Source organism: Amaranthus tricolor, chromosome 2 (genome assembly GCF_026212465.1).
Source record: "Amaranthus tricolor cultivar Red isolate AtriRed21 chromosome 2, ASM2621246v1, whole genome shotgun sequence".
Taxonomy (NCBI): domain Eukaryota; kingdom Viridiplantae; phylum Streptophyta; class Magnoliopsida; order Caryophyllales; family Amaranthaceae; genus Amaranthus; species Amaranthus tricolor.
This window is the reverse complement of record NC_080048.1, coordinates 1180177-1323136: the sequence shown is the minus strand read 5'-3', so window position 1 is coordinate 1323136 and position 142960 is coordinate 1180177. Positions and strand designations below refer to the sequence as shown.

The 142960-nt window shown below is 32.6% G+C and overlaps 16 protein-coding genes across 27 annotated transcripts in view; 11 read left to right on the top strand and 5 right to left on the bottom strand.

Annotated features, from left to right (window-relative positions):
• The window catches only part of LOC130806994 (cleavage and polyadenylation specificity factor subunit 1), a 28061-nt gene extending 4015 nt beyond the window's left edge, over positions 1-24046 (top strand). The window contains exons 3-27 of one of the 2 annotated variants that reach the window (XM_057672269.1): positions 1928-2081; positions 3699-3834; positions 4116-4261; positions 5229-5324; positions 5513-5565; positions 6547-6678; positions 8129-8180; positions 8316-8429; positions 8748-8882; positions 11102-11230; positions 11364-11441; positions 11867-12007; positions 12937-13031; positions 15300-15496; positions 15574-16352; positions 16574-16654; positions 16741-16806; positions 16905-16982; positions 19398-19628; positions 19735-19863; positions 20176-20352; positions 21740-21925; positions 22251-22627; positions 22764-22975; positions 23709-24046. In XM_057672269.1, the coding sequence (XP_057528252.1) occupies positions 1928-2081; positions 3699-3834; positions 4116-4261; positions 5229-5324; positions 5513-5565; positions 6547-6678; positions 8129-8180; positions 8316-8429; positions 8748-8882; positions 11102-11230; positions 11364-11441; positions 11867-12007; positions 12937-13031; positions 15300-15496; positions 15574-16352; positions 16574-16654; positions 16741-16806; positions 16905-16982; positions 19398-19628; positions 19735-19863; positions 20176-20352; positions 21740-21925; positions 22251-22627; positions 22764-22878 (3877 nt within the window). In that variant the 3' untranslated portion in view covers positions 22879-22975; positions 23709-24046. Of the gene's footprint in view, positions 1-1927; positions 2082-3698; positions 3835-4115; positions 4262-5228; positions 5325-5512; positions 5566-6546; positions 6679-8128; positions 8181-8315; positions 8430-8747; positions 8883-11101; positions 11231-11363; positions 11442-11866; positions 12008-12936; positions 13032-15299; positions 15497-15573; positions 16353-16573; positions 16655-16740; positions 16807-16904; positions 16983-19397; positions 19629-19734; positions 19864-20175; positions 20353-21739; positions 21926-22250; positions 22628-22763; positions 22981-23708 lie in introns of both variants that reach the window. The other variant, XM_057672270.1, reaches the window with a different exon arrangement.
• Positions 23823-28951, top strand: LOC130803164 (uncharacterized). Its single transcript, XM_057667345.1, has 5 exons — positions 23823-23884; positions 23966-23975; positions 24065-24088; positions 28265-28381; positions 28433-28951. The coding sequence occupies exons 1-5, from the start codon at positions 23823-23825 to the stop codon at positions 28949-28951; spliced, it is 732 nt and encodes a 243-aa protein (XP_057523328.1).
• A 13423-nt stretch (positions 28952-42374) lies between these two features.
• LOC130806993 (uncharacterized) lies at positions 42375-44427 on the top strand. The gene has a single exon (XM_057672268.1). It carries the CDS (start codon positions 42694-42696, stop codon positions 44140-44142), a length of 1449 nt encoding a protein of 482 aa, XP_057528251.1. The 5' UTR covers positions 42375-42693; the 3' UTR covers positions 44143-44427.
• Positions 44428-63073: 18646 nt separating this feature from the next.
• Positions 63074-68763, bottom strand: LOC130806992 (probable aminotransferase ACS12). 4 transcript variants are annotated; one of them, XR_009040430.1, is made up of 6 exons: positions 68163-68763; positions 67922-68050; positions 66082-66239; positions 64853-65967; positions 64623-64749; positions 63074-64139 (listed from the first exon to the last, which is right to left on the bottom strand). XR_009040430.1 is itself a non-coding variant. In XM_057672267.1 (4 exons), the coding sequence occupies exons 1-4, from the start codon at positions 68544-68546 to the stop codon at positions 65124-65126; spliced, it is 1515 nt and encodes a 504-aa protein (XP_057528250.1). In that variant the 5' UTR covers positions 68547-68763; the 3' UTR covers positions 63074-65123. The 4 variants fall into 4 exon arrangements, 1 of the variants encoding a protein (XP_057528250.1); XR_009040428.1 differs by having other exon boundaries at positions 64623-65967; XR_009040429.1 differs by having other exon boundaries at positions 63074-64749.
• Positions 63369-64256, top strand: LOC130803153 (uncharacterized). The gene has a single exon (XM_057667334.1). It carries the CDS (start codon positions 63369-63371, stop codon positions 64254-64256), a length of 888 nt encoding a protein of 295 aa, XP_057523317.1.
• A 3045-nt stretch (positions 68764-71808) lies between the features above and the next one.
• Positions 71809-78244, top strand: LOC130806990 (probable beta-D-xylosidase 7). Of its 3 annotated transcripts, none has more exons than XM_057672264.1 (6): positions 71809-72307; positions 74750-75049; positions 75131-75300; positions 75409-75506; positions 75601-76368; positions 76901-78244. In XM_057672264.1, the coding sequence occupies exons 1-6, from the start codon at positions 71849-71851 to the stop codon at positions 77491-77493; spliced, it is 2388 nt and encodes a 795-aa protein (XP_057528247.1). In that variant the 5' UTR covers positions 71809-71848; the 3' UTR covers positions 77494-78244. The 3 variants fall into 3 exon arrangements, with proteins under 3 accessions (XP_057528247.1, XP_057528248.1, XP_057528246.1); XM_057672265.1 differs by lacking the exon at positions 71809-72307 and adding an exon at positions 73005-73722 and having other exon boundaries at positions 74787-75049; positions 76568-77041; XM_057672263.1 differs by lacking the exon at positions 71809-72307 and adding an exon at positions 73014-73722 and having other exon boundaries at positions 74787-75049; positions 76901-78241.
• Positions 78245-78599: 355 nt separating this feature from the next.
• LOC130806991 (major strawberry allergen Fra a 1-3-like) lies at positions 78600-80023 on the bottom strand. Its single transcript, XM_057672266.1, has 2 exons — positions 79763-80023; positions 78600-79125 (listed from the first exon to the last, which is right to left on the bottom strand). Exons 1-2 carry the CDS (start codon positions 79950-79952, stop codon positions 78824-78826), a joined length of 492 nt encoding a protein of 163 aa, XP_057528249.1. The 5' UTR covers positions 79953-80023; the 3' UTR covers positions 78600-78823.
• A 4171-nt stretch (positions 80024-84194) lies between these two features.
• Positions 84195-85360, top strand: LOC130806989 (major strawberry allergen Fra a 1-3-like). The gene is made up of 2 exons (XM_057672262.1): positions 84195-84505; positions 84915-85360. Exons 1-2 carry the CDS (start codon positions 84316-84318, stop codon positions 85202-85204), a joined length of 480 nt encoding a protein of 159 aa, XP_057528245.1. The 5' UTR covers positions 84195-84315; the 3' UTR covers positions 85205-85360.
• A 715-nt stretch (positions 85361-86075) lies between these two features.
• Positions 86076-90992, bottom strand: LOC130806987 (disease resistance protein RGA2-like). The gene is made up of 3 exons (XM_057672260.1): positions 87467-90992; positions 87076-87124; positions 86076-86502 (listed from the first exon to the last, which is right to left on the bottom strand). The coding sequence occupies exon 1, from the start codon at positions 90853-90855 to the stop codon at positions 87550-87552; it is 3306 nt and encodes a 1101-aa protein (XP_057528243.1). The 5' UTR covers positions 90856-90992; the 3' UTR covers positions 86076-86502; positions 87076-87124; positions 87467-87549.
• Positions 90993-91444: 452 nt separating this feature from the next.
• LOC130806988 (protein YLS7-like) lies at positions 91445-96349 on the top strand. The gene is made up of 3 exons (XM_057672261.1): positions 91445-93203; positions 94201-94475; positions 94595-96349. Exons 1-3 carry the CDS (start codon positions 92426-92428, stop codon positions 95381-95383), a joined length of 1842 nt encoding a protein of 613 aa, XP_057528244.1. The 5' UTR covers positions 91445-92425; the 3' UTR covers positions 95384-96349.
• Positions 96350-97170: 821 nt separating this feature from the next.
• Positions 97171-100272, top strand: LOC130806986 (protein YLS7-like). Its single transcript, XM_057672259.1, has 3 exons — positions 97171-97799; positions 98717-98991; positions 99282-100272. The coding sequence occupies exons 1-3, from the start codon at positions 97451-97453 to the stop codon at positions 100107-100109; spliced, it is 1452 nt and encodes a 483-aa protein (XP_057528242.1). The 5' UTR covers positions 97171-97450; the 3' UTR covers positions 100110-100272.
• Positions 100273-100487: 215 nt separating this feature from the next.
• Positions 100488-108288, top strand: LOC130806985 (65-kDa microtubule-associated protein 3-like). 2 transcript variants are annotated; one of them, XM_057672257.1, is made up of 13 exons: positions 100488-101024; positions 103404-103514; positions 103602-103808; positions 104197-104448; positions 104587-104796; positions 104882-105037; positions 105149-105311; positions 105388-105539; positions 105623-105710; positions 106133-106206; positions 106312-106386; positions 106498-106741; positions 107069-108288. In XM_057672257.1, the coding sequence occupies exons 2-13, from the start codon at positions 103443-103445 to the stop codon at positions 107551-107553; spliced, it is 2178 nt and encodes a 725-aa protein (XP_057528240.1). In that variant the 5' UTR covers positions 100488-101024; positions 103404-103442; the 3' UTR covers positions 107554-108288. The 2 variants fall into 2 exon arrangements, with proteins under 2 accessions (XP_057528240.1, XP_057528241.1); XM_057672258.1 differs by having other exon boundaries at positions 105149-105308; positions 107069-108286.
• A 2600-nt stretch (positions 108289-110888) lies between these two features.
• Positions 110889-117084, top strand: LOC130806984 (AT-hook motif nuclear-localized protein 6-like). The gene is made up of 5 exons (XM_057672256.1): positions 110889-112001; positions 113503-113570; positions 114143-114274; positions 115230-115391; positions 116315-117084. Exons 1-5 carry the CDS (start codon positions 111647-111649, stop codon positions 116645-116647), a joined length of 1050 nt encoding a protein of 349 aa, XP_057528239.1. The 5' UTR covers positions 110889-111646; the 3' UTR covers positions 116648-117084.
• A 3518-nt stretch (positions 117085-120602) lies between these two features.
• On the top strand, positions 120603-124694 carry LOC130806983 (protein ANTAGONIST OF LIKE HETEROCHROMATIN PROTEIN 1-like). Of its 2 annotated transcripts, XM_057672254.1 has the most exons (4): positions 120603-120913; positions 121694-122218; positions 122300-122525; positions 122603-123235. In XM_057672254.1, the coding sequence occupies exons 2-4, from the start codon at positions 121697-121699 to the stop codon at positions 123103-123105; spliced, it is 1251 nt and encodes a 416-aa protein (XP_057528237.1). In that variant the 5' UTR covers positions 120603-120913; positions 121694-121696; the 3' UTR covers positions 123106-123235. The 2 variants fall into 2 exon arrangements, with proteins under 2 accessions (XP_057528237.1, XP_057528238.1); XM_057672255.1 differs by lacking the exons at positions 121694-122218; positions 122300-122525; positions 122603-123235 and adding exons at positions 123275-123625; positions 123729-124694.
• A 3524-nt stretch (positions 124695-128218) lies between these two features.
• Positions 128219-129369, bottom strand: LOC130806982 (protein FYV8-like). The gene has a single exon (XM_057672253.1). It carries the CDS (start codon positions 129149-129151, stop codon positions 128687-128689), a length of 465 nt encoding a protein of 154 aa, XP_057528236.1. The 5' UTR covers positions 129152-129369; the 3' UTR covers positions 128219-128686.
• Positions 129370-129989: 620 nt separating this feature from the next.
• On the bottom strand, positions 129990-136563 carry LOC130806981 (putative disease resistance protein RGA1). Of its 4 annotated transcripts, XR_009040423.1 has the most exons (4): positions 133004-136563; positions 132376-132430; positions 131566-131790; positions 129992-131333 (listed from the first exon to the last, which is right to left on the bottom strand). XR_009040423.1 is itself a non-coding variant. In XM_057672252.1 (2 exons), exons 1-2 carry the CDS (start codon positions 136422-136424, stop codon positions 132420-132422), a joined length of 3432 nt encoding a protein of 1143 aa, XP_057528235.1. In that variant the 5' UTR covers positions 136425-136563; the 3' UTR covers positions 132006-132419. The 4 variants fall into 4 exon arrangements, 1 of the variants encoding a protein (XP_057528235.1); XR_009040421.1 differs by having other exon boundaries at positions 129990-131333; positions 132269-136563; XR_009040422.1 differs by having other exon boundaries at positions 129990-131333; positions 132376-136563.
• Between the last annotated feature and the right edge of the window lie 6397 nt (positions 136564-142960).

Sequence of the window (142960 nt, the reverse complement as noted above, 5' to 3'; positions counted from 1 at the left end):
AAGGTTGGGTGTACTTAGGAGGTATTGTCATTGCACAAATGTAAATAACGTGTAACATAATAGCATTATTATAGGAAGAACGATGGAAATATTGTACTGTTATGTTGAGCAATGCCCAACTAGGATATTTCGAGCCAACTCAAGTGCCCTATGTCTATAAAACACTGTTTGTCAATACCAAAAGCATAATCCTAATCTTTCCCTCCCCTTATGTATATATACATAAAATGGGTTGACTTCCTATGCAAGAAATCATAAACTAGTAACTGATAAAAACAAAAAAAATTGAATATTTTTTGTAGACTTCTTTTTCTATTACCAATATTGCCCTCTTTCCCTTTCTGAGTGAATTTCCAATCTCTCTCCGATTACTGAACCCCTCAAAGAGTTTTTACTCAATATATCTAGCAAACTTCTAGTGTAGATTGCAGACAATAACTCGTTTGTTTGTTACTTTTGTGAAAGCACATAAATAGATAGCAGGGGTCTAGTAGATTTTTGAACTCATTTTATCCCGTTGTTGATTTAAAACCATGTTTTTTAAAAGGCTTCATCACCTTTCGTGAACATTGATTTGCAAATGTCTTTGGAACAAGGAAGATTGTGTATTAGAGATAGTTTGCCGGTGTTTTTATGGGGATTTACATGAAGAAACAAGACTACAAGAGACATCCCTACATGAATTCTTTGATCTTGAGCATTACAAGTATTGGAAGACAGAAGTTTTCCATAAAAATTAAGTTCTTCAAGTTCCTATTTCCTAAATGTAAGGTTTCCTATGAATAGAAAGTTTCCATGAAGTACTATTCTTAACCATATAAGTAAAGTTAAGGGTGTAAAACAGAAAAGAGGGTTCACTTGCTTAAGATTCTCTGCAACTGTGAGGAGCTCTTCAGCTAGCCGTTCTCTTTAATTAATTTGTGAAGGTGTTGGTGGTAGGGGGACATAACAATATGAATACATTTTGCATCAAATATTTTTATCACCAGATAATACTGCAACGTATTGTTTTGGTTCATTTTGGTCCTTGGTAAAATTCAAAATGTTTTTAGGCAGTGTAGTTAAAATCTGGGATTTTTCTTCCGCTTGTGACGAGTCACTTAATGGCAATAGGATTCACAAATGTACTTGGTGAGAAGAATCATCAACATGATTGCTGCCCTCTCACCCTTATGTGTTTGTTTTTTAGTTTGGTTAGTTGTTAGACTAATAGCAATGTGTTAGCTAGTGAATTATTCGCTATGTAGTTTGTTCTTTAATGTTTGTCTGTTGCATATTTTGGTCAAATGGGAAAACATCAAGGGATAATTGGATTTTTTTCTCTTTTGTTTTAGATACACTGTACTACTTTTGTTGCATATTAGATGATGAGTTGGTATTTTCAACTCACAACAAATATATTTAGGAATTTCAGTCAATTCTTGTTTGGAAATTCTGTAAGTATTTGGCTTTTTAAGCCTTTAAGATGTAGAGTAATACATTATTTCCAGTTATGTTTGATGAGTGCTTGATAAAATTTGCTGTCTTTGTAGCACTGGTATGTTTCAGGCCAAATCTACATTCAAGTTAATCTTAGTGAACAATGGTTTAATTCTGAATGTCTTTTTGAATTTAAGGCCTGTCTTACGTATTGCAATGCATGTATTTCAAGAGTTCCGTTGGTTAATTATGACCTTAGCCACCGGAAAAACAGAAATGTCTGGTTGCTGTGAGAAGATTTTCAGTCTTCATGACTTATGTAATATTTAGTCAAAATTATTACCTTACTATGGTTAATTCATGTTTTTGCCTTCACAGGATTTGATATGCTGTCATGACTCATTGCATGTCTTAACGTTTATCTTCAACATTCATTTCTGTGTTTTCGCTTATTAATGATTTCTCACTAATTATCGATAGTCTCTGACGTTGTGCAATTTATCTTCAGCTCGTTGCATTGTTTTGAGGGTCCAGAATGGCTTCAGCTGAAAAGGGGAAGAGAATCCTTTGCGAGAGGCCCTTTGGTAAAGGTTGATCCTCAAGGCAGGTGCGGAGGAGTTCTTGTTTATGATCTGCAAATGATAATACTTAAGACTGTTCAGGTCTCGTTTTTCAACTGTAGCCATTTTTGGCTGATTTGCACCATTTGAAATAATGTAGCACACATTTTTTTTCTTAATTTTTCCTATTTGGAAACTCAAATTTGAATTTGTAGAACTAATCAGAAGCTATTCTTAAATCTCAAGGTGGTTCCTTGCAAATTCTATTTTTGTTTGGTCTCTAACAAATTTCTTATGGAAGGAATTACTGATATCTTGTGTTTTTTCTGGCTGATAGCAAACTCTGATTACATTTGACATAATCTGGGATCAAGTGCAGGGCGTAGCTGTTGTCTGATTTTCATTCTTTTCTCTTTGTGATCATCCAATATACCTTGTTTTTATTAAGTGTTGCTAGTTATGGTCTTTTCTTCATATTCTTTAAGGCATAGGTGACATAGGAAAGGGAGTATTAGTGCACTTAAAAATGAGAGATAAATTTTATCATTTAGTGAGTATTGAAGCAATAGGTATCATTAAGAATTATCAATTAGCAATTGGCTTGGAATTGACACGGCAAGATTTGTTTATTCGAGTCATTGGGTCGATTCAAAATGAGGTATTCGGTTCAAAATAAAGTCTTGTGTCCACATTGGCTTTTGCATAATTTAAAATTCATTTTTTAGTAAAGTTGGTTCACTTAGAAGGTCGGCTACTCATCGGGTCACACCTCGAGACACGTGTAAAGACCCAGGCATAATGCTGATTGGTCATGATAGCATTGTGATCTGCATGAAACAACCTCTTTGTTATCTCAAGGGTAAGATTGTGTACATCTCACCCCTAAACCTGGGGAACGTAGGTGGGATCCACTTAGTGACATTGTTATTATATTTTATATTTGGGGATGCTTGTAGGTGTGGGTGGGTTTTCAAAACTGCTAAATAAGATTGTATACTAGTGTTTTTAGATAAATTAGTACTGTACAGATATAGTTTGGCATCAAGTGCTGATTTTTCTCCTAATATTTATCTCATTTTGTAATGAGATTATTAATCTTTGGATCGCTATTTATTTAAAGCTTCTGTGGCCTGTGCTTGAGGTGAAAGGGGAAATTAATCTGTCCAACCACAGTTTTCAAGCATCTTTCAGCCCTCTTGAGAAGTTATGTTCGTTTTGGAGGGATTTAAAGATTGGAAATTCCTTCATTCAAGTGCTGATTGTAGTACATATGAAGGCTTGGAAGACACAAATTAGAGTTTGGGTTGACCCAGTGTACCTTATTTGTGTTTAATGATTGTGTTAAAGAACACTGTTTGCTATTTTGTTTTGTTGAACTAGTCTATAAGTGTTAAATAAGTTTCCAATTCACATGTTCTGGATCATAGTGCACATAGTGGTTATCAAGTCAAGTAGCATTATCTGTTTAAAGTTAGTTATGGTCCGTAATTTCTTTGTATCTGTAACCGCATGATGGCTGGTTTTTATTAAATGATTTCTAAAATAGGAGAAAGCAACCCCAAGTATCTTCTATTAAGGTTGATTATAAAATATAATATAATATCACACTCACCAATACACTATGTTACCATGAACTTCAAAATGCGCGACACATATATTTACAAGATATATTGTTGTGCAGTGCATTGCATAATTATATATATCTATTTTTTTGTGCAGGCTGGTACAGGTTTGGTTGGGGATGATGAAAATGTTGGTTTTGGAGGTGGAACTTCTGCTCGTGTAGAATCATCATACATAATTAGCTTAAGGGACCTGGACATCAAGCATGTTAAAGATTTTGTATTTGTTCATGGTGAGGTTTACTGATATGATCAGTGGGTGTAATATCTTATAGATGTTTTATCTGAGTGGCAGAAATGCTTTCAGTTTGGAGATATATCCAAATTTCAAATGTTGCATTGTCTTAGTTTTGTTGTGTGGACGAGTGATTTTTTGTCCCTTTAATCTTACATGAAAATCTAATGCTTTTTATATATTCCACTGTTTCCACCCATTTGTATGTGGATGTGTCTGCTTGTTTATTTGTACAATTGTACATAAGGTGTATGGTTTAATGTCTCTATTGATTTTCAGGTTATATTGAGCCTGTCCTGGTTATACTTCATGAACGAGAGCTTACTTGGGCAGGAAGGATCTCATGGAAGCACCATACTTGCATGCTTTCAGCCCTTAGTGTCAATACAACGATGAAACAACATCCTCTTATATGGTCAGCTATGGTAAGTTATCAGTTTGGTGAAATGACGTTGCAATGGTCAAATTGGCTAAGTAACTATTGTGAAAATATAAGTTTGCATTATTGGTCATCGATAAATTTGAAGATATATAGACAGTGACACTAGGAACCTCAAACTGATATTGAGTGTTAGAAACTCTATCAATGCATAAGCAGAACCAAGAGAAAATAATAAAGTAAGTTGTCACTGGCTCGCTGAGTCACTGTCTTGACTCTTGACTCTGAATCTTCTTGAACAGTTAAACTTGTACTGGTGTCTGTTCATGACTTCATGTATGAAATAGATTCGTTCCATTGTCAATTCATGTGTGTCTGCATACTTGAAGCTTTGCCTGGGTGAGGTTGTTGATTTCTGTCTTTTCCATTATACCAAAAAAATTTCTATTCAACACTTCAGGGTTCGGACTTTAGTTAGCCATCTTTTCTTTCATGTTTTCTAAGCTCTAAGCATCTTTCATAGTGCTAGGCTAATCTCCCGTGTTATCTAATTCGATTTTTGAGTTTGCAATACACCGGAATGAGCCAAGAATGAACTGAAACTAATAATAATTCACACTTTGCAGTAGACTAGTGAATTTTAGTAATAGTGGGCTAATCCCAGCTCATCCCCAATAAAGCAAAGTAAGTGCCAAAGTGACCCAAAGACACAGGACTAGATTCTTTCATCCCATCGCGTCAAACTTCAATGGCTTGAATTGAAAGTTTTCTGAACTTATGCTTTACCTTAGTACGTATCTTCTCTCAGGCGAGCAAGTAATATTTGCAAGCACTTTAATCTTTCAGGCATTGAAATTTATTTCAGAGGTCTTCAGATGTTGTGTATTGTTGGGAAATAGATAAGGCATGAGGGTGCATAAAACTTGAAATCTTGAATTCTGGATCATGTTTTCTTGCTATCTTTATGTCTTGGGACATTCAAATAATGTTGTATTTGCTGTATTCGGTAACAGAACCTCCCACATGATGCGTACAAGCTGCTTGCAGTTCCTTCTCCAATTGGTGGTGTTCTTGTAATCTCCAGTAATGCTATTTATTATCACAGCCAGGTATTTGTCTTAGTTATAGGTATTTTTCTCAGTGTCATGTCATGGTGATGGTCTATGCTAAATTTGTTTGATTTCACCAATCTTCTCCCCTTCACTGATACATAATTAGCTACTTCAGTTCATGTTTTCTTATCTCTTGTTTAGAGAACATGGTTTATTAATTGTTTGAATCCTCTTTTATTTGACAGTCAATGTCATGTGCGTTGGCTGTGAACAATTTTGCCGTTTCAGCTGATGGCAGGTAGTTCTCTCTAATGTTACCTCATCTGCATTACCTTTTCTTCAGGTTACTTTGTTTTGAAATGTAAATTTACATTCAAAGAAAGAAATCATCATGATGTGTAAAATTTGAAATTAAATGGATACTGACGTACTAGTAACTAGTACCTAACTTTCTATTTTGTTGAATTTCAATATTTTATCTTAAACATGTATGGATAGAGAAAAACTGTAGTAGTTCATATTTAATATCTGCATTACAATAAGAACCCAGTAGAAATATAGAATTAGGCTCCAGCATTATAATTGTGATTTTGGATGTGGAAATGTCTAGATTTAGTACATTATCTGTGCCTTTACCTTATTTTGGTGGGAACTTTTTGGTTGGGTTGGGCTGCCTCTTTTACACTCGTATATGCTGCAGTTATGAAAATTGCAAGTCTCCACTCACTCTGCATGTTGGCAAAAGCTAGTTCCTAAGCTGAAGGTAGGGAGATGACACCTTCTATGTTGTTTATTAATTGTTATGACTTTTGAAAGGTCTCATTTCCTGTCTCTTGAGCCAGGTCTGTATGGCACAGGTTGCTGGATATGTACATGACAAAAAATTAATGGTTATAATCTCACTTGTTATAGGATTTTTCTTTTCCCATCTTCCATAATGATTTCTTCGTTCTTTATGAGATTTAATTAGTTCCTTGTTTAACCTTGTTTCTGGAAATTTTCCTTTGTGCTCTGTCAAATAATCACATTTTTATGATTGATCCGAAATTTCTATTGTCAATTATTATTCCTTGTGAGTTACATCTTTCTCGGTCAAAATATCATATCTCTACTTTCTTGAAATAAATTCTTTTTGAACAGACTACATTGCAGTGTCTTGGTTATGAGTTTCTTTGAATTTACTTTACATGGAATTGTATTTATTGGTTTGTCTACTGGCTATGCAATTATTTCATATTGACTCTCTTTTGCTGGTGGATATTTTACTTAACTTTTTCAGCCATGAGATGCCTCGATTGAGTTTTTCTGTGGAGCTTGACACTGCTCATGCAACCTGGTTAGCTAATGATGTTGCCATGCTATCCACTAAAACTGGTGAACTACTTTTGCTGACACTAGTTTATGATGGGAGGTTGGTGGTCTAATCTTTTGTAGTTTTTAATTTGTACTGTATATGTTGCTAGTTATTTCTTTTCAAACAGTTTGGGACTTTGAGTCTCATTAATTCTGATCTTATAACCAAACCTAATTTTATTGAAATTTGTTAGCATATATAAGGTGTTATGTGTCTCAATTTCTTTTCATCCTTAGCAGCTGTGTTGGATATCTGGAAACATTGACATTTCAATTTAGTTTGGAGGACTGCAAAGTTGTTGGAAATTGTCCGATATTTGACTTGGAATTGTATTTGCATTACATTAGAGCGGTGCCCTTTTCCCAATAAAGTCCTGTCAAAATGAAACTTCTCAATAAAATAGTAATGAGAAAAAAACCACTTCTGTTGCTGGGTTTCGTACTTTCATCCTATCTGTAATAAAACAATAAACCAGGAAAGTTTGAGGATAGAGGAGAGCTTGCTTAAATTGAAAAACATTAATCAAGTTTCTTGTGTTGAGGATATTGTGTAGCGATTGTCAAGCTTCTGGTGACTCGTTCTTTTTAGTCCATAAAAGTTTACAAGAGCTTGAGGGCGTGCAATAATTTATCCCTCCATCCCTCTTCTGCATGGTGACAGTGCATTTGTATCTCTTTCATATACTTCTTTGTTTCTTTGAAATTATTGAAAAATACTTCCAAAAAAGCAAATGGGAGTAAGGGCCTTTAATCTTACAATATTAATTTGGGAAAACTTCTTTGGATTGTTATTGGTGCAAGCTCTAACGCCATGGAAGCTTGGCATGAAACCGCTCTCAGCTTTTCTATTGTATATGAAGGACTGATTGATTAGTGTTTCTTTGAAGCGTCTTACATTTCCAGGAATTATCATAAGTCCGATGAATGAAATAAGGCGTTGGGTATGTATATTTATAAACCCATGTTTTGAATAAACTGAGTTGTCTAGCTGTGCTAAAAAGAATGACACATGCCAAGATTTCTGTTTCTTTGGTTTACAGCCAAAACTTTAGTTGGTTGCAATGCCTAGTAAAGGGATAATGGGCTAAAGCTCCTATTGTACACCATTTAGATTTAGTTAATTAGTTTTCTTAAGGTTTGTGGTAGATGAGAATTGTACCCTCAAACTTCAGGCTGAAGGCGGAATTCATAATAGCTTGAGATTCGCAAAATTTATGTTGTTCTGTTGATTTAAATGTTCAAGTCTTTATTTGAAATCCGATAGTTTTTAGTTAAATGATTTTATTTGTTGAGACAAACACTACAGTCTTGTTCTTTCACTAACTTGTCAGGAGATGAGGAATTAATTTTTGTAGAGAAACAAACACTACTGTTCCTTGCAATTCATGATATTGTGATCTGAACATGCATGGCATATGCTGTTGAGAAGTTGTTGACATTGAAGTGAATAAAATGTGAAGAAAATGTGTGTTTGTTTCTGACTTAATCTTTGTCATCTTGATATGTAGGGTTGTGCAGAGACTTGACCTTGTGAAATCCAGAGCTTCTGTTCTTACGTCGGTTAGTTGCATATATTACCGTGTTTTAAGATTCTTTTCATGATTCACCACTTCATATGAAGAATTTTTTTTCCAGGGTTTTTTTCAAATGAAATATTTTATCGAGTATTATTGATTGGATTTGGCTATTCTATAGGATATCACAACGGTTGGAAACTCTTTATTCTTTCTGGGTAGCCGCTTGGGAGACAGCTTGCTTGTGCAATATACTTCAGGAGCTACATCCTCTGCATCTTCTGTGAAGGAAGAGGTGCGTTTTGAACCCTAAAATCTATCTTATTCATGTAGCTTTTTCAACTGGTTGAACTATCATCTTTATACTTTTCCTCTCTTTATTCCCTTCATTTTTTTTCTATATGCTTTCTTGGATTACTTTTTGAACTTTTGAGATGAAATATTAGGCCTTGATTGTAAATACCCCCCAATAATTCAACAAGGGTTAGTTTCTAGTTTTCTGTCGTATCAATTTGTGAGGAACGTCTTGTCCACTCGTGTTTTCCCTTTTAATATTATATCTCTTTTACATTATCAACCATTGCTACCTCTTAAAAAGATATTTGTTTTACAGGTTGGGGATATTGAAGGTGATGCCCCGTCAACCAAACGTCTACGACGCTCCTCCTCAGATGCTTTACAAGATATAGTTGGTGGCGAGGAGCTTTCTTTGTATGGCTCAACCCTAAATAAAGCAGACTCAGCACAGGTCTGTCCTCATGTTTGAATTTTTTAGTGACTATAGTATTGTTTTCGTTTTTCTTTTATGGTATTTGTTTCTGGAAAGAGCTTTATTTCAACATCACCAACGAGCGTGGGATGGCTAAGGACAAATAGGCTCAAGCCCTCAAGCTCTTATCTACCAATGAAGGTTTTGAAGTTTTTCTCTGAGACGATGACATTTTGACATCAGCTATATCTAGTTGAACTTGAAGCCTTGATTGGGGAAGCTATTCCTTGAAAAGAATTTTTTTGGTTTCTTTCTTTACCAGTGCATCTATGAAGTGCAGACAGATCTCAGCAAACCAATCTTTCTGAGTCCTTCCCTTCTAAGCTATAAACACATCTTTGACAAAACACAACCAAACCCATTCATCCGAAATAAGGTGAAAAAGTACCATGGAGGAAGAACCAAAGGACGAAATTGTGGTAGACGATCAACTTACTGTAGTACTGCAATTTCACATGGTAGCATCGAACTTTCATGAAACGCCAGTGGTAGCACTTTTGTAAGATTTTTCCACATGGTAGTATCCAGTTTATGCCTTATCTAACTGCCGTAGCATTTTTAGTTAAATTTTTGTCAAATTCCGTTTAATTCACCATTTTGACATTTCTACCCTTATTAAGTGTTGTTTGTTGTCTTTATAATTTGCGATAAACCATTTTATGCTCTCAAATGTTTAATTCACGATTTTGACGTGTAATTCACCATTTAATTCGTCAAACCTCTTCATTCAAATTATTATCTTTATAATTTACCCTGGTTAAGTACATATGTATTAGTACTTTAAATGCACCTTTTGAACTTTATAATCCTAGTTAAGTACATTAAGTGAATATTATGGCTTATGTTATAGTGCTTAAGGCACCTTTTGTCAAAAATGCCAACAATTTGAATGAAAACAAAGTTGTTACAACATTTGAGAGCATTGATGAATTAAAGGGTGAATTAAAGGTCAAAATGGTGAATTGAACATTTGAGAGCATAAAAATGGTTTAGGGCAAATTATAAAGGCAATAACCAACACTTAATAAGTATAGAAACGTCAAAATGGTGAATTAAACGAAAATTGACAAGAATTTAAAGAAAAATGCTATGGCTGTTAGATAAGGCATAAACTGGATGCTACCATGTGGAAAAATCTTGCAAAAGTGCTACCATTGGCGTTTTATGAAAGTTCGATGCTACCATGTGAAATTTCCCTAGAGTTAAACACAAACTGCAATGGTTTGCATTGTTAAAAATTTTGTTTCCTAGTGACATCTTCAGTTGGGTATTCTCTTTGACGTCTTCCCCTCCAAAAAAAGAGAAAGGGATTAAGGATGATTCCTTGTCTTCTAAATATCAGTTGGAGGAAATATTTTTTGACTATTTTTTCAAGAATATCAGTGTTTCATAATAGCCTCTTTACAAAAAATGACCCAGTCTTGTCAATTGTGATGATGCTGAACTATCTTATCAGTCCCCTTTATATATTCCTCTTTTACACAAAATCATTCTCAAAGTCTTGAAACCTTTTGTTCCATTTGATTTTGGTGATAAGATACCTTAACACAAAACCATTTCAAATATCATAATAGACAAGATACCTTTTGTTACATCTTTTGTTGATGTAAAGGTTTTTGGATTCAGACTCACGATTCTTAGAAAGCCATAGTTGTCACTATTAGTCAATACAAAAGTTTGTTTATTTTCTTGTTTTTCGTTCTCCTCCAAGTTATTCTTTATGCTTGATATTGGTCTGGATGAATCTAAACGCTTGCCAAAAATGTGTTTAGTTGGATGGGTATTGTCTTGAATGACAAATACATACATTTCATTTGTGCTTTGTGTCACAGTTATTTTTCATACTAATTTGATCTAATATTTCTGGTCTTTTAGGTGTTCAGAACATTTAAATTGAGGAAAATAAGAGATCACAACATTCTATTACCATAATATGATTAACTATTAAGTGACTCCCACCTAGGTAGAGTTTAGGGGCTGGGATATACATAACCTTAACAAATATATAAAGCTGATATTTTGTTATTTGGATTGGAAGGCGTGCTTGTGAGTTGTGACTAAAGAATTGCTTATGTGCATGATTTAATATTGCCTTAATTCCAAATATTGCTCTTAATTTTGTATTTATTTAATTCCCTAGTGATTCTGCTATACATAATTCCGCTTTATGTGATTCTGCTTTATGTGATTCTTTGCAGAAATCTTTCACATTTGCGGTACGGGATTCATTGACTAATATTGGTCCATTGAAGGATTTCTCATATGGTTTAAGGATCAATGCAAATCCCAATGCCACTGGAATTTCTAAGCAGAGTAATTATGAATTGGTGAGTTGATTTTGCATATGTTTTGGCGCAACGAATCTTGGGTGGATCTCAGCGTTGATCCTTTTGCAGTTTTCTTCGATCCCCAGTTGGTTGCTTGCTTCAATTTGATTTTTGCTGATGCATGTCTTTGCAGGTTTGCTGTTCTGGACATGGGAAGAATGGTGCACTCTGCGTTCTTCAGCGCTCAATCCGCCCAGAAATGATTACTGAGGTGTGTTCTAAAAGATTAATGGCTTGTATGTACTTACTTGCTTTCCTTTTCGGCATCACTTTGGCCTTTTGCTCTCTCATCCCATTTTGTTTTTTTTGGGGTATGATTTTGCAAGTTGCTTGTGTTGGATTGCATATTGTTAAATGATCATCTTCCATGTTTCTTCATAACCTCCCCCTGTGTTTGAGGTGAGTAAAGTGGGACCTATCTGTCCTTATCAGTTAAAAAATAACAGCTATTTGTTTGTGAATTGGTCATGTTTTCAATTTTTTTTGGTACTTTAAAAGTTGCATTTCCTCATTTCCTATGTGTTGTAGTGTTGCCTTTTGGATGTAAATTGGTTGTATATGAAGTCAATATGCAGTCCTTTTGCAATGTAGTTTTTTCTAATAATTGGAAATTCATGCGAGTTGCAAAATTTTAAGGTTGAACTACCTGGAGTTAAAGGTATTTGGACTGTCTATCACAAGAGTTCTCGAGGTCATAATTCGGAAACATCCAAGATTGCTGCGGAGGAAGATGAATTTCATGCATACTTGATCATAAGCTTAGAGGCACGAACAATGGTAAAGTTATTTTTACTTTCTCTTGTTGCTGTAGAAGTACTTAAGTAGTGCATACAACAAAGCTTTTAGCACCTACATTTGGTTTCAGCTACCTTTTTGCTTGGTTGCCAACTTCTTACAATATACTTGTTATGTCAAATTTACTACGGTTACTATCTATTTTCTTATGGGATGTTAAATTTCATAATAGTTTAAGATTCAGGTGCTGCAATCCATGATGATTTTCTGCTTTAGGATCTTGACTTTGATTCTGCCATTCTGGGTTATGTCATGAGTAAGTTAATTTGGATTTTGATGTTTCTGGTAGTTTTTGTGTTTCTATGGATGGTACTGGGGAACTATTATCAAAGTTCTTTGTCACTTTTGACCCATTTTGGCCTAGTCCTTTAGCAGTGTATTGCAAAGCAGACAAGAGACTTGGTATATCTAAACTCTGTCTGTTCTTTGCTCGCTAGAAATACAAATCATATGATTTAAATCCGAGAGTTGATGCTGGGATGACTGAGATGTTCCGTGGCTTGACTATCAGCTTCCTAATGATTGTTGATAAGAGAGAACATTTCTTGCACTTGTAAATAAGATTCAAATGTACATTGAACATTGACACCTTTTCCCAGGCTTAGCCGTCTTAATATCTTCAGGTTCTGGTAAACATGAGCTGCCTTTTTATCATGTTCCATACAAATCTGTTCCTCTACATAATTTTATTTCTACTGCTGCTTATCTAAATTGATAGCTCGAGTTTTGTGGTTGTGAAATTTTACATGCGAGTTGTGGATGGTCTGAAGCTTTTCCTTTAATTGCTGTTTGGATCTTCTGTTTTTTAGTTGTTACATCCCCCTTTTTATGTGAGAGCCTTTTGAGAGGAGTGTAACAATTAAAAAAGTGGGGGATAGTATTTATATTTCTTTTTGTAATTATTTGTTTAGGTTCTTGAAACAGCTGATCTTCTTGGGGAAGTTACTGAAAGTGTTGATTATTATGTCCAAGGGAGTACAATTGCTGCAGGAAATTTATTTGGAAGGTAAAAAATTTAATGCTACACGTTTAACTCACTTGATTAATGTCTATTGTTAGACAGGAGGTTTTCTTCAAGTTCATAGAACTAGCTAGTAGCTATGCTTATTTGCTATCTTCAAATCATATTGCTCTATTTTCTTCGTACAGTCAGCTCGATACTTGCTAGTTAGTGGTTGTGAACCTATTATCGTGTTGAACTTGTCTTCTTGGGAACATAGTGCAAAAATGCCGTTATGGACATAGTGATGCGGTAACGAGGATGATGTTGCCGTACCTGTCAAATATCGGTCTAACTGTCTAAACTATGAAATATCACTTGGAACGCCCTAAAATGCGGTTTTTGTTACACCTTTACGATACAGGTAATACCAGTTCGGTAAAATTGAAAACCTTTACGATTCGGACGATACAATTCGATATGGCCTTGTTTTTGCACTATGCATGTGAAGTTCAAATTTGTGTTTAGAAGGGATTTTGGGTTCTTCCAAGAGCTTGGTGTTAAAACATTTACTTTTGCAAATGGCTCTAATAGTTTTTATGCTAAGGCTATGGAATGAAAATTTGAGGAAATGCTTCATAATGTCAGTGTCTTATGGATGTCAATAGAATAAATGAGATGCTTTACAATTATTCACTCCATACTCTAGTTGATAGCAGTATTTTTTGCTGGATTCTCTCTATATCCCTTGGTCTGTTACTAGGTAGATAATGCGACACGAAATCTGGCATCAAGAGCATTCTTTCTCTGCTCTTTTAGTAAAGAATATCATCCCCTTTTGATATATGTCCTGCTGCTATTAAGAAACTTTATGCCTACATATTAGTAGTGTGATGAACAATGATCCTTTATATTTGGAGATGTGAGCTCATATTTCGTCAGTGAAAAAGCAGGCTGTGGGGTCCTTTGATTCTGTTCAAACTTTATTGGGAAATGGTGGAGCGCTTCTATTGCAACTATTTTTGTTAAGACTGGCAAGGTTCCATCCATTTAGTTCCTGTTAAATACTAGGCTTTAGCTTTTGAAAGAGTAAAAGGTTCTGGATTGTGGATAGTAGCTAGGATAGGGCAAATTTTGCGATGTAATTCACTTATTTCAAAAGATGTATGTATCATGTAGCTTTTAATCCGCTAAAAATTAACGCACTTATTGTTTATTTTTTAATAAATTCATCTAATGGGTACCTTGCTCATAGTACTCCTAGCAGGTGAATAACCGGCAACAAAGGGTCACCAACTGTTTTTTTTTACTTTAAAGCTAGGTTACCACCATGCGAATGTACTCCATTTTCCACCATTTTCATCAACTCCACTTTCTACCTTTCTACAGATGAAGTCTTTCAAGGAATTCAAGTGTCTCATTCATCATCATATTTGCTAATATGCAATCAAACTACAACATCAAACAAACAATTATATTTCTGCTAAGCTTAATTTACGAACATATCACCCACAAGAGTAAATTATTCCATCAGTTGGCAATAATTAGCCAAAGAAATCCATTCCAATAAAATTATGCAAAACCCAAACTTACAAATCCCAAAAAAGGCAGAATTTCTAAAAAGACACCAGCAAACACTCCTATGCAATCACCCAAGGTTCTAGCCACACCAATGTAAGATATTTGCTTATGACTATAGCCCATAGTGCTCTTAATTTATTACAGGGATATGCTTCCAAACAAATACCGAACTCATGCACATGATTCAACCCACATTGAAGCCACTAATACAGTAATACTAGCCATCTACTGTTGAAGAATGCCCTTAATCTCTCTTTTTGGGTCACTATTTTAGCATTAGAACAGAATTATGATCAAGAACAAGGGATAATTGTGACCCTTAAGGCTTTAATCTCTTTTTTGTATTTCAATTGTATTGTGGTGTTGTCCATTTCTTATAATTTTGGGTGGAAGAGAGAATGAGTTCATGTGGGTGGAGAGAGAGAATGGGTTGATGTTGGTGGGACTAAGGAAGAGCTAAAGGCAAACTCACTTTGGGAAAATTTAACCGGTTGCAGGTAATTATGGAATGTTATGAGCAAGATCCCTCATTAGGTGAGTTTATTAAAAAATAAATAATAGGTGGGTTTATTTTAAGCGGATCGCTCTTAGGTTTTATTATTGATGACAGTTTTTCCTATAATCTACTGATGTGCTTTCCCAAATCCTGGATGGACTGTATCCTTACTTCAACCATTTAATGCTCTGGTGATCATTGGATATAATGTACTGATGTGCTTTCTTGTCCCTTCTTGTTTTTGCTTCTATTTCTAGGCGACGTGTTATTCAGGTCTATGCTCGTGGTGCCCGAATCTTAGATGGTTCATTTATGACCCAAGAGCTAAATTTTGGACCCAACAGCGGTGAATCAGGTTCAGGGTCTGACAGCTTATATGTTTCAGCAGTTTCAATTGCTGATCCGTATGTACTACTAAAGATGAGTGATGGAAGTATCCAGCTTCTTGTTGGAGGTAATGATTACTCTATTGTCATGTATTTAGATGTAATTATTTGTCCAAATATCTAAATTTCAAATTCTGGCATGCAGATCCTTCTAATTGCTCTGTTTCCATCAATGTTCCTTCAGTTTTTGAAGGTTCAAAGAAGTCTATTTCTGCCTGCACTCTTTATAATGATAGGGGTCCAGAACCGTGGCTTCGTAAGGCTAGTACTGATGCGTGGCTTTTAACTGGTGTTGGTGAAGCTGTTGATGGATCAGATGGGGTAACTCATGATGGGGATATCTACTGTATCACTTGTTATGATAATGGCACACTTGAAATATTTGATGTGCCAAGTTTTAAATGTGTTTTTTCAGTGGAAAAATTTGTCTCAGGAAAGGCCTATCTCACTGATTCTCATGTCAAAGATTCACTTCTGGAACCTCATGGGGTTTCCAAGATTTCTGAGGATACGACAGGCCATGTTAGAAAAGAAAATGCTCAAAACATTAAAGTTACTGAATTGGCAATGCACAGATGGTCAGGAAAGCACAGCCGTCCTTTTCTATTTGGAATACTCACTGACGGAACTATTCTATGTTACCATGCATATCTATTTGAAGCTCCGGAAAATGTTAAAAATGAAGATGGAAAAGGAGGAAAAGTTTCGATTACTCTTGATAGTGAAAGTCCTTCAAGGCTACGAAATTTGAGGTTTCTGCGCATTCCATTGGACATGTATACGCGGGAGGAAGTGCCTGTGGAAGGTTCCCTTCCTCGCATTTCTACTTTCAAGAACGTTGGTGGTCATCAGGGATTTTTTCTATCCGGGATTAGACCAGCTTGGTTTATGGTCTTCAGGGAGCGTCTACGTGTTCATCCACAGGTCAGCTTAGTTTATGCATAATTGATAGGATCTTCCCCTTCCCCGTACCCAATCAGGACACCTTTCTCTTCATAGTTATATGTACTTTGCAATTATTTTAAGAATGGCTTTTGACAAATTTTGACTCCATGTCCTACCATTGGCTTTCTTAGTTTCTTACCTGTCATGTTTGCATGCTGTTTCAAGGTCTTACTTTAACACTAGTCATTATTTCACTGCAGTTATGCGATGGAGCCATTGCTGCTTTTACAGTTCTTCACAATGTAAATTGCAATCATGGATTCATATATGTGACCTCACAGGTTATATTCTCACCTTTGGCACATTGGTCTACAATTCTAGCTCATACTTGACTGAATTTTTTTTTATTTTTAATTTGACGTGATAGGGATTTCTTAAAATATGTCAACTGCCAGCAGGACTGAGCTATGACAATTACTGGCCTGTGCAAAAAGTCAGTTTTCCTTTAATTTCTTTCAGAATTGGATATGTTAAATGTATGCTGGAACCAACAATTGTTGATGAGCTCACTTAAATCTTTTTTCTTGTAAGATGCCTTTGAAGGGAACTCCACATCAAGTTACCTACTATGCTGAGAAGAACTTGTACCCACTTATTGTTTCATATCCTGTGAGTTCTTAAACTTTGGTTTCTGTGAGTTAGGGACTGAGGAGCTGGTGGGCTTAATGATTTTTCCATAATGTGACATTGATTCTTGACGTTTCAGTTTTTAAATAAACCAATGTTGACTTTTCCTGCATTTTCTGTATTTTTGTTTTTTCTACATTCATTATTGTGTTTTTCAGGTAATACCTTGATTTTTTGCGTTGACCGTAAGCTGTCTTTAAGTTGTTTTTAACTTATTGTATTCCCTCCTCGGCCCTCGCAATGTTTGGCCTCTTTTCAACTGTGAACGCTTCCCATATCACAATTAATGTCCTAGCTTTTGATTATGTCTTATGTGTGAACCTGGTTTCTTTTATTGTTCAAAATCAGGTTAGTGTTGGCTCTTAGCTTACAAAAAGATAGATATCTTATGCTACCAAAACTGTGTGTTAAACAAGACTATAGAGTTGAAATTCTAGAAATTACAAAGACTTCTTTTTTTCCTCTGTATCTCAAAGTGCACATATATGACCAAGTCAAATTAGTTGTCTGGACAACTGAAGGTATGTCAAGCCAAGCAGACAACTTTCAGAGATGGCAGCGATAAGACAATAATGAAAGATGTGATTAGGATTCACAATTGATTTTGCACAACAAATCATGATATTCACTTTTGGATCATGTCATCAATATTAAGACTACCAATTGTCAGTGTATTTGTCAGATTATACCGCACTTAGGATTTACGAAAGGTCTTTTAGAAATAACCAACGCCTAAGAACCTTGAAAGTTTAAATAAAGATTAAAATCTCAAGCTTCTGATTAAGCTTCTCTATGTCCTTGTTGAAATGTGGTTTATGTGGGCTCTTTATTTTAAAATCCCTTTGCATTTGTTACGTGGGAGTAGATTAAGAGCTTGTTTTCATTGTCTTTGATTAATTTTGGTATGAATTTGTTGAGGTTTAATATTGATTTGGTCTTATTCGATTCCAATTAAAGTAAAAAATGTTCTTGTACTGATTTTATTATCTTTACTACTATTATTTACTCCTATTTTTTAATTGTTCTTATTAGAAGTATTATTTTTCTAAATTTAGTAATATTAATATGTTATTATTATTATAATTGTTATAATTACTATTATTTTTATTATTGTTTTTATAATAATAATAATAATAATAGTTATTATTATTATTATTATTATTATTATTATTATTATTATTATTATTTTGTTATTTTTGTTGTTATCATTATTATTATCACTACAAAATATGGATATTACCACTATTATTGATATTATTGATTATAATGATTACTATTGTTATCATTTATCATGTAATTTGAACTGATTGTAATTTTCAATAAGAATAAGTAATAAAGTGGAGAGAACATCCTCTAGACTATCTTAAAGTGTGAAAAGGTGGAATCTTTGTATACATGGATGAAGATGTTGCCCTTTTTATACATACTCTCGGGAGCTAACAAATTTTGTTGCCTACAACTTATGTTACTCGTACTCTTCATTTTGCTTCACGTACCCGTGTCTTATCCTTGATGCTTGGACATTGGTATGACACTTAGACACTTATTTTAGGCATAAAATTGAACAATCAGACGTACCCGGCATTTGGACACGTAACAGTATCCAACATCAGTACCCGAGTCCAAGTAACATAGCCTATAACGTGACTGATTCCAGGAAGGTAAAGGGCATAGTATATGTGAGAGAATGATGTATTCTTTTGTTAATTGTTTATTATAAATTTGAATTTGAATAAATCAAATTTTGTCTTTAACATAGTTTTAGTTGGTTACTTTATTTGCATAAGATTATGTGTGAACTGGCTGAAATATGTGTGATAGAAAATGGATGATTCAGGATCATAGCTACAGAAAATATAGAGTGATAGACTAATATTTCAGATTATGAAAAATTCTGTAACCCCAATGCCATTAAGTGATTTCCACCTAGGGTTGGGTTTGGAAGGGTCGGATGTACGCAACCTTACCGTTGTTAAATGATAAAACTAACAAAGAGGTTATTCCGATTGAACCTTGTTAGCAAACGTCATCTGCAACTTTATATAAATTAAAAGTGCACATGATTTAAGATTGTTAAAGCAATTTAATACTTGAAACGTCAAAATCTGTTGTCTTCCTTATTTTTGTGGGTAATATCTTCTGTATCATGCTGAATACCAACTTGGCAGTTGGACTGCAGGCTGCTGCCTCATTGGTGGCATTTTCTTGGCTATTTAAGACTGACTAGTGTATTTAGATCCTAGTGTATTTAGATATGAAAAATTAAGACTACATGCATCTTCTTGTTTGTTATTGTCTCTTTCAATGTACTTCAGTTTATTTTGTGGGCTTACGGGGCTGCAAATATATGTTAATGTTATTATTAACTGCAATTATAAAGGATACCATCTCTTGCAGGTTGTGAAGCCTTTAAATCAGATTCTCTCAACTCTAGTTGATCAAGAAGCTGGCCATCAGATCGATCATGACAATCTTAGTGCTGATGAATTACAGAGAACTTACACTATAGATGCATTTGAAGTTCGGGTCTTGGAGCCAGAAAAATCTGGTGGGATCTGGCAAACAAAAGCTACTATTCCAATGCAAAGTTCAGAAAATGCTCTTACTGTGCGGATGGTTACCCTTTTAGTAAGTTCTTAAATAGTTGAGCCACTTAAACTCTTACTCGGAACTTTGATAGTAGTTTGTCAGCTATATATTTCTTACTTTTTTCTGTAATGATCATCTTTTGTAGAATACAACCACTAAAGAGAATGAAACACTTTTAGCTATTGGCACAGCTTATGTGCAAGGGGAGGATGTGGCTGCAAGAGGACGTGTGCTCTTATATGCCCTCGGAAGATCAGATAATCCTCAAAATTTGGTATTTTATTGAATCTTGGAGCTCCAACATAATTTTTTTGATGTTAAAGTCTTACCCTTGCAGCTTTGCTCTAGTCATAGTGCAAAATATCGGCTGCATCGTGACCACATTGTAAAGAATTTATATGGTTACATTGAGGGCAACATAGGCCGCAATAACCACAAAACGATTTGCATCTACTGCAAAATGTTTTTGCAACTGTTACCACAATGGAAATTGCGTGACAGTTTTGTACTAAGTTGCTAGTGTTTGCTAACTGGATACTTTGCATGTTGCAGCACTTATGTATATGTTTTTTCCTGCTTCTCCTAGGTTTCAGAGATATTTTCCAAAGAATTAAAAGGTGCCATCTCTGCTGTTGCTTCGCTTCAAGGTCATTTGCTAATAGCTGCTGGTCCCAAAATTATCTTGCACAAATGGACTGGTACAGAGTTGAATGGAGTGGCATTCTTTGATGCTCCGCCTCTGCATGTTGTGAGCTTAAACATTGTATGTAATGCGTTCCAGTGCTTTGCTTTTACTCCCCTTTTTCCTCTGTTATGCATGAGTTCAGTGCATTGCTTGTGAAGGTTGTTTCTTAACACTGCCATGCATAAGTTTCTGTTTCAACTGAGAAAATACATGGATAGCAAAAAAAATATGCGCAAAATTTCAAACACAATTTAAAAGAAGGAAATTGTTCCACCTTTGAAGGTTGTATCAGCCTCAGATATTCACATTTCCTTTGCTAGTGAGAATCAAATTGTTTTTGGTAAGATTTTTGGGCAGGAAACCAGTCTTTTTGTTTCCTCTCTTCTGTGTTCTGTAGATTGTTCATTGTTTGTCAAGTTATGTCCTCTTTGATATCAAGTGGGAGGGTGATTCTTTTTAGAATTTGACACAAGGAATCCTCATTAGTTGAACTTGGGGAAGCTTACAGAATTCTTTAAGCAGGGTATGGGTCAAATTTTGATTCCTAATGTTGAGGATCTATCGGCTGTTTGTTTGGGTTTCTAATCTTGATACAACTACATGCCAAACAGTTTATTGTCTCTTAACCTGAAATTTTGCTCCATTTATACCTTTACACAATAATTACAGTTCTGACGTGGTTTAAAGTGTTTGCATGGGCTCCTAGCTATTAGTAGTTTTAAATCAAGGTTCTGCGTCCATCTGTGTGTCTGGTATTGTTCTTTTAGCTTGTGATTCTAAGGAGTTATTTTTTCTTGCTTTGCACAATATTCAAGCTTATCCCTGTCGATGAGCTTTTCCTGTTGGGAGTTGGGGGACTTGGGAGTAGTTGGGTTAATCGATTTTCTGTGTTGAATATGTGCTGATACTGTATGAGGGTTCAGAATCGAATGCAATTGTGAGCTGTGCCTTTTTCTGATTTGTGGGTAAACTGTGCGGTGACGAATAATAGCATGTCTGGAATCTAATGGCTTCCCTGGAATGCTGATGATAGATGACATATTTGGCTTCTTTCTAAGCTCATCCTCGTGGGATTTTCCAAGTTTGTACCATTTTCTGTGAAGTACAACAAGATCGATGTTCTTTTCTTCAGTTTGGCACACTTGAGTTTTGTAGCACTCCCTTATAATTTTTAATTTTTAAAGAATACGTTCTAATTAAAGAAAAAGGCTGCATATCAATGGATCTTCATGCAAGGACTAGAAATTTTGATAATGCACATATGCTGACTATTTCTTGATTATCCCTAAATTTAGTTGCTGGTCTTTACCTCGGTTCCCTAAACCAAACTATACTGTTCACTTAAAAAAATAATGTTTTATGTTACTTCTTAAGTGGCTTTATATCCCTTTGAGATACTGAATAAAGATATTTTGCATGACTTTATCATTTATCTCCTAAATACTATCTCTAACAACTGTTGCAGGTTAAAAATTTTATTCTCCTTGGGGACATTCACAAAAGTATATATTTTCTTAGTTGGAAGGAGCAAGGTTCTCAGCTTAGCTTGTTGGCGAAGGATTTTGGAGCGCTAGATTGTTTTTCAACTGAGTTTCTGATTGATGGCTCTACACTCAGCCTTGTCGTTTCAGATGAGCAGAAAAATGTCCAGGTTCGTGTTTCTTTTATTCTTCATTCTATGTGTTAGATGGAATACAAATGTAGCCCAAAGGAGAAAATTTTAGAATATATTATATTGAAAAACTTGTAACGAGTAAGTAACTGGGTTGTTCTAGTGTTTGAAATTATTACAATGCTCATATTAGGAAATCAACTTGTTTTTTAATGGAGTGCTGATCACTAAGTTTCTTCATGTCTATGATCTTCCTGATTTATTATAACAGCTTCCGTACCTTTTCTGTCACGCTATGCATACAAGATCTCCATCATCTAATTATGACCTTTGCATCCATTTTTCAACTTTTTTCTGCCCATAGATTTTCTACTATGCGCCGAAGTTGTCTGAGAGTTGGAAAGGTCAAAAGCTTCTTTCAAGAGCTGAGTTCCATATTGGTGCCCATGTGACGAAGTTTCTGCGATTGCAAATGCTTCCTGCGTCATCCTATGCTACTCCAGGCCCAGATAAAACTAATAGATATGCTCTATTATTTGGTACTCTTGATGGGAGCATCGGCTGTTTCGCACCACTTGATGAACTTACATTCCGGAGGATGCAATCACTGCAGAAAAAGCTTGTAGATGCAGTTCCTCATGTTGCCGGGCTAAATCCAAAATCATTCCGCCAGTTCCTGTCAAATGGTAGGGCGCATCGTCCTGGGCCTGACAATATAGTTGATTGTGAGCTGCTATGTCAGTAAGTAGAGTTTCATCTATTTTCCTTCACTTGCAAAATGTACATTTTTCCTCTAATAAACTAAATTCGTTGCTACTTCTTTTTGGTTTCATTCATGGTGCTACGATATTTATATCATTATTTGCCCCTGCTGCAGTTATGAGATGTTGCCACTAGAAGAACAACTAGAAATTGCCCATCAGATCGGAACGACTAGATTACAAATTTTATCCAATTTGAATGACCTTTCACAAGGGATAAGCTTTCTGTAAGAGGATGCTTTTTTTTTTCACATGATTGCTGAGAGAACAAGGCCAGCAATTAGAGCCTGGAGGGGCTGAAGCTGGGGCTTCAAGCCTGCAAGTGATGGTAGGGTATTGTAAAATTCTTTTCCCCTCGATATTTTATTTTGGGACTTCCATCCTGACTTTTTAATCGTAATTGGGTCGTTATAGTTTAGTTTCACTGTTTGTGGTTGTGTTCATTTATTTGCATTGTACATGTTCGTCTAATGTAGTGCAACATGCTAAGTCTGTAAAAAAAAATTTTCTTGTCCTCAACTTTCAGTAATTCTTTTGATTCTTCCTTTGAAAGCATTTGAAGTTTTTATTCTTCACTTATGCTCGTTTAGCTATCCAACATACGTTGGTGGAGTTGACAAGGAAGGTCACATATTTGATTCCATCCAGCTTCAACTCTTGGGGTGAGGGTTCGTTATTCCCTCTTTTCCCCAAGGGGGCTGGCTAATGAACCTGAACCAAAGAAACTTTAAGGGCTGTTGTAATCCCGATTACTGAATACAATTTCATTAATAGTATACAGCGAGATTAAGGTGACAATTAACAAATTTTTACACTAATTTCTAATGTTTTTGCAATAAATTAGTCTGACTCACTGCTGTGCAAGACTTGCTCATTGTGTTGTCCTTGTCGAACACGAAGATCAACTGTTGTTTGATCACACAGCAAGAAGTTAGGTGATATTAAGAACAACCCAGAAACTGGGCCAGTGAGACAGCTGAATCCCTGATTGTCTACTTATTTTGGCTTTAAATTCTATACTTTTTTTTAATGTATTTATCTTTTTGATCTATATATTACAGGTACTTATTCAAGCTGGAACATTATGATAGCTTTAAATTTCCCATCTTTGGATCACAAATTTCTCAAGTAGGCCCAGATTTACAGCATCAGTCAAAGAAATTGTGACACCAGAAATGATGATTGTTAACCACTCAAAGGAAAAAGCTTTTCTGGGTGATCTAAATGGCTGGATGCTGTTATCATTTGTGTCGTTAATCAATGATTTAATGGGCACTTTGATATTTAATTAGATTCTCAATTTGTGCACTATAAACAGGTACTTGGCTGTGTAGAATGTGTAAATCACTACTAAATTCCATTAGCTACAATCTTATAATCTTTAAATATCTTACCTTAATGTTTTGTTTGTTGATAGAATAGTATGGTTGATTGGTTTCCTGTATTATTTCCTACTTGATCAGAAGCATGGGGTCCTATCAAAGTTGCAATCTTTTGGCCTTTTCTTACCTTTTCCCGCATTTGACATCTTAATATATATATATATATATATATATATATATATATATATATATATATATATATATATATATATATATATATATAATAATAATAATAAAAATAATAATAATAATAACAATAATGTTTTTTTGTACATATTGTCGCAAAAGGTGTACATACTATCTTATAGAGTGTACATATTTTTGTGAAGAAAAAAATTTATATTATTTACAGAAATGACATTCGAATATGTATTTTTTAAATATGTATGTATAACTTTTGAAAATGTCTAATTATTTATAAAATTGCCACCAGATTATGTATGTCAATTCAGCTTTTATGTACACCTATCTTTAGTTTTCATTATTTTAATTAGTTTTTACATAGTCCAAAACATATATATATATATATATATATATATATATATATATATATATATATATATATATATATATATATATATATATATATATATATATATATATATATTAGTTTAAGTAATTGATAATATGTTTGAATTCAAGTTATGTACAATACTACACCTAAAATTCCTCCCATGGAATACAATTTAGCTGTTTTTGTTAAGTTTGTAACATGAGTGCTATTATACCTTAGTACATTTGTGAGAGATCATCTCTTGGTGAGATATCATGAGATGGTTTTAAATAAATACTTATTATTCTCATAATATAGACTATTTAACTTATATATGATGTGTGTCTTATAATGAGATTGTCTCATATATGATATAACAATTTTTGTAATTATAGTTTTGTAATGATAAAATATGGTACTTATTTTACTTAAGAGCTCGCTTTTTTAAAGATCTAATTTCGCATTAAAATGTCCTATTAGAGTATATCTTTAGTATATTTGTTGTTTACATTGATAATATGTCATAATTAATAGCAATTTTAAGATATAAAAATAATTAAGTAATTGAAAAAAATTGTAATTTGTATCAAAATGATAACATGTTTGAGCCTTTAAAAAGGGTTGTGTATTTGATGTACTTCTTTGAATTTGCTTTATACATTAGGGATAAAATGGTTGCAAAAGTAATAAAGAAATATATAAAAGAATTAGCCATTCAAAACCTTTAAATTTGTGTGTCTAAAAACTTTTATATTTGTAAACTTTATTCTATATTAATTAAGGTTACCTACTATCTCGTATCTTCTTGCTATTTTTAAAAACTTTTTGAGTATAAAGCTTGTCTACTTGCTATTTAAGATGTTTTATAGGAAAATTTTTTTATACTTGTTATTAATTTTTTGTCAACAATTTAGATAGAGTAGTTTTTTCTCACATTGTCTATCCTAATACTTCTTGATTTTTTCTACTAATTAACACTCCATCTTTTTATTAATTATCATTTATATTCGCACCGTATGCAAAATGTCACCAACTTGGAAGATTCATTATCTAATTTCATGCCTTAAATTCATATATCCTAATTAATTTAAAAAGTTTTAAAAGAAAATTGTAAGATCATAGACACGTGTGCATGATGTAATGATTATGTATATGTGTACACTAGAATGATGTTGGCACACGTGAATCTTACCCCATATAGAACTCACCCACCTCAAGTGAGGAAAGTTCAAGCAAATCACAAAGCCTATTAAAACACTTTTTTTTAATATATGTGTAATACAATTTTAAATTTAATTTCCACCTGATCTTTTTTTTTGTAGCTTGCTCTATAATTCAAAAGATAAAATACGTTTTTAAGAAGAGCAAATACAATATGCTAGTATAAGGTAAGTATAATACTCACCTCTATATACGTGGAATTAATTCGATTGTCATTCTCACACAATATATGGTTCACAAGTTACTATTAATAAATTTTTTAATTAAATGATTCGAGTTATGACTTAGGTAGATTTGGGCATGATTGTGAATTTCATTGATTTTAAATTCGTTATTAATACTAATATTTTGGAAAATAATTTATTTTCAAAAGTAATCAAATTAAATAAATTAAAAGTGATAAACACTAATAAGAAGTATGCCGTTGTTTGTTGGGGTACTTTGGGACCATAAATTTAAAGGAATGCCCACAAAAGGTGTAACAATACCTTCCATATCTTCTATTCTATTATTACAATTATTATTTCAATTAGCTTAATTAATTTGAGCTTACCAAAAACACGCTTTTGTATCTAATTTCAAAAAGCAAACTTCTACATTTATATTGTTTATATAAAAGTGAGAATATTTCTCATCACACATGCATATTTGCCCCACACGAACGGCTAGAGATGACCAACAAGGCTACAACCCACAATTTATCCCTTTTTAAAAAAATTAAGCAACTAATTTATTTTGTAATGAAAATATTATTTTTTTTATCACAGGGTAAATTTAGAAAAGAGAGATTATTAAGAGAAAGTCAGATATAAGACGACCTTTCTTGATATTTAATAGACACTTATATAAATAGTGATACATATGACAATTTTCGTTATAGATAATTATAGAAAACACAAATTGTTATTGTTTGAGAAAATTGCATCGCAATATATAATTGAATAAAATTTGATTTTTACGAATTATTTTTTATATACTCCTATAAATATTTTGAAAACTATTTATAACTTTTTAGCAATATCACCTTATATAACATTTTTCGTTATTTGTAAAGATGGATTATTAATTTATGAACAAGAAAAATAAAAATAAAGAGGTAAAGCTTATTGAAAATAGTTACCCCAAAATTCACCAATTTTTTCCTTAAAGATTTATTATAAATATTTTTTTTAAAGGAGCTTAATAATTTATTGATAAAAATGTCATACGACATCTACAACAGAATAAACAAGCGATTGAATACCTAACAATTAATTTTAATTATACAAAATTCTATATAGAAAAATTCACAATCATTATCAAAGAGATCTAACATTGAAATCTTCCGTCTATCACATTGTTGTTTGATACAATCTTCTCCAAGGGGTCTTTAGATCAAGTGGGGTTTTCAAATAGAGATAAGTTTGATACTATTAACTGTATTAGCAAAACTGACACCCGTGATGACATCATATACCTTTTTACGATCGAATTGATAAAAGCACTCTAAACTCACACCATAAAAGACTTTAAAACCTAATATATGAATAGATCGAATCCAATAAATGGTTAAAATAACTCTATAATATAAAAAGAATGAATTTTATTTATAATAAAAAAAGAAAAACAAAGAGATTGAAAGCTCAACGATGAGGTTAAATCAATAATGAAGCCTAGGGTTTGTTTTAGAGAAAAGGAAGGAGAGAGAGGTGAGAGATTTATGCACTTCCTAAACATCACTTTTGACTTTTTGTAATAGTAGGATGATAAAAATTTATGCGAATTTTGGGATAAATTTGTCAACGTTGGTCAACCAAACAACTTCCCAATTAAGGTTGTTTATTAAATAATCATTTCCAAACACGTATTAATTAGCAAATAACAACCTTATTAACAAGCTTAAGCTTTTAACTTCACGTAGAGTCTCGGGTCCTCTCTCAATTAGAAAGCAACCATTATTTTCTCACGCTCTTCTTTTGGCCTATTTTGTAATTCAAATAGAAAAAAAAACTTAATTTATGAAGAATATATTATTAATTTGAAATTAATACGATGGTCAACAAGATTAAGTATCACTTTTTTCGAGCAAGATTTTGATTTCGATTTTCACGTAAGTTTTTCCTTCTCTCGGTCTAGCATGTCATTCTAAAAAACAATTCATACATATATATATATATATATATATATATATATATATATATATATATATATATATATATATATATATATATATATTATTAAATTTAAATTCATAGGATGGTCAACAAGAGTGAGAAAATTTCTAAAATATAAATTAGAATCTGATTCTTTACTTCATTAACATGGAAGGTGAAGTATGAGTAAAGTAATTACAGTGGAACTTTAAACACATGATAAACATATTAAGCATATGATTATTAAATTTAAGTAGGTATCTAGAATATAATTAGGGTTAAAATACGGTAATAATTACTTAAAAGTGTATGAAAGGCATATGGAGGGTTTACTTCTATAAGCTGGATATCATTTTTAATAATTAACAAATTAAATAAATGAGATAAAGGACAAAGACAGGAGATTCAAGAAGCTTATGGCTTGCACGGAGGAGGAGGATAAGATACATAAAAAAGAGATCAGGTACAAAGAAACAAAACGGATAGCAAAGAAAGCAGTAGCGGAGGCAAATGATCATGCGTTTGAAGCCTTTTATTAAAAGCTTGATACGAAAGAGGGGGAGAAGTATATTTTTAAGTTAGCAAAAGTCAGATCTAGACAAAAGGATTTAGGGACAGTGAAGTTCATTAAAGATGAAGGTGGACGAGTACTCCTTAGACAAGAGGATATCAAAACGAGATGGCATCAATATTTTTCCCAACTGCTCAATGAGACTAAGGGTCTAAAGGAGGAGATTCGACAAACTTTGGTCATCCAAAGAACACAGGATCATAGGTCGATTATTGATATTACCACGAGGGAAGTAGGAGAATCTCTCAAAAAGAAGGAGGGATCAAAGGCATTTGGACATAATAACATCTTGATTGAGGTGTGGAGGGGTTTAGGAGATGAGGGTATTCATTGGCTTACTAACCTCTTGAATGTCATCTTGAGGTCTCGTGAGATGCCAGAAGAATGGAGGGTTAGCACACTTATCCCACTGTTTAAAAATAAGGGCGATGCACTAGTATGCGGGAACTATAAAGGAATCAAACTTTTAAGCCACACAATGAAAACTGTGGGAAAGAGTGATTGAGAAAAGAATAAGACGAGAGACGGTGATTAAAGAGAACCGATTCGGATTCATGCCGGGATGTTCAACCACTGAGGCAATTCATCTTTTGAGGAGACAGATGGAAAAGTATAAAGAGCGAAAGAAGAATTTGCATCTGGTGTTCATTGACCTGGAGAAAGAGTATAATAGCATACCACGTAGCTTCATTTGGGATAGCCTCAATGAAAAAACTAAAATAGAATAAGTGAGAGTATAGCACACAGATTGAGGTATTTATTCAAGTCATTAATCATTATATTGATTTTGAATTAGGTATTTCAAATTCTATCAAAATCAGGTCTTATGTGTCCTTATTATTTTTTACATAATTTAATTTCATTTTAAATTTGAGTAAAAATTGTGTTTAGTTATAAAATCATGTAAATATGCGATCCTCATCTGTTATTGAGTAACACTACACGTATACATTATTGAGTACAAGTGGATGTAAGTCAATGTCGAATGTGGGTAAGATGAATGCAGCTCACATGTATGCACTTTAATGCTAAGTTAACTCCCCCTTTGTCACCATCTCATCCCATCTCTTTTATTCTCTTCCTTAAGTCAAATTTGTAATTTATCATAGTAATAATCATTTTCCGCATATCTTACTCATAACAACAATGATCAAAACCTAAAATAAAAAAAGAAATTGTAATTAAAGTGTTATTTATATTTTAGATTTGTTTTAACGAAACTAAAATTATGCTAACGGTCTGGTGAAGCCTGACCCTCCAAATTCTAACACGTAGTGTATTATGTTTTTAACTTTTCCTCTATTATTGATTTAGCTGCACACACACACACACATATATATATATATATATATATATATATATATATATATATATATATATATATATATATATATATATATATATGTCGATTAAATATCAAAACAAACAGGGATGATATTGAGATTTGAGAGGCTCGGAGGAAAATATTAATTATAAGTCTCTAATCATTAAATATATTATTATAGGTTTCTAACTATTAAATATTTAAACGTTATTTTTCTAATTAGCAGGGCCGTCCTGTTTACTTTTGGAACCCAGAGCAAAAAATGACTCCTAAACACTTAAGGCGCAACGAATAATATAATGCACCTTTTGTTTTCTACTATTGATATTTAAATTTCTTTATAAAAAAAAAAAAAGCACAAAGACGGCCATGTACACAAGCCCTCTTAACTCTTATAGGATCGACCATGAAAACAAGTAAAGTTTGATGATGAAAGTAGTAGCTGGAATTGAAATTTGTGTTCAGAAGTTTGAGGGTTCATGTAAGTATAAATCGATTAGGAATTACTACCTTGATTTCTCGACCACTATTTTTCGTTTTAGTCCGTCGTCCAATGTATTATTCTTGGCAATAATTTCACTTTCTTTAATTTTGTTAATTTTCTTTACAAACTTATTCTCTATCTTGTTGCTGTCACCACCAATTTTTTCGGGTCAAATATTATTTCCTGATTTTTAATTTATTTTTTGTTTGCAATTCTCTCCACTTGCTGTTGCTGCCTCCCATCTTCTGTACTTTTAAGGTCAAATGCTTATATTGCGCTAGTCTTATGCCTTTTTCCTTGGTACAATTATTGTTTAAATTATCAAAAATTATATATATATATATATATATATATATATATATATATATATATATATATATATATATATATATATATATATATTCATCAATAATCAAACATTTATAAAAATAGTAATTTAGTAATTGGGATAAAATTAGAGTCAATAACAAGAATGGGACCTAAAATATCTTAAAATTTACCTATTAGGACTTAAATTAGGGTTGCTATATTTTTGGCCCCGTAGCGAAAGATAAAAAGAAGTTCTTAAAAACTTATGCCGTAATGAATAATATAATAGTCCTTTTATTTTATATTGTTGATATTTTAACTATTCTATAAAATATATAGTTTTGTGAAAAAAAAATAGTTTAATGACAAGTCAACAACTCATATTCTCATCATATCATAATACAAGTATAGTTTGGGTCCGCTATGTGTAATTAACTCGGATAAATAGTTATGTAAAATGCAAGCAATTAATTTAAAAATATTTCACAGCAATATTTGTCAATAATAAATAATGCATATTTCAACAGTACTGTTTCACACATTATTTATGTAAAATGCAATCTCATAAATGATCATCAGCACAAAAATTATGAAAGATCATATAATAATTGTCGTGTCGTTCGTATTACCTAATTTACCATAATATTTGAAAATTTATCACTAAATAATTAATTAAAAAATATTATATTATATTTATTTTTTTATTTTATTTTTTTTATTTACTCATTTAAATATATAATTATTCTTATTAGTGAATGCCGCACGTCGTTCGTTACATTTTACCAATTATGAAATATGTAATATATCTTTTGTTTTTATATTTCTTTTTATGGATTTGGGGTAGCTAGAGTATTTCTACGAGCAAGAGGGTTAAATTTTTCTATTAGTGGTGAAAATTAATTAAATTCTCGTTATAAAAGTGAAAAAGAGATTCTTCAATCACTAGGCTAATTTTTGTTTCTATATTGCAATATATTACTTTAGCGGTCCGTTTGATTTTTGATATTAAATAGTGGAAATGAATCAATGATTATGAAAAGTTAGAATAATTTTGATGGAGAAGTCCTTTTACAAGTTTAATGGTCAAATTTGTTCTATTTTAGTCATCTTTTTCTCAGCAAAATATTTCATTATAGTACATTAACATTTGGAGAGGTCGTATTGGCCTATTCAGTATTGAGTGAAATGGAAAATTGTGAAATAAATTCTTTTTTATGAATAAATATTCATTATCATGGAAATGACATAGTACATTTCACGAACATATATATATATATATTATCATGAAAACGACATAATACATTTCGTATTGGCCTATAAATTATTTTTCATTATCATTATTTATTACTCACAACCAAATTGATTGTAAATGACATTCTATAGGCACGTATTTACGATAGAATTATATGTGAATCAATGCAGTTAAATACTTAATACTTAATACCACATTATGTTCTTATTTAGCGTCTTAAACCTAAGTACATTTTAAGTCATAACCCAAGCTAATGACTGTTAATATTATTTTCCTATAAATATATCATTTATATCTATTTAAATAAATTTTAATATATCCATCTAATAAAAGTTCTATGATACATTTTAAATATCATGTAACTTATGAAGATCGATGGATATTGAGCCTTAATTTTGGCGGGGATTCTTACTATCGGTAAACGGTAATCAATGTGTCCCTTTTTTGGATTTGATTGTGACATAAATTGCCACTCAACTGAATGGAATATATTTTTATTTAAATTATTATTTCAATTATTAAAAATTATTATAAAAAGTCAAATATATGCACTAAATTGCAGCAAGTCTAACTTCATTGCAAATTAACAATTATTGTAAATTGAATCTAAAAATTCATTATACAATCATTTAATAAAAGTCTATTAATTTATTATAAATTTAAACGATGATTTGAAATTGATTCACATCTATATAATAACTTTATCACCTAAACTAGCTATATATAATAAATTGTTCATTCATTTAATTATCTTTAAAAAATTATAAATTGTCAAAAATAATTAAACTTTTTAGGCATGCTACGAATAATTCAATATTTGGATTATTATCTTATAATTTAAAATTTAGAAAAATTATCGTGAATAATATAATCTTTCGTTAATTTTCCTACAATAATACGAACTTTTGATTAATCCTACAATAATACGAACTTTTGATTAACCATGAATAATACTAACATTGGGGATTTTTTCCTAGAATAATACCAACTCAGTTTATTAACTAATTTACTAAACTTTTTTGTCATATAAACTCCTATAGTTTGATTTTTAACATGTTACGTATATTCTAGGAAAACACCCTCTTAAATTGGTATTATTATTAGGAAATAAGCAAAAGGTTATATTATTCATGGTAATTTTTCCTTTAAATTCTGCTATCCATTTGCTCCCATTGTACCTAATGATCTAAACCACCACAACTTCATCCCCTAATAACCACAACCTCACCCTCCCCTCCCACAACGAGTATGATGGGAGCAAATACATATTAATTAAAGATATGATTATTAGAAAATATTCAATAAGTGAGATTTATAATGAGTGAAATAATAATTTATTTTCGATAATTTTAAAAAAAAATGAAAAAAATGTGCTATAAATGCACCTTAATTGCTGTCATCGGAACATACAAGAGACAAGGCCAACCCTAGATATTTTAGGGCTCTGGACAAAATAGCACATTGGAACCTTTTCCTTTGCAATTTATCACTTACATGGACCTTTCTACAACCATTAATTTTGCTTTTTTGACATAGGGCCCTAAATGACAGCCCCTCTTGCCCACCCCTAGGGTCGGCCCTCACAAGAGAACACCAATTTATGAATTATGTGGGCTCAAAATACTTGTTATAGATATATAGTTGGTAATTGGTGTAGTAATAGTATAGTACCACATAACTTTATGCCAACAATAGACAACTTTAAATGAGAATTTCTTATCACCATACATTTCCAATTATAAATCTACAATTTCATATCAAATCAATCATTTTCATATACACCCAAACACTATCCTCTTTTTTGACTTAATTTTGGCACTTATCTTATGGATTTTCTCTTTTCTCTTGATCTTTCAACTATTCATAGAAGAAAATTGTGACATAATGGAATTAGTATGGTGGCAACTCCCAGTTGTTCACAATATTTTCCAAAGAGTTATCATGATTTTATGTTGAATTAAGAGCATAAATTATGTGGCAATTCACAAAGTTAGGGTATAATGTAGATCATTGTAGATCATGGTATTTGGATGTCTATTCATAAAGCACAATAATTTATGATTATTGGCCTACCCATATATGCAATCTAATTCTCATTAATCAAATGGGATTAGTACCTAATATTATTGTTAAAAAGAAAAAAAAATAAGAAGTCAAATGAGATGATATAAAATACTTTCTTGATTTGAATCACATTTTAATTTTTTTTATCATCTTGTTCGGTAAAATATAAAATTAAAAATTGAATTTTGTCTCAGTTGAAGAGCAAATACCACTCTTTAAAAAATTTTTTTAGTAATTCGATTCTTACCTAGTCTTTTATCTTCCCTCAGTCTACCTTATAATATAAAAAAATAGGAGTATTAAATTGCAAAAATCAACTAATAACATGCTCTAAGCCTCTAATAGAACATGATAAACGGAGAATATAATATGTTAGAAGTTGAGTACTAATTAATTATTAATTAATATGTTTATTTCAGCAAAACAATTAAGATTCTGAATCTTTTTTTAATATGAGGATCATGCATATCACTGTAATCAAAGTAGTAAAAATAATTATCGTGTTAATCTAAGATTGTTGTTTCTTGTTGCAATTTAAGTTCCTTGCACTTGGCCATAAAAGACAATCAACTCCTTTGACTGTTATTATACACTTATTATATAATATAGACTATACAACAATTAATTTCCTTTCATTTCTTTTACTTAAAATAGTATGAGATTGTTTTCATAAATATATATATGAATTAAAATATATGTATTTATCACTTGATATATAGTTATAATTTCTATATATATAATACTTCTACTCCTATTATATTATAAACCCTTATATTTTAGTGAAAGAATAAAATTGTAAGAATAAAATTCTGGTGGCTCATGTAAGAAGACCTTTAAGGTTGGAACTCTTGAGGACACGAGATTTTTGGTTTATACATATAACCAATGTCGTGCTGACACCTATGTATACTATATAAATAAAATTTAATTAGTTCAAAGAATTTAAAAATAGGAAGGCTACTTATTCCAACAATTATCTTAAGAGATCTCGTCGAAGAAATATATATATATATATATATATGGTGGACTAAATGGTTTTCAAGACTAAGATGCATTTGGATTGCTGAAAACCCACCTTTTTTTTGACCTTATTACATTCATGTAGCATATCCCGTTGTCTACGGCTTATGAATTTCCTTGATAGGAACAACTCATTGGACTACTACTAGCAATGTAGGAGTTTCAACTTGATCACAGGTTGAAATTAGAGGCGTTCGAAACAGATCCGATATTCATCCGATGTTGTAATTAAATTTGATTTGACCCAACTTAAAAACGGATTTACAATTATGTAAAAATCAATGTGGACACATAATATGATTTTAAACCGAAATAAAACACCTTACCCAAATGAACACGTCTAGATGATATTATAGACTTCTAGTGCTTAAAATGATAAATATAGATAACCTATTAAGGGACATTTGATTCCGAAGAAAAAATATTTATTAGCATAAAAATAAACAAGTCTTTGCTAGGTAAGGTAAGAAACAATTTACTACGGCTTACTTGATTTGACCCGACATAAAAATTGATTAGCATAATGTAAAAATTAATATGAATACAAAACGTAATTTTCAACTGAATTATTTGATTTGAATAAACACATCACGTAGTGAGTCCTGCTAGTATAAGCTATGCGAATCAACCTATAAGCAACAAGAGCTATTCTATAACTAAAAAGTCTACAAAATGTGGTAGAGGGACAACCGTTGGTTGGACAAAAGTTGTATGTAATAGAACTATAGTATATACTATACACTATTAAGTGCATGATCATAATGGGATTGGATTTAGTTCTTGCTTCTTACGACGGATCTATCCTTTTTTAGAAGATAAACCAATTAATTTTGATGGTGAAACACTCAATATATCCTGCAAATTCAAAGCAATAGAAATGTATTAATTTTTTGTGGATCTAATCTAAATCCATAAGATCTAAAATTTGGACTTAGATTCAAAAATTTTAAACTCGTTGAGTTTGATAAGTCTAGAGTCCTTGATGAGTTCTAAATAGATTTTAATTTCATTGCTTATACTCTATCGTTTTACAATTTTAAAGTTTTAATTTTAAAATAAGTCGTCTATAGGTCGTACATAAGTCTAAATAGGTGCAAATAAATATAAAATATTTTAAATCAATGTAAGAGTCATGGGTCGAGTGTCTCAGACAAGTCTGGTATGGGTTTAGAGCAAATTGAATCGGGTCTAGGTTTAAAGAATCTAGACCCAAACCTAGACTATTCATCTTTTGGACTCGTATTCAAACCCACGATCATTGAGCGTAAGAAAATGAGACTCTGACCCTAAAGCTTAGATGGAGTATTTGATTTAATTCAGGTCAATCTTTTTATTTATTTATATTTCATTCTATTAGGTTCATGGATAAGTAGTTTTATATAATAACTCTAATTTAACCCCTTTTTAATACAAGTTAAGTCGTAGGAGTAAGATGAATTGGTAAAAATAAATACTCGAATCTAACCTGAAAAAAAAATAATACTTAACTCTAACTAAGACAAAATCGATTCCCACACCAATTCAAACCTCTTGCTTTCACTCTTATGAATTATAGAAAAAGCAAAGCATTTGGTCAAAGTTTAAAATGATACCAATAATTACTTTTAAAATACATGAACACTAAAACAAAAAGGTGATTAAAAAGTTTTGACAAAGATATAAAAATTTGTTGTTCTTTTTTCCGAAAGGAGTTTTTCCCGGTGGAATTGCAATGTAGAAGCTAAGTATAAACAATAAAGTAAAAAAAACATTAGGCCAGATATTTCTTTCAAAATAGAATTATTTTTTGAAAACATGTATTTTTTTTATTTTTTTGATATATTTGTTTTCTAAATAGATGTAGTTATTAATGGACATGGGGAAGCACATGCACTCATGCCAAGATAGCAAAACATGAATTATATCATTCCTCATCCGACAACTGGACAAACCCTCTCCTTTACTGCCTTTCCATTGCTAGGCAAAAAGGTTAAATAAATTCTAAGAAGGATCTCTTTTTTCTTTTCCTTTCCTCTTCTTCTTGGGTTAAAGTATTATGTTATATGTTACAAATTCAAAAAAATTAAAAAAATATATTAAATTAATGGTATCATTAACTTATTTCGCATATTATCATTTTTCCCTTTGATACACAAAGCAAAATTCATTATTTTGGTTTTGATGAAATAAATAAATTTGATAATATATATATATATATATATATATATATATATGTATATATATATATATATATATTTATGTTTATATATATATATATATATATATATATATATATATATATATATATATATATATATATATAACATTTGTATGTAAATTTGGATTTTTGATATGGTTAGAACGAAAGACGAGGAAAACTTAGAATTTAGTTTTTCATCATTTTGGAAAAATGTCATATATGCTATTAAAATCCAGTTCCAATATAGAAAGAATATTATTTAAATTGGGAAAATTATCTAGAATAATTCAACCTTTTATTGATTTTTCTACAATAATCTCAACTTTTGATTAACTATGAATAATTCCAACTTTTAGGCTACTTACCCAAGAGCATTGTTGCTCAAATGGTGACCGATTTTTACAGGTTAATAGCTACAAAAAAGTAAAAATAAAATATTAAAAATTAAAAGTTAAAATCAAAAAACAATACTACTCGATTTCATTTTTAAATTTTTTTTAAAATTTTCAATTTTTTATAATTTAATTTTATATTACTTTTTTATTTTTTAATGCAAAATGACTTGTAGTATAGGTAAGAGGTTAACTTGGTGCATTTTTAGCAAAAACTCTTATATAGTTGAAATTATTCATGTTAAATCCAAAGTTGGAATTATTGTAAGGAAATTAGTAAAAAGTTAGATTATGTTAGATAATTTTTCCCTTAATTTATAATAGCTGGTTAGGGTTAAAGATAATTATATTGCCAGCTTTTAAGAATTGAAGAGACTATTTTCTTGCTTTAATTAATATATGCCTTGAAGAAAATCTTAAATATCAAAAGTAAGAGCTAGTCTCTTGAGAGATTATCTCTTTGAGAGACGTATCTCAAGCTCAGTGCATTAAAGATTAATGTCTAGTTAGTGTATTCTTAATGTCTACTTATATCATTCTAAATGCTTACTTACCGTATCTTTAATATACAACTACTTTCAATATTTCAAATATCTACTTACATAAATCTTAATATCTACTTATAATATTTTTAAAAATATATAATAATGAGCCGAATTAGTAAAGTATCACAAGAATTTGTGCAAAAGTAATTGATTTTATGAATATTTAATATTTATCATCAAAGATTTATTTACAATATCATCCTTTAATATGGTAATTTATTTGAAAATTTTAAAGGTACTACTCCCAATAAACAAATGGTAAGTATCCCCCAATTAATTATGTTACTTTGCACATGCGCAGGCGATATGATACTGATTGCCAGATTATTCCAAAACAAATGAGCTCAACCTACTTTAATCATTACTTAGCTCACTAATTATATATTCCTATATTTATTCACATATGCAAATGGGTAGTTAGATTGCTTGATGGTTTGACCACATTCAAATAGAGAGAGATTTTTTTTAAAGATTTTTAAAAAAACTTCTCTATAATGTGTGGTAAAGTTCAATGACCATCATATAAAAGAGTGAGTAACGTCGTTATTCGAATCATTACATGGATTTCGAGTCAGATATTTCAAGTCGTTTTAAAATTATGTCTTTACTTATTAAAAAATTATAAACAATATTAATAAGTGCAATTACCCACCCTAAGGGTTAGGGCTCTCCTTATATTTTAACGCTTTTTTGAGTTATTGATATTATTTTAATTTAAGAAATTCACTTACTTGTAATAAATCAAACACTCAAATCACAAAGCTATAAGAATAAACTATAATAATTGTGGAAGAAAGCTAATTAGCAAAAGGGTGCAATTTAGGGCACAATGCATGATGATTGGTGCCGATCAAATAGATGAACATGGGTATAGCGCATGAGGAGACATATAGACATCAAAATTTTGGACCACTCTTTGTAAATACATATATACTTCCTTTTGTCCCTAGGAAATTTAACCATTTGACTTAATTATATGAGTGCTTTTAAAGATAAATAGTGCTATTTTAAAAGGATAAAAAGAGCTTATTTTTTTCTATTTTAATACTTTTTCAGTCTTTTTAAACTCGTCAATTATAATTAAAGTGAAAATTAAAATTTGTGGATACACATAAAAAGATAAGTTAAAGATATAGATGAGAATTATAGAAATAGTATAGATTATAGTCATTAATAAAAATTCTACAGGATAAATTAAAATGAAAAATAAAACTATTTCAATGAACAGATGTAATTGTAGCTATATAAAAAATAAAATAAAAGCATGCTTTGTGTTCCTATTTATGATATCATGATGACATTTTATAAAGTTTGTAGTCTACCAAGGAGCATAAGTTATTATTTGTATCATGTATTTCAATGACAATATAAGAATTGTAACTTCACATATTTATTCCAATTAGTACATTAGTTCATGCGGTTTGAAGCCTCTTTTTTCAACAAAAATTATCATTAACATGGAAAATATTCTTTTTAAGCCATTGATTTGTTATTAATTTTGCAAACTAGAAAGATTTTTTAAGGTTTGTACAGATTTTGTCTTCATTGTGTTGAGGATATACCAGAAATTAATCAACAATTTGCAGTCCTCATTGTCTAATTACTGTGCTAATTTCTTTCTATATTACTGTTATTGACACTATTTAACAATTAAGCTTACTTTATATATTACAGTTAATATGTAAAAAAATTATTGTCAAGTGACATCTTGTTTAAATCGTATTCATATACTTTCATAATATTAACTTTTTATAACTTTTAGTTATGCATAATGCAAAAATATTGAATTAGATTGCGTAAAAATTCAAATATAGTAAGTATAATAGAACGGAAAAAGTATAAAATAGTAGATTTAGCAAGAGACTACTCTAGGTTAACTGATAAATTTGTTATTATGTTTGTACATGACAAGAACTATACAAAAGATGAGTTGATTGTACAATGTACAAAAACCCAATGAGTTTTATTACAGTTAATTCTTAGATGTGAGATCATATATAGGCTATATGGTATTAATTCTGGTTATAATTTTCCAACACAAACCTGTATAGGTGGCTTGAGTCATTTGATTAAAAATCTTACTGATATTAATAGATAACTCAAAAGAATAGTGGTTGGTTGGTTTATTACACATGCAAATAAAGATAAATGTACGACCCACTTAATTATATTAATATTTTTGATTCATCTTCGGATTTAGCTGTATTATACATGATAATTTTGTACAAAACTTTAAATTAATGGTAGATTAATAATTAAAAAGTTTGAATCAATCACAATTAATTGAATTTCGGTCGTTATTGCAGAAATACTTTTGGAAATTTAGTAATTTGCTAGAAAATGAATAATATTTCAATAACAATACTAAAGTGTAAATTTAGTAAAATTGATCTATTGTAAAATATCCGTATAACCTTTTATATGTAGCCTTTTTGATTTTTTTTTTTTTTGATTTTTAAAAATGTCAAACTAATAGTAAAAATTATTATGATTGGATAGTGAAAATAAAAAATTATTAATGAGAGATTTTTTTAAATATAAGGTAGGCTTGGAGAAAGATTGTTCCAACTGAGACATAACTTAATTCTTTATAATAAAGGCTATTTAGAAATAGTTTGTTCGTACAATAATCAATTATTTAATTTTTTTTTCTTCTGTTTGGTATTTTCTTATATAAAGTGGGGTAAACTCGTAATATATGAATGAAAGAAATTAAGTAATGACTAACCAAGTTAAGCCAAATTCAATGAGTTCAGCCTTTTGCTTTTGAATTGTGGGTAATATTGAAAATCTTTTTTAGATTATTAGAGGCAAATTCATGCATCTTAAATATGCACATGTCAATGCCATGGCTTTTCAATCATTCTTGTTAGAGTTTTTACTAATGCTTCATATCAAATGTGTATTGGATGAATTATGATTGATGATCTTTTTGTTTGACTATGTATCATTATATGCTTAAAATAATTTTTTATTATAAGATAAGTCGATAGAATCAGATGAGTCTGGTGAGATTTGAATTCAGAACTTTTTCTAAAATGTGATGTTTGTTCTCTAATTAAGACAAAATTCAGTTCTTAAATGTTAAAAGTTTTACTTCATCCATTCTTTTTTAGTTGCATCCAAATTAACTTTTACAAAATTTATTATTCTATGGTATACATATTACGACTATCATACAGGAAAAAAAATAGTCACGTACTCACATGAGATATTATTTTATCGTCTTGTCACATATATATTTTCATAATATTAAATTATTATTATTTTAAGTTATGTATAGCTTTATATATAACTAAACTGACAAATGCATTAGAAAATATAAACATATAATTTTTAATTATGTATAATTCTAGATATAACTAATCCGACGTGCAATCTTCACTTTATTATGATAAATTTATGTATGTGATAAAAAGTAAAAGTCGTTTGGTAAAAAATAATGTTATTTAATATAAATCAATAATTACAAATTAATATGAAGATAAAATTAAATATACAAACATAATAAACGAGTATATGTCTTTAGTTTATGTTTTCGAGATTCTTCATCCTCAATGAATACTAAATAATAAATATATGTTTATTTTTCCTTAAAAACTAGGAGTATAACTTATTTATCTATGGATACTAAAAATAGAAACAAAATATATTTTTTTTTTAAAAAAACATTTTAATTTTATTCTTATAGTGGTGGGTCAAAAGGATGATTCAATATTAGGTATAAAAATAAAATTAAATATTAAAATTAATGAAAAAATATTATGTCACAACTTACAAATTTAGAAGAAATAAAATTTGATGTCAATTAAATGTTTAAAAACATGTTTTCTTCAACTTATTACTGATTCTTATTAGAATTAATTTAGATGAGATTATATTATATTAGATTAGAACAAAGCAGATCAAATCAGATGATATAGATTCAGATTAGAATAGACCTAATCAAATCAAATAAAAAAATATAGATTCAGATCAAGCCAAACTAAATTGAATCAGAATTTAATAAAACCAAATCATAAATAATAAAATGAAACGAAGAAAGCAATGCCTAAATCTCAATTAGATTGAATTCAATCAGATTTTCAAATCTAGTAAAAATTATTCAATTTATTAGTTCTACCCAATGAGAATTCTCTTTCATTAAATGTTTAAAAGACATGATTAACCAAACTACACACTTCTTAACCCTTTATTTTTTGCAACTCCAACATCTTTAGAAACCCCCAAAAAAGAATCATTTATAATTATTTATTAAAAAAAAAAACTTAAAAACTCAAACCCAACAAAAAGACAAACTCATCCTCATCCATTTGCATCATACATCATGCCCCCTTCCTTCTATCTTAATGCATGTGGGTTCATCACACTTCAACACTCTTAACTCCCCCAAAACCCAATACATTCTCTCTTATTCTATGCATCTTTCTTTTCCAAAATCCCACCTTCATAATTCATTTGTGCTTTGAATTCTCCTCCTTTTTCTCCCTCCTCTTTACCTATTTCTACTCCTCTTACTACACCCCATAATCTTCCACTCCCTCTTTCTTCCCTCTTCTTTCTCTCTCTAAAAAACTCATCATTCTCTCTTTCCTTTATTTTATGCTTCTTCAATAAGCCCATAACTCCATCCACCCAACTCATTTCTTCAATCATACCCTTCTTTCCCTCTCTAGAAATGGCTAGAGATCAAACAACATGGTTAAGTAGGCTAAAGACACAAATCTCCCATAAGCTTATTAACCCAACTACAAATAAGCTTAATATTACTAGATCATCAAAATCTAGAAATGTTGGTGTATTAGCTTTTGAGATTTCAGGGCTTTTTTCAAAGCTATTAGCACTTCATCAGAATCTGTCTGATAAAAATATTGTTAGAATAAAAAATGAGGCAATTTCATTAGAAGGGGTTAGAAAAATTGTCTCTAATGATGAATCATTTCTTCTTGGGTTAGCTTGTTCTGAAATGATTCAAAATTTACATATTATTTCGAAGACGGTAGCGCGGCTGAGCAGCCGTGCTATGGACCTGACACTCAGGTCATTTCCTGAGTGTCTTGAGGATTTTGCTAGCACGGGACGAGACCAATATAATTGGTCTGTCCCATGCGGAAAAGACCTTGAGGGGTTAGTTCGTAGAGTTGACCGATACATCGCAGCAACTTCTGCGTTGTATCGGGAACTTGAGGAGCTTAATAGTCTTCAAAATAGCCTTAAAAAAACGTCACATGAAGGTGCTTTAGAGGTTCAACAGAAGATTGTTTGGCAAAAGCAGGAAATTAAACGTGTGAAAGAAAAGTCTATTTGGAGTAGGAGTTATGATTCGGTTCTTCTTCTTTTAGCACGGTTAATGTTTACTGTCCTTGCAAGAATCAAATTTGTGTTCGGGATCGGAAACACTTATTACTCTCTACCAAGCACGCTACCCAGAAGTTTGTCGGCTTCTGCGACAGTCTTCCCATCTTCGGATCTAAGCAATGTTAATTCGTTTGTGTCGGGACCACTGACGTCCAACCCTCCCCGCCCCAACAAGAGGAGGAGTGGAAGTGGGACCGGAACCAGAACGGGAACTGAAATCGGGTTTTTCGAGTCTAGAACAAAAGATTTAAAGCCTCCTCCAACAACATTGGGGGCGGCCGCTCTTTCATTACACTATGCCAATTTAATAATCGTCCTAGAGAAAATGATCAAGTCACCCCACTTAGTGGGGCTAGACGCGAGGGATGATGTTTATGCTATGCTTCCTAATAGCATAAGATCCTCCCTTTGCGCCAGGCTAAAAGGAGTCGGTTTTTCAGCAACCGATCCCAATTTAGCAGCGGAATGGAGGGATGCCCTCGGACGAATCCTTGCGTGGTTGGGACCACTTGCTCATAACATGATCAAATGGCAAAGTGAAAGGAGTTTTGAGCAACAACATCTTATGCCAAAATCAACAAATGTTTTGTTATTACAAACATTATATTTTGCCAATAAAGAGAAGACTGAAGCAGCAATTACAGAATTACTAGTTGGGTTAAATTACATATGGAGATTTGAACGTGAAATGAATGCTAAAGCATTGCTTGAATGCTCCAATTTCTTCTTCAACAACAAGAACAGTTCACCTATCAATTTAAAATCTTAGTATTAAATTACCTTGTAATTTTGGGTTAGTTCCTATTTTTTGGGTTGTTTTGATTGATTTTAGTCTTGATTTTTGTTATTAATGGGTTAATGTAGAAATTTAAGATCTCATTAAATGAGATTAAAGGGTCATTATTAAAAGAAATTTGACCCTAAATTTGTATAGTCTGTAGTAGTATTACTCCTTTATACTTAAATAGTACAAAAATTAAAAAGTTTGATGTTGTACATGGGATACAATGGTTGAGTAAAATTTAAGTAAAATAATTAATAAAATTATCACCTCCTCTATTAATTTTTGTTTATCTCATTTATTTTTTGATTTTTGAAGCACATATTTAAGCATTAATATCTAAAATACAAATCAAAAAGTTATATATATATATATATATATATATATATATATATATATATATATATATATATATATATATATATATATATATATATAGAATCAAATAAGAAGAATTTTAAAATGAGAAGGATGAGAAGAATTTTTGTTTGATTTTGTTTAGTTACTATATAAAAAAAGGATACTATGTTATAAATTAAGAACATTTTAAAAATTATTTCATAGTTACCTTTCTGTGTAACATAGTTCCTTTTACAATTATGAGTTTTTAGTTCAATCGTGACCATAGATTTTTTTATTTTAGTGAAATCAATGGTGTAGAGTTCTTCTTACTCTTCTCATTTTCAACCTCTTCTCAATAAATCCCTCCCATATATATATATATATATATATATATATATATATATATATATATATATATATATATATATATATATATATATATATTCTTAGATATTATAAAAAGAAAAAACAAATTAAAGGAAACCGAGGCCAAAAACAAGTTTGTGCAAAACTTGACCATATACTCCAATTTTCTTTTCTTTATTAGAAAGGATAACTATATGATTTGTTTACCCATGTGAAAATGTTCTTCCCTTGCTATATAATTACAATCACAGCTTGTCATTCTTTTGTCATAGACCTATAATAATAAGGCTAACATTAACTTAAGAGTATTGTTTCAATACTTCTTTACCTTTATTTTGTATTATTTTTATTTTTAGATAATAATCAGTTATTGTTTTTTATCTTTTCCATACGTTTCAATTAACTCTCTTTTAATTTTATTATATATCTTCATTTATTATTAAATATCTATTTTTATATAAAAATAATTATATTTCTCTTAGATGTTAATTAATAAAGTGGAGTAGTATTCAATATTCACAATGGGTATTGGCTTATTGCAATCATGTTTGTAGCTACAAACGTAACTTGCAATCAAGCAATGTGGTACCAAATCACATCCTCCTTTTTATAAATCTTTGTAACTTGTTCCTTCAGATTCCAAGTTGAAAACTCTTCTAATCAAACATAGTCATGATTATGATGATCAGTTTAATATTTTACTTACCATCAGGTTCTGGAAAAAAAATACTAAACAAATTATATTATTATTTAATTTATGTTTTAAAAATAAATTATCTATCTTTACATATGAAATTATGAACATATATATAATACGTCATTTAAGAGAACTAAATTTAAATAATGCATAAGTATTATATATAAAGAGACATAATTTTAATTTTAACAGTTATATATATATATATATATATATATATATATATATATATATATATATATATATATATATATATATATATATATATATATATATATATATATATATATATATATATATATATATATATATATATATATATATATATATATATATATATATATATATCACAATATCTTTAATTTTCATATATTCATATATTAAAATTATGTTTTCATTAACTTTCCCATAAGACTACTATGAATCACACTTAACATATTCACCTTCACTCGGGATTTTATGCTAATAAAGAAGTATGTACTTTTTATTCTAATATAATTTAATGTAAATAGGGTAGAGATTTTTGACACGTAATAAAATTTGTGATGTCTATTTTTCTGAATTTGGATTATCTGTACGTGGAGGTTATATATTAAGAAAATGAGAAATATATATACAAGAAGTTATACTTGAAATCGATTTAAAAAATGGTCTCTTCTTTCTTATTCAATTGAAATTGGATAAAACGGGCAAATTCTCTGATAAAATTAAGTATAAGACGCCAAAAAGTGAGACTTTAATTTATAAAGCAAGGAAATATAGCTCAATAAAAAATGACTTTTTAGGCAATTGTTTTCATCTTTTTCAAAACTTGGCATCTTATTGAGGCTGAGTTCATTATCAATTAATCATGCACTTTATATGGCAAATTAAATTTAATAATAGGAAAAGGAAAAATAAAATTTACCTTCTAAGATAATAAAAATTACACGACATATCTACCTCAATAACAGGTCATAAGTGTCAATATTAACAAGTAAAGCAATCAGAAAATACTTTAGATAAATAAACAATATAAATATTGGATTTCTATTTATAAATTAAATTGTAGGAATTTTATTGCTTAGATAGGGTAAAGTTGAGGTTTTTGATTTTTTAATTTTCATAGGAAAAATTTTATTTTCATCTAATGCCATAAGGTATAAGTTAAATGCTAGATTAGAATTATTCAAATATTAATAAATTAAACAATTAAGATGAATTAGCAATGTAAATTACACTAAGGTAGTGTTTGGCAAATTTGAAAATATGAAATTTAATTTTGATATTCAAATTCAAAAATTGTAAATGAATACTTGAAATTTGCAAATTTTAATACTCGATCAAATTTTACATTGTAATTGCAATTCTATAGAATTAACCCAATTTTCCATTTTCAAATTTAAAATTTGTCAAATATAGTATTTGGCCCAATTCAACATTTGAAAATTAATTCCACGTTGTCAAACATACCATAATGAGATTTTGTCTATTGATGTCAAAGTGTCATCAACTGAAACTATAAACTTATACTTATAAAATTTAGATGACACTCATTAGGTTAATTTAAATTTAACCCACAAAAAATATAAGTATCGCTGATCCTTTATATTAGCTATCATAGATTAATTAAAAATTTAAACTGATAATCAATATTATAGGATACATCAGGATACTCTAACGTGCATTCTTGACAATGTAATTCTACAAAAAAGTAATTCAATATTGTTAACCTAGTGACTCAAAAGAAGTGTTCATAAAATCCTAGAATGATAAGTTTTTGGTAAAGAAAAAATATGATCAGCTAATTAAAGCAAACATATGAACATATAGATATATAATTTAATTCAAAATGGTTTAATATTTAATCTATTAACCCATGATAGCACTAACTTTAATTAAAATAAAACTTGGTTCTACCACTACCTTAAAATATATAAATATATACAATAAAAAGTAAAATTTGAATACTTTATTGTACAACCTGAATTTTTTATCACTAACACAATATTTGATTTTGTATTGTAGATCAATGGGGATTGGGGAGTTGGGGACCCTTTTTGTTGTAAAGTAGTCAAAAAAAATTGAAGTGTAATGCTATATGTTCATATAAGATTTTTCCAACCTATGCATTTATTAATTATTTTGAATTTAACAAAAAAAATAGAAAAATTTGTCAAAGTACCTAAAAAAATATTTTTTTCAAAAAGTATTTAATAAAATGTTTTGCTAAAACATACCTAATAAATTTTTCAAAAAGAGTACTAAGCAACGTTTTCCTTCAGTTAACCGTCTAATATAATGGTTGACTGGTTACAATCAAAAAATAGAAGAAGAAGATAGCGAGGAAATTAAACTGGAAAAGAAATTGAAGATGAGGAAAAAGAATTTTTGATTTTGATCAGTCAACCGTTATATTAGACAGTCAACTAAAGAAAAACGTTAATTGGTACTATTTGAAAAAGAAAAAATTTTGTTAGATACTTTTGCCAAAACTTTTTTTATCAGGTACTTTTTGGAAAAAAAATTTATTAGGTACTTTCTGACACTTTTTCTTAGAAAATAACTTTTCAATAGGTAAATATAATATATTAATTTTTTACAGAATAATCTAAATCAAATTTCAATTAATTACCTATTTTATTGTCTAAACCTTATGCATGTGTTGTATATGTTAGAAAAACCGATGAATATATTATATTTTATACATATAAAAAAAACAAAAAGAAAATTTTATGGGTATCTTCATGATTGAAGTGATTAACTGGAATCTATTAAATGATTAGTGCTCTAAAGTCAATAGTACTCTTAAGGTTCTCATAGAGTCTAGCTAGCTAGTAATGCTACATATTATTATATTATATGTATAAAAACAATGGGTTATAAATAAAATTAAGTCATAATCAAGGTTTACATACCTCTTAAGTATTACTTTCGGCCATTATAATGAGAGTTAGCTTAAGTTTTGCTTTTGGCTATCTTTTATAGTTAGGGACTTAGGGTTCGTTAAGGTATTAGATTGCTATAGGGTTTATGAAGACTAATCTTCATGCTTGTTCAATTTTTGGTAGGGAGATTATTCCCTATGCTCTTTGCTTGAATTAAATCGAGAAGCATGTTGAATCTTGTATGAAATGAAAATCGATCATTATGATAATTTTAAAGCCCTTAGTGTCAAGATTTATATAAAGTTCGTTATATAATCTTTAAAAGAGTTTAATACATAATCTGTGTACTGTGCTAATTATAAAAATTTTATTTTTAATCAATAAATTTAAATAAATTATGTATAAGGAAGCTAAAATTTTATGTAAAAACAACCACAATTCCAATTAAAAATGAAATCTCAAGTCTCAAATACAACCAAAATTTCACCTACTAACATGACATTTATCACTATAATTAAATTTGAGTTAACTATATTCGACTTTCTCTTCTTATACACCACCATTATACCCCCATTGCAATTTAAAAAAAATGTTATTTACCTTTTTTTATTACAGAATAGGCTTAGATTAGGAGAGAATTAGATGAAATTCGATCTTAGGACCATATTTGAAAAAAGCAATATTTACTCTAATTAAGACAAAAACTCAATTCTCATAATTTATTTATTCAACCAAGTAATTTTGATAGAATGGCTTTGTAATGCATTTTTCCCTAATAGGGATGATTCTTTAGAATTGCCAAATAGAAATCATGTACTCATTCATTTACAGCCCGTTTGGTTGTTAGTATTAAATTTTGGTAATGAAAATAATTTGTTTTGTAAATTCTCGAGAAATACACCTTGTTATTCTCATGATAATGAAACTTTGATCATAAATTTTTTGTTCACAAATTTCTATTATCACACTTAATATTACCTTTTTCAATGGTTAATTATTGGAATGAGTTTTATGAAGAAAATGAAATGATCGTTATATAATGAACAAGACCATACATTAAACTTATCACCAAATTTTTCCTTTAAAATTACTCTAACTTTCATTTTTATTTATGTTATTTATTATTAACAATCAAACAGAACGTAAGGCCTGTAACATTGCTTTCTTCTAACTGATATAAAAACAAACTATGTTGACATATCTGTAAACACATGATAAAACCAAAAATGACTTTCCGAAACCTAAGCAACGTATTGAATGCAAACCACTACTTACCTTATATTCCATGTTGAAGTAGGAGAATACTTCCAAAGCAACGAATCAAATGCAAACCCCAACTTAGGAGAATATGAAATTCATAATTTGTTATAGGATACAGTTCATTGTAAGATCACCTCATATATAAGTTACATGATCTAATTAATATTAATTATATAAAAATATGAGCTATGAGAGACTGTCTCTCGATGAGACAAACTTGACAAACTTAAAACAAGAAGTCCATATGCTGATAATAGTATTATGGAATATTTTAAACAATTAAACAATTTTAACAAAAAAAATGAGCTTCGGATAAACTTAATTCCAAAACTAAGCGTTTTTATGTCCGAGCCTAAGGTTAGATATGTTCGCAGTTATTAACTGCGAAGAAAAAAATTGGTAAAAAAAAGTCAAAACTGTTTGTTTGCACTTAATAACTGCGAACAAAAGGGGGACAATGTCATAACATTAGAAGGGACGGAAAAAAAAAACACATTGTTGTTCGCAGTTACTAACTGCGAACAAAAATGAATTCCACTTTTTCCCTCCCTTCTAACGTTATGACATGTTCTCCCTTTTATTCGCAGTTAAAAACTGCGAACAAACAATTTTGACTTTTTCTGACCAATTTTTTTATTCGCTTATTTTTGGAATTAAGTTTACCCGAAACTCTTTTTTTTTTTGTTAAAATTGTTTAATTATTTCAATCTTTCTAGTATTATGTGGGCTGTTTAACCCATGTACAAAAACGCATCTTACGATGAGACTTTCTCATACAAGAATTTATGCAAGAATATGGATTTCTTATCTTAAGGTTTTCTCACTAAGAAACAGTTTCTTTCTCTTACAAGAATAGTTATAATATATATAAAAAAATTTGTATTTGGTTTAAAAAATCAATTGTGACCTTAAAAACTTGGTTATAAAAGTCAATAAACATATTTACATAGTTATTTTTTTACTAAAAATAGTAATATAGCAAGTATAAGGTAATGGAATAATTTTATAGTTGAGTTATGGGCATGCCCACTTAGCTTTCTTGATCAAATTTGTGGTGAACATTGGTTATGACTTTTCACAAGGATAATAATGAACCCAATATATATTATTGGAGGACCACATAATAAAGTTTTTCAAGAATTCAAAGAAAGCCTTTTGCCTTGGAAATTCTTAAGTGAAGTGGGTTTAGCCCAAAATTTTAGTCCACTAGAAATGAAAATGAGGGCCCATTTATTTGATGTATCAAAATCCAACCATGCAACTAAAACCTAACTTGGAATTTATGATGATGATACTTAAATGAAGTTGAGAATGGACAACACATATATGTAGTCACTATGTAAGTTAGAAAGTGAATCATTTGGTGCATTTGAAAGTAGTTTGCTCTTAGTTTAACAATTCAAGAAAAAGCAAGAGAAGTATATATTCATTCACACTTCCTCCACCTATTTTATTCACTACTCAACCTATTATTTTCTTTTATGAAATGATTTGTGAACATTATTTTTTTGACACTTTAAAAACCATTTTTATGCTCTCAAATGTTTATTTCATCATTTTGACGTTTAATTCACCGTTTGATTCATCAACGCTCTTAAATGTTTAGGGCAAGTTATCAAGATAAGAACCAACACTTAATAAGGGTAGAAACGTCAAAATGGTGAATTAAACGGAAATTGACAAGAATTTAACGGAAAATGCTACAGTAGTTAAATAAGGTATAAACTGGATGCTTCCATGTGAAAATATCTTACAAAAGTGCTATCACTGATGTTTCATGAAAATTCGATGCTACCACGTGAAATTTTCCTTATTTTTAAAATACTTCATATTATCGGTCATAGCCTTTTTTATTTTCTTTTTGACGACACCGAGATGATATTACATGATATTAATCTTTAAAATTAAAATTCTTAAATAAATACTCATTTTGGTCATGTTTCTAAAAGTCACCGCTTACAATATAAAAGGAGAAGGATGGAAAAATGAACTAAATAAAAAGGGTAGTTGTTTAGGCTTAACTCATAGAAAATTTGAAATCCATAAGAAAAAAATAATAATAATTAAATAAATTAAAATTTAGAAAATTTTCAAAAGTAAGCGTGAAAATCCCAAATCTGTAGTTTGGAGCTGTTCGCAGTTAGTAACTGCGAACATCAAATAAGACAAAATAGTTGTTCGCAGTTAGTAACTGCGAACATCAAATAAGACAAAATAGTTGTTCGCAGTTAGTAACTGCGAACAGCAAATAAGACAAAATAGCTGTTCGCAGTTAGTAACTACGAACAGCAAATAAGACAAAATAGTTGTTCGCAGTTAGTAACTGCGAACAGCTAATTTGTCTTATTTGTTGTTTGCAGTTACTAAATTGCGAACAGACCTGCTCTACAAAAACGCAAATCAGTTTCTGTTTTTCGCAAATTTTCCCATTTCTCAAACCCTACTTCCATTTTCCCTCTAAAACCATTAATTCAATCCATCAATTCTTGCATTCCTCTTTCAATTTGGCACTTCAAAATTTGTGTGGATATTCTAGTTTGCTCAAAGATAAATTTTTTTGTGTTTTTTTGGTGTATATGTAGATTTTTAAGGTTTTAACCAAATTTGCTTATTTTTTCAAATGTAGGTTACTAGTTGTTAAATCAAGAGTATTCTTAATCATCCATAAGTATTGAAGGTAATTTTTAATTGTTTTTATAGCTTTATGTTATTTTTTGAAGTAATGTTGTTCAATTAGTTGAAATCAATGTTGATAATATTATTAGAAATGTTGATGTTGATATTAGAAATATTATTTATGAACTTATGAATTGATTTATTATTTAGATTTTATGTGTATTATATATGTATGAACTTAGTTACATTATGGATTTTAATAATTTTTAGACAAAAAAAGATTATAATCAAATGAATGTAATGTACTTGTATGGGCATGAGTTGATGTTGATGTTGATTTTCTTTGTATTAATGTAGAAAATGACATCATTTCGCGTGACTATAGTATGTTTTTGGAATGGTTGTATTCGAGAAAGTAGTGGCAAAGTTCATTATGTTGGGGGAAGACGTAAGTTGTTTGCTTGTAATTCGAACATGGATTTGAACCACTTTAAACGTTTTATATGTTCTAAGATTGGTTTGGAACCTACTAGAAGTACCGTAAATATAAGCTTTAAATATGACATGAGCGGAGAATTGCTTGCCTTTCCTGTTGAGGATGATGAGGTTATAGATGCTATGTGGGAGCATTCAAAGTCCACCCAAATTCCCTCTTTGGAGTTATACGTAGAAGAAGTACCATTAGAGAATGTAGTTGCTTCTAATCCTACTACTACCCCTATACCTATATTAACTCAGAAAACTGTAAATCCCGTCGTTTCTTCTGCATCTTGTACTTTTTTTCAACCCCCCATGAATCAAGTTCCAATTGATTCAATGGGTAATTCAAGAGAAACTGCTGAGATGGGACCTTGGGATGATGGAAATGAGAGTAATGAGCTCATTAACGATCCTTCTAAGGACGATGTGGATGTCGATGAAGATGCGCTAGCAAATGACATGAACCTATGCCCTCTGTCCACCTTTAGATGAGTATGAGGAGGACAACTCATGGAGGACTTGGGCTTGTGATACCACATACATCGAAGAGGGAGAGTTTGAGAAGGGTATGATGTTTGATAGAAGGAATCGTTGTTGGAAGCTATCAGAGTGTATCATATTCACAGAAATGTGGAGTACAGAACGGAGACCTCGAACCAAACTGTCCTTACCTTGAAGTGCAAGTGGGGTTGTTCGTGGAACCTTAGGGCTACGTTTGATTCTTATTTATCTTCATGGCGTATTGTTACCCATAAGGGTAAGCATGGTTCTTGTGTATTGGGTAGTGACACTGTTTCGGCTGGACACATTCACCTGACATCTTCTGTCATTAACAATGTTATTAGAAATTGTGTTGCTAAAGACCCATTCATTAAGGTATCTGTCGTATGGCAGATGGTTAAAGATCGTTTTGGTGTGGATGTGAATTATAAGCGAGCGTGGTGTGCAAAGCAACAAGCGTTGTTGTCCATTTACGGGACTTGGGAAGGTTCTTACTCACTCCTTCCATGCTTTTTAGAAGCTTTGCAACATTCCAACCCGGGGTTAGTACTTGAGTGGTATTTTAAGGAGGACAATGACACGGGTGTATATTTGAGACCTAATATTAGGACCTTCCAACGTGTCTTTTGGGCCTTTAAGCCTTGCATTGAAGGCTTCAATTATTGTAAACCTCTTATCGCCATTGACGGCATACACTTGTATGGTAAATATCGTCATACCTTATTGACTGCCATTGCCTAAGATGGTGATAAGGGAATCTTTCGATTGGCCCTTGCCTTGGTTGAGAAGGAGAATATAAGTGCATGGTCGTGGTTCATGGCTTGTATTCGTAAGCATGTCACACAGAGGATGGGTTTATGCGTTATTTCTGATAAACACGCGGGTATTTTAGCAACCATAGAAGAGCCGGAGTGGTAACCACCTAATGTTTATCATAGGTTTTGCTTACGCCATTTTCTTAGCAACTTCAATTGTGCTATGGGTAATGTTCAGTTGAAGAAGTTGTTTGGTAAAACAACTGAGCAAAGACAACAAGTTAAGGTAATAAATGGTTTAAAGGCAATTGCGACTGCAAAACGAGAGGCAATTTTCTGAATTGATGACGTGGGTCATATGTCTAAGTTTCGTTGTGTCATGATGGAGGTCATAGGCATGGCGTTACTAACACGAACTTAGCTGAAGTTTTCAACTATGTGATGAAGGGTGTACGTTTCCTACCTTTGACAACACTTATTGAATTCACCTTCTATCAGGTAAATGACTACTTTGTTCAAAGACGTGAACGCATGGTTACTTGGAGGACACATGTACACATCGCATGCCACCAGAATTATCAATAGAAATACTGAGAAGGCAAATTTTCATGACATAATCGCATTTGATTATAGAAGTGGTGTATTCGAAGTTAAGATTGGGAGGGGAACTAGAGGATCGTCCAAGGAGGGTAAGATTCAATATGTACACTTGAATCAAATGAAGTGCACATGTAATAAACTTGAGATATACCGCCTTCCTTGTTCACATATACTTGTTGTTTGCATCAAACGACACCTTTCATATGAGAGGTTCGTGGATCCGTGCTATACATCTCAAAGTTATGCAAGTACTGTAACACCCCGTAATTTATCGAGTTTAAAAAGATAATAATAAAATAAAATAAATAAGTATTAGTAAATTTTATTATTTACATAGATAATTATAAGAAATAAAGTAAGTTAAATTTTAACGGTAATGCATTTTATCGCGTACAATGTTATCGCGTGCCGTTTCTTTTCTGTTTTAACAATAATATAATAATTACTTAATTAATTAATTAATTTTAAAAAAATATATATATAATTAAGGGAAGGGGGAAGGTGGCCGGTTGTGTGGAGCATGGGAGGAGTCTTGTAACTCCTCTCATAATTGTGTATTATGGCACAATTATGATCATTGTTTTAATTTCCTATTAATCCTTAAGCATCATTTGAATTCCTCACCATTCTAAACCTTCAAGTGAACACAAAAACTTCAGAAAATTCTCTTCCTTTGCTCTTTCTTTCGGCTCACTTCAAGAAAGAAAAAAAAATATTTTTTTGTTGTTCCATCCAATCTTTTGATCAAAGGGGTAAGTTTAATTGAATTGTTAATTATATATTTTATATACTAGATTTCTAAGATGAATTATATTCTATGTATGATGATATCATATGACTTTTAGGAGGATTGAGTATATTTTTAATTTTCTCTAGTAATCCTTTAATAAACTTCAATTGTTGAAAGGATTAAGTTATGTCTCTTTTATAAAAAAAAAAAACAACCTTTCTTGATTAATATTCTTTAACAAAGTTTAAATTTGTTATAAGAATTAAGTTTATATTGATATTTAAATAAATCTCTTTTATGATTTGCATTTCTCTAACAAAATTTCAATTTGTTAGATGAAATATAATAGTATAGATCAAGTAATGTAGTTATCCAAGAGTTTATAAATCCTTTAGCAAAATTTGATTTGTTTGAAGGATCATGTTTATATATATATGTCTTGATTTAAAAGGGGTAAATTGGTTTTATGATTCTCTACAAAATTTTAACTTGTTAAGAGAATTAAGTATTTAATTCAATTATTAATTCAATTATCATAATTTATGAAATTTTAAGTTTCTTGAAGGATTTTGTGGATGGGCATGTTTCTTTTTATTTGATGATGTATAAGCTTTGTTGATGGGGTTTTGAGTATTAATATATGTGTGGAAATGTCAAGTGGTTGTGTGATAGAAAGATTGGTCTTGTTGTTCTATCTTAGTAGTTGTGAATGTGGTCTTATTAAATTTATGTTGGTCATGAGATTTAAAGGGTTAATAATTTGAATAATGTATATATAAAATAATAATAATAAAAATAAAATAAAAAAAATATATACATACATATATATATATATATATATATATATATATATATATATATATATATATATATATATATATTTATATATATATATATATATATATATATTTATATATATATATATATATATATATATATATATATATATATATATATATATATATATATATATATATATATATATATATATATATATATATATTTGGGGCAGCAGCAGTTTCTGCCTCGGTAATGGTGCTGATTCAGAAACGTTAGTCACGTTCCGTTGTTGTTTTATGTACCGATGCGTTAAAAACTCGTTAAACGCTTAAAATAATTAAAAATAGTAATTGGATGTTGGAAATTATGAAATTTGGTACTCAAGGTATTTGACGCGTTCCGGAAACAATTGCGAAGTCGGATTTTCCATTTGAGTTTTCTAAACTGTCCGAATTGTCCGTTTAAGTTTCTGGTTAAAATTTACAATTTGGAACTATTGGGAATTGGATGAAAACATTTAAAATTATCAAGTGTTAGTAACATCTTAGTAGTATGGAGTGGATTAAATGTGTAAACACGTTCTAATACGTGATCGTTTTGTGCGTGTTATCTAGGGCCTCAATTCATAAGAGGGCGAAATTTCTATCATGATTAAACATCGTTTGGTTGTGCAGCGCTTAAAGGTACACGCTTAGACCATACTGTTTATGTGGTTGTGCAAGTAGTGTTGTTTCATTTCTAATCGAGGCATTGTAAATCACATAAGGATTAGACATCTCAAATAATTTGAAAGAAGATAATTGGAAATTGAGAATTTATGTGTTTGTTACCCAAAGGGGTTAACGTTTTGGTTTGTATCATGTTACCCAAAGGGGTTACGTTTTGGTTTGGATTATTACAATTATTGTTCCCATGGAAGTTTTGGATCATTACGGTCACCATGAGGGTATGCATACTTTTACCTCTGACGACCCGAACAGGACGGGCAACGTCTTAGGTCGGTGGTTGCCTTGGGATTAGCTCTCCCAAGTGTATTCCTCCAAAAGGATTGGATTTATACTTGAACGACCCGAACAGGGCGGGCAGTGTTACAAGTTGGAATTATTAAATCATGAATGCATTAGAGCCTATGCATGCTAGGATAAACACATTGCTTGTATTCAACCTGGTTGACATTTGTATGAAGTCACTGACGTGTATTGGATTGTTTCTTTGGAACCTACTGCGTGTTGTCATACGACGACCAGTAGGTTGATTGCAGGTGGGGACTGGAGTGAGGTCTCGACTTAGAACCCGTAATCATCAAGACTATGCTTTTGTCTTTTGTATTAGACTATGAGTAGAAAGAAACTCCGAACTTATGTAACAAGAGAGAGTGTTGTTTTCTTTTCGCTTTCGCTTATTTTAATTAGTTTATCTAGAGGCCTTTAGGCTCTTGAGTTGTACGTAAGAACTTCCGCTGACTTATTTCTTTCACGTTAGTATTGTTTTCTGTTTTAATTTTATTTCTTTATCGACGGAACGTTGACGATCCTAGAGGAGACTTTCCTCTAGAGTCCAAAGAGTGGACCGGAGTTCGTATTTTCATATGAATTTCCAAGTCACTTAACCCGGGTCGTTACAAGTACATACGAACATTACTTCATGCCAATGATCGATAAGAGGTCATGGCCGCAATACACGGGCTTTGAACTTAGACATGATCCCGATCAAATTCGGGGTAAAGGGAGGCCTAAGTATAGGAGAATTGCCAACGAAATGGATGAGGTTAGACCAAAAGGATCTAATTGTCGTCGTTGTTGGAGCGAAGGTCACAACACTAGAACTTGTAACTCAAGGTAATATGTTATATATATTATACTAGAATGATAATCTGTAACTCAAGGTAATATGTTATACATATTTTATATTATTATATAATAGTAATATTAATTAAAGCTACTACGAACACAGCAGTAGAGGAGATGGATCCAGCAGCTCCAGGACCCCTAGATCCTAGTGTCTTGACTATGCAGCATCAGCATAGGAGTATTCCTCTTTGGGATGCCCAGGTTAGGTGTACGATAGTTGTGATTTACATTTTACTAATGCTAACATACAAGTAACTTTTTTATAATTCATTATTCATAGGTGTCTGATGAAGAAATACTAGGCACCAGGCATGCAGATTTCGTTCCATGGGTGATCGATGATAGGATCATCCCGTACCTAGAGCTAGCGAGGTTATACGACTTTCACCTTGTTGCAAACGGTAGAGTTGACCGTGCCATTATCACAGCACTGGTCGAGAGATGGCGTCAGGAGACGCATACATTTCATCTCCCTCTAGGTGAGGCTACCATCACATTGCTTGATGTAGCCTTACTAACGCGGCTTTCCATTGAGAGACGTGTTGTGTTGTAGACTTAGTCAGAGACGGGAACAGAAACAAGAGGGGGGGTGAATTGTTGTTGTTACGAGTTTAAGCGTTTTTGCCCTGTTTTTTGCGGAATTAATTAAAATAAATAAAACTTAAACTTAGAGCGAAATAATGAAAGAGACAACACGATTTTTACGTGGAAACCTTCTAGGCCTAATTAGAAGGAAAAACCACGACCCCACGGGTTTTCTAAATTCTCCACTATGTTTAAGACAACTCGTTACAATTACATTAAACAGCTTACTTCACTCAAAGCGCATCAACTAGGCTAGGCCAAACTCTCTTTACTATTGCTTTACTCAAAGCAACAAACTTAGCTTCACTAAAAGCTAAACTCCACACTAGCTTCACTAAAAGCTATCTAATTCCTCCTTAGACTCACCTAAGTCTAATTACAAATATCACTCAAAATCTCTTACAAAAAGGATAAAAATTCTCTAAAAATAAAATCAATAAGTTACACAAGAAAATATTATAAATTAATTGGCAATTTTAAAACAAAATTTTCTTGTAAAAATTCTCCCTAAATCACGTATGATTTAATGGCTCATACTAAGGCAAGTTTTGAGGAACAACCGAGTCCACTATTTATAGAGTCAATTTCCCTAATAAAAAGGAATAAACCAACCACTACTCCCTTATCCCAAATAATAAGGAGAATAATTTGGATCTTAAAATCCAAGTCATCCTACGGTTAGTCTCTAAAAACTAGGTATTAATCTTGACAAAATCAAGCCCACGGTTATTTTATAATAACCGCTGTTCCCAGATACTAATAATAGATACTGTTCCCTTTAGCAGAAGTTTCCATGTACTAAAATTAGCTGCAGTTCCCTTTTCCAATAATAACCACAGTTTACTTTAGCTAAATTTAGATACGGTTGCCTTTAGCTAATAATAGGGACGGTTACCTATTACTAATATTAGGGACGGTTACCTTTAGCTAATAATAGCTACGACTCAGCTGTTGTTCCTATATTTAGTAAATCCAATATTCACTAAATATAGATCCTAAAATAAAGGCTTATATTTAGAAAATCACACGTTAGATATTTTAGAAAATATTTTGCCAATTAACTTTAATAATTTATTAATGCAACAAATTAACTTTAATGAATACATCAAATAAAAATAATAATTAAAATAATAATCAGAATTTTCAGTGGACGTAGGCTGACTCCAGTTCAGGAACAGTGCGCTGTCTCCAATTTTCAGTTTTGTTAGAACATCCAACTTAGGAACAGTAGACCTCCTGTCTCCATTTTACATCCTAAGCGATATACTTCTTCTAATATATTTTGGATCCTTTTGACACGTACATTTCCATGAACCAAGTCATAGGTACTATCAACGATCATAATCACGACCGGATATCGACCTGCACACAATCTCTAAAAACATATTCGTTTAAACAAAATGTAGTCATCATCAAAACTCAAGAGGTCCAACACGTGTGTACATCCGAACGCCAGCTTTCAGGCTGGCGTGACATGGTGCATCGCATATTGGGAAAGCGCCCTTCACCGGAAGTGATCAGGGGAAGCGGTTTGCGCTGCACGTGGTTAGTTCAGACCTTTTCGCATCTCCCCGAAGATGCTGATGAAGGCACCATTTCGAGGTACGCCAAGGCGTACCTCTTATACTTAATAGGAGCTGTGTTGTTTGCCGATAAAACAAACAACCAAATACAACTCCTTTGCTTAACTTTATTTGACGACACGTGGGAGCGCATCGCCGAGTATAGCTGGGGCTCCGCAGCCCTTGGATACCTATATAGAAGGCTATGTGGTGCTGCCCAAAAGAACCTCAAGGAGATTGTGGGGCCAATAGTCATATTACAGGTAATAAAATTAACATTTAACTCTAATCTGGTGTAGTAGAATTATATACTAATTACATTTCAAATGTTCAGCTGTGGGCGTGGGAGCATATTCTTATCGGCCAACCTTACAGAACCGTTGGTCGTGGTGATACTGCTCCTCCACCACAACCCCCACCAGATGTTGCGTACGGTTCAAGGTGGAATTTTGCACGCCAGACGCGCAAGCACATCGGCACCGGTCTCGGATTCTACCGAGATCAGTTAGACCTACTACGACCCAACTAGGTAAACATTTCAGTACTCATTAACATTAGTACAATTTAATTAACATATCACTTATATTTTCATAACATGTATTTTAGTTTTTATGGGACCCATACCCTGCGGAAGCCTACGCAGCTGTACCCGAACACTCGGGGATTCAGTCAGGTGCGTGGAGAGCTTCTATGCCACTCATATGCTTCGACATTGTCGAAGTACATCTACCGAGCGCTTAATGCGCCAATATGGGTTGGTACAGGGCATTCCACCGCCTTGTGACACTGAATCCCAGCTGCACCTAATTTCGCGGAAAAATCAGGGTGGGGCAAACTGGATGGAGATCAACTGGCGTCACATCGCTCGTTGGGATGGTAGACTGGAGCTGCTGGCACAAGGAGCGCAGATCGATGTTCATGGCGCACCAACTACACCGGACTACATGCCGTGGTTCCTCTCCATCACGCACCGATGGATGACACCACATGCCATCTTCGCAGCAGCACATTACGCACCTGCTGCGCCTACGATGACCCAATTTGTAAGTCTTCATTTGCATTTATATGATTAAGTTGCCGATTAAATAATATAAAGTTATATTAACTAAATATTAATTGCAGGCACAAGGTGCGACAGTAGTGATGCGGTACAGCCACGAGGAGCCGGTGAGGGAGATTGCGCATGGCATGCTCGTCAGCTCGCAGTTCCAACACTTCATATCGGAAGTCGCTGTAGAATCCTCACCGACTACCGCCCATACGCACGTCTCATCTCCTTATTATTATCATTTGGAGGAGATGGATCATTCATACCCCGCTGACGTTGCGGGGACCTTGCAGGCTGGGCCATCACGGCCATCACAGTACCAGTCCCCTCCACTACCAGAGCGACACCCGAACGCCTCTTATTATCGTAGGAGGCGTAGGAGACCAACTCAGTTGGATAGGGTAGATGAGGGTCGTGAGCGTTAACGTTAACTTTTGTGTATTTGGATCGACTATGTATATGTATATATATTTTTTTATTGAGTTGTATATTTCAAACATTTGTATATATTTTGTTGTATATATATGTTTAATTACTTTATCGTAGCCTCCAAGCTTTCACTTGTGAATAATCGGAGTTTTAGCGATGAATCATGCTGCCTGAAACAATAATTGACTTGTAATTACTTATTCTAATGTCTCTAATGCAAATACAACAAATAACAACTCAAAAATTAAGGAAAAAAAAATATTAAACAGCAGTTCACAGTTACTAACTGCGAACAACGTATAAGACAAATTAGTTGTTCGCAGTGAACAACTATTTTGTCTTATATGCTGTTCGCAGTTAGTAACTGCGAACAGCTCCAAACTATAGGTTTGGAATTTTCACACTTACTTTTGAAATTTTTTTAAAACTTAGTTTATTGTATTAATTTTTTTTTTTTTGCTTAACGAATTCAAATGTTCTAACTCATCCATAAAGCTTAAGTGAATTAAGACCAAAACAGAACCTTGACTTGAATTGATTAGGTTTAGTAGGGACGATGCCTCACTACTTTAGGGCATGTTGGTGGTTGAAGTTCTTTCATTCTAAACGTCTCATCCACTTCAAATAATATTTGAGATGACCAACTTTTATAAACTCCTACTTCTTCTTTCCCACTCAAAAAAATCATATAATTTAAATATATGTGAAATTATTTAGTTATATAGTACTTTCTGAAAAAGACAGAGGGAGTAGCACTCAAATTTTCAGAATCGTTTTTTATAGGCTGTGGAGTGAATTAATGAGAATCGAACTCAGATCTTGTCTAAAAAATAAGGTTCTTGCCGCCACTAAGAAAAGACTCGACTATTTTTTATATCTCGAATATATAAATGTAGATAAAGCGTTCGAAGAATTTTTTTATACATACTGCTTTATCCCATTAAAATACTAAATGTAACAATTTTAATTGGATAAAAGCGTAATAAGATTTTCTTTAAGGACTCAGATAAAATCCACCTTAAAGCTATTAAAATCTTAGAAATACAACCCTTGCTAACTTAGACATCAAAGATCCGATATACACAAACCTTCATAATGATAAAAAATTTTCAAGTGATCCTTAAACATAATCCCTAATTCTAACATAATTCATTATATACTAAAAACCAAAAAAAATGAATTTTTAATTTTATAACACTTATCATGTTCTGTTTTTCAAGTTTCAAAAGTCAAATGAACTTTTTTCTAACCAAAATCTTATTTTAGGTTCAACTTTATGTAACCCCTTAATCTCATTTTTGATTTGACTTTTATGGTTGACTTCCATTACAAACTTTTTGATGTAGGAGTTTCATTTAAATATACACTTAAGTCTAAAATTAAATTAAATAATAAAGAGATAACACCATTATGGAAATGCACCAACTTTTTTAATGTGATAAGAGTTCATCTATAAGAAGATTTAACAAGTAAGATACCATTAACCAAGTGGGTTAATGCCAAATGTTAAGAAGAGAATTGAATTAAGTATACCAAATCCAATTTGGCACAATCCCAACCAAGTATAGACTTAGGATTAGGTTAGCCAAAATTAAGTTGATTTTCCCACTAATTCTAACCCATAAAAGCCTCTAAAACCCTTAATATAAAGGGTAACTTAGCACACCCGTAAGGCCAAAACAATCAAGGCACTAGAATCAATCATTCATACATACATACATACATATTGTCGTTGTTTTCTCTAGAATGGAGGACAAGGAAAACCAAGAGAAAAATGAGTGTGGAGTTAAAATCAAGCAGAAGATAACAATACCATTTCAGTGGGAAGAAACACCGGGAGCACCCAAAAAGGATTGGAAACCAAAGATCGATTACGAGCCATTGGATCCTGTTCCCCCTCTCCCGGTAAAGTATGTTGCTTCGGTTCCCTTCAAATGGGAGGAGAAACCCGGGACTCCACTCCGGTGTTTTGCTCGAGGTTCAACAAAACGTATGACCCAAGAAACGGTACCAGAAGATAAGAGTTTACCCTTGCCTCCTGCATACTTCAGCAAGTACGAGGATGAGAGTGATGAAGGCGATAGCTTATATGGTGATGATTACGATGATCAAGATTGGATGTCGGAGTTGGAATTCGATGCTATGAGCGTACAGTCGGAGGAGTCCTTCTGTTCTGCCCCTTCGCTTCTGGCGAATCGGGTCACACCACTGCATAACCCGTATATAACACACCCGTGTGATGTGTACGATACATTTGAGGCTCCGTTTTCGCCAGAAAGTAGCAAGAGTCCGACTAACAATACAACCGGATATAAAAGCTTAAAGGGTGCTGATTTTTTGGCACAACTTTTTCCTTTGTATCCACCGAAAAACAGATTTCTTGAACATGGAACGAGCATTACCGAGATAGCAAAGCACCCGGAAAAGAAACAGCCTACTTTTCTGGAAGAGCATAAGAGACTCATCGGTGATGGCAGACGAAGTGGCATCATTAGAAGGCCGTGCACATTAGGAGAGCTGATCATGCAGAGTCGACGAAGAAGTTATCGCAGAAAAGCAGTAAATATGATGAAACACAATCAGAAAAAGGTATTTTTCTTCTATACAGGTCAACTTTCAAACCAATCACTATAATAAATTACATAAAAACAAATTAAATAAACTTTAATATTAAGTTTCGGATCATTAACTTTAATCATTTCCTAATTAGTAAGAAAAAACTTGAATGCAAGTACGCTTTAGACTGCATGATTAACCAACACGTAACGCATAGACGCAAAACTGATCTCGAGTATTTACTCCATTAATCATGCATGTCAAAAACAGTGCAACTCCCGTCTTTCGAAGAAAAATAAACGCGCATTAGTGGCTATGTAAGCTGTAGCAGTTCAACCATGTAACAAAAACAAAAGATAAAACGAACCAAACTTTATATATGCATAAACTGCTCCTAAGTAACATGCCGGGTTGGAAAATGGCAGGGAATCGCAAAGAACAAACCTCAAGGATGTTTCGACATTGTGGCGAGTGGCGGCGGACTAGCAAAAATGCTGAGCAAGGAATTTCTGACATTAAAACTCTCTTAGAATAGCATTCCACAGAATTTGGCCTTATTTCTCATTGGTATCTGTAGGGTTGCAGTATGTTTAGCTAAAGAATATAGTCTTTGTATATTTTCGTACTGAACGAACTATTATCCTCGGATGAACTTTGAAATAAACAATGCTTACTTAACATTTCTGCGGGTTCTGATCACTTGTTCACGATCTATCAAATCGAAACTCTAAAGCTATGTTAGTCAGACTCTTCATTTGGCTTTGCGTACCCGTGTCTGATTCTTGATGCTCGAAAATTTATGGCGCTTAGACACTTCATGTTACGCGTAAAATAGAATATTTAGACGTATTCAACACTTAGACACGTACCAGTATCCGACATCAGTACCCGTGTCCAATTAACATAGCTCTGAATTACTTTGCTCAAGGCACATCAACTAGGTGATTAGCAGCTCTCAAAAACATTCCTTAACCGTTCCATAACTAACGGAATATCCTTTTCGGCTAATGTAGTGAAGCAACATCGAAACCACCCAGGTTCAATGGAGTGAAAAGCCGATCCAGGAGTTATATTAACCTTACCGACAGTTTGTAGCTTATCCCATAAGTCGAGCTCTCCTTTTTCATTGAATGACTTAAGAAATCCACTAAAGTTAGCCCAGCAATATAATCCCCCGTCACTCCTTGCACATGGTATTCCAAGTTCTGCTAAACTGGCAACAAACAAATCGTGCAACTTCTTCAACCTCTGTCCATTAATTTGCATATACTCGTCAAGAAAACTTTTGTCGGATAACATCGATACTACCAGACACTGTGTCGGAGTAGAAATTGAGGAAAACCGAGCTAGCTTCTTGGCTGCAGTTAATACATTCTCGTTAAACGTATAGATAGCCCCAACTCTAAAGCCGGGAAGAGAAAGATCCTTGGATAACCCATATATGATGTGAACTCTATTCTTGTCGAGGTCCATTGATTCGATAATCTCCGCCATACTAACAAACTTTTCACTATCACCATAGATTGACCCCGCAAAAATTTCATCGGAAATAATGTGAATGTTTTTCTCCCGGGCAAAATCTAAAAGGTCGCACAGTGTATCCCGTGAGTATATATTGCCTACAGGGTTAGAAGGATTTGAAAAGAGGATCCCACGAACTTTTAGCCCACGTTTTCGGGCATTATTATATGCCTGATCGAGGGCATTAATATTTAATGTGAAGTTGTCAGTGCTACGACAATGAACGGGTATTAGCTCCACCCCTGTACGTACTAAATCCCTGTCAAAACTGTATGATCTGCATGTTAGTCTACACACGAATCTCCATAACTAAGATAAACAAAACTCGAGTTAATGAGTCGAAATTCACTTCAATGAAGCACAAATAAGGAAAGAAAAGTACCCAGAATAATACGGTGCTGGAATTAACAAAGCATTTCCGTGGTCAGCCAGACAGAAGCAAAGGATCTCTACCGCAGGAGTAGCACCGGCGGTCAATACTAATTGTGATGGATCAAAAGAGACATCCCCCATAACTTTAGACATAAAATTGGCCATTGCCTACAATAGAACCAGGTATTGATCACAATCAATAATATCCGAGAAAACAGAAGCAAACTTATCATAATCACATTTGCAGACTTTTAGGCCGTGACAATTCGTCACATGATCACCCCATGGACCCACTTGTGTGGACACACCCACAGGGCACCCGTGGGCTCGGGCCCACAAACCCACGAGTAATAAGCGTTGACTTGCATACAACACATGATGAGTTTCGCTCTATCCCAAAACTATATGGTATTAGGAGATTCACCCATAAGTATTATATGCAAGTCCACAACCCAATACTTAAGCAATGTATGATCTTTCTCACATGTGGAGTATTTTCCAACACAGACCGATACGAAAGCTCTAAGTTTCATCATGGCAAGGGTAGACGAGGGAGATACAGGATCATGGCATCCCTTGTAAACAATTTCTCATTCACACCAGATGCAAGACAATGTTAGAAGAGACATAACAAGTAGATAATGAGCTAGTTATTCAACTTTGCCCATATACTTTTCCTTCCAGTACATGATCACACACATTTTACGAGAAAAATTCACTCTGCTATATACTATAGATAGAGACCCCAAGAAGGTTAAAATCAACAGATTTATGAATCCATTCAGCACCGAATCTTGATGATTAAGTTTTATGAAATAGAGATTGTTCTTGGGAGGGGAGAACCGAATTTTGTTAAGTCAATGACATGCACAAAACTTAACCTAAACCTTCTCATTTCCCACTAAACCATGAACCATACATGCGGGACCTAGTTGCTACTTGCTACTGAAAATAGTAAAACACTAGGAAGAATTTGACCTTGCCTACAAAATTCTGATTATCGAGCACTCTAAACAACTACCACAGAAATCCAAACAGCCATTTTAGGAAGTAAGCATAACTCGAAACAGATTCTTCACTTAATCACTATGTTGACAAGAATAGCATCCTAGCCAAAAGGACAACTCTACTCCATTCTGGAAAAATGGGCTTTTTCATTGAACATTCCTCTCAATCACCCGAATTTGAAATGAGAGTTAGTCTTGTACAGACTTAGTTCACACTAAATAGTGTACAACCTTAAATTTAAGGAGTGTGCGTTAGAGAGTAGAGAGTCAGGAGTATGGACTTGTAAATGGAATATTAAGAAGGAATGCACAATAAAATAGTGTGTACTAAGTCCAAACTAAACTTACACTTCAATCAAACCTAATTCAGATCGACCTTACAATTTTTGTTAGCTTTCTTTATCATGGACCAAATTCCTTACAAAAACTTTCTTAGTGCTCATTACATAGAGAAATCTTTGGATAGAATTATGGAATTCCCCAAAAGTTCTCACATTCAACCCCAATGTAATACCTATCTTTTTCAACTATCCCAAAGTGCAATAATCTCAACAACCAAAAAGTACACAAATGCAAAACCAAGTTACAAAATTTTCCCGATATAGAAACCTATCCCAAATGATTTCATTTTTAGAGTATTACCAATGCATAATGATTCATTCATCACAAAATTAAACACTACACAAAAGAAATGATAATTGGGGTACCACTACCATTTCAATTTTCCCACCACTCAACTAAATAATTAGATTTATAATCATCATAAGAGTAAAAATTATATTTACAATGTAGCTAAAAATTAGCTTAAAAAAAACAAATGGAGGAATAAAATATAAACCTTACCATTTTCAAATCCAACAATCCATCAAATGGTTGGTATGTAGCAATCCCATTAATACCCAATTCACCATTATTGACCATCAGACCATCCCAATTCTCTGCAACCCATTTCTCAATCAAATCCAAAGACAACTACAAAACCATACAATTCAAAAACCCATTAAAAAAAAACAATCAAGACAATATATTTTTTATCTAAAATGAATTACCCAAAAAGAAAAAACTAAAAATGAAGACAACCCACCATATTTTCAGCCAAACCAAGTTGAATAACACCATCAGGATTATCAACTTCATGATAAGCATCTTCTCTAGCCCTATCAAGACCCACATAGTAAGGTGAATCATTGGGTCGGGCAAGCCCAGAAGCCCGATTAGAAATGCGGGCAGGTCCAATTGAACAACGGGCAGATGAAAGACTTGCCCTTGATGATGAACGATGAAGTTCAACATTGGAAGATGTAGGCGAAAGTGTAGGAGGAGAAGAAGAAGATGAGAGATTGTTATTGTTGCGATTTTTTTTGAAGTAAAGTTGGAAGAAGTAAAAAAGTGCACAAGGTATAATTGAGCCTAAAATTAAGCCACCTCTTCCTTGAACAACACCTTGTAAAGGCACAATCAGCCTCATTGCAACTTGGTAATCTTGTTCTTGGGGTTGTTAATGGAGGTTTTGTGAGGGGGAATTGAGAAAAAGGAGTGAAGAACGGACATGTAATGGAGAGATTGGATTTAGATTTTGGAAATGGAATGTGAGGTTGGAGAATAACTTGTCCTTGTGAGAGGGAAGAAGAGATTTGGGATGGAGGGATGTAATTAAAGGTGGAATCTTTTTTTTTTTTTTTTTCTTTTAAGGTTTTGTAAGATTTGTTTTATGTGCTTTTTTCAAGTTGTTTCTAGAATTGATTTGTTTGGAATTAGATTAGCAAATTTGAAGTGAGCCTTGTTGTGAGATTGTTTTTTTAAGAGATGTTTTTTTTAGGTTCAGTCTATTAGAGTTTAATATCTTATTTTATTTTATATTTTCTTTTAGGGGCTGACTCATTCAAAGATGGTTTTTCAAAGACATCATCTCTCACAAGAATTTGTGATTTAAAATTTGGTGTAGATATTGTGTGTAACAGTGTAAGATTGTCTTTAAAGTGTTATGATTTTTAATTTGTTTGAAAATGAATTTTGAATTATTTTTGTCAAAAAGTTAAAATAAATGTTTGTTGTTTGATTTTTGGCTTTTTATTTTTTTCTTTGATGAACAAGTTTTGATCTTGGGCTTGGATACAAAATTACTTATTTTGAGATTTATTTTAGAACTAAACTTATTTTTTTATATACATAAAAAAAATTATTTATTTCAAAAGTTCATGAACTAAAATGTGCATTTTTGTATTTTGAATGATATAATATTGCAATGACATAGTAGTTGTTGATCCAATTACTATTAGACCTAAATTAGTAGTAGTGGTTGTAAACTTGTAAATAGTTGTTCACCGCCACATTGGGGAATAAAAACTTCTTATCCTGATAACCCTTTAGTTCTTCAATTGCAAGTATATTAAATATTGTTAAAACTAAACAAGTTATTTATAGCTTACCAGATAATAATGTGATAGGATGACCAATTATATTCAATTATTATTAAGAAGAAAATATTACTCCAAAATATAAAATTACTTATTTAAGTAGGAAAATGTTGATTTATATATATATAAGTATGACACCTTTTATTGCAAGGTAGATTAAGTAAAGGAAAAAGGCATGTGAGAATCAGATTTAGGATTATTATTATTAAAATACGGTACTTGTTCTCCAACTAACAAAACGCAATTTTCATAATAAAATAAATAGTATATAGAGTATTCAAAACAGACTTAAAGATCCAACATATATCTGATATTGTAATCAAATCTAAATCGATACGAATTTACAATTAAGATTAACGTGTATAAAAATTTGATTTTAAGCTAACTAAAAACAGTCTTAATCGACATGATGACCCGTAGAAACACTTTTAATTGACACTTTTATTTCTTTGGAAGTACTAATACATTCGGCCTTGTGTTGATTAGGCTTTGGTTACCCAACTCCACCACCCACCCATCAAAGAAAAAAGCGAATCTTGTTCAACCGTTTTAAGCAAAACCCAACACTTCCCATGCTTCTATGATCCGAATTACAAGGATAAGGTGTGCTACTTCACATTTTCAAGCATCATCATCATCTTGCAAAGCACTATTAGTGCACTTTCTCTTTGAGTGGCTACAAACCACAAAAATAAAATTGTATAAAGTATATTTTAGAGTTTTAAATATCAGTCTAAAATTTTATTTAAGTTGCTTAATTGATATAAAATCAAAGTTAATGCGACAAGTCACAAATTAAATTTTATATATCTTCTATTTCAAGTGAAATATTTAATTATTTGTGTGATAGTTGTTCATATACTATATTTAGTTGTTTATAAATTAGTTGTTGGTATAATTCATTTAGATATATTTTATGTGCTTTATGCTTAATTATTTACAAAATAAGATAGTTATTAAAAAATTATACACCCTTATGAAGTCATATCGTGACTATATAAAATTATAAGCGTATAGTAATTTTTTTTAACTTATGTAATTTTAGAAAAATATAACTATGTTTTCTTTATCTTTAAGAAATTAAAAGTGATAAGTATTTAGGATTTTATATAGGTGATTTACATGTGGGTATTATGTCATGTTGTGCAATACAATAAGATTTGTGCAGAAAATACGTCATTTTCTTATATTTTCTATCGAACTTTAACGCTTATACTTTATTATTATTAGATGCTTTTAAATATACTTGCTTCTTTTTTTTTACTTACACTTAAATATCTTTTTACGCAATTTAATATATTTATTTAATTATTTAAATTTAAAATTAGGGAAATTTGCAAAGAAACACCTTTTAAAATTTTTTTTTAATAAAGAAACACCTTTTATAATTTTTTTTTATAAAAAAACACTTTTTAAGAGACTTTTTATTAAAAAAAAACACCTTAAATCAGTTTCCGGTGACTTTTGTCAACTTTCAGGCGTTGACTATGCCATTTGAGCTCAAAAGTCAACGCCTGAAAGTTGACAAATGGCATAGTCAACGCCTGAAAGTTGACAAAAGTCACCGGAAACTGATTTAAGGTGTTTTTTTAATAAAAAGTCTCTTTAAAGGTGTTTTTTTACAAAAAAAATAAATTATTAAAGGTGTTTCTTTACAAAAAAAAGGTTTTAAAAGGTGTTTCTTTGCAAATTTTCCTTAAAATTATACAAAATAAAAATTTATAAAAAAGAGACGAATAAAATTAAATCTCATATAATTATATATTTTTCTCGTATAACAACTACAATATGTAAATATCATATAATAATAAACTATATAAAAGGAAGTATATGTGATATAACTTATATGTTGTGAAAATTTTCTCTATTCAAAATGCTTTAAAGATTACCTTATCATAGAAGATTTTCCACCTTTTTAATAGTACTTCTATTCTTTTTATTTGGAAATTATCAATACCCCTAAGTTTTTATAGTTTATCAATGGTACTTCTATGATTTTTCGATTATCAATGGTATTTTAGTGTTATTGAGCATTTTACAACCATAACCTTTTCTAATTTTTTCCATTCAAAATCGTCCAAAATCGTTAACTTTTTTCTTTTTTTTTGAAAAATAAAAGAAGAAGAAAAAAGTTAACGGTTTTCAAAGATTTTAGATGGAAAAAATTAAAAAAGATTATGATTGTAAAATGCTCAATAATACAAAAGTACCATTGATAATCCAAAAAATTTAATGGTACTATTGATAAAAGAGTAAAAATTTAGGGGCAGCATTCGTAATTTTTTTTGATTTGTTTATACTCCTATCTTATATCCTAGTGCAAATTCTTTTCAACAAAATAGTACCACTAACCATGAATGCCAAGATCACTGCTCATCTTCCCACCTTGCTATGTCTTCTCTTAACTACACTCCTTCAACTATCCCGAGTCAACTCAGTTCCAACTCGGCCCTTATTTGCCTGTGATCCTTCAAACCCATCAACAAAATCCTATCTTTTTTGCAGTACAAAATTGCCCATAAACCAACGAGTTAAGGACCTGGTGAATCGACTCAGTTTAGAAGAAAAGATATCGCAACTCACCAACTCGGCTCCACCGATTCCAAGACTGGGTATCCCTGCTTACGAGTGGTGGTCCGAGTCACTACACGGGGTGTCAAGGCACGGCAGAGGGTACCGGTTTAATGGAACATTTGATGGAAATGGGACAATTATTAATGGAACCGCCATTATTAAAGCAGCTACAATGTTCCCTCAGATTATTCTCACTGCTTCTTCTTTTGATTCTCAGCTTTGGTTTCGCATTGCCCAGGTGAGTCGTGACTCATTTAACTCGGTTTTATACAATTGTTAGGGAAAATTAAGAAAAATCACATTTTATGAAAAAGTGAAAAAATATGTAATGAGATAAAAAATGTAGATGAAAATATGAAAATAAGTGTCGTGGTTAAAAATAAAAAAGTTTAATAAAACAGACCAAAAGAATAAGTAAATTTAGTGGTATAGTAGAAGTAGCTAGTTAAATCATGTGTAATTGTTAATTATGGTGTAAAGTTGGAGCAATATTTATTTGCAAGCAAGTTTATTGAAAATAATTATCAACACACTGATAAAATAATTATATAGTATAATTATATTAAATATAAAAAATATTAAATTTATTGTTTGTTTTACTTAAATTTTAATTGCTTTTTAACTCGGAATAAGTATGATAATTTCTTAGAAATATAAAAATATAATACATGTGTTTTTCTTTTTAATACTAGTCCATGTTCATGAGGTGTTTCTTTATAACTAGTCATGAATAGACGGGTTTTAAAATAGACTTGATAATTCGTAATCTACCTGACCTTGTAACTAAATTCAATTTCAATTATGTAAAAATTATATAAATATAAAATTTAATTTTAAATCAAACCCAAAATACCTTATTCGAAGTTAACTAGATAACTCTAATGAACACTTTTAGTCACCAGTTAATTCATGCCCAACAAAAAGAAGTTCCATAGCTAGGATGATTATAATTTATAGGGATTTGGCCTTTTATTGTTCCTCTATATCCCCTCTTAGGCTCTTACCTTATCTTCAAGCTCATTATATCTCTCTCTTCCCTGAAAATTTCCCATTTTCTTGTGCCTCTAAAGTTTAATTTGTTATTATTCTATTTTTAATTATTCTTTAAAAATAATTGAGATTTTTTTTTCATTATTTTCTAATTCAAAATGGGAGTCAGTGATCTATCCCCTAATTCTCTCTTTCCATGTCTTTATAAATCTGTTAAACTTACTACCCATAACAAGCCAATACTCATTTTTTCATTTAGACAAATTAATCAATTTAATAAAGTTGAAGTTCCTAATTTTCTTAAACAAAGAAAACTCTTAGAATGTTCGCAAAAAATAATTTCTGTGAAAAATTCCAATAATCTTGAATCTATTATGTTATTTTGTGCTGAAAATGGTCATATTGAGGAAGCTGAATTGTTTTGGGATGAAATCCAACCTAATGTTCACTTAGTTTCAACCCTAATAATCGCATATGCGAAAATTGGGGAATTGGATAAAATTTCTGGGATTTTGAATCAATTAAAATGTAGAAGATTCAGCTGGTTGCCCCAGGTTTACTCCCTTGCAATCAAATGCTTTGGAGTGCAGGGACACCTTGATTTAATGGAACAAACATTAAATGATATGGTTTCCATGGGATTTCCTGTGGATTCAATTACAGGTAATTCATATGTTGTTTATTACAGCATGTTTGGTTCATTGTCTGAAATGGAAATTGCATATGGTCGGTTTAAGAAATCGAGACTTCTCCTTGAAGAAGAAGGAATTCGAGCAATTTCCATGGCGTATATTAGGGAAAATAAGTTTTATTCATTGGGGGAGTTCTTAAAAGATGTGGGTTTAGGTAGAAAAAATGTGGGAAATCTTTTATGGAACCTTTTACTTCTTTCTTATGCTGCTAAATTTAAGATGAAATCTTTACAAAGAGAGTTTTTGGGTATGTTAGGAGCTGGATTTCAACCTGATATTACAACATTTAATATAAGGGCTTTAGCATTTTGTAAGATGAAATTGTTTTGGGATCTTCATTTAAGTCTTGATCATATGAGGCATGAAAATGTAGTTCCTGATATTGTAACATATGGTTGTGTGGTAGATGCTTATATGGATAAAAGAATGGGTAAGAATTTGGATTTTGCTTTGAAGAAAATGGTGAATTTGGATGAGTTTCCATCAATTCAAACCGACCCATTTGTATTTGAAGTTATGGGTAAGGGTGATTTTCATTTGAGCTCAGAAGCTTTTATGGAGTTCAGTGGGAGTCAAAAATGGAGTTACAGGAAGCTTATTCAAGTATATTCGAAGAAACGACTTCGAAGTAACCAAATCTTCTGGAATTATTGATTAGTAGGTACATATCCAATTGTGAATCAATCCTCATGACAAGAGGTATGACTAAATCAGCAAGAATTTTTAGGTATTGTCACTTGAGATATGAGTAGTTGCATTGTATTGAATACTGATTATACATAAATCTTGTGTGCTTTCTCATGAATTTTGCTCCTTTCTTCATTCCATATGTACTTATACTGCTTATAGTACCTTCACACAATTCATCAGTATACAACATATCACCCACTACTTGTTAGAGTATACAACATATTGCTTATACCTTCAAAAAATTATGTTCACAGAGCAAGTTTTGTGTAAAAATCATGTGTTTAGTGTATGTTTTTGAATGAATGAAGGCAATTGCAACTGAAGCAAGGGCAATGTACAATGTAGGACAAGGAAAAGGCTTAACATTTTGGGCACCAAACATCAACATATTTAGGGATCCAAGATGGGGAAGAGGGCAAGAAACCCCAGGAGAAGACCCTTTGCTCACTGCCAAATATGGAGTGTCCTATGTAAGAGGCCTTCAAGGTTATACTTTCAATGGGGATAAGATCTCGGAGCAGCTTCAAGCCTCCGCCTGCTGTAAGCACTTCACAGCTCATGATTTGGATAACTGGCACGGGATCACTCGTTATACTTTCGATGCTGAAGTAATAACCTTGAATGATTTTTGATTCGTGGTTTTTCCTCCTGTTCGATTACTCATCCTGTTTTTTAAATATGTTTTGAAGGTGTCTAAGCAAGATTTGGCAGATACATTCCAGCCCCCATTCCAGAGTTGTGTTGAAGAAGCACGAGCCAGCTCGATAATGTGTGCGTATAATCGAGTGAATGGGATTCCTAGTTGTGCACATTATGATTTCCTGACAGAAACTGCTAGAGGACAGTGGCATTTTGATGGGTAGCTATATGTATATCCTTTTTATTGCGCGATGACTAGAAATGGTCGATCACTTCTACTATTTGGTGTCTGTATTTCTGATTATTTTGTGAATTCGATGATTCATAGGTACATAGTATCAGACTGTAATGCTGTTCCTATAATCTATCAACAGCAGGGGTATGCCCAAACGCCAGAAGATGCAGTTGCTGATGTTCTAAATGCAGGTAAACCGAAACCTATCTACTGTTTTTGTTGACAATATTGAGAATGGACGAATAAAAAATTCTTAAAATGCGTTGGTTTTTGATACGATGTCAGGGATGGATGTGGAATGTGGCTCGTTCACGCCAAGATACACAAAATCAGCACTCGAGCAGAAAAAGATTGCGGAAGAAGAAATAGATCGAGGCCTCAGCAACCTCTTCTCTGTTAGAATGAGGTTAGGCCTTTTCAATGGAGATCCAAGGAAAAAGGGATCTTTTGGGAAGATAGGCCCAGAACAAGTCTGCTCTGAAGAGCATCAGAATCTTGCACTAGAAGCAGCTAGAAACAGCATTGTACTTCTTAAAAATTCCAACAATATCCTTCCGTTGTTGAAAGAAAAAACCAGTTCGCTTGCTGTAATTGGGCCTAATGCTGATTCCTCTCAAGTTCTCCTTGGTAACTATGAAGGTTTTCCGTGCAAAAATACGACAATCCTTGAAGCATTACAGGGTTATATCGATGGTATAAAGTATCATCCAGGGTGTAATGCGGTTGAATGTTCATCTGCTGAAGTCGAACAAGCAGTCGACATAGCCAAAGAAGTAGATTATGTTGTTTTAGTGATGGGTCTGGATCAAACACAGGAACGAGAGAAAATGGACCGTGTTGATCTAGTACTTCCCGGTAAGCAGCAAAATCTTATAAGCAGTGTAGCCCAAGCTGCTAAGAAACCTGTTGTGTTGGTGCTTCTTTGTGGTGGTCCGGTTGATATATCTCTTTCAAGGGATGATGATAAAGTTGGAAGCATTTTGTGGGCTGGTTATCCAGGTGAAGCTGGGGGACTTGCCCTTGCAGAAATCATCTTTGGAGATCACAACCCAGGTGAGTTCATCGCTAAAAATCTCTTCAATAATGAGCCTATTCTTTTTTGTTGTTTCTCCCATATCTTCAATTTATTGCAAAATTCCTAATAATTTGCGGGAAATTTAACAAATTTATGATCGATTACTATTCATTTACCCCCTGCATAGATGTTTGTCTTGCCTCTGCCATATTCTAGGTCTTTGGTTTTCATTTGCAGGTCTTCTTGAGCCGAGGGTCGCAGTGGCTGCAACCTCCTTATCTCATCTGATAAGGGTATGGTATGCCGTCTTCCAACCCTCATCAAACTCTGATCATAACTTCTATGAGCGAGAGCGAGGTACACCGGGTATGATGATGATAATGGTGATGATGAAATGTTTCTCAAGCTATCGGTGTTTTAAATATGTATAATTAAATGGATATGAAGGTGTTTACAAAGAAGAATTCGCGTGGACGACCCCTGAAATTGATCTGTTGGTTAATGTAATCGACCCTAATCTGTCGTTGGATATGAAGGTGCTTATACTACTCTAATCATGTACAACTACAGGTGGGAGATTACCAGTGACATGGTATCCACAAGGTTTTGTGCAAGTACCAATGACAGATATGAGGATGAGGCCTGACAATTCTTCAGGCTATCCAGGGCGCACATACCGGTTTTACCAAGGCAAGGCTGTTTTTGAATTCGGCTATGGTCTAAGCTACTCAAACTATTCTTATGAGTTCGCCTCAGTTACTCGAGATACACTCCGTCTGAATCTAGCATCATCTCCTAATCCGTCTCACAAAAGCTCGAACACAAGCAAACCCGTGTTGATTTCACAGCTGAGTACACAATTCTGTGACACAGTGAAGTTCTCAGCAGTTATCAGAGTGAAAAATAATGGGAAAATCTCTGGTAGGCATCCTGTTTTGCTCTTTACGCGGGCTGTTAAGCCGAATGAAGGAAGTCCCATGAAACAGTTGATCGGATTTGAGAGTGTCGACTTGAAAGAAGGACAGGAAAGAGACATCGAGTTTGTCGTGAGTCCATGTGAGCACTTAAGCACTGCTAATAAAGATGGGTTGATAGCGTTAGACTTAGGTGTTTATCACCTGGTTGGAGGACAGGCAGCATACCAAATCAACATCATTGCATAAACATGAATGTAGAAGTATGAGTTTGTATAGAATAGATCCATGCAGAATAATAAAACTTTGTCGAACGAAATGAGTCAATTCACTAGTTTAATTTATTTTCAATTTTTAGTTGGAAAAGACGAGCATGACGGCCCTTTCCACAAGCCTTGTGTCGATTCGAGTGAAATACAAGAAATTGTGGCTTGTGCCTTTTAGTTGGAAAAAGGCGGGCACAACGGGCCTTTAATTTTTGGAAGACATTGAACATGGCATACATGAACTACAAAAATTGTGGCTTGATGCCGAACCAATAAGCTCAGTTTGTGTCATGTCTTGGGCGTGTTCATGAGTATACGTCACTCTACTTATTGTGATTCCAAGTGAATTTGGCCTCATGCTTACATTTATCTTTAACACAAATTTTCGTGAAAGACGATCTCTTTAGTCTTTAATAAGTGCCCGTATACAATGATTTATATATGTTCTTAAATCTTAGTTATCTTAATAGTGTTTTCTAAGAGTGATTCTATTTCTCTTTGATGACTTGAGAAACTATTTGCAACATTTGAGGGAGATATAAAATCGTAGGTAGTTATGAGGGAGTACGTACAAGGTGTAAGATCGAAGAAGCGTTTTAAGTATTAAATTAACATATTTTGTTTTAATTCAATTATAGGGTTACTTTTGTGCTTTATAGATTTGAAGTTTAAACCCTAAACTTGAAAAATTAAGGAGTGCATGAGATTAGAATCCGGTATAATCTTATATTTTGTGGGCTCTGATACCATGTAAAAAAACCTCAGTTAAAAGCTTATCAAGGAATAAACTCAACCAAAAGTTTAAATTGATGGTGATATTCCCATATATTGTATCATGTATTGCTTGATGGCTCAATCAACAAACCATATTTTATAGGTTTTTTTGAAATCTGCTTGGTCGTGATAAAAACATGTTAGAGTATAAAATATATCCTTAGATCTCAATCAAAAGCTTAAAAACTTTTGTTTAGGTTGATTTCTTAACGCTCTAATACCATATCATGAAACCAATTCATCAAGAGCATAAGCTTATATTTGAGGCTTCAAAATATGTTTTATACTATAACAAAATCCAAGATAGAGAAATATTGTAAAAGAGAATGATTAGTCTTTTTGACAAGTCTAAAAGTAAATTATTTAGAAGTATATTTTAAATATTTAACTTTGAAGAATGGGCTTTATTACACTTTAACTCTATAAACTAGGACGAGTAGACAACGTAACAAAAGATGAGAACAACTCATACAATACATAGTACAACTATTATTCGCACACCCATTCGTAAACATACATTTTAAGGTAGTCATTTGGAATTAAGCACAAGCACTAGGGTTCTTGGAAAGGTGCTCTACAACAGCATTGTAGACATTAAGCATGCTTTCTTTTCCACCCTTAACAATGGGATCCGTCTCGGTAATAACAGCGTCACCCTTAGTGTGATAATGAGCGATCATTTTATAGTGAGTTCCCGAGCCACTTGGTGTCATTTTGACTTCATAAACAACATGATCAAGTTTGTCGCCCAAAGCATCACCTTCGATATTTGTAAACTTGACATAGTGATTATTCACATCAAGCTCGTTAATCTTGTCTTTTACATACTTGTATGGAGCCCCTGAAAATAAATCATCACACTTATCATTTTATTCTTAGAAATCATGCATTCACATACAAGACATGCAAAAGAACTTGAATTTATTCTAATTACAATAAAAAATTTCCTTAATTATTTGGTTTAATAAGGACTTAAATTTGAAAATTTTATAGTAAAAAAGTTTATTATTCTATTAGAAACATTTCCTCTAAAATTAAAATGAAACTAAATTTATCCTCACATTTCTTACCATAATAGTTTTTCATTAATCAAACAAAAAAAAAATTACCGTGAATAATAAAAACTTTTGTTATTTTCCCTACAATAATACCAAATTTTGATTAACCATGAATAGTACCAACTAAAAGGGTCTTATTCCTAAAATAATACCAACTTAAGTTTATAACTAATTTACCAATTTTTTTATCATATAATCTCCTATAGTTTGATATTTAACATGTTAGGGATATTCTAGAATATAAGGAAATACTCTTCTGTATTATTCATGATTGATCAAAAGTTAATATTATTGAAAGAAAATAAGTAAAAAGTTGTATTATTTCTGAACAATAAATTATCATTAATTTTTGAGTTTCTTATTTTGTGCAATGAATAATTTCTGTCAAATCAAACATCTTTGAAAAAAATAAAAACTAACCTTCAGCGAAGTTAAATTGTTTAACACATCCAACAGAAGTAGAGTTGCCTTCAACAAAGTCAATACTTTTAATAACATTAGGTAACACCTTAGGAAGAACATTATGGTTATCAAGACATAAAGCCTTGAACAACCTTCCTGGTGCAACAGGGCTGGTTTCTTCGAATGTTGTGAACGTGTAGACACCCATTTTAAATTATGTTAATACGATCTTTAATTATGAAAAAAAAAATTTATATTGATTTGCTGAAGTTATTTATGTTTTTGATTGATGCAAAATTATGAAAGTTTAAATTGCTATTTATAGAGCTAGATTGAATGAGCTTTGACTTGGGCAAAATTGTTGTTTATAATTTTGGTCATATTTTGCTGCTGTTTATTTAGTCTTTTATTAATGGAGTTTGCTTTGGATGACTATCTCTTCTAGTTTTATATGACAAAATAGATATGAGTGTACGGGCAATGAATGGAGCCTAGAAGCAGCACAAATTAAATTGTTATATGAAACTGTTTCACAAGAGATACGTATTATATTTGAATTAATTAGTCATTTAATACATATTATGAGGATATGAGCTTTTTATTTGAGGTAATCTCATCGAGAGACGGTTTTTCATAAGAGTAGCTATAGAAGTAGACATGTAAAAACATTAGGGGTGTGATTGGTTTTGAGTTGGGTTAATCTAAATATGAGATATTTTTGGATCGAATCAATTAGTTTAATTAAGTTATTTTTGGGTCAGATCATTACTTTGGTTGTCGGTTGAGTTATTTTTTAGATTAGGTTGTTATCGGGTTGTTTGAGTTCTAGGCAATCCAAATGACCAAAGATTTTACATTTTCTTTCTTATATTATAATTTAAAAAAAAATGGAAATCTTGTTAAATTAAATTTTATTATTATTATTATAGTTAAACCGTAAACAACATTTAAGGTTAAGTAAGAAATATACTTAAAGTACATGTTTTCCCAATACATGTAAATCCCCATTTATATAAAAAAATGACATAAAAAATTAACAAAGTTAAAAAACAATTTAAAGTGTCATTTTAAATAATGATCAGATTGGTATTTTTTGGCTTGAGTCATTTGGTAAATTGTAACTATGAATCAAAACTTTTAAATTATGATCTATTATATTTTCATCGGATTTTAAGTCACTTTTGAATCGATCAAAATTATTAGTCTTCCAGGAGAAAATAGTCATCATCGTTTGATATTTAGAGTTTTAAAGATTCATTCTCCAAAGCAAAAATAAACAAGTTATGGGTCAAAACATTTCGACGGTGCTTGAATTTTATGCTTTATTTTGGTGTCGTTGTATTTGAATGCATACAATTTTTGATTTATAATATTTTCATAGGCTAATTCTACAACATAGTTATTTTCTATAGATTATGGTTACAGATCAGGTTAGCATGCAGTCGACTGACATATATAGCCTCCGACTGTCGCAGTGGGCTGCAAAGATATTACATTCAATCTTTTTAGTAAATTGATTTGATACAACATAAAACTCACGGAGACAGCTCGAGGGTCCAACATTCCAAACCCACCTTTTATAACCAAATAGCATGAGTATGACACAACATATTACATATATCCCAAGAATGAAGAGACGACTTATATATCCTATATACTCGTGTCGTGTTACAGACTATTGTTTGCTAAACTATAATATGATACAATATAACTTGTTTGACGGACTCGTGGAGACATGGCCCACACATACGCCTGTGGGTCCACTAAGTTGGGCGTACGGCACAGCCCGTCCCACGCTCAAGATTTTAGTAAATCACATGTATATATCGTCACTTAAATTGACCTAAACAAGAGGGTGGAACGGTATAACTAATGGTAAAGGACAAAGCTTGCCTCTTAACACCAAACAAAAGTAGGAGCAAGTAGTTCACAAAGTTATGAATGATGATGAGATGTAGCAAAAGGGGTGCACAATTCAATCTTATATTTTACTTCTCATTAAGATATGTTTACAAAAATTTAAAAAACATATAATCTTAATTTAGATAATAGAGATATTTTTTTGTTGAATAATAACTTTGATGGAGAAAGAGCGAGAATCATAAATATTAAATAATATTAAAAGAAAATTTGTGAAAAAAATATAGAGATCATAACTAATAAAATTTTTTTTTTTATAAAGTTTGTGAGAAACATGTAGGGACCATAAGGAATATAAAATGTTAAAATGAAATTAGTGGAAGATATGTGGGGACTATAAGTGTTATTAAAATATTATAATGAGGATGAGTATGGTTATTTTTGTCCAAAATTTGTAATATAAATAAAAATATTCCTTATGGGAATAACAAATGAAACACCCTAAAATAAAAAGTGAGAATTTCTTTAAGAAATAAAAGGAGTAATTGATTATTAAAATTTTAAAATATAGCCATATACAAGGATGAACTCAAAATATAAAAATTAAAAGGATCAACTATAAAATAATATTAGTAATATATAAAAAATTTCGCGGGGCCAAACTAGAAAAATAAGTCGTATAACAGTCTAGAAAGTAGGCCACGGAGGTCGAACACCTGCTGCTCCTCATGTGGCTTCGCCTAGTCATATACAATAACTAAAGAAGAGACGAATTGGACTAATATTATATAAAAAAGTTTCCTTCTACTTTAAGGGTAAAAAAAATTAAATGAGATTCTAAGATTTTACTACATGCATCAAATAAATATTGATTAAGATTTAATAGTGAATTTGATTTTCTCGACTAACTACAAAACTAAATATGAAATGTTATTATGGCATAATTAAAAAAATTGTTAAATAATTGATTTAATTTGATTTTCAATCAACAAACGATAGGAGAAAAGTTGACAAATCGTTATGGGTTGTGGATAAACCTATGACTATCAGTGTATTACCCTTATTATAGTTTTGTTACAATTTAATGTTGTTTGTTGGCTTCAAAATATTTAAATAAATTATATTTTGTGTGATTTAAAATGTTTATAATTTTAATTACGTTTATATGTTTGTATTTGAGATTTCATACTTCTAATTTTTTTATATTTTTCATTTATTTATTTGAAATCTAAAGATTGTGTGGAAGGGTATGTGAAAGGGAGAACATATTATATATTTTCCTGAATTTATAAGTACGAACTTATTAACAGGTCATACGACTATCTTTCCAATAAAATCCTTAATTGGATCCTAAAATTGATGAGTCCATGATGATTATATTAGTTCGTGATTATTATTATAAAAAAGTTAATTTAATGGAGATAAAATTGATGAGTCCATGATGATTATATTAGTTCGTGATTATTATTATAAAAAAGTTAATTTAATGGAGGTATGCGATAAGAAATTCAAACAAGATTTTCATTTTTTTTTTCTTTCAAATTAGTCGTTATATATATATATATATATATATATATATATATATATATATATATATATAAAAGTTTGAATGATAATAAATAGTGTCAATAACTGTAATATTATAAGTATTTAAGAATAGGTGAAATATTAAAGTAATATATGTATGTCTTCTATCTTTGTTCCTCGGAGCCGACTTCTGTGCAGGATACTAGCCGGATTGATAATTATGAATATGACTATGGTGATTGAAAGGCCCTAGCCGAGAAAATAACAATGGAGAAAGATATAAGAAAAGCCTAGTAAAGAGAAATAGTCAAGCTCGATGATTTCATATAAGATATTAAAATGTATAGAAAGAATAATAACTTATAATATGTGCGTATTATGTGATATAAATGTAGAAAATTATGATTAGAGTTTATGGCTTTAGATAAATTAAAGATTAAATGTTTTTAATTGTGTCTATTGAGATAGATCTAAAGGCATATGAATGACATTAATATTTTAGTTATTCTTGTGAGAAATTGACTTTGAATGAGACATGTTTAAAATAAAGATTTTATATTTTTATAAATTTTTATTAATTGATATTTAACTCATATATGAAATGCGTCTCACAATGAAACAATCTTATATATACAACAATTTGTGTCAACATTTTTGTAGTGTAATATTATGGTTGATTCTTGTGGCTTATCTTTCTCGATCCGACGGACTCTTTAATCGCATCCTTCTTTATGGGTATGATTTGTCGTCTTTCATTATCTTTCCATAAACCTTGATCATAATTTTTATGAACTGAATATATTGGATGTATTGATGATGATCTTATGTCTCTGTAGAGGTGTTTGACAAAATAACTTACTGGATAATTATTATAATCTATATATAATTGAAGCCAATATTGACTACGAATGTATAAACAAATCTCCATCACTATTTCGTGGAAAAAATCAAAGATAATTGACAATAACACAAATCATGGATATATATAATTAATCATCCACAAAATAGACCAAAAATAAACAATAAAAAATGTTGATATCATACCCCTTTTGATCTAGCTAAATAAATATCCATGAACACATTCATCTTTTTGCATCCAAACTCATAAACTCTAAATCATAATTTCTCTCTTAATTAAACTTCTAAATCATAATTAAAGATCATATCATAAAAAATAATTAATAATGGGTGTATACACATTCACTATAGTTGACGAAACCAGCTCAATTGCACCATCAAAGTTGTACGATGCATTGTGTATTGACAATCACAATGTTGTCCCAAAAGTGGTGCCAAATATCATCAAAAGTATAGATTTTGTTGAAGGTGTCTCTACTTCCGTTGGATGCGTTAAACAATATAACTTTGCTGAAGGTTCGTTCAACTTCATTTATAATCACTACAAATAAGAATTAAATTGGCGACAACGCGTTTCATCGCCATTTCATAGCTAAATGGTCAAAAAGTTAGACGGGCGACGGGCTGGCGACGAAATCAAAGGCGGTCGCCTTTTCGTTCGTCGCTAACCTGGACGCCATTTATGTGTTAAGAGTGCGTAATTTGACTTTTTTATATTCCAAAAGGCTGTATATGTCCAAAAAGTCAAACATGCTAATGACACAGCTCATCTCACTAAGACGCGATCTTACCCCAATTCTAACTTGCTCCATTTAGTTATAATAATGTCGTATGAAATAAAAAAAATTATGTAATTTTGATATATATGAAATAATGTTGTAGATAGTATATATGTTAATAGTATATTTGATGATGGATTTTTCAGGAAGTTCATACAAATATACAAAAGACAAGATTAACGAGGTTGATGCAGATAATTACTATCTTAAGTTTACGAATTTTGAAGGTGAAACTCTTGGAGACGTGTTGGAATATATTGTTTATGAAGTCAAAGTTAAATCAAGTGCATGTGGAAGTCATTTTAAAATTTTGGCTCATTTTCACACAAAAGGAGATGTTGTTGTAACAGAGGGAGATGCAATAGTTAAAGGTATCATTCAAAGCTTTTTGATGGTCTTCAAGGCTGTCGAGGAATACCTCTGCAAAAACCCTTAATGTTTAAGCTTAAGAATAATATGTATATCATTTTCAGTGTTTTTTCTTTGAAAATGTCTTGGTTTTACAAGATAGGGTGATTATAATGCCTTGATAATATTGCAATATAATGATGTGTAAAGTTAATGTTTGCTTTAAAGTAATATTTTATTTTTTATGTCCTTTTAAATTTATACACTAAATTAAGAAAGTTTTTTTTTATTTCTTTTATTTTATTTTTTTTTAACTGATTATTGTAGCAAATTTAAAGGAATATACGCGTAATATCGTACAATATCGATATAATATAATAATTTTACTGTAAAATAACAAATGACAAATGACAAACTCTCAAAGCCTTCACAAATGGTTGCTTCTCACTGGATGTAATTTGCATACATCACTGGATGTAATCAAAATAACACATTAGATTGCATAAAAAATCAATTGTAGCAAGTGTGTAATTAGTGTGTAGCAGATCCAATATGGATTTTGAAACCTGGTCACTCATGTAGAACACAATACTCTAACTAACTCATCTAAAATACATTTACATATATTACTTAATTTTATTTTACATTTAAGTGATGTCAACTGACCTCAATGACTACACAATATTTCAGCTGTTTCTCGGTTAGACGACTTTAAAATAAAGAGCTCGATCATATTTTGATGGTCTTATAAATTTATATTAATTAGGCTAAGTAGGTGAAGAATCGTATGGTTTCATACAACAATTTGTGTTTTACTGTTTTACATATTAGATCATCAATTATTAAAATGGTTTTACAAGGGTCTCTGCTCATTGCAACATGGAAATACAATTCAGTTCTTAGGATGTAATGAATATTCAGTCACCGACAATAATAAAGCATTCAATTAGACATAAGTATTGAGAAGTAAGGTTTTTGCCATCGTCAATTAAGGTAATGACCTAAACATTACATTTTCCAAACTGTTGGTTTGATTTACAGAGGGCCTTTGCTGATCTGAAGTATAATACTCTGATCAAGGTAAACAATGCTGGTAATTTAGTCACACCTTAAATACGACCTATAAAAGTGTCTTCAAATATACAAATACAAGGCTTTTTGTTCCATTATTTCTTCTAGAAATCATTTATATATGGAAAGTGAAAACTTAAGAAAAGTTTGCAGGAAACTCATGCAAGATTTTGCCGCCTTCTACACTTGTTTATGCCCAGCACTCTAGCATATCAAGATATACGAGCGTATGTGCAAAGAAAGAAAGCTATGAGTATTACCCGAGACAAAAGCTATGAATTGAGACTTTGTTTTGGGTAGAATTTTAACTTGCACCTGCAGAAATTAGAGAAAGTTCAGTATATACACAAAGAAGGATGGTGGCACTAGAAAGAAGGTATACAAATTTGTTTTCTGCAAAAGAGGCCATATACAATGCAAGAAGACTCTAGGGACCAAAGTCAGATAGTTCATTGTAGCATCGAAAAAAAAGAGTATCATATTAGACCACTTTTGAGAGCCACTCCTTTAAAACTAAGTTATACAACGTTGAGCTATATTGATGATCAGTATTACATGATTCGCTAATCTTCTCGCGAATCGCGAAAAGCGAATTATTGTCGTTTTGGGCTATTATGAGCGAATCGCGCATTCAAAAACGGAATTAACTAGTGAATTATGTAACAATGTTGATGATCATTAATAGTTACTTATATTGATGAACTTCTTGCCTGTTAGCCAGGCTTCTTGTGATGAATACAAGTATATTCAATGTAATCGGAAAAACACGAGTTGCTCACACTTTACAAAACAAGGAGATACCATCCCAAAACCATAGCTATAGGAGGAAGGATTTCAATGACTTATAAAATATGCACATCATCTTTAATTCATCAATGTGAGACATACCATTCCAACAGTAAAGTTCCTTTTTTACCAAACCAGAGTTTTGTGTTCCCTGAATAGAAAATCAGATTGGAAATGTTAGATGAGTGTAAGATCCAAAAAAACTAAATTATGAAAATTATACGCTTGAGATAGGTAGCTATATGCCAATTTTATTTGTAAACGTGAGTAATTTTTATTAATTAAATCTAGAGAAATAAAATGAACTTAGCAACATAATATCATAAAAATAGTATGATCTAGAAAATTATTAGCCTAAGCAAAGCCGTTAGTTTATAAAATAAGAAGGTGAATTAATTTAGTTTTAGTTTACGACTTAACAACTGACCATGATGAGAGCTGTGGAATACTACTGATTTATTTGTCTTCTAAAAATATCAATCTAAAAACTAACCTGACGATGGACCAGGAGAGCTATGGAGTTATTCATTGTCTTCATCAGAATACTCTTCATCCCAATAATCTTCATCAGAATTCTCATAAAAAACAATTTATAAATTGAATGTTGGGGATGTGTTGAATGTAAGGCCAGTCTTCTCCTGGTGGATCTTCTTTGCATCTTCTCTCCAGGCTTTTTGAACACAGCTTAACATGAAGTTGCTTAAGAGAGGTGAGTTTGGGCATCCAATTCGGGATTGCTTTCAGCCTATAACAATCATATATTTGAAGAGTTTGGAGGGCAGGCAAGAATTGCATCCAGTTTGGCAGATGCTCCATCTTTCGGAGTTGATTCAACGACACGGTAAGAAGAGAGGGAAGAATGGATGGACTGTATCCAACACCGTCATTTTCTTCTTTTTCTTCCGAGAATTTCAGATTCTTACACAATGATATAGATAATGTCTCCAAAGCAGAGAGATGTTCCAATTCTCCAGCCACAATACTCCTTAAATTGAGGCAATCTTCAATCTCCAGAATTCGGAGAGAAGAAGAGCAAGCACGGAACACCTTCTTAACTTCTCCCAAATTCTCCACATTCTCATCCCAAAATATTGTTAGGGTTTCAAGACGTTGAAGAGCCTGAATAGGTAGTGAATTCAGCCATGCCACATCATTAATTTTCACTTGTCTTAATTTTGAAGATTCCAAAACAATGACTTCTCTGGATTCTTCATCAGCTCTTTCTGTTCTTCCTATTATCCCATTCAATCTTTTATTGAATTCCCTTAAAAACAATATCTCCAATCTAGGACAAACCGGAAAACATGTCAGCTCCTCACAATATTGTATATATAATTCCTTCAAACAAGGAAGACATAATAAAAAGTTGTTGTTATCTTCCACCCCAACCCCTCCTCTCCTCCATCCTTTCAACTTTGGTAGGAAATATAACTTAAGTTTTTGAAGAGAAGGGAGGATTGACCTTTCTTCTACATTTCCAAAGCATTCAAGGTACTCCAAATTGGTAAAACAACAAAGTTCAAGAAAATAAAGGTTTGGAAGATGGGATATCCACTCTGGCATTTGCTTACCAACATAATTATACATCTCAAAAAAGCGAAGACTAGAAGGTGGGTGCAGATCTTCCATCAATTTTATTGCTCCCTCATTATCCAATACTCTTCTAGAATCTATCTCATCATCAATACGAATGTGATTGAGATGTTTTTTATCCCTCAAATAAAATCTTTTCCCCTCCCAGATTTGATCTTGACTTACATTTTTAGGCAACTTTATTTTAATTCTAAGTCGACCATGGAGGTTTTTAAGATCTTTCAACTCTTCTAATCCTAAAAACCATTCTGACCAACTTGAATAATTATCTTTACCACCCACTATAAAATCACTCAGTCTATAAAAACATGTCAACTTATCCATACCCTTGGGCATATACTTCAACTTAGAACAATCTGTAATATCTAACACCCTAAGTTTGATCAACCTACTCAAATCTTCCGGTAACTCTTTTAAATTGCCACAATCATACAACATTAATATTTCTAGATTACATAATTTTGTTATTGATTTAGGGAGCACTTCTAATGCCATGTTTGATGAGAGATCTAAATATCGTAGATGCAATAGTTCACCTACGTAATTTAAACTTGACAAATCTTTAATTTTTAACCTAAATGCCCTTAGGTTCCTACAAGTTTTCACTGATTTCTCTTCAAGAAAATTATCCATATGCCTAAAATACCGATAATCAAGATACGAACGTAAACGCGGTATATCCAAACAAGAAATTTCATATTTTATGTCCTTGTTGAATAGTGAGAGATGGCGAATTTTTTTATGTAGGTTGTCACTTCCTGCAAAAATCTCCTTCCTCGAGACATCTTGAGCAATGTCATGCAAAAGATCGTGAATCTTAATCGAATCTACCTCACCTGTATTAACATCTTTTTCTATATCTTGAAAGAAACACCTTCTCAATAATATTAGAAAATGTTCCTCACCTGCATCTTCAATGCTCTGACCTTTGTGTGATGGAACAATATAGTTGTGTGCTATCCAAAGGTATATCAATGTGTTCTTTTCCATTCTATAATCCTTCGGAAAAATGGCACAAAAACTAAAACAATTTTTCAATGAGAATGGAAGATGATGATAACTTAGCTTCAATATTTGTGTGATATCATCATTGCCCATGTTGGCCACACCGACTTCCTGGACTGCTTCCCACTTCTTCTTGTCTTGGCCATATACAAGACTTCCTGCCACTTTTATGGCAAGAGGAACTCCACCACATGCTTCAACAATCTTTTGCCCGATTTCGACCAAGTCATCATGATGATTCCACTGCTCTGAACTAAAAGCTACCTTCTCAAACAAGTTCCATGAATCTTCCTTTTTCAAGCCTTGAAGCTGGTACATTGAATCATATCCCATGAAGTTTGCTGTCACTTGTGAACGTGTAGTCACCACAATCCAACTCCCCTTTTGACCAACTTTCAACAAACTTACTAGTTCAATCCATTGATTGTGATTTTCAGTCCACACATCATCTAAAACAAGCAAGTATTTCTTATCTGATAATTTCTTTTGAAGTTGACTTTGCACAATCTGCAAGGAGGATTGATCTGTAAATTTCTCATTTGGACATAAAGCTAAAATTGCTCCGAGAATCCCAGTAATGTTCAACTGTTTATGATCTTGATCAGAGACACAATGCCACAGTCTCAAATTAAATGCACTTTCAACTCTTTTATCACTGTACACAAGCTGTGCAAGAGCAGTCTTGCCTAATCCTCCCATACCCACAATAGACAGGAAAGAAACATCAGTTTGAACATCAGAATCAAGCAACCTACCAACAATATGCTCCAAGTCGCCTTCTCTTCCAATGATTTCAGCAACATCCACATACGAACAAGTCTCAGGCTTTCTATACTTGATAGGCTCATGATTAAACTCCATCATAAACTGCTTGTTGTAAGCAAAAGCATCCAACTTCTTCCGAATCTTGTCCACCCCTTTAGACATCTTGAAAGCAACAAGTAAAGGGTTAGAACGAGAAAGGAAGCGCTTCATCTTCTTGGATATTGTACCGTCAGCCTTCAAGTGCTTGTTCCGCTCGGCGAGAGTGAGAAACTCATCGAGCAAATCCTCCGCTTCAAAAACAACATCCTTAAGATCCTCGACCCATCCTTGGACATCATCTGGGAGCTCCTGCGCGGACTGGGCTTTGCGAAGCACATTGTTGATGATGTTGACGGTGCTTTGGAGTTCATCAAGTTTGGATTCATAGCCATAGATTGAAATGATTTTTTTAAGATGAGGAGATTGCAATGCAGAAAGAATAGGTTGGATAGCAGACAAAGCTGTTCCTGCGACTTCCATAATTTATCAGATTTGAAGGGATAGAAAAACTTAGGAAAGAGAGATAGCAAGAAAGAAATAAATGGTACGAGTTTGGAAATGGTGAATAAAGAATGGTAAACAAAGGAGTAGATTAATAGAGCTGTTCTTGGTCTCAATTTTCAGTATTACTGTGCATAGTAATAAATGTTGATGTTTCGTGTTCCCCACATGGTATTATTAGACTTGCTGTTCCATTCACATGTAATTATTCCCTACTCCCTACATACTATTACTTCCTCGATTTTATGATATTTTCTCACACAACATGTCACATTTAGTAGCAAATATTATGGAACGGGAAAAGTACTTCCTCCGTTCCGTTTTAGTCGCTACATTTGCATGGGCACGGGAATTAAGAAAAGTGATTAACCTACACTGTAACTGATTGTTTACTTTATAGAATATAGTATTTTATTATTGTTAATTGAAAAAGAAAAAGGAAAAATAGGTTGTTAGGTTACTTTATAGAGTATAGTATAGTATTTTATTATAGAGTATAGAGTAGGATAAAAATAGGGTAGGTAGAACTTTAAATGATTGTTTTATTACTAAAAACGAAAATGTAGTAAGTAATATGAAATTACAAAAATAAAAAATGTAGCGAGTATTATGAAACGGAGGAAGTATTACCATAGCCTAATTAAGTAATTATGTTCTATGTCTCTATATTTGGATCGAATACCTATTTACTTGTAGTACAACACTACTTTTGTCGCACATTTTTTGAACTTTTTGAAATTGTACCATTCTGGAAAAATTACAACTTCCCCAACATATCTCTCTCCACCTTTACTCTTTAATAGTCATATTAGAACATTTGTAAAAACTAAAATCCAAAATTCTTTTTTAAATTGAATAATAATCACCCAATAATTATTTAATTTAACTACCAACAAATCACATGATCCTAGATCTCTCACCTGCTACTGCTTCACACTATCTCCATTCTTTTTCATTTATGGGCATTTGCCATTCTTCTATATACATCACATTGCATCTGGGTTTTGCAACCTTCAGATTTGTTCACATCTTCCATCTTTTAATTCATTTTTCTATTTTTAAATGAATCTGTTTATTGGGTTTTCTTTTTGGTGAAGAAAATAGTTATATTCTGGGTATAGTTTTAGATTTTAGGAATATTTTTTTAATTTGTTGTAATATTGTATGAATCCCCAATTTGATTTTGGCTGGTATTATGGAAAATTTTGATGAATTGTTGATGTTGGGTTTTTTTGTTTATACAGTATTTGATCAAGTTCAACAGCTCTTAAAACAAGAAAGTAATTAAGGTTAGCTTAAATATTTGTAGGCAAATTAGGGTTTCCATCATCACTAAATCTGCTATTTTTTGGATTTTCATTTTGACATTGGTGGTTATAGACAAATTGGGTTGTTGTTAATTAATCTTTTTTCGGTTCGATTTGTGCTCTGAAAGAAGGTTTTTATTACTAAAATTAGGGTTACAACTATATATTTTGAGCAATTAAAAGGCAAGAGGTGGTTTGTATTGGTGTTTTAGATTAGAGAAGATATTGATTGATTGGTAGAAATGGCTATAGGTTCACCCAAATACTATTCTTCCACATCTAATTATCCAAGAGCATTGTCTTCTATAATAACCTCAGTTGGATTACTGGCTGTTTTCATTACTCTGACTTCATGGATCTTATTGTCGTACCCTATTGGCACCGTTGTTCGAAGTTACTTTTATGGGGTTGATCAGACGAGCGATTTAGAGTTACCCATGTCTTGGGAAGTTGCAAACAAAAGTCGAGTTCATGGTGAGGGAAAGTCTGAGGGTACAAGCGAAATTAGTCACGATCAAAATTTGGATGATGTACAACAAAAGGATGTTTCTTTATCTTCTAAAAATGGTACACTGTCTAGGGAAGAAGTTATTGAGAAAACTATACCAATAGAGGATAATCATTCGTTGAGAAATGGTGATGTTGGTTTGCCAAAGTCGAAGGGTACATCCAAACTCGGTCAAAATCAACATACGAAAGATGTTCAGCAAAAGGGTATTTCTTCTGATAATAATACAATGTCTGGGGAACAAGTCATTGAGAAGCCTGTACCGGAAAAGGATAAAGATTCGATGAAAAAAGATGACGCAAATTTGCCAAAGTTTGAGGGCACAAGTGAAGACAGCCGAAATCAAAATGTGGAAGATAGTACAGTGCCTAGGGAACATGCCACTGATAACCCTAAACCGACGGAGGATATTGATTCGAAAAAAACGGACTTGAACAATGCTACTTCTGCTGGCTTACCTAAATCAGAGACTACAATTGATAACATTGACAGCAAAGAACCAGTTGCTTCCGGTTAGCGTTTCTTCCCCTAGTCACTGTTTCTTCTCTTAGCTGTTTTTGATTGCAATTTCACTGTATTTCTTTCTGCTGCTTGTAGTAATATTTTGTCAGACGATGTATAGATGGCATGATTTATACGTTTAGTGAAGAACCAACAAAAAAGTCATCCTAAACCGTGGTGATTGCTAAGATTTTCAAGCAAATTGATGCATTTTCCAGAAAATAGCGGATAATGCGAGTTTGCCACCATGAATTGGTGTTACCAAACCTTTAAAAAGTACTCTTTACCCCTTTACTAAATTCATGTGTACTGTTTACCTCTTATCTTTTCTTCCTCAAATTAGTGCCAATCCAGGAGAGGCCTCTAATAAATTATTTGACTGGTATATACTCAGAAAGAAAACGAGCTTTTTTAGAGGTGGGAAGTGAGCAGTGTGCATATGAACACTGCATTTTTTTGTCTGTTAGGCTGTGACAATTCATCACAGAATCACTCCGTGGGTCTACTTGAGTGGACATACCCATGGGGCACCTATAGGTTCGGGCTCAGAAACCCACAGGTAATGAGTGTTAACTTGCTTGACGAGGTTCATTCTTTCTCAAAACCATATGGTATTTGGAGGATTAACCACCAAGAATTATATGCAAGTCTAGAACCCACTATTTTAGAGATGTGAGATCTTCCTCACATGTGAATTTCCAACATAACTTAGCATCTTTTTATTTGAGTGAGTCAATCTGTGGCTATTACGAAAACTGCATATTGTGGAGGATATTAATTATCGAGTTTTTAAGTTTTTGGAAGTGTTTATGCATAGCCGGGAGTTGATATAATGCTATTATTATGGCCTTATTCTTAGATGTTATCTGAAATTGAATACTCCTAGTATTGAGACATGTTAATTTTCTTGAAATTACATGTATTTTTATGATATATCCTTGATAGCCAATTTCTTTATCTTATAGTTTGATCAATGTGTTTGACTTGCATGTATGTCAATTTGTGCAGAGTGTGACTTGTACCATGGTGAATGGTTCTACGATTCTGCTGGGCCATTGTACACAAGCAGCTCATGCCCTATTATCACTCAAATGCAAAAATGCCAAGAAAATGGAAGGCCTGACAAGGATTATGAGAACTGGAGATGGAGGCCGGCTCAGTGCGAACTTCCGAGATTCAATGCAACCAAATTTTTGGAGTTGATGAGGGGAAAGACTCTTGCTTTTGTAGGTGATTCTGTTGCAAGAAATCAGATGGAATCTCTAACATGCTTACTGTGGCAGGTAACGTAGCTTCTCTATGTATCGTGTTGCAAGAAACCGAATGTTTTTTTTTTTTTTTTTTTTATTTTACATAAAAGTGGTTCGGTTGTGCTTAATTATTCCTTTCACAATTGTTTTAGGCTGAAGTGCCCAAAAACCGAGGCAATCGCCATATGCAACGCTGGAATTTTAGATCATATGACTTTATGATAGTTCGGGTTTGGTCCTCATGGCTTGTCAATGTAACATCGGAAGCTCTTGGAGAGATTCCTGAGGGAATTCCTAAGCTGCACCTTGATGTCCCTGACGAAACTTTTTTGCATCACATCCCGAAATTCGACGTGGTTGTCCTTTCTTCTGGTCATTGGTTTGCGAAACAATCGATCTACGTGTTGAATAATGAGATAGTCGGAACCCAGTTATGGCCTCCACCGGCACATTTGCCGATGAAGATAAATAATGTCGAAGCATTCGCAATTTCTGTTGATACAAGCTTGACTGCCATGGTTACACATCCTAATTTTACAGGGCTGACCATTCTACGGGCGTACTCACCTGATCATTACGAAGGTGGTGCGTGGAACACTGGAGGGTCATGCACGGGAAAGGTGGGTCCCACCTCGCCAGGTCAGTTGGTGGAAAACAAGTTCACCAATTCCATGCACGAGAAACAGGTTTCGGGTTTTAACAAGGCCATCAAGAAGCAGACAAACCGCTCAAAACTAAAGTTAATGGATATCACCGAGCCTTTCTCATATCGTCCAGATGGTCATCCGGGACCATACAGGAGCCCCGACCCAAATAAAATCACACAGCGAGGACCAGACGGGAAGCCACCGCCACAGGATTGCTTACATTGGTGTATGCCAGGTCCAATCGATACCTGGAACGAGTTTCTGCTTGAAGTCATAAGACAAGAACTCTCTTAACTGACATTGTAAGACGACAGTCCTGCCTTGTGCCGTGCTGCCCTGTATCCGAGCCTGACTAACTGCGATCATTACTAGGTAGTCTATGATATTTCCCGACTCATAAATAGTAATACATGTAAAGTTTGTTGTTTCCATAGGAGCAAGACAGGGTCTTTTCTTTCCCTGAATCGCCCGCTTACGATGATTTATGAGGAATGATTCTTGTTTGTTTCATCAATCATATAGAGGCCAGTTTTTAGCCTGATATAGTAGTTTTTTGTCATTGACTTGTCAATTTTTGTAACTTAAGTATCAAACTCCAGGAAGGTTCTTATAGATGATTGCAGTTCTGTATTATTACTATTATTATTAACTTATCATTATCTTACTTATTTTGATAGTCCTTACATTACACCTCATCTGTAGGTTAAGATTTGTTTATTAACACAAAATTCTAAGGTCAAAGAGAGTTATCTTTCTTTGGAATACCAACTTCCAAAAGTGGACTAATATTTTGATTCGTTTTAATCCTCAAAGAAGCTTAATATTTTAGTTCAGATGAACGACTACTGAAACTAATTTATTGGTTCATATAGTCAGCCTTAATCTTTTAATATTAAGATTTTGCATCATCTCTATGGTTTTAAAAGGAATACTTGCCCTTAATATTGTAATTTGAGAAATTATTTTTCGCTTTACGTTGATAGGAAATTTATTTTTCATAGTACCATCCATGTAGGATGATTCTTTTTTAAAAAAATTTTATCAGATTAAATCGCTACCTGAGATGGCGGTTTCATATTAATACCAAACCGCCACCTCAGATAACAGTTTGGTCTAGTTTGTTCCTTTTTAAAAATATTTTTTATTACTAAACCGCTACCTGAGATGGCGGTTTGGTCTAACGTATTAAAAAAAATACGCGGATTTAAAGTTATTTTTTTATACGGTCTAATAAATATCCAATATGAATTAAATAAGCGTGATAACGAAACAAAGTATACCTGCAGCTTAGTTGGTAGACTTGTTGCGCCGGAAACTTGTGGAGTGCTGGAGATTGTTTGTTCGACTCCCATGAAACTCATTATCCTTTTAATGACCCAAATCGCTATTTGAGATAGTAGTTTACTTTTGACCTTTTCTTTTTAAAAAAAAATTGCAATATATTAAACCGCTACTTGAGATAGCAGTTTGATTTGAAATTCAAACCAAACCACTATTTCAAGTAGCAGTTTTGTATACAAAACTAAAAAAAATATTTTCTTACGTGGACGATATTATTGGAAATAGATTTCACAAAAGACGTACACTGGAAAATATGTTCACAACGAGCATTATTGAGGGCAAAGAATCTCTTAAAAGAGGTTTAGTTAGTATTCTGATTCCTCCATTAAAAATATTTTTAGTGAATTATTCATGTAGGGACAAAGAAATTGGAGGTTTCTTGTACTACTAGACTGCTTGATATTGATTTAATGCTATACTCTTTCATGGACCAATTGATTATGATTGATTAATAAGTTATATTCCACTCTGTACACATATTATTATTATCAATAGGTGGGTTGTCTTTTTTCGACTGCTATTAAACTCCCTGTCAGCATTAGAATAGTCATAGTTAGGATCACATCTCTTCATTCAAGTTATCGGGTTAATTTTAGTTCACGTGTTTCGAGTCAGTTTAAAATTGGATTTTATATCCACATTGATTTTTACATAATTTTAAATTCATTTTGAAGTCAGGTTCTGTTACAAGGTCGGGTGATCTAGTCTGTTTTGAACGTACACCTAGTTATGATCAGAGGTGTTTATTCGGGTCATTGGGTCAATTTTAGCTCACGTATTTCGGGTCAGTTTAAAATCGGATCTTATATCAACATTAATTTTTACATAATTTTAAATTCATTTTAAAATCGGGTTCTGTTGTAAGGTCGGGTGATCGGGCCTGTTTTAAAGCGTACACCTAGTTATGATTAGGATGGAAGCATAAAATTTCCATGTGCAACTAAGGAAAGTTGAACTTATGTATATAGTCCTATATGGTTGGTTTAGTTAAGAAAAAAAAAAACACAGGTTTTTTCAGCCATGACTACAGCTTGGTCTAAAGACCATTCTACAGCTTCACACTATAAGAAAAACGTAGTTTCATCTATCGCGATTTCAGTTGTTCTATTTACAGTATTCGTAACATGGGATTCGTGGATCTTGATATTGTCGCGGCCTAGTACATCTGTTATTTCAAACTATTTTTATGGGGTCGAAGAACCTGTTGGAGATTCCGGTTCTTTTGTTCCTAAGGAAAGTTTGCATGTGTCCATGTTTGGTCGTAGTGAGGAGACAAAGATCGAGGTTGAGGTAGAGACAACGACAAAAGATGTAGGCGAAGTTGTTCAGAACGATCATATTTCGAACGATGAAAATCCAGAAGATTCAGGTTAGTCTTTGTAACCAACTGTACTATTTTGTGCACAACTGGTGATTTTACTGTGTACTGCTGAAATTACCTGATGAATTCAGCTGCGCCCGAAATCACAAATCCTGATTGACTCGACCCGAATACCATTGACAATAACTCGGTTGATGTATCGTATTAAGCGACTTGGTTATTGACCCATGTATGATCAACGTCTGATCCAAATAACCCGTCTGCCATCCTTGCAGACTGTCATATGTTTTTAAAAGGGCTTTGTAAGGGATTGGCCGAAAACGGGCTCTATTATAATTAAAATGAAGTGGGTTATAAAAAGGCTCAATAAGGGTCGAAAACAGGCCTTTGTAAAAACATAATTGATGTATAATTTAAATTTAAATATTATAAATGACAATGTCAATGCGATTATTAATATTTTTCAATTTAATTACACAAATTCTTGTATGAGATAGTTTCACTACAAGACATGCCTCATACTTGGGTTAAATAACCCAATAATAGAAACTTTTAGTTTATGAGCTACTTGTTTTGAGATTGTCTCACCGTGAGACGGTCTCATACAAGATGGGTTGTAATTAATTTTTATGAATTGATAGTTTAATTGTCATAAATTGATAAATGGAGATAAAAATAATTTTTAGTTATGCGAATGGTCCTGATTGGGCCAGGACATGCTTTCAAAGCCCCGCACATTTAAAGCCCATATTAAGAGTAAAGGACATTTATCCAATCCGGCCTATATATACTTAAGTCCGCCCCGGCCATATGCAATCCATTAACACACCCCTAGTCATATCTGATCACTAGTGGGTCTAATTGCCTGTACAATTTGTACCTTGAAGATCAATTTAGAAAGCACATACTCTGACAAGATAGTTGGAGATTGAACTAATTGTATTGATATATTGTGAAACTTGTAGAATGTGATCTATACAGTGGAGAATGGTACTATGATGCTAACGGGCCATTGTACACGAACAACTCATGTCCTGTCCTTACGCAGAACCAAAACTGCCAAGGAAATGGGAGGCCTGACAAAGAATATGAGAACTGGCGATGGAAGCCGTATAATTGTGAACTACCAAGATTTAATGCCACCAAATTTTTCGAGTTAATGAACGGAAAAACTATTACATTTGTCGGAGACTCTGTCGCTCGTAATCAGATGGAGTCACTTCTGTGTATACTGTGGCAGGTAAATTTTTTAAGTTTTGCTTGTTTTGAGTCGTAGTTTATTTGTCTCCGACTCTTAATTTGTTCCACTACAAGCAAAAAACTCTCGAACCCACCCAAAAGAGACTCAGCTTAGTTGATTTCGAGTCAAGTCAACTTAGGTTGGAAGTTTGTGTAAATTTTGAATGTTTAGGGATCGGGTTTTTTCTCCAGAGTCACGTCATATGGATTATTAGCATGTAGGATATAACGTAGATTAGAGTTGTTCATGTTGACATCAAGAACAAGTTATATTTGATTATTTACTGTCAGGTTGAAACACCAATTAACAAAGGAAACAAGCGTATGCAACGTTGGATTTTTAGATCAAAATCGATTACGATACTTCGATTTTGGTCTGCTTGGCTAGTAAATCACACTACAGAACCATTCAGCAATCAACCTGGAGACATACTCAAAATGCACCTAGATGTTCCTGATCATAGCTTCATAGAATACGCCTCGAAGTCTCATGTAGTTGTCTTTTCCAACGGTCATTGGTTCCCTAAACGAGCCATATATTTCTTGAACAACGAAATTGTCGGAGGGCAACTATGGACACCACCTGACAATCGTCTACTTAACATAACTACAACCGAAGCCTTTGAGCTATCTACCGAGACTACATTAACTGCGATGGCTACTCATCTAAACTACTCCGGATTAACCATTGTAACGACTTATTCACCTGATCATTACGAAAATGGTGCATGGAATACGGGTGGATCATGTACAGGTAAAGTTAGGCCGTTGAAGCCAGGCAAAATAGTCGAACATGAGTATACAAATGCAATGCATGATAAACAAGCCACTGGGTTCTATAAGGCTAGTAAGAAGATAACGAATAACTCGAAAATGAAATTGATGGATATTACGGAAGCTTTCAAGTATCGTCATGATGGTCATCCAGGTCCATACCGGAGTCCTGACCCGAATAAGATAACAAAAAGAGGTCCGAATGGGCGTCCACCACCGCAAGATTGCTTGCATTGGTGTATGCCGGGTGCTGTTGATACATGGAATGAAATGATGCTAGAAATCATTAGACAAGAATTTGAGGGCAGCCAAAAAAAAATGGTAGCTAGCAAGTTTAGCCTTTGATTGAGATCATTTGTTTACTTTTTTGTATAGCAACTCTTTTGTAAATTCATTTTATTGATGAGGGGAAACAAACAAAAGTTGTGATTATTAATTGAAGTCCACACAATAATATAATTTTATAAATTGTATTTGTTTTTACAATATTAATGTCATTGATAATATTATTACTAGTACTTTTTAGTAATATTAATATTAATTAGGGAAAAATGTCAAAAACAAACCAATTGCTCCATTTGCTGAAAATAAATTCAACTATTGTTATTTTTAAATAAATCCACTTATTCAGTATAATTACAGCAAATAAACTCAGCTATTTAATTCTAATTACTTGACTTACAAAAAGCTCCGAAGAAGATTACACAATAAAAAGATTTATTTTCAGCAGATCAAACAAAAGTTAGTTTATTTTTCTCAATTTACAATTTTCCCTATAAATTATTGATATTGAAAATTATGGGGAGCCTACTGGTTGATAACTACGAACTTGATTCTCACCTCCTCCAACAAGGATAAATTCTTTTTTCTTTTGATTGTTGAGATTTTCCGGCCTACTCCAAATCAAAAAATATTATTAATATTACAAATACTTTTTATAATTAGAAGAATTAGTTTCTTACAAAATTAGTTACTTACCTATTTTATTTATTTTTATATTAATTAAATTCAATTTACTATTTATTTTAGTTCAATTTTCTCAAATAACCCATATTTCAACCGAACCAAATTCGAAAAAACAAGCTCATGTCCTTAATCTCCTCCCTCCTAACGGTCGACGACATTTGCAAAACTGCTTATGTCTCCCCATAACTTCCTAAATCTTCGTCGCCTTCATGATCTTCGTTTTCATCCTCTTTCTCTCTCATAATCTTCAAAAATTTTCCGAAATTATCCAGAATTTTGTTTCTGCCTAAAAAGGTTAGTATTTAATTTACATTTCATCATTTTCCCCAATTTAATCTGTAAAAATTGCTATTTTTAGCTTTTGTTTGTATGGAAGTTATTTTTGACTGAATTTTAACTATACAACCTCAGAAATCTGAAGTGTCCTTTATGATTATCTCATCTTAAAATGTTTATTGAAAATTTCGCTCATAATTTGGCAAATGTGGTGTTAAATTTGGATGTATTAATCAAATCGGAATTGGATATGGTGCTTTAATTTCTTTTTGTTCCACATCCAAATTAGGATTTCCGTACTGATTTTTTTGTTTAGATGTATGTAATCATGTAACTCTTGCTTCACAATTATGTTGAGAATTGTTGATGATTGTTTCTTTTAGAAAGCTTGAATTCTGTGTACTAGTATGAGTTTCATGACAATGAACATCTCAAACAAAATTTTAAGCCATAGTTGAACGACGAGCTAGTATACTTGTTAAAGCAAGTGCCAATGATCTTAATGATGACGTTAACTTTAAACATATAATCGAACATGCTTTGTCTCGTACTTTAGAGAGAGTCGATAAAGATGTGTCGTATGTGAATGGTTTGAAGTTTGGAACGATTGATGAGGGTTGCTTGATCGAGGTAACAAGTGGCAAGGAAGTCTGACAGTCGCTCGACCAAATGTGGGCTGCTCGACCGGTCGAGCGGGAGTGAGTGGGTCGAGCGAATGGTGCGGAATGAGACACTAGCTTCATTGGAAGCTTGCTCGACTGAGTAAGGTAGTGGCTCGATCGAGCGGTAGTCGAGCAGACTACATAGAATTCTGTTTTGGTCAGAATTTTTCGTGTAGTCATTGAATAAGTGCATTACTTTCTTGTTTATTGTGATGTTTATTACTATGGTTACTATGGTTATTAACATAGTTAATTGAGGTGTTACATGTGAGTTTATGGTGATTTATGAGGTATACTAAGAGTGATGAATACCTTGCCTATAAATAGGATTTATCACTCATAGTAACATTCACCACAAACACACATATTGTTGAGAGGGCTATAGCATTGTTAGAAACTTGAGAGTGTTCTTACTTTGCTTTAGTATTTGTGACCTTGAGAGATTTTTCTCAAGATAAGGGGAGATTTATTACATTGTAATTGTTGAATTTCAATCTAATAAAACTACATTTGAGGGGGAGGTATCCAAGATACCTCATAAAACACTTGTGTTCATCTTTACATTATATTTTTCATTTGTTTTTCATTGTTGAACCTCTTTGAGACTTACATTTTTCAATACTCTAGCACACCCTTTCACACGACAACCTAGAACTGTGGATGCAATACACGTCTGCATATGCTTGGCGCTAGCTAAACATTCCACTTGACAATGAAACAGGTGACCTTTTGTCGTTGGCTTTTGATACCACATCGACGAACCATCTCTAGCCAAAAGTTTAAGTTGATAGTTAGAACTTAGAAGCCACAAAGTATTTTAGATACCTTACCCTTATCATTTTAGTTAGATGATTATAGATCCTGATGAAGTTTACTAGTATATCATCTGATTATTATGCATATCATGGAATATATACTATGATTATTTACTGATTTCAACATAGTATTTAAGATGTTCTTCTAAGTAAATGATTAAGACTAAATAGTGAAAAATGAAAATAATGACACCATTAATGATTTGGTTTAGGGGGTTTACTTCATGGTTTTTGGTATTGATTTGTTATTAACCATACAGTTTTTTGGTTATGTTGCAAATTTTTTTTCTTGTATTTAAGAAGAGGAGAATATTTGTGCAAGTGTTCATTTTTCTTGAATCTTGACATTGATTTGCTGTTTTTAACCTAGCATTTCACATTATGTCATGAGTGGGTTCCTTTTGAGTGGCATCTTATATAATTAAAGAAGAGGAGGGTATTTGACTATTTGTGTAGGTTAACAAGAGTTGAAAACTTAGGTCATACAGGCAACATTAACATGGTTGTTATTGCTGCCATATAAGTCAACTATTTTTTTACTAGATATTACGGTGATATGAGTTTGGTTGTTGTTTGCGCCTAGCCACATTAAGTCAAATCTAGAGCTCTTCTAAGCAGAAATTGCTGAGTTATCAGATGGTTATGCTTAATTAAGATTTAGTTTTTCCCGAGTAGTTTGCCTCCCTTAGTAGGGTTTTAATTTTTTATTGTCGGTTATGGATGAACTTTGTATTGTACAATTTAGAAGAGCTTTTATGGCGCTTGCACTTGCATGATAATAAACACTGCATTCACACGTTGTATGTGCACTTGTGGTGTTCGCATACACGCTGCACTTATGTGCACCAGTCTTAACTGCAGTCGTTTCACTTTCTTATTTTGCTCTATTTAATTTGTGATTGCTTGCAATAATCCTGCAGAAGACTTACACTTTTGGTAGTTAAAGAGATTTCTTTAATATGGAAGGCTCACAGAATGATGCTCTTTTACAAATGGAAACTACTTGTGGGTCTCTTTTATATGAACTTCAGGTATGGAATGAGCTTATCGTATCTCTTGGATAATTATTTTATGTTTTTGATTTTCAAGGGTGGTTAATTTGGTTCCTCGTGTTTTAGACAATATGGGATGAGATGGGTGAGTCTGAAGCAGCTAGGGATAAGATGTTACTCGAGCTTGAACAAGAATGCCTTGAAGTATATAGGAGAAAAGTTGATGCGGCTAATCGCTCCAGAGCACAGCTGCGACAAAGTATTGCTGATTCAGAGGCAGAGCTTGCAGCTATCTGTTCGGCAATGGGAGAACTTCCAGTACATATTAGACAGGTAAAAATACTTGCAAATGCTTTTAAAGCATATTCATCTTTACTCTATCTAAAACTTGATCAGGTTTTTAAACTTTTAAGTTTCATTGCAAATTCTCCTAATGATGAATCTAAGCCACTTTTATTTTTAAAAAATTGCATGCTATTCTTGCCACTTACTGTTGAAGCACTTGGATTAAGAAGTTCATAGATTGTTAATTCATAAATAAGCCATGAGAAATTTGTGAAGGTTGAATTGTCACCAAGATCATGCATTCAGATCTACTTTTATTGATCCTTAATTTTTGATTATTTTCTGAAAATACAAATTGGATAAATTATTTCCTTGCCACAATGACATGTTTATATCTATAAAAGAAAAATAATTCAATTTAGTAAAAATAAGCCAGATTGAGCAAAAGGCTGGAAGTTTGAAGGAAGAATTTGATGCCATTCTTTTTCAACTAGAAGTGATGCGAAAAACAAAAGAAGAGCGGAGGAATCAATTTCTTGAGGTCATTGGACAAATTCAGAAGGTATCCACCGAAATTTGTGGATCGTCTGGATATGATAGCTCAAAGGCAGTCGTGGATGACAATGACCTAACTCTAAGACGGCTTGAAGAGTTGCAAAAACAATTATTGTCCTTGCAAAAGGAGAAGGTGCGTATGATTCTGGTTAATTATTGTTTTCTATTCAATTGAAAGTTTGATGTTTCTATTTCTATGGTTTACTAGCAGATAATTATTTATGTTCCTAAAACGTATTAATATTAGTTTTAATCGATCATCAACTTGCAGAGTGACCGCCTGAAGAAAGTCCTTGATGACCTTAGTGTTTTGAGATCATTGTGCTCTGTCCTTGGATTGGATTTTAAGGAAACCATCAGCATAGTTCATCCCAGTTTAGTTGACTCTGAGGAAAAACATAGTATAAGTACTCATACTCTTCAAGAACTTGAGTGTTCCATAAAGCGATTGCGAGAGCTTAAGCTTCATAGGAGGCAGAGGGTATGGAAGCGTTTTTTTAATGATTCTTTTGCCACAGAAAATTCTTGTTGGCTCGTATTTTGTGTTTTTAACTGAAGTTGTGCAGCTCCAAGATCTCGCTACCATGTTGTTGGAGCTCTGGAATCTAATGGATACACCAGTCGAAGAGCAACAAGCATTTCAAAATGTCACATATAATATTGCTGCATCGGAGGATGAGATGACCGACCCCAACATGCTTTCAGATGATTTTATTAAATATGTGAGCTGCTGCCAAGCCTCTTATCTGTATTAATTACCTAGAGATCTCAAGATGTAACTGGTAGTTAAGGTATAGTTGATTACTCTCTTATAAAAGTAACTACTTGTGCAGGTTGAAGTTGAAGTTTGTAGGTTGGAAGAACTGAAGTCTAGCAAACTGTTAGAGCTTGTCTTGAAGAAGAGGGCAGAGCTAGACGAAATTTGTAGGAAGACACATTTGGTTCCTGAATTAGATCACGAAATTGTAAATTTCATGGAGGCAATAGATTCAGGTAGTTGCTATCTGCACGTAGAATTTATTAGGTACATCATGCTTATTTGTTGTCCACAAAGCTAAATTGCTTGATACAGGAGATTTGGACCCTGCTTCTGTCCTCGAAAAAATGGAACTAGAAGTTGGCAGGGTAAAAGAAGAAGCCTTTAGCCGCAATGACATTTTGGAAAAGGTTGAGAAGTGGTTATCTGCACGTGTGGAGGAGGAGTGGCTTGAAGAATATAATATGGTAGTTCTTTACTAATGCCAAACTAGAGTTTTTCCCTTAATTTTCTTTGCGCTGTGTTAACCAATTATGTACTGCTACGTCAGGATGAGAACAGATTCAATCCAGGAAGAGGTGCTCATCGCATCCTCAAACGTGCAGAGAAAGCTCGAACAATAGTTAATAAGCTTCCAGGTAAAGTTTACCACTTTTCTCTTCACATTGGTTTGAATGCTTATCATACAAGAGACTGAAAGAGAATCCATTGAAAGACAAAATTTCTGGAATGAGTTCCTTGTTGTGATGTTGGATATATGCAATAATTACTGTGTACTTGTTATTCAGATAAATTTGTTTTTAAAGATTGGACCTGGAAGTAGGCTTCCAGGTTTGAGGTCAATCGGTTAAAACTTCTATGTTCGATGAAACTACAGGATACAGATTTCTTGCAACATCTTGAAATTTAACTGATGATTCAATACTGATCTTATTTACGTTTTATAGAATTAGCTAAGGAATTTTCCTATATGTGTGTCGAATATAGATGTTTTCCATACTTAAAAAAAAACCTAGTTACATGCAGTAATTCAATACTGATGATTTTCCATAAATTGTAGGGATGGTAGATGCCCTGGTTGTAAAAACTCAAAATTGGGAGGATGAAAGAGGTGTTGAGTTCCTTTATGATGGTGTAAGCATATACTCTTTGCAAAAAAAATGTGTAAATTATTGCAATTGTTTTCTTCCAACCTGAAAACTAATTTTATTGTGACACTATCTGGATATTATCAATCAGACTCGTCTTCTTTTTATGCTCGAGGGATACACAACATTACGACAGGAGAAGGAACATGAAAAGAAACGGCAGAGAGTATGAAGAGCATCAACTCTTGCAATTATTATTTCCTCCTATAAGTTGTTTCTGATTTATTATACAATGAAATGGATGTTTGTAAATCATGCATTACCAATATAATTTCAGGAACAAAAGAAACTTCAAGGGCAACTACTTGCAGAACAAGAGATACTTTTTGGATCTAAACCAAGTCCGGTGAAAACTGCCAAGAAAAGTTCTAAAATTCCTACAGGAGGAAACTGTAAAAGGATTCCTGTTGGAGGAATTATGGCTCAAACACCTAGGCCTAACTCATCTCAATCTGCTAGAACAACACCAAATCTACGTCCCTCCAAGAAAGATGATTACACTGGAGCACCTCAATCAAATAGTAAGTTCTTAAGATCTGTAATTTTTGGTACTTGTGTGGTGGTGTCAGACATGAGGGTATATGTCGAAGAATTAGACTTGCTACGTAACAAAAAGTTTCCATAATTCCAATCGAATGTGTCGAGTTTTTTTTCGTAGTGTATGACATTCCTTATTTCGTAACATGGTTTTGGTCCTTTTGGATACTGCTAATTCTCCTAGGCAAAAATGTTCAGCACCTTCAAATGATGGTGTGCTTCTTCTGTTTTAATGGTATTCTACAAGTTATGAATATTTTTCAAATTGGAACAATTATATATATCTTGGATTTTTCTCTCATTATTTGTAGTGATAAAGGCGTTGGATAAGAACTTCACATTTAATGGCCGTGACTCAGAGTTGGCTGTGCTACGAAGACCTCTGTCGCCCATTTCTTCAGCATCAGCAAGAGAAAACGAGGACTTGTATGACATTGAGAACTTCATCGTGAGCGACAATGTGCAGCCAATAGTCTCGAAACAACCGACATCCCAGCAAATACTTGGTACACCGTCAAAGATGACTGCTACTGCAGGCGAAGAAAACTGCACCCCAGAAGCAATTCACATCCCTGCATCTACAGCACCTTCAACAGTTTCCGCTCCCATGCACACATCAATGACACCTGCTCCTATTAGACAACCCGATTTCGATAATGGTACTAATTCAGTAGAAGAAACTGATGAAGATATCGAATATTCATTCGAGGAAATACGAGCTGGTTTTGTGCTGCCTAGCACACAACCAGTCGGGAATTTAGGTCTGGGCATGCCTAGTCCATGGCCCGGGTCATAAGATTAAAAATGCAATTAATTTAGAATTGCATAGCATAAAATACAAAAGAAGGACAAATAAGTCCGTTCAGCACATATAAAGATGAATATTCAACCTATCTTATCCTAGCATCTTGAATTTACCAGAGATATGTAAATATGTGGGACCATGAGACCAAAGAATCTATGAAGGTATTATAACCTCTTCCAGGATTGTTTTTTGTACGAATTACAATATCAATGTGACAACTAATTGTAGAGGAAGGGAGTAATTACTAGTCATCAGTATATAGTTTAACTCAAAATGATGGATAAGTCAAATTATAAGTTTTGGCTTATTCATCCTTTTTGGCAGTTGTAAAATGTTATGATATATTTTTTATTGCTATAATCTGTAAAGTCTGTAAAGAGAAGATATTCAGATCTCAGTATATTTAAATTAACTAAACTAATGTTGGTCTCTGTTACTGTAAAATTGAAAATTAATCTTCTTTGACCACTCTTAATCTTTGTCTTGATGCTTTGACTATATTGATTCTCCCTCTCTTAAGGAGAAGATTGCTAACAATCCTCCATAATCATAGCCTAACGGCTACGTTCCCCTATTAGCATATTAATCCTTTTTTATAATTATGTTGTTTTTCCTTTATAAACTTTTAAGATTATTTTCTTGTATTATGTGATATTTTAATTTATTTATATTTTTATATAAGATGTACTCTATTATTCATTTAATAAACAAACACTCTCAACTTTTACACTATCGGCTTTTATTATTTACTTTGGAAAAGTTGCTCTTAGTTATCTCATATAATAAATTAAGTGGTACGTGACCTCTCAAAACAAGTCGAGTTCTTTTTTTTTTTTCCCACATGAATTAACTGTCAAACTTCATACAAAATGTTAAAATAAAGTGTATAAAAATTAAAGTGAAAATTTTAGATGTTTTTTCTTAAAAAATTATTGTAAAAGATGATTTTATAAAAAAAAAATATATATTAACGAATTTACTCGCTTTTGTGTATTTTAAATTTTAATCTTAAAGATAATAAAATAATCTAATAATTTAAATTTTATTATACATAATTATAATAGAGATTTAAATCTCACCCTTTATATAACATATTAATCTTAATTTATTACTTGAGAGAAAAAGTTGTTTGGAACATTAGAAAGAGTTTAATTGGAAATTCCACCAAATAAGTAGGTGGTCATCACATGCCTAGTTAGCTTTGTTGGAAAATTATGTATATTATGTACACTTTGTTTGGCGTATACTTTACTTCATAAAATGATGTCACCAAGAGAAAATGAGGGGGAGAAATTTATTAGTGGTTTATTTATTAAATAATGAATGATTATTCACTTAAAAAAAATGAATAATTGTGATTATGACACATCTTTTAAAGGAATATTAAACAAATACCTTGACAAGATATTTTTTGATTTTAGCCGAGTAATTTTTGTTTAGGAAATTTCATGAAAACTTTTTGTAATGAGTATTATTTTGGATTTTATGGACATCATCATTTATGCCTTACAAAATTAAATTATTTATGAATTGTAAGTCTTTGCAATAGATTGTTAAATCAATTTTATATTGATAATAAATTAAAAGTCGAATACAGATTATTTATAAAGAATATAAATAAAAAAATTAACTAATAAAATATTACAAAGAAATAAGATTTTAGATTCAAATAACTTAAGTTTCTTATGTTTATAAATACAAATAAACACGCCTTTAAATTAATTGTTCATGAAATAATATGAACAACTTTCTATTGGATTAAATAGTGATTGATACACAACTATAGTTTCTAAATATCAATTCTTCTTGTGGCTTGCCACCAATAAAAATTATTAACAAAAGACAAGCTCTACACTTAAAGAAGTAATTCACTGAGAATACATCCATCAAATTTATATTCATATATTCGTTTCAACTGAAATGGATGCGGTATGAATTTATGAGGATACACATCCTATATTACTAAAGAGATAAAAAAATTCATAACCGCTTATGCCTCCAATTTGCCTTCACCGCCAAGTGTCTTGCTAAAGTGATGGCATAGTTAGATCTAAATTGACTACATAGGTGAACTACCTTGAAAATAGTAATCAGTCACAGCGCAAGAAAGAGTGCTCTAGATAAGTCGCATAGGTGAACTATATTTGAACGTTTTTAATAGATGATAATTACTAAATTAGATAGAGGAACTAATTTTTGATGTAAATATCACAATAATATTAATTATTAAGTGTAACTCATTTGAATTTCCTACAATTTAAAAATTACAAAGAGAAAAAGTGGATGAACAAGCACTTGAAAAAAAAACTTAAAAAATTAGTCGTTTTTATTTTGACTTAAAACCCCTTTTTAGCTAACTAAAAAACTATTTATCAAATAATACTTTTTGATTTTTTAACTAGTTAACAAGCAAAAAATTCAGTAAAAGTCAAAAACCAAAAATAAAAGCTAACTAAAAATCCTTTAGCAAACAAGAACGATATTTATGTTTTCTTAAAGCTAAGCAATCATACAAAACTTTTATAGAGTGAACCAAAAATAAATGGAGTCATCCAATATCTAAGAAGCACTTACTATTGAAATCTCCTTAAGTGATTGGTGTAACATTATATGACATCTTTAAGCAACTGTAAAGGAGACAAACACGATAAATGCACATTTTCTTTTCTTTTTCTTTTATTTTTTTACCTTTTGTTTTCCCTCCTCTTTTCTTGGATGATCAAGATGGATCCTTAAACAAGTCCCAACTCCTAAGGTACAGTACAACTGTACAAGAATGCCCTAGCCGCAAATATTGAACTTCAATTCATTCAACAAATTGAAAGAGATTCAATTTTTTCAATTGGGTTTTATTTTATTTTATTTTATTTTTTAGATATTTATTTAGTGGTAATTAATGGTAATTACTACTAATTACAAGGGTTTTTTTTTATTAGTAGCTTAATATCACTTTTGAATTTTTTATTTAAAATTTTTCCAAAGCACAAAGCAAGAAAGTTTGTAGTAGTTTGGAAAATTGGCATGCCTTGTTACATTAACTTTATAGCTTTTAATTTAAATTTAATTTGTAAATTTTGAAATAAAACAGTTTAATAGTTATATCATTTTTATTGACTGATTCATATCAAAATAATTAATTACAGAAATAAACTAATTATAAAGATTTATTTCATAGATAGTATAAGACCAACTGTAATTTAATTTATTAGATGTTCACTTTATTTGAGGTATTTTATTTTTTAAATATGGAAATACAAAAAAAAATTATAATTATTTACAAAATTCCTTTTTTGATATTTAAATTTTATTTACTTTTTTGTATAATCATACCTGCTTTATTGAATTCCCTAGACGGACTTGAACCATTTTCTTAACCATAATTAATTCTTCGTTTTTTGTAATTTAGATGGGTCTAATATTTAATTAAAGTTTCAATTTTTTTATTATCTTTGTATTTATTAATATTTTATTTTTCAATTTGTGGGGAAATTTTGATTTTTTTTCCTCCCTTTTCTTCTCTTTTTCTGCAAAACCCAGTTTCCAGAAAAATACTAGTTGGTGGTTTTTCAGACACTCCAAAAACTGGGTACTTTGGTATGTTGAAATTTTTTCTTTTAAGTTAAGCTTGATTTTTCATATTTTTGTTTTAATTTCTGTTTTTTTGTTCAAATGGTAATTATTTTCTAGAAAAAGCTATGATTTAGGGATTTCTGGATTCAAAAGCAAGGATCTTTCAAGCTTTTTGACTTATTTCTTTAATGTTTTAGATGGTTTAAGCATTTTCAGACAAAAGTTTTAATCTTTTGAAGTTTTTAATTAGTTTGGGTTTCTTGGTTGTTTCCTGATTTTGAGTTTTGGGTTTTATTTTACTTTTTAACCTTCATTAGTACTTGATCAATTTCATTTTCTTCTGCAGTAAATGCTGCTTTTCAGCTTAATATATTGTATTATTCTTGTATGTTTCAAATTTGAGATAGTTTAGTAAATTTCTGGGAATTTTTGGATCTTTGGGTTTTAGATTTTTGTCTAGGGCTTTACTGTTCTTCCCTTTTTTTTTTCATTGTAAGTTAAAAAAAATTAATGCATGGAGACTATTAGAGAGGATTTAAGTTCTGGGGTCTTAATGAAAAATGATGAAGGAGCTCAAGGTTTCTGTGTAGCATCTAGGGTTGAAAACCCAATTAGCCAACCAGGTGCTCCAACTATGGCAGCTACTGCTCCACCTGTAAGTATGGCAGTTCCAAATACTTCTTCTGGTATGAAGAAGAGAGGTAGACCTAGGAAATATGGCCCTGATGGGGCCCCGGCGGCCGCATTGTCGCCTATGCCGATTTCGGCTTCCATTCCCCTCACTGGAGACTTTTCAGGCTGGAAACAACCTAGGGCAAGGCCTTATCAAACCACAAAGAAGGCACAAAAATTGGAGTTTGAGAGTAAAGGTATTTTTAACCCTTGTAAAATTTAGGTATTGGGTTTTTGTTTTGTGATGGATTGGTTTACATTTCAATGTTTTTGTTAATGCTAGGTTGAATGTATGGAAGATTTTTCTTCAGATTCCTGTAATATGTTTTCCCTTTTTTGTTCTGCTTCCACCCCTTAAAGGATCATGTCAAAGTAGTATCTGAATTGATTCATACTTTTTCCGTTCCATTAAACTTGCTATTGATAATGACTTTTTTCCACGTAACATGCCACAATCGGTTCAGAGTATTTCACAACGGAGGAAGTATTTCATATGAATGAAATTGACAGCCTTACCAAATTCATGTACTTGTTCTTTTTAAGGAAAGTAAATGTGATGTGATGTGATGTTGTTTGGTTTGGGAGATTTTTAGATGATTGCTTAATTTGATTGAGTTCACATGGATGCAAATTGTTAATATCTTATGCTAACGATCATTCGGCGGAATTGAAATGTGATGCTTCAAGTTTTTGAAGTATGGTTAAAAAAGTAGCTGTATGCCTTTATGCTTTTGGGTTTAGATTTTTTATTGATATTTTTTATCCATTATGTATACTCTTTATTAGCAACAATCTTTCAATTTGATTTGTTTTAATTCATGCAACACACCATATAAGTTAGACTAAGGCATTGGTATTGTTGTTATTCCTCCATCATGTATGAATAAGAATAAAGTATCCTTAGTTTTTTAGGTTTGAATGGTATCAAGATGATGTTTTTCCGTATGTACGTCTTGCAATGATACATGAAAATGTTCGAAATTGAAGTGATGGCAAAGCCCTACTTAAAAAATTACAATAGCACTTTGATTTTGTCATTTGAATCATGGTCACAATCAAGAATAGGGTTGAGTACTTGATATATCTGTAGTGCGTTGGCTGTTTAATCCTTAGGCCGTTGCTAAACTGCGATTGTCAAAGCAAATGCTGATCAGATTGTAGCGACGTTTATCTTTGGAAAAATACAAGTGGGTCTGATAGATTTTATGAATTAGCATCATGTATTTGTCCTGCCGGTAATGGGGAAATTATTATATGATCCAATACACCATGCGCACCTCTCTTATTTTGGAAAGAGCTTCATAATACTTGTGAACACTTGCACTAATAAAGAGATAATGCTGCAGAGATTTGGCTTAATAATGCCAAAGATGTGTGAACTTTTTATCATTTATCTTATGTTCCTGTTAAGAGTCTTGATATCCTTGTAATGTTGGATTTATGACTGCGTACCCTTGCCGAGATGTCAATGAAGACTTCTATTAGACAGTTGTAAGAACATATGTATTGCCATTGATGGACATATGTGAACTCTTTTTCCCATCATATATGTATACTGAGTCATCGATCTATGTGCTTGTTTCAGTGCATATTTTATTTAATATGCCTCTAGGTTTACACGTTGTTACATATGGTTATAACTAAGAAAATACTTAAAATTTGGTGTGAGTTGATGAATAATAATTTGAAGTTATACAGGTGATCGACTTGCATATTTCGTAGGTGCAAATTTCACACCTCATGTGATCACCGTAAACGCCGGGGAGGTATGTTAAAGTTTTTTGATTAAACGTTTTTTTTAAATGGCTCATTAAAACATGTGCATTCTTTATTTATGTGAAGTTAGAGATGATGTTTGCTATTAAGGTTAATCGGAAACGATCCATTTGTTATTACAAGGGTATGGTCTTGTACATCTAACCCCTCAACGCCTGCCTAGGTGGGAGTCACTTAGTAATGAAATGTTGTAATGACCTGTTGTGAATATATTGTAAAAAAAGATACTCCCTTTTCTGGATAGCTTCTGTTTGTCGTAAGATCTTCCGCTGTTTTGGGTGCAATCTCTGTCAAGCATACAAAGTCACTGTCAAGGGGTGCCCTAGATTGAGTTTTTCTCGTGTTTCCCCTTTATAATGATTCATTGCATGTTTTTAATGTTTCTAGCCTACATATATAGGTTGTGATGTAAATGTCAATGTTGAAAGTTGGACGTAAATGTCTTACGCTTGCTATTTATCTCGTGTTTCGTAATTATTGTTTTTTCATCATTGTGGAAGCTGCAAAATTCCCGGCTGTATCTTTAATCGTTTACTGATTGTTTTTCTTATCCTGTCAATAGGATGTTGCAATGAAGGTTCTGTCGTTTTCTCAGCAAGAGTCCCGTGCTATATGTATCCTCTCTGCTAGTGGTTCTATTTCAAATGTTACCCTTCGACAACCTAATTCTTCTGGTGGTACTCTAACATATGAAGTATGTCGCCTTCTTCTTATGTGCTATGAGCTTCTTTGTTTGCTGGTGCTTTGAAATTGGTATTTCTTTTGGAAGTACATAGTATTGTCCTGTCGGGGGACGTGGGAGGATGGAAGTTTTGATTGCTTTTGTTGGTGCAACACGGCTATCTTTATTGTGCTAAGTGATCACTCGATAAGTGAAATATTTGAAACGTAGACATATTTACTTTTGCAACCCCCTATTACATTGTATACATGTTTGTGTACTTTTCGATTTTAATTAGCAACCGAATTGTCATGATGTGAATGTGGGTGTTATAGAATAATAAGAGAATTCATCCTAAAGACTAGTCTAGCAGGTAAGAGAGCCCATTTACTCTATAAACCCCACATTACTTGCCCATACAACTGATGTAGGACAAAGTCCCATAACCTTGTAATGGCCTCAAATCAATTCCATTACGTTTGAACCCCCATAAGTTTCAACGTCCTCGTTGGTCACGCTTGGCTCAACCCATGCCACCAATCCGAGCTAGATCCTCAGTGGTCACGACCGGCTTAACCCAAGTCACCATTCTGTAGGCCACCACTTCGAGTTGACTTTGTTGCCGTTGTTATAGAATAAACAAGATAACTCACCCAAAAGACTAGCATAGTAGGTAAGAGAGCTTATTTACTCTATGAGCCCCACATTAGTTGCCCATGGCCCCATGCAACCGATGTGGGACAAAGTCCCATAACTTTTTAATTGCCTCAAATTCATTCCATAACATAGGGTAATATTATGGAGCATTTGTGTACTTTTTTAGGACTTATGAGTTTTAAAGACACTAACATAACGGCTGTGCAATTACTGATTAACGTATGAGCCTGAGAAAGAGTGATTGATTGTCGTTAATCTATGCCCTTTGAACTTTGTCTAGGGTTTTTGTGCAGATTTTTATTTACTACTAATTGATCTTTTGATCTTGTAGGGCCGTTTCGAGATACTTTCCTTGTCCGGATCATTTATGCCCAGTGACAATGGCATAGTAAAAAGTAGATCTGGAGGCATGAGTGTCTCACTAGCAAGTCCTGATGGACGTGTTTTAGGTGGAGGACTTGCTGGTCTACTTGTTGCTGCTAGTCCTGTGCAGGTAAACACCGTAAGCCTATAGTTGTCTGTTTTCGCCTTTTATTTCTAATGGGTATAATGGCAAAGAAAATGATGCAAAAACGACAAAAGTTTTAGAACTTATGGACATGCCAAAGTTTTCTAAGAAAACTTTCTGGTAGATGACTACCAAAGACGGCGTTTTGATTTTCAGGTTGGTATGATCTAATGGCTACAACTTCAACATAACTTGGATGTTTTAGATTTGACTCCCCAATCTCTGTGGATGTACTAACATGTACATATGAGACGTGTTACACGATTTAAGTCTCTTGATGTGGATAGTTTCATCCTACGAGGGGGAATAATAATGCTTGATACATACTCCCTCGGTCCCTCTTAGTTTGCCTCATTTTCTATTTTATGCCATTTTACTTACTTTGTCTCATCTCCTTTTAATTTGGAAATGGACCCTACCACCTTTTAATCTCATCCAGATATTTATGCTCTCTTAGTGTCATCCACACAAGTCAATCTCTTTCCTCGTTTATTACCAAATATATTATGTTAAACACAAAAACTAACTCATATTCCCCTTGAAAACAATTCAAAACGAGCATGACTCACTGGGAGAGATAAGTATAAGTTATAGGCACAGGCCAGTGTAGCATAATTCGCTAGCTAATTCACTTTTTGAATTCACGATTCGCTCAAATTTGCTAAAGAATAGCCCAAAACCGACCATAATTGGCTTTTTTTCGAAATGCGATTTGCGAGGAGATTAATGAATCATGTGACACTGGTACAGACCTATGTGCTAAGAGGGTTGTGGATGTACTTTTTGGGTAAAATTCTGTATTGGGTGTATTTTTTCATCATTAATAAACATCAGTTTGTAGGAAAATCATCTTCCATTAACCAAGACATTGCTATGGCTTATGTTGGTTGTTTTAATTGAATCATCAGGTTGTGTTGGGAAGTTTCTTACCGGGCCACCATCAAGAGCAGAAGCTGAAGAAGCAAAAGATCGAGCCTGTAACCAATGTTATGCCTGCGATAATCAACCAAGTACAGCAGGAAGGTGGAGGATTTGGAGGTCAGAAGGTAAACTTTGCCTCCCCACCCCCCTCGTACCATACTGGCAACTTGTCCTCTATGAACTCGACCCATTCAACCCACTCCAACCAACACGACCCAATGGACCTCGAAGCTGACAATAACATTTTATCCTCGGAGGGGGATTCTGATGATGATCTTGACGATGACGACAGCCCTTCAAATCTCGAGATCTCCGGCTGAAATCTGACCTAGTTTTTCCACTCACATCTGTACTTGTATGTTTCGAAACGTAGTCTGTCCACATCCACACATTTACTCAACCGTTGTCGCTCTTCACACTTTCAAGGATTCGGGAAATCGGTGTAATATCAAATGTACCGTTTACAAATAGGTAATGTTAGCGTGACATTAGCTTCGGGTTTTTAACACAGGATGCTTTGGTTTGGTAGGACTAGTCAGGATTTGTAGTTTAGTTAGTACAGCTGATTTTGCTGTGAATTGTGTGGGTGTTTTGTGTATTACTGGATACTGGATTTCCTTAGAAACTGCAGATGTACAATGTCATGTATGACATGTATTCCTCTGCTCAACTTTTGTGGAATTATATTTATGCTCTTGTAGCAACTACTTATGCTGAGGTTTGAATTAGAATATAAATTATCATTTTGTTTCTTGTTTCTTTTCCTCCTCTTATCAGTTTTTCTTGTTAAAGTTCAATATGTTATAAACCAATGTATTTCATTTTGTAAGACATATGGTTCAACTTTCTCCAATGTTCGTGGTACTAATATGCATGTTTTGGTTCATAGTCCCATAAAAAAATAGTTCCTTTTGTATGAGGTCATCTCATCATGAGCATATTCGTCGATTAACAAGGGTAAAGTGAGCTACTATTTAGGGCTTTAAATTTTCAGGGTCTAAAATATAAATTTATATTTTTGCTATGTAATATAAGAGTCACACAAATTCTTCTATGAGACAGTCTCACTGTGAGATGTGCCCATACATGAGTAAATAGTTAACTAATTGAAACTATTAATACATACCAACATATGGACTTCGTGTTTAGAAATGTCTCACCAGAGATGGGACAAAAGTAGTGTTTTTTTATAAAATAGTTTAAGTATTAACAATAAAAAAACAAAAGGAGTACAAATTATTCGTTACGCCTTTAATTTTTAGGGTTTTATTTGTCTTTCGTTTTAGGGTCCAAAAATAAATTAAATGACCGTAGATTCACGAGACTAACCCATTATATAATTAAACGACCATGAATGCATACCCTCTTCTGAACTTGGGCTAAATTATACCAACTAAGATCCTCTCCATTACTTTTTTTTTCAATTACTCACTTCAAGATTTTGACCTCATTGACTAATTCAACTAACATTAGCTCGAATGAAAATAGCATATTAAAGCCTCCTTATATACAAACCATAAAGCATTTATGTCGTTGTAATAAGCATGTGCTGAAATCACTACTTGCATTAATCATATAAAAAAAATTATCACTTACTTTCAAATTCTAAAAATTAATTGTTGATTATAGAACACCATGACAGGACTACAATATCTTCTATATTCATCCAAGCATATTCTAGCTAATGCAAAAACATTATGTCTACATAAGAAACTTCATCTGCACACTTTCAACCTCTCTGCCTGCCATTCTTTATGAATCTTGCTTATGAAATCCTCAATGCGTATTTTTAGTTCATGATCATCTACCTCTTTTTCCTCTTGTTCTTCGATGAATACATTATCGATGGATTTTTTTCCGATGAATTCTTTGTCGATAAATTCTTCTTCGATCAATTCGTTTTCGATTGATTCTTTTTCGATGAATTCTTCGTCGATTGATTCCTTTTCCATTAATTGTTCATCACTTTTTCTCAGCTCTGGATCATTGTGATCTTCAATTGCTGCATTTTTTTCTGCAGAGCCTTTTTTATCACATTTTATAGTTTCCGAGGATGAATTTTCCTGAATTTGATCGTCTTTGACTTCATTGACATGATTCTGATATTCATTTCTGGTTGAATTTGAACTCAAAACAATCAGGAATTCATCAGCATTGCTTGGAATAGGATTTGAGTAGGATTTTGAGCGATCAATGAGAAGGAAAATTATGATTATGTTACAGAAACAGAAGATAAAATGGAAATTTGAAGTAGCTTGAGTTATCATCTCTATTGCGGAAATCATCATGGTTGTATGATCTTGTAGAAGGATATACTGATACTATATAGTATTCTGGAATGTGAGATAGTTAGAGAGAAAAAGCTCTGTTTAGTTTTGTTAATGGAGTGTGAGATAGAGAGAGGAAGAGGTGTTTTGTTTAGTTGTTGGACAAAAGGATGAGGAAAATGAAGCTTTTATATGTAATGGTTTGTGTCAGGAAATGAGGAAGTGTGCAGAGGAAGCTCTTTGCTCTGTAAGCTTGGGTGGATCAATTGGGATATCGTGTAAAGGGAAAGTTATAAGAAAAGTCAAATGCGATTATATGAGGTGTTTAATGATCATTGACACGCGTCAGATTGGTGGATGATAATTATATTTGTTGTTTTTTTTATTTGATTTGATGGATAGAAATTCGATTGAACATTTAGTGTGATAATTTGATAATATTACTCCTGCATCTCTTTAATTGAAATTACAACATTGTATAAATTTATAGAAGAGTCGGGAGTTTTTGAAAAATTATTGCAATCTTAATGAAATGGAGAAAGTTTGATAAGGTCGTTTTGACATGTTTGGAAAAAAATAATTAGAAAAATAAAATAGTTTTAACGTCACGTGGTTTAACTTGTTTTAACCTGTTGTTTAATTAATATTTTAAGATTTTATATTCTTATGTATAAGTTAAAATCCACTTCATTCTTATTTTACACAACATCACTTTTCTGAATATGCAATCTAATACTCATTTTGATCGATATAACTCTAGTTACTCCTAAGTCATCATCATCCTAATGAGTGTCGTCTAATGTAGGGTTTAAAAAAGGTAAAAAGAAAGCAGACTTATATCCTCATTACGATGAGATCTCGATCGAAGGGAGCCCTTCAACTCGATTAGTCACTTCTAAGTAAAGACCAAAAAAAAATTAATTTATTGAATCATATATATTGAATTGTAAGTTTGTAACTAATAAAAATCCATGTTGCTAAATATTTTCTTTAAAAAAATAATCCAACCAAAAAGTTGAAATAAAACTTGTGGATAATGTACAAGTCCAAATATTACTAAATAAAAACGAGAAAATATTATTTTCAGACACTAAATATAATTTGTTGGAATTTTATATATTATATGTATTAATAATTTATTGGATCCTGGTTTGCTCTTTTGAGAAAGTGTATTGTAAAGTTAGCTTTACCCCAAGGTAGTACTTACTTCGTTCTGATATTGTTGCTACATTGTAGTAATTTATTGGATCCTGATTGACCTACACTGTAGCTGATTGTTTACTTTATAGAGTATAGTATTTTATTATTGTTAATTGAAAAAACAAAGGAAAAATAAGTTGTTAGGTTACTTTATAGAGTATAGCATAGTATTTTATTATAGAATATAGAGTATAGAGTATAGAGTATAAAGTAGGATAAAAAGGGGTAGGTAGAACTTTAAATGATTATTTTATTACTAAAAATGGAAATATAGTAAGTAATATAAAATTTCCAAAAATAGAAAATATAGCGGGTATTATGGAACGGAGGAAGTATTACCTTGACTATATTAATTTATGCAAATTTATAACTTCCACTAAAAAATACTTTATTATGAGAAGATTTTATTTTCAAAAATAAAAAATCATATATGATAATATTTAGAAAAACAATAGTGGCTAAGATAAGTGCCACGCCAGTTTGTACACATAAACCATTATTTATTGGATATCGAAGCTTTACGAGGAGCATTTCACATGGCAATTACTCACTTTCTGATTCACAAAGATTAAACTCTTTTTTTAGACCAACTAAATGCTAAACATAATCCCAATATTTATTGCACATTTGGTAAAATATTATTTGTTTTAACTTATTATTGATTCTCAAAATCAAATTTATAACTTTATTCAAAAGTAATATATATTTGCTTTTTAACTATAACAAAATTAAATTTTTTGTTTGTTTTAACTTCTACTATGCTTTTTAACTTATTAAAAGAAATTAAAACTAAAATGAATGCGAATACATTTAGGGGGCGTTTGGTTGGGGGTATTAAGGAAAGGGAAAGGGAATGAAAATACCCCATTCCCTTTGATGTTGTTTGGTTCGCATTTTGAATCATTCCGTTTACCCAATTTTAGGTTTTGGTTAACCTAAATCACGTAATCCCCATTCCCCACCTCCCCCTCCACTTTCCCATTCCATTCCCTTCCCCATTCAGCTCCTGCTTCCTTCCTCGCCTCCCTACTGCTGCTGCTGCCTCCTTCCTCGCGCCTCCCTCCTCGCGCCTCCTTGCTGCTGCTGCTGCGCCTCCATTAACGGAATCTCCATTAACAGGTGAGTCTTCCTTTTTCTTCTTTCTCCTTTTTTAGATTTCTGCTGCTGTTTTCGTTTGCTTTTTTGTTGCTTTTTCTTCTTTCTCCATTAACGGAATCTCCAATTTTAGGTTTTAGATTTCGTTTTCTGCTCCTTCGTTCGTTTTCCCATTTGAGTTCCATTGATGTTGTTGATGCTGTTGAAATCGTTCGTTTTAGATTTAGCTATTGATGCTGTTGCTTGAATCTTGTTGCTTGATTCTTCGTTTTCATTAACAGTGTTGTTCCATTAACAGTTGAATCTTCGTTTTCAGTTGCTTGAATCTTGTTGCTTGAATCTTCGTTTTCATTAACAGTATTGTTCCATTAAAAGTTGAATCTTCGTTTTCAGTTGCTTGAATCTTGTTGCTGTTGAAACCAAATTTGAGTTCACTGTGTTGATGCTTGTTGATGCTTGTTGATTTCCCATTTAAATTGATGTTTGAATCTTGTATGGTGTTGATTGTTGAAGCAGTATTGGTGTATGATTAAATTGATGAATCTTGTTGCTGTATCATTAACTATATCGTGTTGCTGTTGATTGTTGAATCTTGTTGATTGTTGATATCCAAATTGATGTTGTTTTAGAAACTTGGGATTTTAGAAATTGGGATTATTGATGTTGTTTTAGTATGATTAAAAATTGGGATTTTAGAAACTTGATTATGTATCATTGTTTGTTTGTTTGTTTGGTTTTCAAGAATACATGGAAACAAGGTGCTTGGTAATTCTTTGATGTTCTTATTGATGTTCATTTGTACAGAAAATGGCTAGCATTGGTACTTCTTTGAAAAGGAAGAGAAATTGGGATTGTATTCGGTTCATAATTACTATGATTAATTGTGTTGTGTTGCTACATTTGATGTTGTACTCGATGAGAAAAACTATATACGATTCCCATTATGTTAAGCTTGATAAAAAAACTAGGAGAAAAATGAGATTGCACAACTTGAATAGAATGATTAGAGAAAGTGACACTTTGTGTAGGAACTATCTTCGTATAAATCGATACACATTTGGTGTTCTTTTAGAGATGGTTAGAGATATTGGTGGATTAAATGAAACAAGAAACACATGTTTGGAAGAGATGGTTGCGGGTTTCTTATACACATTAGCTCACCATAAGAAAAATAGAATGATGGGTGCACATTTTTATAGAAGTGGTGAAACTATTAGTAGACAATTTCATGCTTGTTTGTTAGCAATCTTAAAGTTACATGATATTCTTCTTAAGAAACCAACACCAATACAAGAGGATTGCAACGATGAAAGATGGAAATATTTCAAGGTAAATAAAAACCAACACTTTAATTTGAGATAAAATGGAGATACTATTACATATTGTAAAGTGATATTGTTTGTTTTGTAGAATTCATTAGGTGCCCTTGATGGTACAATGATTCTAGTGAATGTTCCTTGTGATGAGCGATCCAAATATCGGACTAGAAAAGGTACCCTTGCTATGAATGTATTAGGAGTATGTTCACCCGAGATGGAATTTATATATGTCTTACCTGGTTGGGAGGGGTCGGCACACGATGGTCGGATTCTTCGAGATGCTATTTCTAGGCCTAATGGGTTGAAAGTTCCAAAAGGTAATTTGATTGACGTACTAGATTTTATTTGAGATTAACTTAGTAAGAGAGTAATATTTTTTTTTTAATTTGTCAAGGTTGTTATTATCTATGTGATGGAGGATATACTAATGGAGAAGGATTCCTTGCACCCTATAGAGGGCATCTTTATCATCTTAGAGAATGGAATAATGGCCCCCGACAACCCCAAACCGCCGAAGAATATTTCAACTTAAGGCATGCAAAAGCTAGAAATGTGATTGAGAGATGCTTTGGATTACTCAAGGGAAGATGGGGGATTCTTAGAAGTCCTTCTTGGTTTAGTTTACAAACACATGGTCGAATTGTACTTGCTTGTGCTTTATTACATAATTTGGTAAAGAGATACATGCTTGCAGAATTTGATGATGAGGACTTGTTTGAGGAAAATGATAGTGATGATAATGATGGTGATGATAATGATGGTGATGTTAATGAGGAAGATGATGTGGAGTACATAACCTCCATTGCTGTAACCGATCCATGGACGAATTTCCGAAATACAATGGCCCAACATATGTTCAATGATTGGAGGGCTAGACAACGCAGACTTACTTTGTGATGTTATTCATTTTTATTTAAAACCTCCATTTCTTGTATTTGATTTTCAGACTTGTATGTTTATTTCTTGTATTGAATATTTGTTGGTTCATTCCATTTTTATATACATGCAATTTTGTTTACTATGATCAGTATAGTTCAATTTTGTTTATTTGTATTGAATGTTATAGAGGATGGATGAAAGTAGTGCTAGTGGAGGTGGAAGGGGAAAAAACAAACGATTTTGGACTGCCCAAGAAGATAAGGCTCTTGTGGAAGCCTTGTCAGAGTTAGCTGTTGATCCTCACTGGAGGTGTGAAAATGGATTTAGAAGCGGCTACATGGTTCGCTTAGAGGAGCTCATAGGTAAGGCTCTTCCTGGTTGTGGTTTGAAGGCTCTGCCACACATTGATTCTCGACTTAAGACACTTGTAGCCAAGTTTAGGGCTATTTCTCAAATGTTAAATACAAGTGGATTCGTCTGGGATGATGAAAAAAAAATGATTTCTGTAGATCGGGCTGTTTATGACGAGTATTGCAAGGTATGCCAACCTTTGTACATTTGACATTGTTTACTTTGAACAGTATGGTTCAATTATGTTTGAGATTTTTTGATGATGTTGTACATTTGAATGTTTGGTTCAGAATCATCCGAATTGCAAAAACCTGTTTGGAGTTTCATTTCCGCACTTTCATGAACTAATGAATGTTTACGGCAAGGATTACGCTACCGGAAAACCAGCTGAAGATTATGTTGAAGCAATACAGAATTTGCAAAACGTTGCCCCTCCACAAGTTACACTTGATTCAAGTGATGATGAGGGAATTGATGCTAGTGGTAATGCCACTCAAACTGTTACTTCTCCTCCTGCTAAAAAAATGAAAACTGAAAAAACTTCTAATAAAAGAAGTAAGAGAGGAAATGCTGGTGAAGGTAGTTCTAATGAGTTGGCTAGCTTACAAGCATTCATGAAAGACATGAATGTTCATCTTTCAACTATGGCAAATGTGATGGCCCGCACTGATGATCGTGAGCAAAAAGTAGTTGAACAGACTGAGAAAGTGTTAGAGGAACTACTATCTTTTAATTTAGAAGGTGTAACTCCTAACCAAGTTTTTGAAGTGGCTAACATTCTAACCTCACAACCAAACAAGCTCCTCATATTTTCAAAGTGTCCCGACGCTTTGAAAAGTGATTATGTTAAGAGTCTTCTTGGAGGAAATAGTAATGCTTAGATCTAATGTTGTGGTTCCATGAATGATTTTGAAAAGGACTAGAACACTTTTCGTATGTATTTTGATCTACAAACAAGTCATTATATGTAATTAATCGAGCTACGTTGTTATTATTTAGAGTTATGTTTTTTCAAAAAATAATTTTTTCAAGTTTATCATATAACAACTACTTATTTTTGGAGAAAATATAAAAGAATTTAAAAAATCAAATTTTGATTCCTTAGCTTGAACCAAACAGTCACAAAGGGAATCATTCAGCAGTTCATTCCGTTTCCTGAACACAACCAAACAACTAGGCTAAATTAGGGGAATCCATTTCTTTCTCCTTCATTCCCTTTCCTGATTCCATTCCGATTCCCTTGTGCGAACCAAACGGCCCCTTATAAGTTAGCAATAATGAGATTGATCATGACTAGAGTACATCTACTCTTCTTATGATCAGAGGCGGATGTATATTTCTAATTATGAGGGTTATAGTACTCCCTCCGTTCTTTTTTGATCTTTCACTTTGAATTTTTCACACATATTAAGGAAGATAGAATCTTTGGGTCGTGGTGGGTATTATTTTAATTAAATAGTAGTGTAAAATAATGATTCTATTGGAAGTATGAGGTTGTAGTGGGTATTATTTTAATTAAATAGTAGTGTGAAAAAATGATTATATTGAAAGTATGAGAGAGAAAATTATTATAAATAAAAGAAAAGGGGTACATTAAAAGAAAAGGGGGTTTTAAGGGATAAAAGTGGGATAAAAAATTTCTAAAAATAGAAAGTATTTTAAAGTGGAAGAACTTTTGAAACTACCCATTATAGTAATGTGGAAGATCAAAAAAGAACGGAGGGAGTAATTTATCATCTATGTGTAAAAGTTGATTTTCAAGTACTTCAAATATCTCTACTATTGTATTATATTATGTATAGTTAGTAGGTTTTATTTAACGTGATTTTTTACTTTATCTTTTGATTTTTTTTTTCTTTTCCCCAAGAATTTTAATACTTATGTAATTTTGATGGGACCATGACATCTCATGCCTCTTTATAAGTGTATCACTGCTTATGAATTCTTTACATGATTCTATTATTATCACATGACTCATCTTTGTCTTTTTTTTTTTTTTTTTTTTTTTTTTTTAATAACTTGACAATACTACCATGCTATGCATGACCTTAATATTTTTTTTGAAATATATATGTAGTTTAAGAAAATAAACTTTTAAAATCAGATAGTTATTCTCCAGAACATATAATTATGTACAACTTCAAAGTTGTTTCTAAGTATGCATATATACTATACTATTAATATATAATCGTTTCATCTTCATGGTTGCGATTTACTAATAATTACTTACTTATATAAGTAAATTTGTAATATTTTTATCAAAAATAACATAATGACATCTAAACTGGCCTATGATTAATAAATTATTGAATTATGATGACTAACCAATAACACTCATGATCTCATACATGCACTTTAATCTTCAAGGTTTGACATTGATAGCTCACCTTTCATTTGATGTTATGGGTATAATTTTATAGTCGGAATACACTAAGTAAGATGATGATAATAATGATGATCGCGATGTAAAAACGCATGGATTAGCAAGTAAACTCCAAAACAATTTTTTAAAATAAAATATTGTAGTTCAATTTCAATAAAAATGTAATAAACTCCAAAATAATTTTTAAAACAAAGGTTAAGTAATAATTAAAAAAAACTAAAGTTGTTCAATTTAAATAATAATGTAACTTGTTGTCACCTAACTTTGCCTTTGTCAACCAAAATATATAGTACTTGTAACAACCATTCAATCATTATCTAACTTCAATTTGGCCAATTTTTATTGGTAAACTATACATGTGTTGGTTAGATGTTTTACTTCTTCTTAAATGAACATATTTTCACTTCTTTAATTTAACAAATGGAAAAAGAAATCTTTGTAATATTGCTTATTTATTACTTATAAGTAGGTATTTTGCACAAGAAATATATTGGATTGAAAAATTTCCAATAACCAATATTCCACCACTTCACCAAATATGAAAAAGAAAAATAAAGTAAAGCACATTCATGAATAAATAAAGTTTGAATTTAAGATCCTTGAAGACTTAAAAGGCAAACTATGTATGTATCTCATTCAACATGATTTTAACTTCTATATACTACATTGAAAGTTCAACTAGTCAATTAAGCATGCATTACTTTCTATGTTCTCCTACTACATTTAGAATGAAACTCAGATTCTTTCCTAAAAAGCGATATTTTAATGCTGCTATTAGAAAAGATGGTATAAGGTGATAATGAAAATTTATGAACAAAAAATCTTTGATAATAAGTTTTATCACTATAAGAAGAAAATTGTATATTTAATAAAAAATTACGCTATAAATAATTCTTATAACCACCATTTAGTACTAACAACAGAACGAGCCGACCGTAAGGGTATCTAGGGTATCTAGGGTCGTTATCGATTTCGGTGGCGTAAGGGCGACAAGTTTTGGTGCATAAGGTAGGGTATCTAGTGGTGTTACAAGCTGATCCTCAGATCAATAAAGGTCCTCTGAAGTACTAGTGTATTTCACTTCACTTTCCCTTACATTAAGCAGATTGAAATGAATATTTTGAGTGTACTATTGGACGTTTTATTTCACATCGATGAATTAAAGATGGTATGCACACTTTATAAGTTATTAGAGCTCTTCCTCTCATAGTCATATGGTTTTGGGATGGTAATCACCTTCGCTTATAGAGTGTGTTCAGCTCGTGTTTCCACGATAAGTCCAGTCTAATTTAACATCACAAGCATAAATTAAAAACATAACAATGGATGATAGTGTACTATGTCCATCACGCATGGATTTTTATTCACAAGACTGAAAAAGTTGATTCTGTATCAAGTTTGCCATGTTGAGAGAAAACTGTGAAGGGTCCCGATCAAGGAGCTTGGCACTACAATATTGTCCTACCTTGCTACCGTTTCAAGCTCCTACACAGCTTCTCTAGATTCAGAACAACTTTGACTTGAAGAAACAAGGAGGTTTTCATACTCAGTGCTGCTGTTTTTCGATTTCTTTGATAGTTCGGTACCTGAATATTTGATCTCACTGCCTTTCATTAGTTTTTCGTAAGTTATCACTTCCTATATTTTCAGCATTCTTATCTTAAATATTTGATCTCTTTGTGAATTTTGATGATTGTAAAGTTAATCGCAAACTTCGCCCCAATCAATGAACCTTCGCTCGAGACTCACGCCCAAATCCCAAATCAGTTTCTGGAATAATATGTGTGGGAAGCTTCGCCCGAGATTGAATAAGCTTCGCTTGAGCTTCATTAATTTCACCCAAGATCAATAAAAGCTTCTGGAAAATTTTTGTGAAGTCTCGACCGAAGTTTCTAAAGTCTCCAGTGAGAATTTTACGAGCTTCGACCGAATCTATCAGCTGCAACATCTTCTAACAGGAATATTTTTTTACATCTCTTCCTCTCTATTTCTCCTGGTTCCACCTTCAATTAGTGAACTAAAATTTATAGTAATACTTTGATACTATATATAGTTAGCAAACTTACAAAAATCTTTATTTATATTATGTATCAGTGTAAACTTTTTATTGCAAATTATTGAAAACGTATCTATATCATCGCATCACAACTAGGTTGTGAAAACTTTTTATTACCAATATGACTATATAATATAAATTCGACAATTGTAAAAACATTTATATTAACCGTAAATGGGGTTTCATAGCTATTGCCACAATCACGAGTATATACATCCAAAATTTTGCCATATGGTTGATTGGTTACCATAATCGTTATAAAAATACTTAATTTGTAGCCTAAACGTTAAAAGAACACACCATAATCATAATGTATTCATAATTTTATTCATAATCATAATTGTAAAGTAATCTTACAAGAACCAGCTTCATCAAATTGAAGCTTGCCTTCATTTCTCACTATTTTTCCTTTAACACTTGGTAACATACATTTGTAATCATAAACTAATTCTCTCCCTTATCTAAAAAATTCCTATTACGCACAATTACCATCATCAATATAGTGACTAAAACGTGAATTAGGAGTACATGACTAGAAATTATACCCCAAAAATTAGTATATAAACACAAGTCCAAAATATCATACATAATTATAGTTAGTCCAAAAAAAATACCATTATTTTTAAAATCAATAAAAATATTAATCCGTAATTTTATGATGAACGACTTATCTCAAATTATTTAAAACTTTTCAATTGAGATAAGATTTTCCTATTAATTTTGATCCCTAATTACTCAAACTCATTATTTGTACGAGTTTCTCCAATCTTAGCCCGAAAAAAAAAATCAAAATCATTAATCATCATTCATCAATCATCGTCCATTATTATTAATTGACCTTTTACCTTACCAATAAACTCCTCAATTTTTCTCCTTAGTTCATCTCCTTCTTCTTCATCTTCCAAACTTTTGTTCTCTTGTATTCTCACTTGATCATTCTCATCCATGCCATTTCGGCCCGGCCCTTCATTTTCTTCATCCTCTTCTTCTTTTGTTGATTCCGTTACTTCTTCTTCCTCGGAAATTATGAAATCTTTTTTACTATCCAAATCCTTAGTTGCATCATTTTTAATCTTTACATCAGCAAAAGAAGTTACATTAACATGATCATCTGAGCTCAATCTCGAGCTCCCTAGAATGAAAATTATGATCACATTACAAAAACAGAACAAAATATGGTAATTTGTAGAAGCTTGTGCTATCAATTCTACTGTTGAATACAGCATTTTCATATAAATTTCTATTTCCTCAAATAGAGCAATGAATTTGATCATTAAACAATTTTATTGATCAAACTTCTTACAGTCCAATTTCAAAATACTCAAGATTGAATCGAGAATCGAATCTTATCTCAAATAGAGCATGTATCAATTTCCAAATAAGGGCCTGAGTTCAATTCTTACCAACCTTTCTTAGCTCTTCCCTGCCCTCAGCCTGACTTTGAGAATATAAAAGAAAAATGGATTTTTTGGGGATTTGATTAATGGAAGGATTGAAGGGTATGTAGTATATATAGTTGTATAAAAGGGTAAAAATTTGCAAGTAAATTGAGAAGAAAGGGGTGTTTTGGAATCTTTAAAATAAAAAAATAGTGAAGTGATGTGAAAGGTATTGAAGTATTCAATGATTAAACATTGTTGTTAAGGGTTATAGATGTTGCTTTCAGTCTAAGGGTGATTTGTTGTATGATTTCAGTGAAAATTCTATGGAATTTCATGGGAATTTCACTTGGTAACTTCAATCATTCTACTGTTTTTTTTTTACTATTATTGGAAATAAAATAGAATAAGCTTGGTGAGTCATGCCTGAAATTGCTGTTGAATTATATGAAAATTATACCCAATCCTTAAACATTACCACCCTTTTTATTTTATCGCCACCCTTTAATGAAATTACGAATTTGCCCCTGAACTTTTAAAAATTACGAATTTGCCACTGGACTTAAAATTTCTTATTTATACTCCAACCTCACTAAATAACTCCTTTATCACACTTAAAAAACAAAATTACAACATAAAATTTTTGGAGCAAAAACTAAGAAATTCAACCCGCAAACAATTAATCGAGGTAATTTTTATTCGAATCGTATTATTTCAAATTTAAAAAAAAAACGAAAAAAAAAATTAAAAAAAAGGGCCAGTCGCAGGAAACGTTCGAGCCCACCGCGGTTCAGTCGCACGAAACAAGCAGCCATCATGCTCGAACGAGCAGGCTTGCAGTGAGGCATCTGTTCATTTTCTGCCTATGTTGAGATGCTTCCCTACTTTGTATCATATCATGCCTAATCATTCCCTATAAACACTATAGTTTTAGGTCATTGTTTAGTATGCCAAGGGTCTCATTGTATAGCCTTCTTTATTGCTTAGTTTATTCAACTCCCACCTAAACTGGGTTTGAGATGTCGGATATACTACAAGATATAAACAAGTAAAAATTGAGCTAGGCGTACATTAACCAAAACCAAACTCAGTTTCACACCCTTGTACAAGATTTTCTGTCATTGAAACTGAACATGAATTTGGGAACTGTTAATCAAACTCTGCTTGCAGCAGTGTAATGTCCAGACTTGCAAGAAATTCTCACAATTTCTGGCTACAAATCAACCTTGATACCTACAAAATACCATCATCACCATCAATGATGTTCTCTGTGATGCCGAGGCCAAGCAGGATCTTTCTGATCAAGCACAGAATTTGATTGAGGAGCTGAAGGATGCTGTTTTCGAAGTTGATGATCTGTTGGACGAGTTTTCGACTCTTGCTAAGCAAAAGAAGCTCCTGAAATCTTGTCATAGACTCTCTGAAAAGGTGCGCTACTTCTTTTCGAATTTTAATCTACAACATGATCATGTACTTATAGAATGTCTAAAGGGGTTGTGAATATCAAGAAGAAGTTGGATGTTATTGCTTGTAGTATCACTTTCACTTTAAGCTTGATCCTCAGCCTATCAGGAAGATAAAAACCGAAACATGTTCTTCAGTGGATGCAGGGGATATCGTTGGGAGGGAGGGTGAATTGGAGAGCATTGTTGGTATGTTGCTTGATTCTAATGTTCAGCATGATGTTTCTTTCCTTACAATTGTAGGAATTGGTGGATTAAGCAAAACTGCTCTTGCCCAACTTGTATTTAATGATTCAAGGATCGTAAGTGCATTTCTATTGAGGTTATGGACCTGTGTTTCTGATCAAGATCAGAAACAACTAGATGTGAAAGAAACTCTTGGCAAGATTTTAGGCAAGAATTATATTGATTCCACCATGGATTCGGTGAAAAGCCAACTTCGTGAACAGCTAGCGGGAAAGAAATACTTGATTGTCTTGGATGATGTAATATCAAATGTACGCAGTTGAATAAGTCGACTCCAGTTTCATGTTCTTCCAAAGTAGGACAATACAGTAGTCTTCGATTCCTTGTTCAAGTTCCTTCCACGGTTTTCCTTCAACATAACGAGCAAGCTTCAATAGAAAATGACAAAAATAAACCATTCAGTCAGATTAGTTAGAAATAAAGGAATGCGAACAACTATTCTAATGTATCAGAAATTACATGTACAATCAAATTTCCTCTTTCAATCCAAAATGACTGAGAAGAACAAAGATATTGCAATGGAGTACACGCTGCACAACATCCGCAAACTCTTCTATATTTAAGATAAGAATGCTGAAAATATAGGAAGTGACAACTTACAAAAAACTAATGAAAGGCAGTGAGATCAAATATTCAGGTACCGAACTATCAAAGAGATCGAAAACAGCAGCACTGAGTATGAAAACCTCCTTGTTTCTTCAAGTCAAAGCTGTTCTGAATCAAGAGAAGCTGTATAGGTGCTTGAAACGGCAGCAAGGTAGGACAATATTGTAGCGCCAAGCTCCTTGATCGGGACCCTTCACAGTTTTCTCTCAACATGGCAAACTTGATACAGAATCAACTTTTTTCAGTCTTGTGAATAAAAATCCATGAGTGATGAACACAGTACACTATCATTCATTGTTATGTTTTTAATTTATGCTTGTACATGTTAAAATGTCAGCATATAAATGGTGAAACACAAGCTGCACACACTCTATAAGCTAAGGAAATACCATCCCAAAACCATATGACTATGGGAGAAAGGGCTCTGATAACTTATAGAGTGAATATTCATTTCAATTTGCTTAATGTAAGGGAAAGTAAAGTGAATACACTAGTACTTCAGTTGGCCTTTGCTGATCTGAAGATCATATGTATGATACTCTGATCAAGGTAAACAATGCTGGTAATTTAATCACACCTTAAATACGACCTAGAAAAGTGTCTTCAAATATACAAATACAAGGCTTTTTGTTCCATTATATCTTCTAGAAATCATTTATATATGGAAAGTGAAAACTTAAGAAAAGTTTGCAGGAACCTCATGCAAGATTTTGCCGCCTTCTACACTTGTTGGTCGATGCCCAGCAATCTAGCATATCAAGGTATACGAGCGCATGTGCAAAGAAAGAAAGCTATGAGTATTACCCGAGACAAAAGCTATGAATTGAGACTTCGTTTTGGGTAGAATTTCAACTTGCACCTGCAAAAATTAGAGAAAGTTCAGTATAAATACAAAGAAGGATGGTGGCACTAGAAAGAAGGTATACAAATTTGTTTTCTGCAAAAGAGGCCATATACAATGCAAGAAGACTCTAGGGACCAAAGTCAGATAGTTCATTGTAGCATCGAAAAAAAAGAGTATCATATTAGACCACTTTTGAGAGCCCCTCATTTAAAACTAAGTTATACAACGTTGAGCTATATTGATGATCAGTATTAAATGATTCGCTAATCTTCTCGCGAATCGCGAAAAGCCAATTATTGTCGTTTTGGGCTATTATGAGCGAATCGCATATTCAAAAACGTAATTAACTAGTGAATTATGTAACAATATTGATGATCATTAATAGTTACTTATATTGATGAACTTTTTGCTTGTTAGCCAGGCTTCTTGTGATGAATACAAGTATATTCAATGTAATCGGAAAAACACGAGTTGCTCACACTTTACAAACCAAGGAGATACTATTCCAAAACCATAGCTATGGGAGGAACGATTTCAATGACTTATAAAGTATGCACATCATCTTTAATTTATCAATGTGAGACATACCATTCCAACAGTAAAGTTCCTTTTTCACCAAACCAGAGTTTTGGTAAAGTTCGCAATAATCTTCATCCAAATACTCATCATCAGAATACTCTTCATCAGAATTCTCTTTAAAACAATTTATAAATTGAATGTTGGGGATGTGTTGAATGTAAGGCCAGTCTTCTCCTGGTGGATCTTCTTTACATCTTCTCTCCAGGCTTTTTAAACAATCAAAAACATAAAGTTTCTTGAGAGAGGTGAGTTTGGGCATCCAATTCGGGATTGCTTTCAGCTTACAACAACTATTTATTTCAAGAGTTTGGAGGGCAGGCAAGAATTGCATCCAGTTTGGCAGATGCTCCATCTTTCGGAGTTCATTCAACGACAAGGTAAGAAGAGAGGGAAGAATGGATGGATTGTATCCAACACCGTCATTTTCTTCTTTTTCTTCCGAGAATTTCAGATTGAAACATGATGATATAGATAATGTCTCCAAAGCAGAGAGATGTTCCAATTCTCCAGCCACTATACTCCTTAAATTGAGGCAATACTTAATCTCCAGAATTCGGAGAGAGGAAGAGCAAGCACGGAACAGTTCTCCCAAGTTCTCCTCTTTCTCATCCCAAAATATTGTTAGGGTTTCAAGACGTTGAAGAGCCTGAATAGGTAGTGAATTCAGACATGCCACATCATTAATTTTCACTTTTCTTAATTTTGAAGATTTTAAAACAATGACTTCTCTTGATTCTTCATCATCTCTTTCTGTTCTTCTCATTATCCCATTCAATCTTGTATTGAAATCGCTTAAAAAAAATTCCTCCAATCCGGGACACGCCGGAAAACACGTCAGCTCCTCACAATGTTTTATATATAATTTCTTCAAAGAAGGAAGACATAATGAGTTGTTGTTATCTTCCACCCCAACCCCTCCTATCCTCCATCCTTTCAACTTTGGTAGATTTTTTAACCTAAGTTTTTGAAGAGAAGGGAGGATTGACCTTTCGTCTACATTTCCAAAGCATTCAAGGTACTCCAAATTGTAACAACTATTAAGTTGAAGAAAATAAAGGTTTGGAAGATGGGATATCCACTCTGGCATTTGCTTACCAACATAATTATACATCTCAAAAAAGCGAAGACTAGAAGGTGGGTGAAGATCTTCCATCAATTTTATTGCTCCCTCGTTATCCAATACTCTTGACTTACATTTGAGATGTTTTTTATCAAAATAAAAATCAATACAAATGTGATTGAGATGTTTTTTATCCCTCAAATAAAATCTTTTCCTCTCCCAGATTTGATCTTGACTTATATTTTCAGGCAACTTTATTTTAATTCTAAGTGGACCGTGGAGGTTTTTAAGATCTTTCAACTCTTCTAATCCTAAAAACCATTCTGACCAACTTGAATAACAATCCTTACCACCCACTATAAAATCACTCAGTCTATAAAGACATGTCAACTTATCCATACCCTTGGGCATATACTTCAACATAAAACAACCTGAAATATCTAAGACCCTAAGTTTGATCAACCTACTCAAATCTTCCGGTAACTCTTTTAAATTGCCACAACCATATAACATTAATACTTCTAGATTACATAATTTTGTTATTGATTTAGGGAGCACTTCTAATGTCGTGTTTGATGAGAGATCTAAATATCGTAGATGGAATAATTCACCTACGTAATTTAAACTTGACAAATCTTTAATTTTTAATCTTAATGCCCTTAGGTTCCTACAACTTTTTATTAATTTTTCCCCAAGAAAATTATCCTCATGCCTAAAACTAAAATACCGATAATCAAGATACGAACGTAAACGCGGTATATCCAAAGAAGAAATTTCATAATTAATTTCCTCCTTGAATAGTGAGAGATGGCGAATATTTTTATGTAGGTTGTCACTTCCTGCAAAAATCTCCTTCCTCGAGACATCTTGAGCAATGTCATGCAAAAGATCGTGAATCTTAATCGAATCTACCTCACCTGTAACAACATCTTTTTCTATATCTTGGAAGAAACACCTTCTCAACAATATTAGAAAATGTTCCTCACCTGCATCTTCAATGCTCTGACCTTTGTGTGATGGAACAATATAGTTGTGTGCTATCCAAAGGTTTATCAATGTGTTCTTTTTCATTCTATAATCCTTTGGGAAAATGGCACAAAAACTAAAACAATTTTTCAATGAGAATGGAAGATGATGATAACTTAGCTTCAATATTTGTGTGATATCATTATTGCCCATGTTGGCCACACCCACTTCCTGGACTGCTTCCCACTTCTTCTTGTCTTGGCCATATACAAGACTTCCTGCCACTCTTATGGCAAGAGGAACTCCACCACATGCTTCAACAATCTTTTGCCCGATTTCGACCAAGTCATCATGATGATTCCACTGCTCTGAACCAAAAGCTACCTTCTCAAACAAGCTCCATGAATCTTCCTTTTTCAAGCCTTGAAGCTGGTACATTGAATCATATCCCATGAAGTTTGCTGTCACTTGTGAACGTGTAGTCACCACAATCCAACTCCCCTTTTGACCTACTTTCAACAAACTTACTAGTTCAATCCATTGATTGCGATTTTCAGTCCACACATCATCTAAAACAAGCAAGTATTTCTTATCTGATAATTTCTTTTGAAGTTGACTTTGCACAATCTGCAAGGAGGATTGATCTGTAAATTTCTCATTTGGACATAAAGCTAAAATTGCTCCGAGAATCCCAGTAATGTTCAACTGTTTATGATCTTGATCAGAGACACAATGCCACAGTCTCAAATTAAATGCACTTTCAACTCTTTTATCACTGTACACAAGCTGTGCAAGAGCAGTCTTGCCTAATCCTCCCATACCCACAATAGACAGGAAAGAAACATCAGTTTGAACATCAGAATCAAGCAACCTACCAACAATATGCTCCAAGTCGCCTTCTCTTCCAATGATTTCAGCAACATCCACATACGAACAAGTCTCAGGCTTTCTATACTTGATAGGCTCATGATTAAACTCCATGATAAACTGCTTGTTGTGAGCAATAGCTTCCAACTTCTTCCTTATTTTGTCCACCCCTTTAGACATCTTGAAAGCAACAAGAAAAGGGTTAGAACGAGAAAGGAAGCGCTTCATCTTCTTGGATATTGTACCGTCAGCCTTCAAGTGCTTGTTCTGCTCGGCGAGAGTGACAAACTCATCGAGCAAATCCTCCGCTTCAAAAACAACATCCTTAAGATCCTCGATCCATCCTTGGATATCATCTGGGAGCTCCTGCACGGACTGGGCTTTGCGAAGCAAATTGTTGATGCTGTTGACGGTGCTTTGAAGTTCATCAAGTTTGGATTCATAGCCATAGATTGAAATGATTTTTTTAAGATGAGGAGATTGCAATGCAGAAAGAATAGTTTGGATAGCAGACAAAGCTGTTCCTGCGACTTCCATAATTGATCAGATTTCAAGGGATAGAAAAACATAGGAAAAAGAGATAGCAAGAAAGAAATAAATGGTACGAGTTTGGAAATGGTGAATAAAGAACGGTAAACAAAGGAGTAGATTAATAGAGCTGTTCTTGGTCTCAATTTTCAGTATTACTGTGCATAGTAATAAATGTTGATGTTTCGTGTTCCCCACATGGTATTATTAGACTTGCTGCTCCATTCACATGTAATTAGTCCCTACTCCCTAGATAGTATTACTTCTTCCATTTCATAATAGTTGCTAGATATTTTCTCACACAACATATCATATTCAGTAATAAGTATTATGGAACGGGAAAAATATTACCCTTGCATTGTTGCTCCATCCATACTTTCTCGTTCTGAAATGCTTGCTACATTATTGTTATTGACGTTATTCATCGTTTTTTTTATATATTGTGGTTAATGTGTAAGAAAAAAAATATAGTCAAATGTGATTTTTTTTGCGTGGAAAGTGTGATCTTGTTTAAATTTACTTTCATAATATTCGTTTTATAATTTTAGACGTGCATAGTTCAGTATATAAAGAATCAAAATAACACATTAGATTGCATAAAAATCAATTGTAGCAAGTGTGTAATTAGTGTGTAGTGCGTATAGCAAATCCAATATGGATTTTGAAACCTGGTCACTCATGTAGAACACAATACCCTAACCAACTCATCTAAGATACATTTACATATATTACTTAATTTTATTTTACATTTAAGTGATGTCAACTGACCTCAATGACTACACACTAAAATCGTCCACAAGTCCGTTATATTTTAATCAAATGTCATCAAATGTTTTGTTTTCTATTTCAGTTACATTTTTTCATTATTTGTACTGTCATATTTACACAATTGTATTTTTTTTTCTTCACCCACTTCGCTTATGTTGTTTCATATAGCTTTTTGGAAAATTTGATATTAATAATCCAATCTTTCACCCATTTGCTGTGAATAATCACAATTTTAGATTATTTTTTAATAAACTAATACTTGCCCTAAGTTTGCTGTCAGCATACTAATAGGAAATGCTAATAGAAAATTAAGACCAAATATTAAATTATTATAAAATAAAAAGTTATGCTGATAACAAACCAAGAGTAAATGTTAGATTATTAAAAAATAATCCAAATATTAAATTATTCCAAACGGATTGGTGAAAGATTAGATTATTAATATTAATTTTTCCTAGTTTTTTTCAAATTTCTTGGTATAAAACCGACAATATTGAGTTCCTTTCAAAAAAAACCGAAGAGTATAGAGAAGTCTAAATTTAATTTCCTTTTTAACTTTTAAAATTTTATTTTTCTCTATCTAATGAATTGAAGTTTTGCAATATTAGTTGTACCTTTAACTATTTTAAAGTGATCTTTATGTCACTAAATATCAGTTTGTTGTAGGTTTTATGTTTTATAAATGATTTTTCATAGTAGTAAATCTTTTGATTGGAGTATATAATGTAATTTAGAGCTTCAAGTATAAGTAGATCTATTAATTTTTTTTTTGGAATTGAAACTTGATTAAAATTTTTCTCCTGATTAATCCGACTTGAAAAAACTAAAACAAAATTGAGTTTCACCCAACTAAAACTCAAACCCAGCCATTTTGATCTGTTTTTCCAAATTGTCAACTTTCTTGGTTCCATATCACTAATTTTTGGTCGGGACCTCGGACTTTATATTTCTGGTAAGTTTTTGTAATTTGAGTTTTTATTTCTATGTTAAAGCTTTAAAAGAATATATTGGTCCTATTTTTAAGATTTTTTTAAAAATAAAATAAATTTCCTTTTATTTTTTGATGAAAAAATTAGTAATAAAATATTATTAAAAAACTCAAGACCCATTTGGTCGACCGAAACTGACTGAAAAATAAAAAATGACCTATACGAAAATGCAGATTTGACCCGAAACTATACCCACCGATCGTTTTGATAATAGGTCTAACTATAAGCTTAAGTTTTTGTTTTTGTTTATTTTTTGACATGATATCGAAGGATATATAAGCTTAAGCTTTATGATCGAATCCCCGATATACGTACTTGATCACTTGTCAGTTATCTCCAAAAGTGTTTAAAATAAATGTGACAACCCGACAGTTATCTGACCTTGTAATCGAACTTGATTTAACCCGACCTTAAAAATTAATTTATAATTACGTAAAAATCAAATGAACACAAGATCTAATTTTAAATTGATCAGAAATTACTAATTAACCCGAAATTAACCTCATAACCTAAATGAATACCTCTAACTTTCACATTTAGTAAGGGTCTGTTCTCTTCGTCTGATCTGATTAGATCTGATCTGAATTTACTAAGGTCTGATCTGATCTGGTCTGATTCGGTTTGATCTAATCTGAATCTTTCTTATCTGGTCTGATCTAGTGTGACCTGATCTGGTTTGATTTGATCTGATTTGGTTTCATAAAGTTATTATTATTATTATTATTATTATTATTATTATTATTATTATTATTATTATTATTATTATTATTATTATTATTATTATTAATTGAAAATAATAATTAGTAACACCTATAATAATAATAATAATAATAATAATAATAATAATAATAATAATAATAATAATAATAATAATAATAATAATCCCTCCTATTCCTCTTATGTATCCTATTTCCTCTTATGGTCAAGTTACACTAATTGTCTCATTTCTATTTTGAGTATGGTTTTTTGATCTTTATGCCCTTAGTGGGTTCATGTTATTTTCAATTATACTCTCACTTACCTATATTAATTGACCTCTCTTTTCATTAATCAAAACCACTTAAACCTAATTAATCTACCCACCCATTAACCATTCCCTCCCTTTTTTAACCCTAAACCCTACCCATCCCTATTTGTGCTTTCGTGTTCTTCCTTTAAGAACCCTTAATTTGGGTTGTTTCTTCTTCATCTCTCTATTCCTCAATCTCTGTATTCCTCTAAGAACCCACTATCTAAGTTGTGTGTTCTTCATCTTACTCGTGTTCTTCTCCCTCTTCTTTTGTGCTTTTGTGTTCTTCTCCCTCTTCTAATGGAAAACCCTAAGTCACCTTTGAAATCACCACTGAAGATTCCTAAGTCGCCTACGAACTCACCCTTGAAGAACCCTAACTCGCCATTGAACTCACCCTTGAAAAACCCTAACTCGCCTACTTCTTTACCTCTGAGAATCCCTAAATCCCCTTTGAAATTGCCTAAGAAGATTGAGTTGAAGGGGTTTAATGATGAAAATCCTATATCTGGTCTGAAGTCGTTTGAGGAAGAATATTTTGATTACTATGTTGATGACTCAACTTCTATTGAGACGGATCCAAAGTGGGGAAGAAAACTTGACTCTGAGGGTGAACCCATTTACACACCTGAAGTGGATTTGTGGGGTGATCGTGAATATTATTCCATTGATGCTGTTTTTTCAAATACTGATTGTGAAGAAGAGGATTGGCTTGATAAGCTTGGTCCTTTCTCAAGTGAGTTTCTATTCTCGTGATTGCATGTTGGTATTGACTGGTGATGATTTTTTAGTTAAACATCTTTTTGATGCATTTTTTCTATTGCTCTGTGATTTGTAAGTGAGAGTAGTTTTAGTCGAACAAACGGGGTTTAGATTGTTTTCCAACACTTAAAGCGCAAAGATGTTCGATTTTTCACTCAATGATTTGAAAAAAAACAACTGTACCTGAGAGTACTGAAAACAACCAATTTTTTCAACTATGTAAATATGAGTACAAATGTTTCATTGTAAACAACATAAACTTTTTAATGTGCTGTTTAGATATGAAACATCCCATGTTCAAGATCCTAAAATATGTCCAAAATCAAAAGGATTTAAACTTGAAACTTGTTGCTATGTTGGTTACTGTTGTGCTGTTAATGCTGTGTTATTGAGATGCTTTACTTGTTCCCAAAAAAATGTTGTTGTATTCTTGTTGATGTGTTGGTTTCTGTACTGTTGTTGCTTTTGCTTTGATACTTCCAAAAAAACCTTACTTGTTGCTGCGTTGGCTACCTGAGAGTGTTGTTGTTGAAATTGGTTGTTTCTGTGTTTATTACTTGTACATACCCAAAAAAACCCGATATTCTTTCATATGGCCCATGCGACTGAGCCGCGGTCGAGTCGCGGGTTTCCTGTGACTGACCCGCAGTGGGTCGCACGTTTCCTACGACTCGCCCAATTTTTAAATTTTTTTTATTTCGTTTTTTTATGAATAATTATTATTAATTTTATTTATATTATTATTGTTATTATTATTATTATTATTATTATTATTATTATTATTATTATTATTATTATTATTGTGATTGTTATTATTATTATTATTAAATTTTTATTTTTGTTTTAATTATTATATTTAATTTATTTTTTTTAAATATTTTTGTTTTTATTATTATTATTATTATTATTATTATTATTATTATTATTATTATTATTATTATTATTAGTATTATTATTATTAAATTTTTTATATTCTTTTAAATATTATTGTTATTATTTTTGTTGGTGATGTTGTTGTTGTTGTTGTTGTTGTTGTTGTTGTTGTTATTGTTAGTAAATTTTTCTTTAATTTTAGTTTTAAATATTGTTTTTGTTATTAGTGTTATAATTATTATTGTTGTTTGTGTTATTATTGTTATGATTATTATTAATGTTATTATTTTTGTTATATTATTATTATTATTATTATTATTATTATTATTATTATTATTATTATTATGATTATTGTTAATTTAGAAAATTAATTACAATAATATTAATAATAAATAATAATAATAAATATGTTCTTACAGTATATTTGTTGATAATGATTAGTTAAATATTATTGTTGCTAATTAATTATTGTCTTTTGTTCATGTGGTTAATTTAATGTAACGTTTGATTATGTTTATTTATTAATAATAGTTAATTAAATTATCAAAAATTGTAGTGAATGGATGGTACTCACGGGAAATGAAAGGATTTTTTTAGAAACTTGCTGAGCGGGAATAGTTCTAGGCGTACCCTGCTCAGAGGGGACCCTCATGAGAGGGGGGTGACGGGTTCTACTAGGAGGGCTAGGCAGGAAGAGGCTGCCAGACACAGTGAGGCCCAACGGTCGAGTACGCTGAACCAAGTGCGTACTCGTTTTGATGACCAGGCTAGCAGCCTCCAGAGTAGTTGGGGGGTTTCTAGTGATGATGATGATGCTGATGATGTTGAGTACCAAGGCACTGTTGTTCGCCCAGTGGACTGGACTGTTGTCTGAGGGCCCGACGGGAGATTCGCACGTGCCGGCCCTAGTTCTTCAGGCGCATCTGAGCGTGCCGGACATAGTCTCGTTGATAATGAGCCGCCACGGGGGAGCAGACGCTCACAGTCCACTGGAACGGACTGGTTAGTCACATCGCCCCAGCCCGGGGGCCCACAGATACACGCCTGATACTCGGCATGCGACCTCACCCGATACTTGCCGTCAACGTCGATCAGGACGAGATCGCCTGGGGTGCGGTGACGCTGGCCTACATGTTTCGCCAACTGGGAATGGCATCTAGGGCTGGTTGCAAGACCATTGCGGGTTGCCTCAGATTGCTCCAGACATGGATTTACGAGTACTTTCCCGCCTTCTGCCTCATCCTCGCCGAGCAGATGTGCCTAATAAGACTAGGGCGGAGATGTGGTCCACGCCCTAGCCAGGTCGTAAGATCAACAGGCTAAGGGACTGCAGGAGTATACTGGACTCCTTGACGGAAACTCAGGTATTGTACATCACATCACACTTTCTTATGCATGTTATTTTAATTTTGGATTATTTTTATATGTTAACTTGGCTTGTATGCAGGTGGAATGGACTCCGTACATGACTTCTCCAAGGGCATTGCTGAATGAGCACCCACGCACCACCTTCATCGGGGGTATCACTTGCTTTGATATCGTCGAGGTGTATTTACCGGAGAGGACAGTGCGACAGGTCGGCTTTGTGCAGGCTATTCCCCCCCTCCTCTGAGACCAGCCCAGGCTGTACGACCGGCACACGGTACCTACTCCGTGTCCTTTGCTTCTCCGCCTGTGTACTTGGAGGCATGGAGTAGGTTCCCCTATAGTGCCCGCCTTGGTGATCAGGCACTTTGTCGGGCATCTGTTCCATCAGAGGCTGATCCTAGTTACGTTGACTGGTTCAGAGCGTGCTTCCACCCGTACGTCGTCCCTGGCAAAAGACCGAGTTCCGGTTTTGGTCCAGCTGAAAGCAGATTGGAATACGTTAGTTTTTTGAATTTATTTGTTTTCTATTATGTCGTTGTGTTAATTAGATGCTGTTTAATATCTTATTCACACCCTTTTTCCTTTTTTTTTAGTTTCTGAATGAATGGCCGAGTCGAGTCGCTCCATTGGCGAGGCTGCCTCCTGTTGCTGAAATGACCCCCGGGAAAGACATGCTTTAGATGTATACCTTAATGATGTTAAAGATTTATTTGCCAAATGGCAAGCTTTTAAGGGGCATGGCCCTTCATAGTTTGTATTTAAACTAATTTACATTA

Coding starts and splice junctions, on each gene's coding strand:
- LOC130803164 (XM_057667345.1), top strand. CDS start 23,823: ATGATGATTGTTAACCACTCAAAGGAAAAAGCTTTTCTGGGTGATCTA. Junction 24,089..28,264: donor GTATGGTTGATTGGTTTCCT/GTATTATTTCCT, acceptor AATGAGATAAAG/GACAAAGACAGGAGATTCAA. Junction 28,382..28,432: donor CAAAGAAAGCAGTAGCGGAG/GCAAATGATCAT, acceptor GATACGAAAGAG/GGGGAGAAGTATATTTTTAA.
- LOC130806993 (XM_057672268.1), top strand. CDS start 42,694: ATGGCTAGAGATCAAACAACATGGTTAAGTAGGCTAAAGACACAAATC.
- LOC130803153 (XM_057667334.1), top strand. CDS start 63,369: ATGGAGGACAAGGAAAACCAAGAGAAAAATGAGTGTGGAGTTAAAATC.
- LOC130806992 (XM_057672267.1), bottom strand. CDS start 68,546: ATGAGGCTGATTGTGCCTTTACAAGGTGTTGTTCAAGGAAGAGGTGGC. Junction 68,051..68,162: donor TTGGTTTGGCTGAAAATATG/GTGGGTTGTCTT, acceptor ATGGTTTTGTAG/TTGTCTTTGGATTTGATTGA. Junction 65,968..66,081: donor CCAGCACCGTATTATTCTGG/GTACTTTTCTTT, acceptor CAGATCATACAG/TTTTGACAGGGATTTAGTAC.
- LOC130806990 (XM_057672263.1), top strand. CDS start 73,218: ATGGGAGTCAGTGATCTATCCCCTAATTCTCTCTTTCCATGTCTTTAT. Junction 73,723..74,786: donor TCCTGTGGATTCAATTACAG/GTAATTCATATG, acceptor TGTACAATGTAG/GACAAGGAAAAGGCTTAACA. Junction 76,369..76,900: donor CTTTGGAGATCACAACCCAG/GTGAGTTCATCG, acceptor GTACAACTACAG/GTGGGAGATTACCAGTGACA.
- LOC130806991 (XM_057672266.1), bottom strand. CDS start 79,952: ATGGGTGTCTACACGTTCACAACATTCGAAGAAACCAGCCCTGTTGCA. Junction 79,126..79,762: donor ACAATTTAACTTCGCTGAAG/GTTAGTTTTTAT, acceptor ATTTATTTTCAG/GGGCTCCATACAAGTATGTA.
- LOC130806989 (XM_057672262.1), top strand. CDS start 84,316: ATGGGTGTATACACATTCACTATAGTTGACGAAACCAGCTCAATTGCA. Junction 84,506..84,914: donor ACAATATAACTTTGCTGAAG/GTTCGTTCAACT, acceptor TGGATTTTTCAG/GAAGTTCATACAAATATACA.
- LOC130806987 (XM_057672260.1), bottom strand. CDS start 90,855: ATGGAAGTCGCAGGAACAGCTTTGTCTGCTATCCAACCTATTCTTTCT.
- LOC130806988 (XM_057672261.1), top strand. CDS start 92,426: ATGGCTATAGGTTCACCCAAATACTATTCTTCCACATCTAATTATCCA. Junction 93,204..94,200: donor CAAAGAACCAGTTGCTTCCG/GTTAGCGTTTCT, acceptor CAATTTGTGCAG/AGTGTGACTTGTACCATGGT. Junction 94,476..94,594: donor TAACATGCTTACTGTGGCAG/GTAACGTAGCTT, acceptor CAATTGTTTTAG/GCTGAAGTGCCCAAAAACCG.
- LOC130806986 (XM_057672259.1), top strand. CDS start 97,451: ATGACTACAGCTTGGTCTAAAGACCATTCTACAGCTTCACACTATAAG. Junction 97,800..98,716: donor TGAAAATCCAGAAGATTCAG/GTTAGTCTTTGT, acceptor TGAAACTTGTAG/AATGTGATCTATACAGTGGA. Junction 98,992..99,281: donor TTCTGTGTATACTGTGGCAG/GTAAATTTTTTA, acceptor ATTTACTGTCAG/GTTGAAACACCAATTAACAA.
- LOC130806985 (XM_057672257.1), top strand. CDS start 103,443: ATGGAAGGCTCACAGAATGATGCTCTTTTACAAATGGAAACTACTTGT. Junction 103,515..103,601: donor CTCTTTTATATGAACTTCAG/GTATGGAATGAG, acceptor CTCGTGTTTTAG/ACAATATGGGATGAGATGGG. Junction 105,540..105,622: donor GGCTTGAAGAATATAATATG/GTAGTTCTTTAC, acceptor CTGCTACGTCAG/GATGAGAACAGATTCAATCC.
- LOC130806984 (XM_057672256.1), top strand. CDS start 111,647: ATGGAGACTATTAGAGAGGATTTAAGTTCTGGGGTCTTAATGAAAAAT. Junction 113,571..114,142: donor TCACCGTAAACGCCGGGGAG/GTATGTTAAAGT, acceptor TCCTGTCAATAG/GATGTTGCAATGAAGGTTCT. Junction 114,275..115,229: donor GTGGTACTCTAACATATGAA/GTATGTCGCCTT, acceptor TTGATCTTGTAG/GGCCGTTTCGAGATACTTTC.
- LOC130806983 (XM_057672254.1), top strand. CDS start 121,697: ATGGCTAGCATTGGTACTTCTTTGAAAAGGAAGAGAAATTGGGATTGT. Junction 122,219..122,299: donor AAAGATGGAAATATTTCAAG/GTAAATAAAAAC, acceptor TTTGTTTTGTAG/AATTCATTAGGTGCCCTTGA. Junction 122,526..122,602: donor TGGGTTGAAAGTTCCAAAAG/GTAATTTGATTG, acceptor TAATTTGTCAAG/GTTGTTATTATCTATGTGAT.
- LOC130806982 (XM_057672253.1), bottom strand. CDS start 129,151: ATGATCAAATTCATTGCTCTATTTGAGGAAATAGAAATTTATATGAAA.
- LOC130806981 (XM_057672252.1), bottom strand. CDS start 136,424: ATGGAAGTCGCAGGAACAGCTTTGTCTGCTATCCAAACTATTCTTTCT.